Below are 144,179 nucleotides of genomic sequence, written 5' to 3'. Positions count from 1 at the left end.
ACTCAAGGTAATGGATTAGCACATTATCATTCAATTACAAAAATAGGATAGGCCCCCTCAAAATTATTTGGGAGCCTTCCTGACACATTATAAATGTAAGGTTTGTGTTAGTCATTTAACATGCAAGAATCATATACTCATCAGTCCAAAGCAGAGAAATGTTATTTTAAGTTAAATGTGAGCTAGTCCCTGTGGATATAACCCTTTCTCAATGATTCTAAATGTTATATTAATTCACCATTTACCGTTTGATCAAGGATTAGTTTATCAGAAGTACATTTCCTCTTCCATAAAACATAGGTTTGAGAAATGAATGTTCCAATATGAAATCAATTGCTCAATTTCTCAATATAATTTGACTCTTCCCTCCCTTTTCTTACATATTGTCACATATTAAATAATAACTTAGGAGTCTATTTAAGCATGGTATTGTCTATATAAGCTATTAATCGAGAAAACTCAGAGTCAGTATGCAACTCGCAAATATCTCTCCTCCTTCCTATCCCTCTTTACTCACTTTCCCATCTCTTTCTCTCTTATTTCTGTTAGATATGAAGGAAAAAACATACAAGTCCATGTAAGCATCTGAGTTACCACCGTTACCAAACGGTGTGCCGCGGCACACTGGTGTGCCGTGAGGCAAGTCCGGGTGTGCCGTGGGATTTTGTGACAACCATACATTATTTTTTCAATATACAACTACACAAAATAATCATTTATTTTTTAATTTACTATATCAGTACTTTGTAGGTTTATGTACGTAATCTGCGCGACTTGCGCGTCCACATCTCCACGTGCAGTGCTGCCTAAATATGGCTGAGTCAGCGATAACTATCGAGGGGTGGAGGTATGCCCATTATTTTTATATCACGCAGTCTATTCTTCTTCTCTGTCTTCCGGTTGTTGCCTGTATTAAATGACAAATACACACTACCGCCATGGATTTGATATGAACGAGGCGGCAGTTAGCAGCTAGCGGCTAGCTAGTAATGATCTAGTGATATCGGTAATATTAACTCCATTTAATACAACATTTACATTACATTACATTGCATTTAGCTGACGCTTTTGTCCAAAGCGACTTACAATAAGTACATTCGACCAGGAAGGCACAACCTTGAAGAAAACAGAATCATATAAGTATATCAGGTTTCATAGAGCCAAACATTTCAAGTGCTACTCAACTGGCTTTAGGTAATCCAGTCCTTTATTAGTATAAAAGTGCTTCGTTAATCGTTCTAACGCTCGAAGTGGAGTCGAAAGAGATGAGTTTTCAGTTTGCGCCGGAAGATGTGCAAGCTATCTGCCGTCCTGATGTCAATGGGGAGCTCATTCCACCATCTTGGAGCCAGGATAGCAAACCCACGTGTTTTCGCCGATGGGAACTTGGGTCCCCCTCGCAGCGAGGGCGCAACGAGTCGTTTGGCTGATGCAGAGCGTAGTGCACGCGCTGGGGTGTACGGTTTAACCATGTCCTGGATGTAGGAAGGGCCAGATCCATTCGCAGCACGGTAAGCAAGTACCAGTGTCTTGAAGTGGATTCTAGCAGTTACCGGAAGCCAGTGAAGGGAGCGGAGGAGCGGAGTGGTGTGGGAGAATTTAGGAAGGTTGAAAACCAGACGAGCCGCTGCATTCTGGATGAGCTGCAGAGGTCGGATGGCACATGCAGGTAGACCAGCCAGGAGGGAGTTGCAGTAGTCTAGGCGTGAGATGACGAGAGCCTGGACCAGAACCTGAGTCGCTTTCTGAGTCAGCTGGGGACGTATCTTCCTGATGTTGTAAAGCGTGTATCTGCAGCAGCGGGTTGTAGCAGCGATGTTTGCAGTGAAGGACAGGTTGTTATCTAGGGTCACACCCAGATTCCTTGCAGTCTGAGTCGGGGAAACAACTGAGGTGCCGATGTTGATTGTCAGGTCAAGAGTTGGACAATCTTTTCCCGGGAGGAAGAGCAGCTCAGTCTTGTCAAGGTTGAGCTTGAGGTGGTGAGCAGACATCCACTGAGAGATGTCAGCTAGACAACTAGAGATGCGTGCGACGACCTGGGTCTCTGAGCGGGGAAAGGACAGAATTAATTGGGTGTCGTCAGCGTAGCAGTGGTAAGAAAAACCATGCGGGCTAATGACTGATCCGAGCGAGTTTGTGTACAAGGAGAAGAGGAGGGGACCAAGAACAGAGCCCTGAGGGACCCCCGTAGTTAATTGACAAGGGTCGGACTCAGACCCTCTCCAAGTCACCCTGTAGGTACGGTCTTTCAGGTATGAGGTGAGGAGGGAAAGTGCAGAGCCTGAAACTCCAAGTTTTTGGAGAGTGCGAAGGAGGATCTGATGATTCACCGTGTCGAATGCAGCAGACAGGTCCAACAGGATGATGACAGAGGAGAGGGATGCAGTTTTGGCAGTGTGCAGTTCCTCCGTGACAGCAATGAGAGCAGTTTCTGTGGAGTGACCTGCCTTGAAACCAGACTGGTGCGGATCCAGAAGGTTGTTCTGATTGAGATAACAGGAGAGTTGTTTAAAGACAGCGCGTTCAAGTGATTTAGACAGGAACGGGAGGAGAGAGACAGGCCTGTAGTTTATAACATCAGACGGGTTGAGAGTGGGTTTCTTTAGGAGAGGGTTTACTCTTGCCTCCTTGAGACTGTTTGGAAAGTGACCAGAAGTTAGAGAAGTGTTGATGAAATGGGTGAGAAACGGTAGAATATCAGGAGCGATAGTCTGAAGGAGGTTTGAAGGGATAGGGTCCAGAGGACAGGTGGTAGGGCGGGCAGAGGTAATGAGGGTAAGAACCTCACTTGGAGAGAGAGGGGAAAAGGAGGTTAGTGTGTTGGTGGAAGGAAGGTCTGGTGACCCAGCGGTGAGTAAAGGTGAGTCAGAAAAAGAAGAGCGAATATCATTAACCTTTTTTTCAAAGTGGGTAACAAAGTCGCTTGACAGAAGTGAGGAGGGGGGAGGAGCTTTTGGAGGGTCCAAGAGGGTGGAGAAGATGGAAAATAGTTTTTTAGGATTGGAATAGGAAGATTGGATCTTATCTTGAAAGAAAGTGCTTTTTGCCTGAGAGATCACGGTACAAGATTCAATCATACAGCCCATGTAGTATGACAATGAATTACAGCAAACATGTGCAATATATCCATTATTACAGCTCCGTGGGATGGCAGTAAGACGATATGGATCCGTTTCCATTGTGCATCCATGGGTAAAGATAAACGCAACTCACATTGGTTCCTCATACAGCATCTCTGTAAACTACGTGTATTCACTGAATTTCACTCTCTGCCTTTAACGCTCGTTGTAGCTCCAAAAACTCCAGCCAGAGCCTGGCTCCAGCACCCTCCCTGTGAGCACAGTGTGCTCTGATTGGTCGGGACACGTAACAGGAACGTGCCGGGCTGCGCGGTCCCGTGGATTAGATGCGCGTTCATAATGCAGAGGGAAATAACTCTCAGAATAACGTTATTAGCAAATGTTTTACAACTTGAGGAACGAATGTTTTTTAATAAGGGCTATACAAGTGTTCATACTGGGTAGTTTATTTAGTTAAAAAATTATCCAACGAGTTACAGACCACTCTTTCCCCATGTAAGTCAATGGGAAAAGTGTTTCCGGGCCTGGCAACCAAACCGGAAGTGTAGTACCGCCGTTTGGCCAGCACGAATATTTTCATCTGAGTCCGGCGCACTACCTGGGGGCTTGACTACCGCCGCCTGCTGGTAAGGAAAGTTATTGCCACTCACGCATGCGCAGTTTGTACGTGCTCGGCGAGGAAAGTAACGAGTAAAGTACCGAGTTACTTTATGTAGATAGTAACGAAGTAGTGTAATATATTACATTTTTTAAAGTAATACATTTATAATTTGTAGTTCCGGACCATGGACAATGCAGCTTCCTTGCATTGACAGTTGTCTGTGCTGAATTTTTGCTGAGTTTCCTTTGCCTCATTTTCTATTTTGTGACCTGTCTGGTGTAAATGAGTGTGTTGCTGGTTTGATGAAGCCTAATTTGATAAAGTTTCAAATTAATTTCGGAAATATTTCGTAATATAGTTGTCTTTGGCACATTTTATTTGGCATTAGTAAATAATTATGCACATTTACAGATACTTTACATAATATGAGTGATAACACGTGTTATAAGGGCTATCTTTTCACAATAGGTGTGCCTTGAGATTTTTTTTTTTGTCCTTTGGTGTGCCTTGGGCACAACAAAGTTTGGGAACCACTGGCATAAATGATAGTGGGCGTCTGAAGGTGTCATTACTGAGAAATGTCAAAGAAATTCAAAACCTTACATTTTAAAACAGGTTTGCATTCCTCCACTTAAGGTGACGTTATCATTGGAAACAACAAAAACGAACTATTTTGATGTAGAATTTATAAATTGAATCGTTAGAGCAGAACAAAATGGTTGTATTGTAGCCTGAGTTCCGTGCAGCCCTAGTTTCAACAGGTGTAAACATGGTCCATATAATGTGAATACATGCAGAAGTAGACAGTAAGAGGCCCCTGACATCAGGCGTATTTGTTAAAATAGTAGGGGCTCTTCACTCTGCATAGTAGTATGAATAGCCTTAAAAAAACAAACAACCCACTCCGTGGTAACGAGAGTCATATTTCTGACCCATATGCCCTAAGTGAAGCCGTTAGTCTCATCTAACTGACCCAAGGGTTGGTGCTGGTGTGACAGTTCCAAGTGTTCAGAGCAGACTTCCAGCTTCCAGTTCATGGCTCGGTGGGGGGGAGCAGACCCACGTGAGACAGTGTCAATGGCTGTATTGTTCAGTGTGAGGAGCGTCATTCTCTCTGGGAGCAGGAAATGGTGTCCATTCTCGGACCAAACCATTAATGTCATGTAGAGCAGCCATAGCATCTCTGTGACTGTACTCAGCCGGACTGTAGCAGGGTAGAACTGGGTGACTCTTAGTGAAGCTGTCCAACGCCATTAGACAAAATGGAACCACGTGCTAACAAAAAGGACACAGGGTCATCAATGTCTCTCTTTACCATTGGCCTAATCATAAACAAATTAGTGGGAAAAATGTGGAACACTAATCCATCATGTGGAATGTTGAGTTAATTTAAATAATTACTTATGGGTTGAAATCAAATTAACATTAACATTAGAACCAAAGTCAGTTAACAAATTTGACTTGCACAGATCAGTAATCAATACACCATTTTTCCAGCTCCGTGATGAAAACGATAACAGGCAGGGATGCAAACTTGTCATCTTTTGGGGAAATTTGCCGTTTTTAATCCAAAATAGGTCGTTTGTGTGATTCATGTTGATCTGCAATAAAATATAATTGGGGTATGGACAGGGTTGCTAACTTTGGGTACTTGGCTGGAGTGAGATTTTGATATCATGGGTTTAATTACACACATGCGCACGAAGTGACTGCTATCGTGTCCGTAGCGGGACCTTAGCATATATTTAGGATATATATATATAATATATATATACAAATACAAAATATTGGACACAGACTATAAAGGGCACACAGTTTCATTAAATAATGAAAGTCAAACACATGTTTGTTTCCACCGTTTTATTGTGTGCCTGTCGCGATAAGCAACTTATTGACTTATCGGCTCCCGAGTATTTGCGATATTTGCGTTGGGTACTCTATGGTAGGGCTAACCCATACAGTGGTGGGGCTCAAATCAGTATTTGAAATGTAATTACATACACGCTATATCGCCCCTTTGTCAGTGAAACGCCACGCGTGAGGTTTAGATTATTTCCCTGTCTCAATCCAAATTGAACTGTATGAAATAAAAGGCACATTTGTGTTGTAGTAAATAAAAAATAAAAGCGACCTGGAGGCACTCCTGCCATTTCCTCACAAGTGAAAGAGTTGACCCCTGCTTGGGGTCTGGGGGGATTCTCCCCCAGGAGATATTTTTGAAATACTAACATAAAATACACATTCTCTCTTTTAGAGGAAAAAATAAATCCATCTATAACTACGCGACATATTTAAATGAAGCTGAAACTGCTGCTCCTCCCATAGGGAAGAGGCTGTGTGAATTACTTCGAATTACTTTGAAATTACCCCATTGTTCTTTGTGTCAAAATGGAAGGTTTCTGGGTAACGTTAGCTTAGGTACTCAGATCTTGTTCTTGAGTACAAGTAGAAATACCAGAGTGTAGGAATACTAAGTTACAGTAAAAGTACTGCATTCAAAATGTTACTCAAGTAAAAGTATAAAAGTATTGTCATCAAAATATAGTGAAAATAGCGACAGTAAAAGTAGTCACTGTGCAGATTGGTTTATTTCAGAATAATATATATGATATGTTTTATAATGATTGATCATTAAAGTGTTCTCAAAGCTGGTAAAGGTGCAGCTAGTTTGAATGACTTTGTATACTGCAGGGTAGCTGGTGGATTTACTCCAGGTGGAACTAAAATCTGATTCAACACTTGATTAGATTTCACATCATTCATCCACATCTGTGAAGTAACTAAAGGTATTAAATACATGAAGTGGATTAAAAGTACACCATGTACCACTGAACTGTAGTGGAGTAGAAAAATAAAGCAGCAAAACATTTTAGATACTCAAATAAAGTACCAGTATCTCAAAATTGTGCCCAAGTATAGTACTTGTGGAGTTTATGAAGTTAGTTACTTTACACCAGTGGCTATACAGATAGAAAGACTAAGCCTTGCACAGAGGCATGAAAATACATTTTCAAAATGCTCAAAAGTTCTGCCAAAAAATAACTGACTGCTGAAATTAGATCTTCCTTTGTGCTCAACCTCATAAAAACCCCCAACGCACAGCGCTGTGGTCTGCTTCAAATTATCTTCTCCTTCCAGAGGTCACGCCTGTCTCTGACCCCGTGTCTTGCGTTTTATTTTATTTTCTTCTTCTGCAGCACCAAGCAGAGTATAGAAAAGGAGGGGATTTTGAATAGAAATAATTTGAAATAGTTTAATAAAGAATGTTGAACTATATTTAAAACTGTAATTGAATTTCAACTCATATCCATTATCTGATTCCAGTGGCCAGTTGGAAACAGATAATGACAAAGTTTTCATTTTGCATCAATCGTGCAAAAAGGTTTAATCACCATTGTGTCTAAGTCTTGTCTTATCTGCTTTGTTTCGGAATGTGTTCAATACATTAGGTTATTTTATTTTCATTAATACCATACAATACATAGATTAAGAATAAATGAAACAAATAATACAACATTGACCTATTTGAGCAGACAGATGACCCGCAGTTATGCCTCTGAAGTTCCCGGGTGTAAAACAGAGGCTTTTTTGCTATTTATTTTCCTTTTGCGTACATTTAGATTCATTTTACCTTGGCTGTGGACTGATTAATTATTAGTTGTTACAAAGCATGCACAAGACGGCAGGTATACAAACAAACACGAAACAATTATACAAACAAACATGAACCCGCAACAAACATCAGGTGACAGCTAAACTCATCCAGTTTAATTTTAATCCGAATTAGGGAAACTTCAGCGGGGGTAGGGAAATATCAGTACTTATTTTTATTTATGTATTTATGTATTTATTTATTTTTTTTAAACAACATCCAATTCAATAATCCGTAAATTTATTAAACACAGTGTGAATGTAATATTCTGCCACCACCCTTCCCATTTAATAGCTCAATTTAGTTCTTGAGCTTATGGTGTGATTAACAGAAAATACAAGTCTGTGTTGTTAAACATTCCTCGTGTGCCGTTCACCACAGGGGGGAGGGGAATTCTGTTGATGAGCAATAAACTACCTTATTCTCAATCAAAACCACTATGCAAATGTAGTGGTAAAACTGCTCAACCGACCGAGAGCAGAGATATTAATTAATTTAATTAATTCTAAGAACGGAATCTGCTGAAGAGTAATAACCACATTATTCTCAATCAGCAACCACTATGCTAATTTAGTGGTGCTCTGCCCTCCCCGATCCGGAGAGGCAGAGACTTTTAATGAATTCAGTACCCTTTATTTTAACAACAGCCAAATTCAACAACCCCTCAGTTTATGAAACACAGCGTGACGTAATATTTAGTAACATCCTAATAAGAGTTATGTTTATTTCGAAAACTCATAATGGTGCGATTTAAGTAGAATACGACACTGTGCTTTGTTTCTCCTTGTGTGCTGCTCCCCACAGGGGGGAGGGGAATTACCCACACCCTCTTCCTGCAGCAGCAACAGGGTGATTTCGAGGCGAGTTGATTTAACTGGTTAAACCGTTGAAATCTCCAGAAATCGGCGATTTGTTTCAGTACAAATCTTTACATTGCTTTTAAACCGAAGTTCCACATTACTGATGCCCTCTTTAAGGTCTCTCCGAATATTTGCCGTGCACACACACAGAGGAAACCAAAAATATTGCATCTATCTGTTCCACAGGTAATTTTTATACCGTCAATCACAGAGTCTGGCGAGGCAATGTCAAAATATAGATTTGAAATTATACTCACCAGCTCGACGATTTGTTGGTAACCGTTCGTGACGCCAATTGTGAAGTAAAAACTTCTTTGCAGCAATGTTGAGCCAATCATGAAATGAGTGAAACTGGATTCGCCTGTCAATACACTGATATATATTGAGAGCCTGAGCGGCCGGAGAGTTCACAGCATATCACAGTTCCCTGCAAGATACCAGCAAACTCTGAAGCCTAAAAGCGCCAAGAACCCATCTATACAGACAAGAAGAGGAGGGCCCTAAAACACGCGGGTTTTCCTTTAATGCATGCCAGATGTCGAGACAAAGACTCGTTGCATTGTAAACCCACATGAGCCAAGCTTCTCCCCCACAAGACATCAGATGACCTCTTGACCTGTGTCTTCCTGAGAAGCTATGGATCACATTACAGGCAGGAATACACTTCAACCATATTAAACAGATTCCCGAGGACAGTTCACTAAACTCTATATACTTTAACAAGACCAAAATATTCCTTTACACACCCCACTCCAAGGCCTGGCTTCTCAAGCTGGGATGTCGGTAGAGGAGCTACAGCTGACTCTGCGCATCAGGGAGATAGAGCTGACACACAAGGAGCTGGAGGTGGAAGCCATGCATATACGGGTTAAAGCTCTGGAGATAGAGCGGGGAGTCGCTCTACCTTCCAGTTCATCACCTACCCATAGACCACACACAAATCCCCATGATGACAGTTTTGATGTGAGTAGGCACATAACATTAGTCCCACCGTTCAGGGAAACAGAGGTAGACACATACTTTAATGCCTTTGAACGCATCGCTGGTATGCTACAGTGGCCTAGGAGAGTGTGGCCTCTGTTGTTACATAGCAAATTCGTTGGTAAAGCTCAGGAAGTTTGCAATGCCCTGACTGTTGAGGACAGCCTCGATTACGAAATTGTTAAGACCACAGTCCTTCGAGCGTATTAATTAGTACTGGAGGCATACAGACAAAGATTTAGGAATGGTAAAAAGGGTGTCAACCAGACCTACGTGGAATTTGCGAGAGGAAAAGGTAGCCTTTTTGATCGGTGGTGTCAAGCTAGCAAAGCCACGTCCAGGGAGGACATACGTGAGCTCATTCTTTTGGAAGAGTTTAAAAATCAACTGCCTGATAAAATTGTCACCTATCTGAATGAGCAGAAAGTTGTGTCACTTGCTGCTGCCACGGTACTGGCAGATGAATTTGTGTTAACTCACAAGAATGTTTTTTTTCTTCCAGTCTGCTGTGATCCTGTGGCAAGTGACAGAAGGGTGAAATCTCCTTCCCATGGTAGCGCCAAAGCAGCTGAGAACAGGGAGTGCTATTACTGCCGTGAGCAAGGACACCACATCGTCGACTGCCCTAGCCTAAAAAGGAAAGAGCAGTACGCAAGTAGAAAAACGCCATCCCCTATACATTTTATTCATACCAAACCGCACTCTGTAAAGAACGTTGCATCAAACGTGGAGGATAGCGCTATTGATGAGGCGTTCAAGCCTTTTATTTTGCAGGGTTCTGTGTCTTTGACAAGTGAGGAAAAACAAAATCCCATCACAATTCTGAGGGACACAGGTGCTAAGCAGTCGATTTTTCGTGGTGGTGTCCTGCCGTTCTCAGCTGAGTCGTATAGTGGGATAGATATTTTGGCATGGGGGGTTAAACTAAGTGTTTTGCGTGCGCCCTTGCATTTTGTTCAGTTGTCGTTCAGTTAACAGTGTTGATCTGATCCTGGGTAATGATTTGGCTGGAAAGAAAGTTTTTCCGTCACCCGAAGTGGTTAATGATCCAGCTATGATCACATGTGTGTCTGAGTCCACTGCGTTGGATTCGGTTCAGCTGTTCCCTGTGTGTGCTGTAACTCGTGCCATGTCCCAAAAACTAGGTGACGTAGTGGATCTGAGTGACTCTTTTATGAGTGACTCCGATCCACTGAACCCACTGGCAGAGGGTCAAGAGAAAATATCTGTTTCCATAGAGCTTCAGCCTGACGACAAACCCCTTCAACTTTCAGTGGATAAAGATCAGTTGATTAAAGCACAGAAATCTGACATTGTCGTCCTGCCTATCCTTTGAAAATGACAAAACGGGTGAAAGATCAGTGTCTTACGTATTTGATGATGGTGTTCTGATGCGCCGCTGGTCGCCTAGCTCAGGTTGTACGCAGGAGTCTGGGTACCAAATTGTAGTTCCACAGCCGTTTCATTTACAAGTGCTGAGTTTAGCACATGATCATACTCTCACCGGTCATTTAGGAGTCCGGAAAACCTACCAGCGGGTTCTCCGTTATTTTTTCAGGCCTGGACTTAAGTCAGACGTTGCTAAATTCTGTCGTTCTTGCCATACCTGTCAGATGTCTGGTAAGCCAAACCAGGTGATTCCAAAAGCCCCTCTTAGACCGATCCCCGTCATGGGAGAGCCGTTTGAGCATGTTATTATTGACTGTCGGGCGGGCCGTTACCTAAAACAAAATCCGGTAATCAATACATTCTTACGGTGATGTGCGCTGCTACTCGTTACCCGGAGGCGGTACCGCTGCGTTTGTTAAAGGCTCGCTCTATTGTGAAAGCGTTGGTAAAGTTTTTCTCCACGTTTGGCCTCCCAAAAAACATCCAAAGTGACCAGGGATCACATTTTATGTCCAAAGTATTCGCGCAGGTCATGTCAGAGCTAGATATCGGACACCGTACGTCAAGTGCGTACCATCCAGAGAGTCAAGGCGCGTTAGAAAGGTTCCATCAGACGCTAAAAAGCATGCTTCGCAAATTTTGCACCGAAAATAATCGTGAGTGAGGATACCCGGCCCGGAGGAAGCCCGGGGTCCCCTTCTGGAGCCAGGCCCAGAAGGAGGACTCGTCGGCAAGCGTCTGGTGGCCGGGCTTGCCACGGAGCCCGGCCGGGCCCAGCCTGAAAAAGGCAACGTGGGCAACACCTCCGCTTCTCCGTCCCACGGGCCCACCACCTACGGGAAACAGCGATGGGGTCGGGTGCGCTGCCAGAAGGGTGGCAGTGAAAGCGGAGGGTCTCGACGGACCAGACCCGGGCGACAGAAGCTGGCTTTGGGGACGTGGAACGTCACCTCTCTGGGGGGGAAGGAGCCGGAGCTTGTGCGGGAGGTGGAGCGTTACCAGTTGGATCTGGTTGGGCTCACCTCTACGCACAGCGTCGGCTCTGGAACCTTACTTCTGGATAGGGGTTGGACTCTATTCTTCTCCGGAGTTGCTCAAGGTGTGAGGCGCCGGGCGGGTGTGGGGATACTCACAAGTCCCCGGTTAGGTGCTTCGTTGTTGGAGTTTACCCCAGTGGACGAGAGGGTCGCCTCGCTACGCCTGCGGGTTATGGGGGGAAATCTCTGACTGTTGTGTGTGCTTATGCACCCAACAGCAGTTCAGAGTATACGGCCTTCTTGGAGACCCTGGAAAGAGTCCTGTATGGGGCTCCTGAAGGGGACTCTTTAATCTTGCTGGGAGACTTCAACGCACATGTGGGCAATGATGGAGACACTTGGAGGGGCGTGATTGGGAGGAACGGCCCCCCTGATCTGAACCGGAGTGGTGGTTTGTTACTGGACTTCTGTGCTAGTCATGGATTGGCCATAACAAACACCATGTTCGAACATAAGGATGCTCATAAGTGTACGTGGTACCAGAGCACCCTAGGCAGAAGGTCCATGATCGATTTCGTTATCGTATCATCGGACCTGAGGCCGTATGTTTTGGACACTCGGGTAAAGAGAGGGGCGGAGTTGTCAACTGATCACCATCTGGTGGTGAGTTGGGTCGAGTGGCGGGGGAAGCCTCTGGATAGACCTGGTAAGCCCAAACGTGTAGTTCGGGTGAACTGGGAACGTCTGGAGGAGGCCCAAGTTCAGGAGGCCTTCAACTCACACCTCCGGCGGAGCTTTTCGGGCATTCCTGTGGAGGTTTGGGACATTGAACCAGAGTGGTCGGTGTTCAAAGCCTCTATTGCCGAAGCCGCAGCAGGGAGCTGTGGTCTCAAGATCCTAGGTGCCTCAAGGGGCGGTAACCCTCGAACCTCCTGGTGGACACCGGTGGTCAGGGAAGCCGTCCGACTGAAGAAGGAGGCCTTCAGGGATTTGTTATCCCGGGGGACTCCGGATGCAGTTGCAAGGTACCGACATGCCCGAAGGGCAGCAGCCTCATCCGTGGCCGAGGCAAAGCAGCGGGTGTGGGAGAAGTTCGGAGAAGACATGGAGAAGGACTTTCGGGCGGCACCAAAGTTGTTCTGGAAAACTTTCCGACACCTCAGGAGGGGGAAGCAGGGAACCATCCAAGCTGTGTACAGTAAGGATGGGACGTTGTTGACCTCAACTGATGGAGTGTTAGGGCGTTGGAAGGAACACTTTGAGGAACTCCTGAACCCGACAACTCCGCCCTCTATGTTAGAGGCAGAGCTGGAGTATGACGGGGGATCACCACCAATCTCCCGGGGGAAGGTCACTGAGGTCGTCAAACAACTCCATAGTGGCAAAGCCCCGGGGGTGGATGAGATCCGCCCGGAAATGCTAAAGGCTCTGGGTGTTGAGGGACTGTCATGGTTGACACGTCTCATCAACGTCGCGTGGAAGTCGGAAACAGTACCGAAGGAGTGGCAGACTGGGGTGGTGGTTCCCCTTTTAAAAAAAGGGGGATCAGAGGGTGTGTGCCAATTACAGAGGCATCACACTACTCAGCCTCCCCGGGAAAGTTTACTCTAAGGTACTCGAAAGGAGGGTCAGGCCGATTGTTGAACCTCAGATTGAGGAGGAACAATGCGGATTCCGTCCTGGTCGTGGAACAACGGATCAGCTTTTTACTCTCGCAAGGATCCTGGAGGGGGCCTGGGAGTACGCTTATCCGGTCTACATGTGTTTTGTAGACTTGGAGAAGGCGTATGACCGAGTTCCCAGGGAGTTACTGTTGGAGGTGCTGCGGGAGTATGGGGTGAGGGGGTCTCTACTCAGGGCCATCCAATCTCTGTACTCCCAAAGCGAGAGCTGTGTCCGGGTCCTCGGCAGTAAGTCGGACCCATTTCCGGTGAGGGTTGGCCTCCGCCAGGGCTGCGCTTTGTCACCAATCCTGTTTGTAATACATATGGATCGGATTTCGAGGCGTAGTCATGGGGGAGGGGGTCTGCAGTTCGGTGGACTAAGGATTGCACCACTGCTTTTTGCAGATGATGTGGTTCTAATGGCTTCATCGGTCTGCGACCTTCAGCACTCACTGGATCGGTTCGCAACCAAGTGTGAAGCGGCTGAGATGAGTATCAGCACCTCCAAATCTGAAGCCATGGTTCTCAGCAGGAAACCGATGGACTGTCCACTCCAAGTAGGGAATGAGTCCTTACCCCAAGTGAAGGAGTTCAAGTATCTCGGGGTCTTGTTCTCAAGTGAGGGAACAATGGAGCGTGAGATGGGCCGGAGAATCGGAGCAGCGGGAGCGGTACTGCAGTCGCTTTACCGCACCGTTGTGACGAAAAGGGAGCTGAGCCAGAAGGCAAAGCTCTCTGTCTACCGGGCCATTTTCGTTCCTACCCTCACCTATGGTCATGAAGGATGGGTCATGACCGAAAGAACGAAATCGCGGATACAAGCGGCCGAGATGGGTTTTCTCCGCAGGGTGGCTGGTGTCTCCCTTAGGGATAAGGTGAGAAGTTCGGTCATCAGGGAGGGACTCGGAGTTGAGCCGCTCCTCCTTCGCGTCGAAAGGAGCCAGTTGAGGTGGTTCGGGCACCTAGTTAGGATGCCACCTGGGCGCCTCCCTAGGGAGGTGTTCCAGGCACGTCCAGCTGGGAAGAGACCAAGGGGTAGACCTAGGACCAGGTGGAGGGAATATATCTCTTCGCTGGCCTGGGAGCGCCTTGGGATCCCCCAGTCAGAGCTGGTTGATGTCGCCAGGGAAAATAAAGTTTGGGGCTCTCTGCTGGAACTGCTACCCCCGCGACCCGACCACGGATAAGCGGGAGAAGATGGATGGATGGATGCATCATGCCTGTGATTTGGCCCGTGAGTCACTCCGGACCTCCCAGTCTAAGATGAAATCCCGGTATGACAAAAAGACAGTTGCGCGGGAGTTTCAAATCGGTGACCAGGTATTAGTTCTGCTACCCGTTGTTGGTTCGGCCCTTCAAGCAAAGTTTTCCGGCCCATATGAGGTGGGCCGTAAGCTCAGTGGAACGGATTATATGATCCGTACTCCGGATCGTAGAAAGAAAACTCGGGTCAGTCATATAAACATGCTTAAAATGTACGTTGATTGTGAAAGTGGCGCTGCTCAATCTCCGATGGTAGCGCCTGTGTCTGTTACTCCAACCCAGTCTCATAAAAAAACGTGTAATAACTACGTTAGTCCACAATGTAGGACGTAGTATTTCTACAAAAACGCCTCTGAAATTGTAAGATCCCTACGTTTTTTTTCACCATTCATTCCAATGGTAGGCGTCTATGTCACGTGATCTTCAAATTTCTCCCTGCAGAAAAAAAAAATTGGCCGAACTTCGTTTTATTCTCGGTGTAAAATGCCTATTTTAAAGTTAGTTTAGCCATTAAAATGCGTTTTGATGTCATTTGATGCGAGAAATATGAGTTGTTATTTCAGATTATGTATGCAGTGGATGTACATGATCTTTAGTTTGCTAGTTATCACGAAGATTACTTCAGGAAATTGTGTCGATACAACGTTTTCATTGTTACCAAGGTGGTTGCTAGTGACGCTGCTATCGATATTATTTCTGTTATGTTGTGTAACAGTTTAATGGTGTAATCTTTATTGCTACCCCCTTCCCCGTCAATGTATAGTGTAAACGTATTAGTTTAACAAAATCCGCATCTAAAATTGTGGCATAGATATGTTATTTTCCCCTGTGCAATTCCAGTCTCACATCTCACAGCACATCGTTATAAACAAATACCGGAAACAGACCGAAAATACTTTATTCCGGGTGTGCTTGCTTTTCTCTTTGAAAGTCATCCCATAACGGCATTGTAATAAACGGTTCGGCTGCATTAAATATTACATATGTGCCGTAGTTCTCTATTTATAGAGCCCTGATGAGAAGACTTCAAGACAAACATGAGGAACTGCCGCCAACACTGAAACGTGACATGGATCATAAATATATCAGCCATTAAACAACATCTTACATTTCTTTTCACACAATACGTCTCCTTGCAGTATCAACACTAATTCGGCTGACTTTTATATTTGATCCAATTGGTAGATAGGCTGTACTTACACCGTAAAGGTGCACAGCTGATATAAAGGGACACCTAGTGATTAAAGCATGTTATTGAATTTCATTATTTTTATTATTAGATATTAATAGGATCCCTATAAAGTATATTCATTACTCGTTATTCTCTACTAATAGTTCATTAAAGACTGTATATAATGACTATTTTGCACATCCCTTTCAAGATTTCAAGATTTTCTAAGGTTTATTGACATATCATATACACAAACGCTGTAGTTATGCAATGAATGAAAAACTTTGTGTATACCTCCAGCAATGTTAACTATGTTGAAGCACTTATTTTAACTCATATTATACATATTATACTCTTATATAAGATGTATGTAGATAGTATAAGAAATGTGCAGAATACGACAGTTTAATGGTGGAGGTATACACACATATTGATAGATGTCTTGTAATGCACTGTTGAGGAACCTGCGACCGAAGTTTTTCATCTCCGGCCTTGTCAGGTATTGAACAATCAATAAATAAAGAACACAGAATTATTAAATATAAAACACAGAATTTGTGTGATTATACTAAATGATTTACAAATAAACACCACTGCATATTTACAACTGTTACACATGCTGATGTAACGCAAATGTTTCCAACTTGGGACTTATATCTTATCTTAAGATGATCGATGGCTATACTGCCATATTTGCAAAATGTGCCTCTGAACCTTGACAAGTGCATGTTTCAGGCATTATCAATTAACAACAGGAGGGGTCACAAACATAAGACCCGCTGTTAAATAAAGCTCTTCTGACCTTAGCTGGCATGTGGGTATATATATTAATGCTGCCCATTATGGGCACAAGCAATTTTCACCCATTTATTAATTATATGTTTTACATTTGAGTCTTTCCTATCCCCTAAACCTCCAGGGATGTACACAGTTTAATACTGGCAACTTCTTATTATGGGAAATACGAAAACGTCTTTTAAAACTACAACTCCCAGTAGAGACGTGCCATAGAACATGTTGCGAAACACAATAGCCAGCATGTGTAGTTCTGGTGACGGGGTGGGGGAGGGGGGGACGGGGTGGACCCGTTCAAATCCAGTTTTGGACAGTCTGCCGTGGTTCCATCCCATTTCACATGCTGTTCGACGCTCTGCACACTCTCTAATCACAGAGCTTGAGGACTATCACGGGGTTTGTCAAGCGAAGCGGAGAGAATACTTACTTCCGGGTGTAATATTCTGTAAAGCAAATTAGTTGCTCCGACCCTCGGTCATGACGGACTCCAACTTGTGTTGCGGATTTTGTTAAACTAATACGTTTGCGCTGTGGTTCAACACTATACATTGACGGGGAAGGGGGTAGCAATAAAGATAACACCATTAAACAGTTACACAACATAACAGAAATAATATCGATAGCAGCATCCCTAGCAACCACCTTGGTGACAATGAAAACGTTGTATAGACACAATTTCCTGAAGTAATCTTCGTAATAACTAGCAAACTAAAGATCATGTACATCCACTGCACACATAATCTGAAATAACAACTCATATTTCTCGCATCAAATGACATCAAAACGCATTTTAATGGCCAAACTAACTTTAAAATAGGCATTTTACACCGAGAATAAAACGAAGTTCGGCCATGTTTTTTTTTTCTGCAGGGAGAAATTTGAAGATCACGTGACATAGACGCCAGCCATTGGAATGAATGGTGAAAAAAAACGTAGGGATCTTACAATTTCAGAGGCGTTTTTGTAGAAATACTACGTCCTACGTTGTGGACCAACGTAGTTATTACACGTTTTTATGAGACTGGGTTGGTTACTCAACCATCTTACAGCCCTAGTGATGACGGGCTGAGTAACAGGCTGTGTCCTGTGCGCGCCTCGGTAATTCAGCCATATTGTCCGATCTTAATGAACATCCAAAACATCTGCCTTACTCGCCCCGGGCTGATATTCGCAGGCTCGTTGAAAATTATCCGAGTTTGTTTGGGGATACTCCTACTCAAACGACTGTATTGGCTCATGATATTGAGGTAGGCGAACACAAGCCTATTAAGCAGCATACCTATCGTGTCAACCCAGCTAAGCGAGAATTGATGCGTCAGGAAGTGAAGTATTTCGTTGAACACGGTCTCGCCGTTCCAAGCAATAGCCCGTGGAGTTCACCATCGCTCCTGGTCCCTAAGCCGGATAAGACGCCGCGTTTTTGTAACGATTACCGTAAATTAAATGCCGTTACTAAACCAGATTCCTTCCCGCTTCCACAGATGGATGACTGTGTGGATTGTGTGGGTTCTGCTAAATATGTCACAAAGTTGGACCTCCTAAAGGGATATTGGCAGGTTCCCCTTACTAAGCGTGCTGCTGAAATCAGTGCATTTGTCACACCAGACTGTTTTTTGGAGTACACGGTTATGCCGTTTGGGTTGAGAAATGCACCTGCCACTTTCCAGCGGCTGATGAACAGGGTTTTATGTGGGGTTGGGAACTGCAAAGTTTATCTGGATGATATTGTGGCCTATTCATCCACCTGGCTTGAGCATCTGAGACTCTGAGTGAAATATTTGATCGTTTGCGTTCAGCTTCCCTCACACTCAATTTGGCTAAATGTGAGTTTGGGAAGGCTATAGTGACGTATTTAGGTAAGCAAGTGGGACAAGGTCAGGTCTGCCCTGTGGCTGTTAAAGTGCAGGCTATTATAGATGTCCCACCCCCCCAGACGCGCCGTGAGCTCCGACGTTTTTTGGGGATGGCTGGCTATTATCGCGCTTTTTGCAGAAATGTCTCTGATATTGTGGCTCCCTTGACGGATTTGGCAAGTCCTAAAGTCCCTTTCCGGTGGTCATCGTTATGTCAGTTGGCTTTCGAGGGCGCAAAGGCGGTCCTCTGCAGTGCCCCGGTACTTGCTGCTCCAAACTTCACCCGCCCTTTTAAGTTGGAGGTGGACGCAAGTGCGTTAGGTGCGGGCGCAGTACTTCTGCAGGAGGATGAGCGGGACATTGAAAATCCGGTCTGTTACTTCTCGAAGAAGTTCAAGAAACACCAGCTTCATTACAGCACCATCGAAAAAGAGGCAATGGCTTTACTTTTGGCGTTACAGCACTTCGAGGTGTATATAGGGTCGAGTTCTGTGCCAACTGTGATTTTCTCTGACCACAATCCTCTCGTGTTTCTATCTCGGATGCAGAACAGCAACCACCGCCTTATGCGTTGCGTTGGTCCCTTTTGCTATACAGGATTTTAATGTCCACATTTGCTACAAGAAGGGGGTTGATAATGTAATGGCTGATGCTCTGTCCAAGTCCCTGTGAATCTAACATTTCCTTAGGGGGAAATGTTTGATTTTTAGTTGGGGGGGTGTTACGACCCTGGGTCGTTAGGTCATGGGTGTGGACATTTTTCCCTCGTGTGTGTGTGTGTGTGTGTGTGTGTGTGTGTGTGTGTGTGTGTGTGTGTGTGTGTGTGTGTGTGTGTGTGTGTGTGTGTGTGTGTGTGTGTGTGTGTGTGTGTGTGTGTGTGTGTGGTGCCCGTTAAGCTGATTAGCTACCTTCAACCTGCTGATTGGTCCACCTGAAGAAGAGAGGATATTTAACTGCAGTTCCTCGGCCTCTCTCTGACTTGACTTCTCCTACTCCCAACACAATTGCGTATTAAGATATCTGTGCTGTGTGTATACTTATACCGGTCCTTTTTTCTTGTTGTGAAACTTTAGAAAGAGAAGCTACTTTACCTGTCTTTGTTAGACACGCTTTATTTATTTTTGCTTAGGAGTGCAAAACCCTTTTTTTTTTTTCCCTTCTGGATAATTCGTTTTCTCCTGTTTTTTGCATTAGAGTAAGTCAGATTTTTGTACGTTTATTTTTCTCATTTGATAGGTAAGATTTGTTGTTAAAAGCTTTCTTTGTTTTGTGGTTTTGCTACTCCGGTGTGTAATTTTGGGTAAATAAATTTACCAAACGCTTTCTCTGTTTTGGCGTCCGTGTTCTTGGGAGTGGGAAAAGTGGGGAGGGTGCATTTTATGCTGCGCCTAGGTTCCCCTAGGTCTGGGCGTAACAAGAGCAAGTCGGACAAAATGACTAACCATCATGCAACGCACTAGCAAGACGTTGATCGCAACTGCGCAGGTCTCGCTTGTCTCAAACAAGCCTATTGTCAAACGAACAGCTGTGCGGCGTCATCACAAACGGACGTCGCTTCACGTGACGCTCCGGAGGAAAGGACGTCCCATTGCTCTTAAAACTCATTTCCCTGCTTCTCGTGGTTTCCTTGCGTCCCTCCATGCTTCCCTGGTGGGAGGGACTAGAGGCAGGAAAACGACGCAAGTGAGGGAAGCAAGGATTTAATTGAACCGACCTGAGACGGGGCCCTCGACTCCTCGGTCCTCCGGTAGTGACCCGAAAATGAATTTCAGTGCGACATTTTGAAGGACATCTAATTTCTCTAAATGCACACCGAGGATCGAGCGTCGAGGAGGCTCTCTGGAGGAGCTCTAACCGAGGATACACTGATGGTTCTTCCACGGCTCCTCCGCGGATGCATTTCCGGGAACGGTGGAGGCGTGACGCACGGCCGGACTTATCTCAGCCAATGACAGCTCTGCATACATCCCCTGGATATTATTTTAGAAACTGCTTTCATCGCGACGCGATGTTTCCAGAGAGAACAGCTGTGAGGTCCGTGCAGAAAGCAGAGCAGTGTGTAAAATGTATATCACTCAGTATAACAGGCCTACTCTCTTTATTTGCTTTAGTTTAGTAGATATCTACAAACAAAGAGTCGATATTTTTCTAAAACCATTTAGTGCTTCACATAATAAAATACACAACGGCTGTAGCCTGATTATGCTTTAGGAGCTGTGTGTGTGGTACAGTGTAGGTGTGCGTTGTACAGTGCGTGGATGCGGCGGACAGACGGGTCTCAGTTGGTTTGGTGTCCTCTGCTTACTTTTAATACTTGTAAATACAACTTTTGGCCCGTAATTTCAATTCCCCATTTCAGCGACCAGAGAGAGGGGGGGATATATCCAGTCTCTGATTGTGTTACGTTATTATGAGAGTGCTCTCATACTTTAAATTGTATTTATATAAATATGTGTGTGTGTGTGTGTGTGTGTGTGTGTGTGTGTGTGTGGTGTGTGTGTGTGTGTGTGTGTGTGTGTGTGTGTGTGTGTGTGTGTGTGTGTGTGTGTGTGTGTGTGTGTGTGTGTGTGTGTGTGTGTGTGTGTGTGTGTGTGTGTGTGTGTGTGTGTGTGTGTGTGTGTGTGTGTGTGTGTGTGTGTGTGTGTGTGTGTGTGTGTGTGTGTGTGTGTGTGTGTTACCGCATCTGTTACCGCATCTGTAGCCTGTTATTGTCTCATTTGACCGCACTCTCAATGAATTCAAAGTAAATATGTGGGGGAACAATGTTCAGCTGATCTAACAGAGATTATAAAATACAGCGCTATGACAAAACACTCTACAGCTGATGCAGCTGTTGCCACGTAATAATGAACGGACGTCGCTTTAATATGACCGCTCAGAGGAGAGGAGTTCTCATTTCTTTAAACGTCTGCTGCTTCCCCTCCTCTCTCCTCGGTTCCCCTCCTCGGTCCTCCGCTCGCATCTCCTGTGGGTGGGACTAAGTCTCGAGGAGGGGAGTCGAGGAGGGGACATTTAAGAATTGAGAAGCCTCTAGGCTTGTTTGAGACGCGTTGCGGCTCGCCTCGAAAGTAGACGAGAATAGCCGATCGCAGCCGGGGGAGGTCTCAAAAAGCTCGCCTGAAGTCGGACAGCTCCGAGTCGGCTTCTTCTTCTTCTTCTTCTTCTTCTTCTTCTTCTTCTTCTTCTTCTCTCGGTTTTTTGGCGGATTGCAAACAACTTTAAGGTGCATACCGCCACCTCCGGAGTCGGCGTGACTCGGTTTGCATTTATAAAGAATGCACACATGTGTTTAATCGATTGTCAGATATGTACTAAGTAAATACATTTGTTCCTGCTCAAGATTAGATTCAACTTTATTGTTATTGCACATATTACAGGTACTGAGACAACGAAATGCAGTTTAGCTTCTAGCAGGTGCAACAAGCAGTAAAGTGAAAAGTAATGTACACAATCTACAGAATAAAATATAGAATGAATTGAATGATGAATAAACAGTGAGGGGTATGAATACACTAGATATACACAGCAGCCTGAGAGCAGTATGAACTGTGTGTATGAATACACTAGATACCAGTGTTGGGTGTAACGTGTTACAAAAGTAACGGAGTTACAGTAATATATTACTTTTTGCTGTAACGAAGTAATGTAACGCATTACTAATGAAATGTGGGTAATATATTACCCGTTACAATGCTCAGTAACGCAGTTACAACACATTTTAACCTGAAATTAAATGGTATTTTGTTTTTTAAGAATGTACTAACGATAATTAGGGATAGGGATGCACGATCATTATTGGGCCGATAATTATCGGTCCGATATTAGGAATTATGACGTCATCCCGATAAACCCGATACCAGTATTAATAGACCCGATAATATACAATATATTTTTTGGGTAAAAAAAAAGAAAAAAATACTGCGGAGTGGGTGGATTGGGATGAGGGGCGCTTGTTTTTCACTCGGCTCCTCCCGTTTTGCCAGTACTGTGGTATTAGTGGTTTAGGAAGAGGGGAGTTTTTCACAAATCCAGCGCTCCCTAACTCATGCCTGGCTGTGACGTAAATGGTGGCGAAATGTCGCTCCTCTGTTTTCATTTAAACAGCTCCGTATATCCGTTAGCGCAGCTAGCTAGCACCAGATGCTAACAACAACAATGCACGTAAGGTCTCTCTCTCGCTCGCTCGGGCCACACATACACACACCCTCCCGGTCCTCCAGATGGCCAGTCGGTGCCTGCCCGTGAGCGTGGAAGTGTGGTCTGCCACAAGCGGGCGACAGGAGCGGGGCTTTCAGCATCAGCTTGTAGATGGTATTTTAAACTCGATGCGCTCTGATACTACGGGGCGGACGAGGAAAACAAATACACATGCGTTAATCGCGTTAAAATAATTAGTGGCGTACATTTTTTTTTATTATCGGTATCGGTCTTGAGAAGCAGGAAGTTATCGGTATCGGTTTCAAAAAACCAATATCGTGCATCCCTAAGTGAGACATTCCGACACCAGAGACAAATTGTGCGGGTAGATTAGTAAACCTGGTGTTTAGTGTTTACCCTTCAGGCTTCGCGTCGGGATCTTCGGGGCAGTTGAATATTATGCACCCTCTATTCAAAAAAGAGAACGGAGCGAAAAATACAAACAACAAATTGTGTCTGGTGCGTGTGACCTGCTCCGCTGCGCGTGCATCATTTCCAAAGTGCTTCCACAGCAGTGACACACATCTGTGGATAATCATTTATATGAAAATGGTTAAAGCAACCATCACTAAACGCCAGCAACACTGCATCTACTGCAGACAGTAGCAACGGGTTAGATGGGGACATCACGTTACCCTCCGTTGTGGACACTACTCCCGCCTGACTCGCCGCCCTCGCCCCCGGAGCAGCAGTCTTCGTCATCCGAAACTACGCTGCCCCTCTGCGGCCCGCAGGTGCCAGGATACCACGGCAAAACAGAGCCTGCCCAGGTATATCTAAACAAGTACCCGCCTGTACAGTGGGGTTAGGTGGTCATTTTGTGGTATAAAAATAGACAAGGGCTAGAATATTCATCTGAAAATAGTGCCATATTCTGCCATGCCTGTAGAAATGTTGGGTCAAAAATGACGCATACAATAGCACAGATGCCTTCACCACGAATGGCTACAAAAAGATCTCATATCCCAAGCTTATCAACAAGCTAATGTTGCAGTTGAAATGTTCTCCAGGTCACAAAGTCAACCTCACATGATGATGTGATACCAGTTCTCATTCATAACACTCCGTTCGATGTCTCACTATGGGATGCGCCTCATCGCGGAGCAAACAGAAGCATCAATCTCATTACGCCAATCCTGATTGGCTGGTGATCTTGACGTCAGCGTCAGGGAATTCACCCCCTATAAGTAGCTTGCGCCACGACGCATGCGCCATTCAAACACCTCTTCTCGCTTCAGAGCACATCTCTATAGTAGCCGGACAAGCTTAACGGTCCACAGACTGAACCCAAATAACCATTTAGGTCGACGGGCGCTCGCCGGCTACTCCTTCTGCTTCGCAGGAAGACGGTAATACTAACGCCAGTTAGTATTGAAATCGACCTCGCCGCTCTCTTTCCCCGGAAAGTAAGGTAGGTCTGATTTTTTCAAGCTAGCGTTAGCTCGCTCCCTCACTATCGACACCACGGTAGCGAGGAAGCTCTTTCTTTTCTCTTCCCCACGGAGGAGGAAAGGATTAAAGGAGCATACTGTCACACCAGTCAGTATTCTCCGGGAATAAAAGACCCACACCGTCCTTTTCTCCGGATTAAGGACAGGGTGGTAACACCTTTTTTTCTCCCAACCTACCTGTTGAGAGCGGGTCCTCTCCACGCCACGAGGCGAACAAGATGGACGCCTCTCTCCCTCACACCAGAGGAGTCAGGGACTCGGTGGCTCGACTCTGTGACTGCGGGTTGAAGATCTCGGGCACAGACACACACCAGGTCTGCTCGTCCTGCCTCGGGCTGGAACACGCCCGAGGCGCTATCGACAACCCCGGCTCGTGCGGACATTGTGTCCGCTTCACCGTGAAGAGCCTCCGCCGACGGCTAGCATGCCAAGCTAGCCTGTCGGAGCAGGACCCCCCCATGTCCACTGACCTGCCGGCTGGCAGTCAAGACGCGGGGGCGTCCGCCACAGAGAGTGAACCCCTCTCCGTGTTGGTCTGGGGCTCATTATCTGCGATGGCTGCAGAACCGGAATCCCGCGCCCTGGCAGGCCGGGACCCGGTGACGGCAAGACACGTGGGAACGGGACCCCACGCTTTACCGAGCTGGGGCTCCCGGTTAGACCTCACCATGGTCTCACCCGCGGAGGATGTCCTCGAGCTGGACTATGATGAGGACGAAGAGGACGCCTCGGTGTTCCTCCTCTCCGAGTCGGATGAACATGAAGAGGACATCTTCATGTCATCGGCTCAGGCTGCAAAGCCTGGAGCGAGGGCTGCTCTCCCGGGCGATAGCACACCAGCTTCGCCCTGTCTGAGCATGGACCTGCAGGCCGTGTGTAAACGCGCCGTGGCCAGACTCGACATCCCGTGGCCTGAAATGGCCAAGGAGACCTCCGGGTCCCGCTACGAAGGGAAACATTTTCCCCAAGCAGCGCGGACAAAGAGGCAACTCCTTCCGGTCTTCTCGAAGATGTTGGATGAGGTGTCGGTCTCGTGGAGAGACCGGCCCTTCAGCAACAAGGTCCCAATCCAGGGTGCCTCCTCCCTAGACTGTGACGGAATGGAGAAGCTCTGCCTGCTCCGCATACCGCCCATGGAACTGCTGGTAGCGGCCCACCTCCTACCGAGGATGGGCCCTGTCACCAAGCAGGAACCCCACGCTGCCGGCAAAGTCGGACCGATTTCAGTCGACAATGACTGAACGGTCCTACAAAGCCGCAGCGTTGTCCGCCAGGGCCCTGAATGTGTCCTCGCTGCTAACCGCTTACCAAGCGGAGCTCTGCGAGGACCTGTCGGGTAACCCGGGGGCAGCCACTCTGGACGAGATGGCAGCGGTCACAGACATTTGTCTTCGTGTCCAACGCTGCACCGTCCAGGCCACGGGCAAGGCAATGGGGATCATGGTGGTGCAGGAAAGAGCGAGATGGCTCAACCTCACCAACCTCCCAGACCGGGAAAAGGAGGATGTGCTGGATATGCCCACCGTTCCCGAGGGAATTTTCGGCTCCGCTCTTGCTTCCATGCAAAGGAGGTGTGAGTCGAAAAAGAAGGAGGACGAGGCACTCCACCTCTGCCTCCCTCGAAGGGTCCAGCCGCTGCCTTCGCAGCAGCAATCCTTCGCAGCAGCAGTCCTTCGCCCAACCTGCCTCGAACCCTGCTCGGTTTAAAACACCGAAAACGCAGAGGTCGCAGCCCGCCCCGAGTCCCCAGCCCAGGCTGGAGACGAGGGCGAGCTGGCCTAGAAAATCTCCGGTTCCGGCTGCAGCTCACACGCAGCCAACCCAGAATTTCGGCCAGCAGTCGAGGAAGAAGAAGCGAGCGGCGTGACAGCCCCTCCTTCTCCCCTCTGTGACAGAGCTGGAAGTCCACGGTTCCCCAGCTCTAAATGTGTTCCTGCCGCCTCGAGAGATGCCTCAACACCATCCTCAAGTCCGCACAAAAACATGTCACAAATTTGTTGATTTTTCTGTCATAAAACATTTGCCGCTGACGCATCCAGGCTTCAGGCCGAGGGCGCAGCTCAAAAAAATGATAAGAAAAACAATAAAACCAATAAACAGCCCGTCAACTGTTCCCCTTCTGAGAGCAGCTACGGCATCTCTCAAAAGGCGGATTACAGGCGGGTCTGTGAAGGCACCACCGTCACGTGCATGCGCAGTGCCGGCTGGGGCTTTAAAGGCACCACCGCTATGCGCATGCGCAGTGCCAGCTGGGGTTGTGAAGGCACCACCGTCATGCGCATGCGCAGTGTCGGTGGGGATTGTCGAAAGGGGGCACCACTGTGTTCAGACACTAGAGGGCCCCATAACACAACAAATAGAGACTCAGAGGGGAAGAGACGTGACATCTCCATCTAAGGAGCATGCAGTGGAAGATGCTCACATCATCTGCTTGGGTTTTCAAGACAGTAACACGGGGCTACAGACTCCAATTCGCTGTCACCCCCCCTCGCTTCTCGGGCATTCTGCATTCGCAGGCCCGAGGAGAGTCAGCCCATATTCTGGAGAGAGATATTCTCTCTCTCCTAGAAAAGAGGGCTATATCTATTGTACCCGCCGAGCAGAGTCAGGGCGGCTTCTATTCCAAGTACTTCCTCGTTCCCAAACGGGGAGGGAACGGAATTCGGCCAATACTTGATTTGAGGGCTCTGAACAAATATCTAAAAAGATATAAGTTCAGAATGCTCACTCACACATCTCTGCTGCGGCTCGTGCGACAAGACGACTGGTTTACATCAGTCGACCTGAAAGATGCGTATTTTCACATCCCAGTATATTACCCACACAGGAAATATCTGAGATTCGCATTTCAGGGGATCTGTTATGAATACAGAGTACTCCCCTTCGGTCTGCCTCTCAGTCCAAGGGTGTTTGTACGATGTACGGAAGCCGCGATAGCCCCGTTAAGACAACAGGGTATTCGCCTGGCGACCTACCTGGACGACTGGCTGCTTCTCGCACAGTCGGAGCAGGAGGCTGTTACGCAGACAATTGTCCTCGTAAAGCACCTGCTCAACCTGGGTTTCATAATAAACACAGAGAAGAGCATGTTGTACCCCGCGCAGACTATACTCTTCCTGGGTTTACACCTGAACTCGGTGCCCTTTTCAGCTCGCTTGTCAGCGGATAGAGTGAAAGCTTTCAATCAATCAATCAATCAATCAATATTTATTTATATAGCCCAATATCACAAATGTTACATTTGTCTCAGTGGACTTTACAGTTTGTACAAAATATCAGTATGACAATACGACACCCTCTGTCCTTAGACCCTCACATCGTACAAGGAAAAACTTCCGAAGAAAACCCACAGTTTAAAGGGAAAAATGGGAGAAACCTCAGGGAGAGCAACAGAGGAGGGATCCCTCTCCCAGGACGGACAGACGTGCAATAGATGCCGTGTGTAAATTGAAAAGATAATACATTTGCAACATAGGTAGTCCAAATGTTTGGAAATGCATGTGTGTATAATAGGAAGATGAATCCACGAGGATATCCATCCAGGACCTATGATCCAGGACCACAGCCACGACTCAAGATCCAGGACAGAGGAGCGCAGGATCATCCATGACTCCGGATCCCGGCGTATACAGACACCAAAAAGAAAGACATTTGGGGAAGCTGGGTTAATCGGAACATGAGAGTACACAGGTATAGACAGAGAGAAGGAAGAAGTAAGATGTCCCCCGACAAACTAAGCCTATATCAGCAAAACTAGGGGCTGAATCTAATCAGCCCTAACTATAAGCTTTATCAAAAAGGAAGGTCTTAAGCGCACTCTTAAAAACGGATAGGGTGTCTGCCGCCCGAACACAAACTGGAAGCTGATTCCACAAATGTGGAGCTTGATAAGAAGCTTTCAGAGCTTGTCTCGCTCTTTTCCAGCTGCGCAAACATGTTCTCTTCAGATCATGCCTGCGATTGCTGGGGCTCATGGCGTCAGCCATCCTGGTGGTACGACTAGGACGCTTACACATGAGGGAGTTTCAGCGCTGGGTGGCCGCCCTAAAACTAAACCCTGCGCGCCATGGTTACTGTGAAATGCGTAATGGCACTGGCTTCACCCGACTTTTCTAGTACGAGGTGTGCCTATGGGTGCTGTCCTTTCACGGAAAGTGGTCACCACGGACGCATGTCTGACAGGTTGGGGAGGTATTTATGAAGGTCGCCCGGTGAGTGGTCTCTGGAGCAGAGACCTCCAGCGGGCGCACATAAATTACCTGGAGCTTTTAGCGGTGTTTCTCACCCTAAAACGCTTTCTGCTTTTCCTCAGGGGACATCACGTCCTTGTGAGGACAGACAATACGACCACAATATCGTATATTAACCGCCAAGGCGGTTTGCGTTCTCTCCAGTTACACACACTGGCGCGCAAACTGATTCTATGGAGCGGTAGACGTCTCCTCTCTCTGAGAGCGACGCACGTACCGGGAGTGATGAACCTCGGGGCAGATCTACTGTCCAGAGGTATACCACTTTATGCAGACTGGACTCTACATCCAAGGATTGTGAGCCAGCTGTGGGTGCGTTACGGCAGAGCCGCGGTGGATCTGTTCGCATCGAAAGACAACGCTCAGTGTCAGCTGTTCTTTTCGATGCGCGATCTAAATGCACCGTTAGGCGTGGATGCACTCGCGCACAATTGGCCCCCGGGCCTTCTGTACGCGTTCCCACCCCTGGCTCTGATACCCCCAACTCTGGCCAGAGTGAGAGAGCAACGCCACACACTTATCCTGATAGCTCCGCACTGGCCAGCTATGTACTGGCTAGCGGAGATATATCAGCTGCTGTGCGGGCAGCCATGGCAGCTCCCACTACGCAGGGACATACTGTCCCAAGCGGGGGGGGCGATCTTTCACCCACACCCAGAGCGCTTGGCTCTATGGGCCTGGCCCGTGAGTGGTACAATCTGAATACAGTGTGACATGAAGCTGACCCTGGCAGCTGCCAAGCGAGCCAGTGGCACTCATGCACTATCTGTACAGTCTTCATGCACCAGGGCCCCAGGGCAAACAGAGTGTGGTTGAAGCCCAACCCTGCCTTTATCTTAAGGCGGTTGGTTCAGGTACCACATTTGACATTGAGGCATCCTCCCCGCCACTGTATTCCTCCGGGGAACAGCGGCCGGATTTGCCGTGTCCAGCCCGTGCTTTACGCACGTACAGGGACAGATCAAGGGTGCTTTGTCATAATGACCAACCCCTTGTGTCCTGGGCTAACCCTTATAAGGGCAAGCCTGTTACTAAGCAACGGCTCTCCCACTGGTTTGTGGAAGCAATTGCTTTGGGGCTCATACGAGTCAGAGTTCGCAGGCACCCTCGGGTCCGCGAGCTCTTTCGACTCAGGGTCTGGCTGCATCCTGGACTCTGTCCCATCCAAGACATTGGTGCAGCGGCGAGCTGGTCCTCGCCGCTCACTTTTGTCCGCCTCTTAACAGGCTAGACGTTCTGCTCCCAGTGTGACTCAAGCAGTGCTGGGCACCTGGTTGAGTCAGAGCTCTACCTGCTAAGTTCTGGTTGGTTTGGTGATTTTCGAGATAAGCTCGTCTGACAATACGGGAGCTACAATTTGAATATGAACGTTAGTTTTTACTGAAATGATCAAATAAAGTCAACATTTCACAGTGTTTACTGAGCTGTGTGGGGTTTGTTCAACTTTTAAAAGATGTTTGAATGGTGATATACACAGTGATAGATGTTAAGGACCAACGTTTATAATAAATACATTTGTATTGATTTTAAGATATTTTCATAGTTCATACAATCATACTGGGATCATTTGTACTAATGTAGACCGGAGGGAGAGGGTGACGAACATAAGTTTCACTTTCCTTTTTTATTTCAATTCCAACTTTGGTCATGAAGAATATGTTTCTCTGTTGTCCCCGTTCATAAAGCATAAAGCAACAGCATCAGAGCACGGTGCAGAGTCTCTAGATGAGTTTACAGTAGTCCCTCGTTCTCATTAAACATCCATGTTGTAGTCCGCTGTATAGAAAACTGTAGTTTCCAGTTTCCCCACAGCAGCAGACGCACATTTAGGCAGGACGTCCGCTGGCGCATCATAAACACGTCGGATAGTGAAAGTGCAGTCGGATTCTCTAAAGCAGTGGTTCCCAAACGGTGTGCCGCGGCACACTGGTGTGCCGTGAGGCAAGTCCGGGTGTGCCGTGGGATTTTGTGACAACCATACATTATTATTGCAATATACAACTACACCAAAATAATTATTTTTTAATTTACTATATCAGTACTTTGTAGCTTTATATGTACGTAATCTGCGCGACTTGCGCATCCACATCTCCACGTGCAGTGCTACATAAACATGGCTGAGTCAGCGATAACTGTCGAGGGGTGGAGGTATGCCCATTATTTTGAGTTTGTCCGAAGAATAGACAGGAATGTGACGGTGAGGTGCAAACTGTGTCCAGGCCAGAAGCTATTATCCACTGCTGGAAACACCACGTCAAACCTCAACACACACCTGCAAAGAACACATGCTAAGGTGAAGCTACCGCACACGCTATTTGTTGTTTGTTTATATCACGCAGTCTGTTCTTCTTTATCTTCCGGTTGTTGCCTGTTTTGAATGACAAATACACACTACCGCCGCCTGCTGGTAAGGAAAGTTATTGCCACTCACGCATGCGCAGTTCGTACGTGCTCGGTGAGTAAAGTAACGAGTTACTTTATGTAGATAGTAACGAAGTAGTGTAATATATTACTTTTTTTAAAGTAATATATTTATAATGTGTAGTTCAGGACCATGGACAATGCAGTTGCATTGACAGTTTTCTGTGCTGAATTTCTGCTGAGTTTACTTTGCCTCATTTTTAATTTTGTGACCTGTCTGGTTTAAATGAGTGTGTTGCTGCTTTGATGAAGCCTAATTTGATAAAGTTTCAAATTAATTTCTGAAATATTTCGTTAATAAATATTTCACGAGTAATATAGTTGTCTTTGTCACATTTTATTTGGCATTAGTAAATAATTATGCACATTTACAGATATTTTACATGATATGAGTGATAACACGTGTTATAAGGGCTATTTTGCACAATAGGTGTGCCTTGAGATTTTTACTTGTCCTTTGGTGTGCCTTGGGCACAAAAAGTTTGGGAACCACTGCTCTTTAGAAAGCACCGCAGTCTCTTCTCCTAAGTCCTTTTGAATTCTCCTATCCACTATCCCTTAACCCCGTGACGTTTCACTCAGAGGTCAAGGAATAGGAGATAGGGTTAGAACCAGTCTATGGTTAGAATTTAGGAGCTGATTTTTAAACTATCCGAACGCAACCCGGGTATTGACAACGTCTGTCACTTCGGTCACTACCCGATCTGCAGCTCTGCCCGATCTGCAGTGCGCCCGATCTGCAGTGCGCATGTGCGAGATGGTCCGCCATATTGGACAATGCCGGACGGCAACCCAAGTAGGACAACATTGACACAGTGGCTTTTGGCAAAGCTCAAAAGGAAAACGAGAGAGAGATGAGTTATTGTTATTACAACGTGACTTCACTATTATTTAACAACTCTTTTTATTGGGTTCTTTTATTTGGGGTTAAGTACATTGTCAGAATAAGTGAGAAATTAATTTAACTTCTGTTAGACAGCTATATGCCATACATTTTTGCACACTTTCACAGTACATATGTATTCAGTATGATAGCTGTCTAACATAAGTTAAATCCATTTCTCACTTATTCGGACAATGTACTTAACCCCAAATAAAAGAACCCAATAAAAAGAGTTGTTAAATAATAGTGAAGTCACGTTGTAAAAACAATAACTCATCTCTCTCTCGTTTTATTTTGAGCTTTGCCAAAAGCCACTGTGTCAATATTGTCCTATTTGGGATGCCGTCCGGAGTTGTCCAATATGGCGGACCATCTCGCACATGCGCACTGCAGAGCTGCAGATCGGGTAGTGACAACGTCAACTCATCTCTCCTGAGCTGGCTCGTGTTTACCGAACAGTTCTGTATTTAGCAGCATTTTGGTCATTTCTCTTCCTGTAGTCCGGTGTACGTTTCAGAAGACATTCCGGAGAATTCCTGAGACCCGCCGCTGTATTTCAGAAAGACGACTAAACACCAGTAAGCACCCGCTAACTAAACCTCCGGCTGGCTCAACAACCTGCGGAACTCCGTCTAACAGTTAAACACATTAGACCACAACTGCTAATAGGCGAACATTACACTGTATCGTATTTTACTGAAGATGTCTCATGAATCTGAAGGACTTTATGTTAAATTCGGCGTAGTCATATTTCCACGAGTTTCTTCAATTGTGATGCCCAGACCAAATTTGCTAGCTATTTAGCATATGTCCTCGGTCTGTAACGCTGGATGATAGGTTATTAATGTTAAATAAAAGAAGAAAGCTAGACCACTGATGTGAAGTTATACAGGTTTATGTTTATTAAGATAACTGGGATTTGTTTAGGGCCGAGTTTAATACTAACGGGTATTACTTCGGAAATGTATTTTGAGTCAATTATTTAGTTACTATAAAATCCATGACATTATTATTTCTTAATGTATCGGATCATTAAACAGCTCAGATGAAGGCTTCACGTGAAGGGTCAGTGATGCACAGGGCATACATTAAATACAATGGTCGTTGTCACTACCCGATCTGTATAACCCAAGATGGACACTTGACACAGTGGCTTTTAGCAAAGCTCAAAAATAAAACGAGAGATGAGTTATTGTTATTACAACGTGACTTCACTATTATTTAACAACTCTTTTTATGGGGTTCTTTTATTTGGGGTTAAGTACATTGTCAGAATAAGTGAGAAATGAATTTAACTTCTGTTAGACAGCTATCATACTAAATACATATTTACTGTGAATGTGTGCAAAAATGTCTAACAGAAGTTAAATCCATTTCTCACTTATTCTGACAATGTACTTAACCCCAAATAAAAGAACCCAATAAAAAGAGTTGTTAAATAATAGTGAAGTCACGTTGTAATAACAATAACTCATCTCTCTCGAGTTTTCTTTTTGAGCTTTGCCAAAAGCCACTGTGTCAATGTTGTCCTACTTGGGTTGCCGTCCGGAGTTGTCCAATATGGCGGACAATCTCGCACATGCGCACTGCAGATCGGGCAGAGCTGCAGATCGGGTAGTGACAGTCGTTAATGAGCACCCTCTGAGTGTCACTGTTTGAGTGGCAGACATAAGGCGCGTTCACACCGCAGTACTTTTCCCACTTTGGTTCCGATATAGTTCCGAAATGTTGCGTTCACACCAAAAAGAGCCGGAACTAAAATTAGTTCATGAGAACCTTTTCACCCCCTTTTCCGTCCCTGCTAGAGAGCAGGGACTTTCGTAGGAGAAAAAGGTTCCTATGTCTGATTGGCTGGGCGGATTGCAAACCACGACCTGTAAAACTCCCAAAAAGTTTTGTGAAGCCGCCATTTTATTATCCTCGCATTAGCATTATTAGCATTAGCCCAGCGCAGAAACGCAGAGAGACTAACTTATGGCAACACAAAATAAAACATGGGAGCGGTGGAGATGAGGAGGTGTCGGCGTTCTGGCGATTTACTCGGAAGGCTGCTGCTGGGAGTCCCAGCAGCTTCTACCGAAGCCTTCCCCAAATCCGGGGACTTCCGGCCGGGGACTTTGGGCGGCAGTATACGCCGTGAAGTGGTTTGCGGCCGGCCAGTAAACCCAAAGCAGAAGAAGAAGAAGTGACGTCAGCGGCTTAATTTACCTAATCCTCCCCCAGGGACTTATTCCGGTGTGAACGCGATTTAAAGAGTTCTCATGAACTAAGTTATCATGAACCTTTGTGGGAAAAGTACTGCGGTGTGAATGCGCCTATAGGGTCAGTTTCTCTCATTCTAACAGCACAGTTTCCTCCTTAGGATCACTGCTGCTGACCTCAGAATGTATGATGTTTGTGTGCAGATGCAGAAGGTGTAGCCTGGTCTGCAGCACAATGAATCTTGGTTCTAAAAACAAGAAGCGTGTGGTTCTGCCGAGCCGTCCAGAGCCCCCCACTGTGGACCAGATCCTGGAGGACATCAACAGAGCCCCCCCCAGTGACCCGGTCTTTAACATCCTGGAGAAGACTGGACACGGTGAGTCCACACTACCCAGCGTCCCCTGTGGTTTACTGACTGTTTCTCCTGAGTGAACTGACTGGCTCTTTTGTGGTTTGCTGACTGTCTTTTTCTGTAGCTTACCAGCTGGTTCTCTGTAGTGTACTGCCTGTTCTCCTGTAGCGTACTGTCTGTTCTCCTGTAGCGTACTGCCTGTTCTCCTGTAGCTTACTGCCTGTTCTCCTGTAGCGTACTGTCTGTTCTCCTGTAGCGTACTGTCTGTTCTCCTGCAGCTTACTGTCTGTTCTCCTGTAGCTTACTGCCTGTTCTCCTCTAGCTTACTGACTGTTCTCCTGTAGTTTACTGTCTGTTCTCCTGTAGCATACTGCCTGTTCTCCTGTAGTTTGCTGTCTGTTCTCCTGTAGTTTACTGTCTGTTCTCCTGTAGTTTACTGTCTGTTCTCCTGTAGTTTACTGACTGTTCTCCTGTAGTTTACTGACTGTTCTGCTGCAGTTTACTGACTGTTCTGCTGTAGTTTACTGACTGTTCTCCTGTAGTTTACTGACTGTTCTGCTGCAGTTTACTGACTGTTCTGCTGTAGTTTACTGACTGTTCTCCTGTAGTTTACTGTCTGTTCTCCTGTAGTTTACTGTCTGTTTTCCTACAGTTTACTGTCTGTTCTCCTGTAGTTTACTGACTGTTCTCCTGCAGTTTACTGTCTGTTCTCCTGTAGTTTACTGTCTGTTCTCCTGTAGTTTACTGACTGTTCTCCTACAGTTTACTGTCTGTTCTCCTGCAGCTTACTGCCTGTTCTCCTCTAGCTTACTGACTGTTCTCCTGTAGTTTACTGTCTGTTCTCCTGTAGCGTACTGCCTGTTCTCCTGTAGTTTGCTGTCTGTTCTCCTGCAGCTTACTGTCTGTTCTCCTGTAGCTTACTGCCTGTTCTCCTCTAGCTTACTGACTGTTCTCCTGTAGTTTACTGTCTGTTCTCCTGTAGCGTACTGCCTGTTCTCCTGTAGTTTGCTGTCTGTTCTCCTGTAGTTTACTGTCTGTTCTCCTCTAGCTTACTGACTGTTCTCCTGTAGTTTACTGTCTGTTCTCCTGTAGTTTACTGACTGTTCTCCTGTAGTTTACTGACTGTTCTGCTGCAGTTTACTGACTGTTCTGCTGTAGTTTACTGACTGTTCTCCTGTAGTTTACTGACTGTTCTGCTGCAGTTTACTGACTGTTCTGCTGTAGTTTACTGACTGTTCTCCTGTAGTTTACTGTCTGTTCTCCTGTAGTTTACTGTCTGTTTTCCTACAGTTTACTGTCTGTTCTCCTGTAGTTTACTGACTGTTCTCCTGCAGTTTACTGTCTGTTCTCCTGTAGTTTACTGACTGTTCTCCTCTAGCTTACTGACTGTTCTCCTGTAGTTTACTGTCTGTTCTCCTGTAGTTTACTGACTGTTCTCCTGTAGTTTACTGACTGTTCTGCTGCAGTTTACTGACTGTTCTGCTGTAGTTTACTGACTGTTCTCCTGTAGTTTACTGACTGTTCTGCTGCAGTTTACTGACTGTTCTGCTGTAGTTTACTGACTGTTCTCCTGTAGTTTACTGTCTGTTCTCCTGTAGTTTACTGTCTGTTTTCCTACAGTTTACTGTCTGTTCTCCTGTAGTTTACTGACTGTTCTCCTGCAGTTTACTGTCTGTTCTCCTGTAGCGTACTGTCTGTTCTCCTGTAGTTTACTGTCTGTTCTCCTGTAGTTTACTGACTGTTCTCCTACAGTTTACTGTCTGTTCTCCTGTAGCGTACTGTCTGTTCTCCTGTAGTTTACTGCCTGTTCTCCTGTAGTTTACTGTCTGTTCTCCTACAGTTTACTGTCTGTTCTCCTGTAGTTTACTGTCTGTTCTCCTGTAGTTTACTGTCTGTTCTCCTGTAGCGTACTGACTGTTCTCCTGCAGCGTACTGCCTGTTCTCCTGTAGTTTACTGTCTGTTCTCCTGTAGCGTACTGCCTGTTCTCCTGTAGCGTACTGTCTGTTCTCCTGTAGTTTACTGTCTGTTCTCCTGTAGTTTACTGTCTGTTCTCCTGCAGCGTACTGACTGTTCTCCTGCAGCGTACTGCCTGTTCTCCTGTAGCATACTGCCTGTTCTCCTGTAGCGTACTGTCTGTTCTCCTGTAGTTTACTGTCTGTTCTCCTACAGTTTACTGTCTGTTCTCCTGTAGTTTACTGTCTGTTCTCCTGTAGCGTACTGCCTGTTCTCCTGTAGTTTACTGTCTGTTCTCCTACAGTTTACTGTCTGTTCTCCTGCAGTTTACTGACTGTTCTCCTGCAGTTTACTGTCTGTTCTCCTGTAGTTTACTGTCTGTTCTCCTGTAGCGTACTGACTGTTCTCCTGCAGCGTACTGCCTGTTCTCCTGTAGTTTACTGTCTGTTCTCCTACAGTTTACTGTCTGTTCTCCTGCAGTTTACTGACTGTTCTCCTGCAGTTTACTGTCTGTTCTCCTGCAGTTTACTGTCTGTTCTCCTGTAGTTTACTGTCTGTTCTCCTGTAGCGTACTGCCTGTTCTCCTGTAGCGTACTGTCTGTTCTCCTGTAGTTTACTGTCTGTTCTCCTACAGTTTACTGTCTGTTCTCCTGTAGTTTACTGACTGTTCTCCTGTAGTTCACTGACTGTTCTCCTGTAGCGTACTGTCTGTTCTCCTGTAGTTTACTGTCTGTTCTGCTGTAGTTTACTGTCTGTTCTGCTGTAGTTTACTGTCTATTCTCCTGTAGTTTACTGTCTGTTCTCCTGTAGTTTACTGTCTGTTCTCCTGTAGTTTGCTGTCTGTTCTCCTGTAGCGTACTGACTGTTCTCCTGTAGCGTACTGGCTGTTCTCCTGTAGTTTACTGACTGTTCTCCTGTAGCGTACTGGCTGTTCTCCTGTAGTTTACTGGCTGTTCTCCTGTAGTGTACTGACTGTTCTCCTGTAGTTTACTGACTGTTCTCCTGTAGTTTACTGTCTGTTCTCCTGTAGTTTACTGTCTGTTCTCCTGTAGCGTACTGACTGTTCTCCTGTAGCGTACTGACTGTTCTCCTGTAGTGTACTGACTGTTCTCCTGTAGTTTACTGACTGTTCTCCTGTAGTGTACTGTCTGTTCTCCTGTAGTTTACTGTCTGTTCTCCTACAGTTTACTGTCTGTTCTCCTGTAGTTTACTGACTGTTCTCCTGTAGCTTACTGCCTGTTCTCCTGTAGCGTACTGGCTGTTCACCTGTAGTTTACTGTCTGTTCTCCTGTAGTTTACTGTCTGTTCTCCTGTAGCGTACTGACTGTTCTCCTGTAGCGTACTGGCTGTTCTCCTGTAGTTTACTGGCTGTTCTCCTGTAGTGTACTGACTGTTCTCCTGTAGTTTACTGACTGTTCTCCTGTAGTGTACTGTCTGTTCTCCTGTAGCGTACTGGCTGTTCTCCTGTAGTTTCTGGCTGTTCTCCTGTAGTGTACTGACTGTTCTCCTGTAGTGTACTGTCTGTTCTCCTGTAGTTTACTGTCTGTTCTCCTGTAGTGTACTGTCTGTTCTCCTGTAGTTTACTGTCTGTTCTCCTGTAGTGTACTGTCTGTTCTCCTGTAGTTTACTGTCTGTTCTCCTACAGTTTACTGTCTGTTCTCCTGTAGTTTACTGACTGTTCTCCTGTAGCGTACTGCCTGTTCTCCTGTAGTTTACTGACTGTTCTCCTGTAGTGTACTGACTGATCTCCTGTAGTTTACTGTCTGTTCTCCTGTAGTTTACTGTCTGTTCTCCTGTAGTGTACTGACTGTTCTCCTGTAGTTTACTGTCTGTTCTCCTGTAGTTTACTGTCTGTTCTCCTGTAGTGTACTGACTGTTCTCCTGTAGTTTACTGTCTGTTCTCCTGTAGTTTACTGTCTGTTCTCCTGTAGTTTACTGTCTGTTCTCCTATAGTTTGCTGACTGTTCTCCTGTAGCGTACCGTCTGTTCTCCTGTAGTTTACTGTCTGTTCTCCTGTAGTTTACTGTCTGTTCTCCTGTAGTTTACTGTCTGTTCTCCTGTAGTTTACTGTCTGTTCTCCTATAGTTTGCTGACTGTTCTCCTGTAGCGTACCGTCTGTTCTCCTGTAGTGTACTGTCTGTTCTCCTGTAGTTTACTGTCTGTTCTCCTGTAGTGTACTGACTGTTCTCCTGTAGTTTACTGTCTGTTCTCCTGTAGTTTACTGTCTGTTCTCCTGTAGTTTACTGTCTGTTCTCCTGTAGTTTACCGTTTGTTCTCCTGTAGTTTGCTGACTGTTCTCCTGTAGTTTACTGTCTGTTCTCCTGTAGTTTACTGTCTGTTCTCCTGTAGTGTACTGTCTGTTCTCCTGTAGTTTACTGTCTGTTCTCCTGTAGCGTACCGTCTGTTCTCCTGTAGTTTACTGTCTGTTCTCCTGTAGTTTACTGTCTGTTCTCCTGTAGTTTACTGTCTGTTCTCCTGTAGTGTACTGTCTGTTCTCCTGTAGTTTACTGTCTGTTCTCCTGTAGCGTACCGTCTGTTCTCCTGTAGTTTACTGTCTGTTCTCCTGTAGTTTACTGTCTGTTCTCCTGTAGCGTACCGTCTGTTCTCCTGTAGTTTACTGTCTGTTCTCCTGTAGTTTACTGTCTGTTCTCCTGTAGTTTACTGTCTGTTCTCCTGTAGTTTACTGTCTGTTCTCCTGTAGTTTACTGTCTGTTCTCCTATAGTTTGCTGACTGTTCTCCTGTAGCGTACCGTCTGTTCTCCTGTAGTTTACTGTCTGTTCTCCTGTAGTTTACTGTCTGTTCTCCTATAGTTTGCTGACTGTTCTCCTGTAGCGTACAGTCTGTTCTCCTGTAGTGTACCGTCTGTTCTCCTGTAGTTTACTGTCTGTTCTCCTGTAGTTTACTGTCTGTTCTCCTGTAGTGTACTGACTGTTCTCCTGTAGTTTACTGTCTGTTCTCCTGTAGTGTACTGACTGTTCTCCTGTAGTTTACCGTCTGTTCTCCTGTAGTTTACTGTCTGTTCTCCTGTAGGGTACTGACTGTTCTCCTGTAGTTTACTGTCTGTTCTCCTGTAGTTTACTGGCTGTTCTCCTGTAGTGTACTGACTGTTCTCCTGTAGTTTACTGACTGTTCTCCTGTAGTGTACTGACTGTTCTCCTGTAGTGTACTGTCTGTTCTCCTGTAGTTTACTGGCTGTTCTCCTGTAGTTTCTGGCTGTTCTCCTGTAGTGTACTGACTGTTCTCCTGTAGTTTACTGTCTGTTCTCCTGTAGTTTACTGTCTGTTCTCCTGTAGTTTACTGTCTGTTCTCCTGTAGTTTACTGACTGTTCTCCTGTAGTTTACTGTCTGTTCTCCTGTAGTTTACTCTCTGTTCTCCTGTAGTTTACTGACTGTTCTCCTGTAGTTTACTGTCTGTTCTCCTGTAGTTTACTGTCTGTTCTCCTGTAGTTTACTGTCTGTTCTCCTGTAGTTTACTGACTGTTCTCCTGTAGTTTACTGACTGTTCTCCTGTAGTTTACTGTCTGTTCTCCTGTAGTTTACTGTCTGTTCTCCTGTAGTTTACTGACTGTTCTCCTGTAGTGTACTGACTGTTCTCCTGTAGTTTACTGTCTGTTCTCCTGTAGTTTACTGTCTGTTCTCCTGTAGTTTACTGACTGTTCTCCTGTAGTGTACTGACTGTTCTCCTGTAGTTTACTGGCTGTTCTCCTGTAGTTTACTGTCTGTTCTCCTGTAGTTTACTGACTGTTCTCCTGTAGTGTACTGACTGTTCTCCTGTAGTGTACTGACTGTTCTCCTGTAGTTTACTGACTGTTCTCCTGTAGTGTACTGACTGTTCTCCTCTAGTTTACTGTCTGTTCTCCTGTAGTTTACTGACTGTTCTCCTGTAGTGTACTGACTGTTCTCCTGTAGTTTACTGACTGTTCTCCTGTAGTTTACTGACTGTTCTCCTGTAGTGTACTGACTGTTCTCCTGTCGTGTACTGACTGTTCTCCTGTAGTTTACTGACTGTTCTCCTGTAGTGTACTGTCTGTTCTCCTGTAGTTTACTGACTGTTCTCCTGTAGTGTACTGACTGTTCTCCTGTAGTGTACTGACTGTTCTCCTGTAGTTTACTGACTGTTCTCCTGTAGTGTACTGACTGTTCTCCTGTAGTTTACTGGCTGTTCTCCTGTAGTTTACTGTCTGTTCTCCTGTAGTTTACTGACTGTTCTCCTGTAGTGTACTGACTGTTCTCCTGTAGTGTACTGACTGTTCTCCTGTAGTTTACTGTCTGTTCTCCTGTAGTTTACTGACTGTTCTCCTGTAGTGTACTGACTGTTCTCCTGTAGTGTACTGACTGTTCTCCTGTAGTTTACTGTCTGTTCTCCTGTAGTTTACTGTCTGTTCTCCTGTAGTTTACTGACTGTTCTCCTGTAGTGTACTGACTGTTCTCCTGTAGTGTACTGACTGTTCTCCTGTAGTTTACTGTCTGTTCTCCTGTAGTTTACTGTCTGTTCTCCTGTAGTTTACTGTCTGTTCTCCTGTAGTTTACTGACTGTTCTCCTGTAGTTTACTGACTGTTCTCCTGTAGCGTACTGCCTGTTCTGCTGTGGCTGACTGCCTGGTTGTGCTCCTTCTCAGACGGGTCGGACAGCGATGTGGACCTGAGGTTCCGGCAGTGTGCTCAGTATCTGGACCTGACGGAGCGGCTGCAGGAGGCTCGGGGCCGGCTGCAGCTGCAGAGGGAGGGGCTGCAGGTGGCGGGGGAGCGGCTGCAGAGCGACGTGGCAGAGGTCAGAGGTCAAACCCTCTGACCCGACTCTCCTCTGCTTCTCTACTGGGACTTTAACTGAGTTTTTTCAGTCCAGAGGGATGGTGGTTCAGCTCGGTCAGTCAGACCTAGCTGAGTGCCCTTCAGCCAAATAGCCCAGTGTAGGCAGCTCCTGACCTCGGGAAACATGTGAGGGTTGTTGCTGACGGTAAGAGCGGATAGAATGAAGGTAAAAAGTACAATCAGGCTGAGATCTTGACTGATACAATGGTTACAGACATTATCAACTGAAGTTGCAGTTTACTTCTTCAATCAATACTAGACATATTGCCATACAAACTGACCAATTACTAGTTAAATTGGGTTGATTTCTGCTTTTGCTGGTCCGGTGTACGATCTTAAACTGGTGTGATTATGATGATTTACTTTTTAGTTTGACTGGGAAGCTGATGTGTTTTAGGGGAGACGGCACAGTGTCACACCAAAGCACTGCTGGGTCTCTGCGTCATGTTGGATCATCACATCAAAAAAGGCGACAGTGGCAGTAAAAGAGTCTGGTATATCACTTCGCTGTTTAAGTAAATATCCAACTGGTTTGCAACAACTTTACAGTATGAAGTGATGTTATATTTGTCATGCTATGATGGACAGCTAACATATTCTCAGATAAAGTCTTTAATAGTTGACAAAGAATGTGATTATACTCAATCAAAAATAAATGTAGCAATTTTAGCGTTTGTTAATCCGATCTATGTACAGTTTTGCAATGTGTTTTGACTGAGCGTAAGGTTTTCCCTTGTTATATTGTTCAGTCGTGTAAATTCCCATATCTCATTGTTTTCCTAAATGATTCTGTACAATTCTGAAGTTCCTACATTTTGCATACAGTGCAAATGTTAAACAGTCTCACCCTGAGCTCTGAGGACAGGAAGGTTTTTGAGCGTCAAACCTCTATGGTGCTGAAGAGCCCCATTGTTTTGAATTGTCTGCAGTTAAGATGGCGACATGTGTTATTGCACTTTAAATGTACGTTTTTTCTCAAGTCCAGAGTCAGTTTGACCGGGTTTTTCTTGCAGTAATGTATGTTCATATCAGATCTTGACAATGCTCTTCCAATATAAGTGATGAAAGACAAAACCTACAGCTATGTGAAGCTATCATGAGGCTTCAGCAGGTTCCCAAATATAATCAAGTGTATTATTTCTATTCAAATATAATACATGTATTTTATCAGGTGACAGTGCTTTTAGTGCAAAATCCTTTAATCTCCTGCCTCACCTTTACTGCAGAAGTCCTTTTACTTTAAATAAGCTTATCTTTTTTCATTAAAAGAGGGCTGAGGATTTTGTTCTCCATCAATTTCATGAAAAGCACGTTAAGGAGAGTCCAAAACAGAATACAAATCTCCATCCTGCAAAGATGAATAAAGCGCCATTTGAAGCCCAATCTTCAGTTCCTCACTGACAGAAATATTTCATCCAAGAAATTGAAAAATCTGATTTCTTTTGTTAGTACTGGAACTTTCAACAGCCTGTATGAGCTGGAGGCAACATCGAACATTATCGTGAGCAAAGCATGTTTTTACTGTTTGGATCGACACCTTACTTTTGTTTTAACTTAAAACATTTTGAACCTAAATCCAAACCTTTACCTTAACTGTAATACCTCATAACAAACAAAGTATAAAGCTTAGTTTTACAAGCAAAACAACAAGCTGTATTTAAAACCAGCGTACCAATTCAGCACTGCTCACAAATACCATTTGCTGATGCCCGCTAGCCGTCAACTTCTAATGTGACACCACTTGTCACATTATTATGTTGAGGTTTCTTGTACATATTTCACCTCCTAAAACTGGCCTCATGTTCAGTCTAAACCTCTTTATTAACAAGACGCATTGAATGTCTCACTACTAAATAAAAAGCACCATGTTGAGGACGTCCTTTTTTTTTGTCTTCTCATTTAACAATTTCGTACCTTCAGCTGTTTGAAGAAAGTGGACCCAGAGTTCTAATGAAACATGTCATTTTTTATTTGATGAAAACATTTATTATGACACAGTTCTGCTGCTTCGCCTATTTCACATGGCACCATAACTCCTCGGGGGCCTTGTTTCAGGCACGACAGGCTGGGGCCGCCATTATGAGTGACACTAGACATGAGCCCAATAACTTTCCACAAAAGGTACGTTTCAAGAGACCTTATAATGTATATAATATTTAATTTCATAACAGATTTTCACAGTGAATTGGAAAACGCTGAATGCAGAGTGCTAGGCATTTTATTTAAAACCTATGAATTTGGACATGAACAATTGTCTACAGCCAGGCGTGTTCAAGGTTGCTGACAGTGATGGTGGACTAACTCCCAGGACCCTTCTGATGGCTTTTTAACACGAAAACGAACCCCCTGTCCGTCTCATTCACACAGTTTTCACTCTTCGTCCTAATCTTTATTTTTAGTTGCTGTTAAAGTGATTCTCAAACCCAAAATCTGTCTTGATACGTATCAAACAAACGGTTTACAAATTCTCATTTCAAGCCTTTAATTATGGGTTCAAATAAGGAACACAAATATTTTAAATGTGTGAAATACATGTTTAGGAAAATGCCAAACTGTTCTGTTGACTCCTGGGGCTTCACTTTTATCTGGTTACAGATGAAACAAATGTACATTTCTTACAGTCTAAACATATAGTGATTTAGAGTCACAACAGTCCTGTCATCCCCTGCAGGTGTGTATATAATGTCACATTTAGACAAATATTCACACTTACTCACAAACTGCGGTGACTCAGGACAGCTAGTGTTGTAGCTATCACCTTTTTGACTGAAATTAATAAGTGTGTGCGTGATAACACTATGTTTACATGCACATTGATTTCAACATTTCAAATAATTGATAGATTACGAAACTAAAGTTGATCACTCAAACTTGACCCAAGTACCGTAGCTTTGACAGAAATATCACACCAAGGCTAAGGTACTTCGGCCAAATCATTCTACTCTTGCCTACAGTAAATGTGTGTTTGCATGTTTAAAGTCAGTGTCAGCTTTAAATCTGTACTCAGATCAAGCCCCTTTTTTCTGTTTATATCATTTGTCTACCCATTTTCTACAACTGCACTTTTAAAAACTCTGACTACTCAGGCATAGTTTTTACAAAAGGTAATGCACAATGAGATCATTTCTAAATTAACTTAATCAAACCAACCAGGTGATTGATACTCATACGATAACAGATTTCAGGGCTGTTCACCGTTGGCTCATCATTTTCTACATACTTTTTCCATTTTGGAAACACTGATTATAAGTATATTTCTGTGTCGGTGCAAAATACACCCTTCTTGGTACAAGACTAAAATGCCATTTTCTTGTAATGGCGGCACTAATTAGCAGCCACAGACACATGTGATCACTTTAAGAATAGTTTCATTGTGTTCCTTGACCCTCAAAACATGGGTCTAGACACATTATTTGTTAATTTATCTGCAATAATGGCTGAGAGAGTCAAAGGAGTAAAAAGAGTGAAACTCAAATGTCAGGGTAATAGGCACACTAATTTGGAACTTTTTAACATAGCTAATCGTTTTCTACACAATTCTTCCAATCTAGAAAAGCTGATTAGAAGTATATTTCAGGGGGGTGCATGATACCCACTAGAGTAGACCATATATTATTTAAATGGCCAGGGGGACCTGAAGTTTTGCATTAAAATTATATTTTGCTTAACTGTATATGCTTTGGAAATACAGTAGGTTCAGTGTGGTAAATAATAAACCTTGTTTTATGAATAATGAGCCCCTTTAGGTAGATGAATGATGAATGTTATTTCTGTCTTTTGTCTTCCAGCAGCACACATGGAGGAGCGATGTTACAACAACAGAGAATATTCATTGTCTTAATATTCAACTTCTTCTCAACCTATCACTACTTTACAGCAACACAGTTAAGCGGATATTAACAAGTTATACAGATTTTTGTAAGGACACATGTCACATGTCACATGGACACATGTCCAAAGCCGCCCCATCACTGGATGAAATCATTGTGTTTCTGGACAAGGAATACTCAACAGCAATAATGCCTGAATATAGAATCAAACATAACAATTATGTCATGTTATTAGATGAAGCATGTAGTCGCTTTGTTCAGCTATGCTGACAGTTTATACCATTATATGTCTTTTCAGCAGATGGCTAGTAATGCTCTTGTCTAGAAATAATTTTACCTCTGAATAACAACTTAATTGTCCCTCCACAATGTTAACAGGTGCGTGTACACAGTCATATACAGTATATATGCATGCTGTCATCGAGCAACAGATTATTTTGCCCACAAGGAAGCTTTGGAGATTTTGTATATCTGTGTGTTATTTACAAAACTGATTAAGACAAAGAGTACAGGAGAGAGTAAATACCAGAATCTGCTTATAGTTTGGAAAACCACAGGATGCTATCATTTGTTCTGCAGCAGGGATTTAACTTGAGTAGGTGTTGCGAATAATCATATTCCTCCTAAAATTGCCGCTCAGTATACTTTATTATTAATACTTTTTTTACCAAAGTTGAGCTGGGGAGATATGATAATATCTACATATATATATATATATATATATATATATATATATATATATATATCTATATATATATATATATATATATATATATATATATATATATATATATCTATATATATATATATATATATATATATATATATAGATAGATGTACACTAATACAACTAAAGTCAAACAGCTCTCATTAAAAATATTTAAATACATATTGCAAAATGTTTAGCTTTTGAATTTAGAATTGTTCATATCGTTAACCTGTAATACACATCGATATCATTCCGAAATCACTATATCATCTAAATAAGGTAATTGCACTGTTAATCCGAAGTTTTTTCTTAAATGTAGCCCCAGACCTACTGGAGAAATATGGAGAAAAAAAAGACAAGCAGTGTATTATAATTCAGTTGATTAGGGATTAAGAGGCCCAAAGCATTGATTAACTGTATGTAAAAAATGCTTAACATTTCAGTGTATTGGCGTCATTTGTGAGAGTCTGTCAACAGTCATCCACAGTTTGTATATTTTCAGGTAAAAGTCCAGCTGAGTAATCCTTCAACAATTTGCATAATATTGTTCTTTTATCGATTCCGTCCAGAAAACCGATGTGCTGAAATCAAGTTAATTGTCTTTTTCTTCATGTTTTCACTACGTTTCTAACAGGCAATGATTATTCTACAAATACAAAAAAAGTACAAAAAGATGCACTTCCTTTTCATGTGAGATTTGTCTCTGAAGTGCATTGTTATTTCTGGTCTGTTCTTGTCCGACCTCTCTTAAAGCATACATCCAACCTTGTATGAATGGTAGATGGAAGCTTTGATCAATTGTTCAGAGAGAAAGACTTGAATGCAGTGAATGGGGAAAGTAAAGGGTAAATACCCGAGGTATATGGGCCACCACACTCCTAGACTGTCCACCTGAGTTTCATCCAGGATCACAGTAGAGTAATCCATGTCGTCCAGTAATCCACTAAATGTCTTACGACTCACTTTTGCCCCCAGACTTTTCATTGATCGAGGCTCTCTGGCTCTGCTTGTCTTGTAGGTTGCAGGAAATGGGGCTTGGAGTATAATTAAATGGAGTGATACGGGCGGCCTTGCTGGGGGATCCTTGGCGGAAATGGACAACTCCACTGACGTGGGAATCAGACGTTCCTGTGGAGACAGTACTGTGGCTCCTTGGGGACACGTCAGAATCTCCATCCTGCAGGTTACTCCCAGAGGTTGAACTAATCTTCTTAAGTAGAGCAAAGCGTGACACTTCTTCTGAAATCACCTGAGCTGTTTCAACCGTTGGAGAGGTGCTTGAGTTGGTCTTGTTGTTTGTAAAATCCTCTGTCTGGACTGTCGCATCGCTTGTCTTGCGAGATGCAAGTAGAATTGTTGGCAATTTTCCTGGTAGAGCCAGTGGCTTTGGCTGTTCCCCGTCAGGAGAAGTCACCAGAGGTAACGCATTTTCTGGCAGAGTGCTTTTCAAGATCTGAGATACATCTTCATCCCTGATCCTCCTCCAGGTGACTCTTTCATTAAGCCGTGATGCAGATCTCTGCACTTTCTTCTTTGTATCATCCTCGCTCTTTGCTCTTCCGCTTGAATCAGATGAGGACGAACGGAGGGAGGAACGGCTTGTCACCCGGCTCAGTATGTTTAGGCTTGGCGATGAAGCATGATGTTTAAAGTTATCCTTGTCTTGTTGCTGCTTGGGTCCAGACACTCTGCCAGGCCCGTTTCGCTGAGCCAACCTGCAAGGGCTTTCAGAACTGGTTCTTCTGGATGGGCGTCTTGCAGATAGGTCTCTTTCACTGGAGGTTGCTCTGGAGAGGGCTGCACTCTGCTTCTGAAGGCGGTCTGACCTCTGCTCTGTTTGTCTTGGATCTTTTACTTGCACCCGTCTGGGAGTTTGCACAGATACCTTTAGTTCCTGACAGCGTGATGAGCAAAGGAAGACAGCTGTAGCTCCAGGATTTGTTCTGCGCGGGGATCCATTTTGAGATCCTGACATGTTGCGTGCTGAGTTATCACGTCTAAGCGCGTTCTGTGATTCCTTAATGAAAGTCAGCTGTCTCAAAAATCCATTGCGCTCAGACTCACCACCACTTGAATGGACAGAAGTCATCCTGACCAGTCCAAAACGATTGGTTGGTGCTAAACGTTTGCCATTGACCTGATTGATTTGTGTGGTGGTTGTTTTGTTAGTTACTAGAGGTGACAGAGGTCTTGGCCTGACTGAATTTTGCATAAAAGGAATTCGGACAGGAGACTTTTGAGTTTTAGGTGGTGCAGACTTTTCATTTTGTTTCATAACAGGAGAGCGTCCCTTTCTTTCAGGGGGGCTTGTAGCTGGCGGGCTACTAGGTAATGAGGCATTCTTTTTCTGGTTGGCTTTATTTGTCTGAGTCGGGGATGTTATCTTCTTCTGTGACTGTTTAGATAGTGTAGAGCTTTGTGATGATCCAGAGGATGAACTTTTTGGTATCCTTGGAGGTGGAGTAGAGCTTCTCTTTGGCAAAGATAGTTCAATATCCTGGGGCCGACCTAATCTGTGAAGGCTCTTTGATCTGTACTGAGCAAGGTTTGGGTTCTTTGGAGCATCTGTCTTGGTTGTTATTTTTCTAGGAGGAGGTATTTGTGATGGAGCCGTCTCCTTTTTCGGTGTGTAGATCACTGTCCTGCCTCTGAAAACCATTGGTAGGTTTGGAACTGGCTTGCGCTGCGCAAAGTCAAGAGGTTTATTTGCCTTTTTATCTTTAGCAAACTTCCTTTCTTTGGGTGTAAAGCTGGATGTTGACATAAATGACAGGACTGATTCAGTCTCTTCAGAAGATGGGTCCTGAGACCTTGATGCCTGCAACCCAGTGACAACACAATTAGCACCTTCTTGTATGGCTCTCCATTCAACACTATTGAGGTCTGAATCTTTATCCCATGCTGTATCATCACTATCCATGTCCTCATCCATATCCATTTCCTCATTCATGTTCCACCCATCAGAGGTCTTTTGTTTTTTAGTATTTTCTGCTTTTTTCTTTCTGGCAGCAAGCCTTCTTCTCTGCCTAGGCATGGCAGATGTTATGCATTTCTGAAGAAGGTCATCCTCTGAATCCATGCTGACAGAGCTTGGCGAGCTTGGATCTTCGTATTGGCTGTGAATGTTTATAGTCTTTGTTTGTTTCATCGTATTCAGTGTTTTGTTGTGTCTGTTTTTGTACCATATTTTATGGGCTTTTGATTTATGAGGCTCAAACTCAGCATCACTCAGTGAACTAAGTGAAGAGCTGAGTGAGTAACATGCCAGTGATTCATCCTTAATCAGATGTTGTTTTATCCTTTGAAATCCTCTTGAAATTGCTTGGGAATTATCAACACTGCCAATATTTGTCATGCTCCGGGAGAGAGTGTTTCTACTTTCTTCCCTGATTTGTTTTCTGCTTGTTCGTTTGATTGCTTCCTTTTTATCATCATAGAAGCTGTTACTGTCCTCGGAAGATTGTGTCATTTGCCGAAAGACTGTTTTCCCTTTTTGTGATCGAACATTTAGGTTACCTTCTTTGTTTTGCTTAATGACGGGCAATTCCAGTTTCCTGGCCGTACCTTGACCTTGCCTATTATTTTGCTGGTTTGGTGACTTATCACGCTTTCTTTGGTTTGCCACCCTATCTGCTACCTCTTTGCTCTGCAACAGCACCCTCTGCGTCGGAATGATATGTTTGGTTGTTCGATTCATTTGTATCTCTGGTGGGTAGTTCATCTTGTTGGGTTTATGGAAGTGTGAGAATATCTTCAAGTCTTCTATCCTCTTTGCCTCATCGTCAAGCAATTCCTGTTTGTTTATACCTTTAGCTGTGCAGTCGTTAGCTCCCCTCTCCTTTACTGAATACTGAAGTGTTTCATCACTAAGGGATGTTGTGCTGGAGAAGTTGACTGGTGTACCTTCTGCAGAATCAGTGAAGGACGAATCGTCAAATATGAAGTCCTTTTGGGGGATGACGAATCTCCTTCCAGGACACATTTGGGTTTTGCCATTTGGAAGCATCATGTATACTGGAATTTGTTTTCGGATCTGATAATTGAGAATATGAGGAGGGATGGTGGTCATCAGGGAAGGTCTTACTTGTCTGAACTTGGAGGGCATTGCTGAGTTGATGCATTCCTTTAAGATTTCTATGTCATCATCTGAGTTGCCCTCACTATATCTCTCACCATGGTCAAATCCTTGCTCATGCTCATCAGGGAAAGGAAGATCTTTGTCATTTTGCTGGAGTAGGGGAGTCAATTTCAGCTCAACATCTTTTTGTATGTAGTGTTCGTGAAGAGGCAGTGCACTCAAACTCGAAGCACAAGAGAAGTTTTCAGTTGGCTTTTCCACTGTAAAGTAGATCATAGTGTCCAAGTCAGGAGGAAGGTTAAACCTCTCCTTGGAGTCTGCAATCTCCATGAACTTTCGCAGGCTGTTTTCCCATTGACCTGCAATTCCTGTGGCCTGTGTTTCTTGTTCATTTGACTCAATGCAACATGGAGTTTTACTTCGACTAGGAGGCATGGTTTGACCCGGGCTGTCAGGTAGATCACTAGGGCTTATTGTTCCATCAATCATCTCACTGCATGGGTCACTTTGAATTGAGCTGGCAATAGAAGGAGACTCAAAACTACCCAGGGAACTGACTGAGCTACAGCGACTCATTATCAGGGGCGTCTCGTGGATGTAGTTTTCAGATGAACTTGATGGAGATCTGTCTTCAAGTATGGCTGGTGAAGCTCCTCTAAGGAACACCTTTTCCCGTTTGGCATGACAGGGAATCTCAATGGGATCTGTCTCTTTGCTGGGGAATGTTTTTGAGTCAGTCATTAGCAGCTGACTGTCACTCAGATCCTCCAAGGTTTCATCCTCTTCAGCTCTTTTCACCTCTTCCCCATCTTCTACTTCAATTATTTCTAATGATGAGTCACTCTCTAGCTCATTTTCACTTTGTCCATCCAATGCTCCGTCGCCAGAAGAGAGGGAGGAGAGTGAACTGCAGCGGGAGAAGCAAATTGGGGTGTTCTCCACCGAGTATTTCTGGATCGTCTCCATCGCCCCAATAGTTGGGCTTCTGGTGGATGACATTGGAGAACATTTAGTAATACTAGCCCCAGTCATCACAGTAGGTACCCATGCTTGCCTCCTCATTGCTTGGGCAGCCTGTACATTGATTGCTGTCTTTGCTACACCACATTTAGCCACACTCTGAATAAGTGGAACCTGTTGATAAGAAGGAGACAGTTTAATTGAAGTCATGCTGACATCAGAGGAGAGTTTAGTACAAGCACTGACAGGCGTTTGTACAGGTTGATCCTGATACTTTTCTGCTTCTGTGCTGCTGAGCTCTTCACCTCTTGCATCTTTGTTGTCCACAGAATCTCTCTCCGGAATGTATTGATGGTTAGTCTCATTCAGTGCAGACGCTCCAACATTGAAGTAATCTTGATGGTCCACCTTGAGATCAAGCTGGTTGGGACGCTGTTGCATTGTTAGAGGCTTTGGAGCAGGTCGCATATGGTCTTTGCTTCCACAGTAGCCATCACTGGTGCTTCCACTGTTTAGGCTGTCTGTTGATACATTTGTATTGGCCGTTTTGAGGCGCAAGAGGGCATGGGCTCTACTGAGCCGTTCCCTGTGGGCCAAGCTGCTTGTTTCGGAGAGACGGCAAGGGGAGCGTGATTTTGCACGGGCTTCATTTAGTTCATCCAGCCCATAAGGCCAGTCCGCCAAGTGGTCTTCAGAGCTGAGGCTAAAACTGTCCTCTGATGATGTTTGCATGGTGATGTCCTCCACTAACCTGTCTATCTTGGCAACCGTGTTGGTGATCTTTTTGGCCAGCTTCTCTGCAGCAGCAGATACCAAATCTTCAGGAGGAGCTTGTCTCTTCTCGACCATCTGAGGGATGTCTACATCTCTCTCAGGTTCACTGTCCCTCTTGCGTGGTTGGTTTTGCAGGAAGTTAGAGTTTGTAAGGAACATAGAGAGCATCGAGAAACTCCCAGTGTCCAGGCTACTGGAGACGTTGGGTGCCTCATCATCATCAAAACAACCAGAATCAGATGCATAATCCTTTGCCAGACTCTCAATGTGGCGTAGTGGCTTGTTAAGTGTCAGATTCTTGGGGCTTTGTTTCTCCAGGGTGTCAAAAGTCTCTGCAAGGTGTTTGGCATCCAGCTCTGCCTCCAGAGCCTTCTGTTTCCTCATGTAAAGTGACGGCATGCAGGACCCAGGGGATACTACGGCAGCATCCTTATATTTTAGGGGTCGATTTGTGAGGAGATTCCTTAAAGCTGCAGCGCTGCCCATGGCTATCATCTTGTGCTTGGAGTGGATAAGGTTGCGCAGCATGCTAACTGCACCAAGATCCCAGAGCAGCTCCTGGTCTTTTGGACTACGGGCAGAGAGGTTCCAGAGAGTTCCGCAGGCGTTGCTCACTATTGTCAGACTGTGGGAGCGCAGGTGCTGCAGCAGAGTCTGGAGGCAGTTGTGGTCCCTGAGGATTTGCCTTGAAGTAAGAAAGCAAAATACATTTTAATATAATTATTATCTGCAGCTGAAGCAATTACTTGGTACATTAAAGAACATTTTACCCCAATTAACTACATGAGTAGGTTGACTAGAAAACTCTGTTCTCTATTTAACAAACAATAATGTAACTGGCAAGAATCCCGTCAGACAGTTTTTCAATTGATTTCTTAAGAAATTGATTAAATACATACTTAAAAAAAAGTGCAGTACTGTTTCAAAAAGCAATGTTTGAGTGGCACAATCCCGTGTCCGATTACAAGTTGTATTAAAACGTAAGAACCAGAGATTGATTATCTTTCATTTTTTAGAATTTTCAAATACATCTTCAGGTTTCATTAGCAGATGGCATTTACTCTGAGACATCTCTGACTAAAGCAGAGGTCGCGTTAACCGAATATTTTCCGTATATGACGATTTTTTTGTAACAATGACGGAAAAATCTGAAAGCAGTCTGTCATTTTGACAGATTAGAACAAACTTAGAACAGCGCCAAAGTTTCCCTGCAGCGAGGCTCTGGTGTTATGCCGTGTTATGCATGCCCGCCCAAAAGGAAATGATACGGTTTCCAAACCTAACTTCGCCGTACAGATCATTGAAATGTCTGTGGGTTTTGGCTTTACGCTGTGCGCGCTCCCGCGAGGTGCAGTGGGCATGCATAACACGGCCCCCCCCCCCGTCAGAGTTGTGTAAAGGCCGACGGGTAATACTGGATTTTGACGGAAATGTTACGATCCTGTCCGTCAAAATGATGTCTAAAAAAAAAAGTCTAGCGCAACCTCTGACTAAAGACCATTAACTGTTGTTGAGGGCTCAAGAAAAACTCCATGAGCAGATATTTCTTCTCCAACTACAATATCAATTTAATTTATTTCTGCAATATCAGTCATTGTTTGAGTCTCAGAAACCTACCTGTAGTCTTCCCTTGTAGCGACCAGACTTGACACGTTTCGAAGAATTCCTCCTCCGCTCTCGATGATGGCAAGCGAATTGGTTTGACATCGGTATGTCAGTGTGCTGACCAGAAAGCCCAGAGCGCCGTCCACTGAGCATATTGCCACCTTGTTGTCAGTGCTGTGAGCAGAAAGATTCCACAGAGCACTGAGGAGGCTCTTCAAGGTCGACTCCTGAAAGTCAGCAAAACAACATATAAGGTTTTGTTGGCTTTGTATACAAACACAGAAAGTACATATACTCAGTGAACATAATGTTTTCAGAGCTTACATTTTCATTTGAAATTATTCAGAGCGTACTTTTTAAAATCACACAGTGACTTGCTGTTGGAACTGACAAGTTACTGACTTGATAGGATTAGCCAACTCTGGTTACATACATTTAGAAACCTTTTAAACACATATGCACAGTTTTACACTAATTGACATGCTGTATATCATGTATATAATTCGTACTAAAAGTAAGCGTAAAAGCGATGGAAACTTCCACAAGATATAAAATGAGTAATTTAGAAGATGTCTTTAAGATCTTCCTCGCATTATCTCTGTGCGGGTGAGGTTGTTTGAGTTACCTTGGTAGCCTGCAGGGCACAGGTCATCAGGGCAGACACAGAGCCGATGTCTCTGAGGACCTTCTTACTGCTGATGTCGGCCCTCCAGGATAGGTTCCTCAGGATGCTGGAGACCACTTGATGTAGCTCCTCACTGTCTGACGCCAACTGGGCCACAAGAGCCAGCAGACAGCTCTTCTTGGAGCACAGAGTGGCCTGAAATGTGAACAGTTTGGGGCAAACAGACCCAATTGTTTTAGTTTGGTAAATCAATCAAAGACATTTTGAATTGATCTGTTGACTGTCACAAAGGCCTGTCACAGAGCATTTCGAGCATATTTCTGTCTGGCCTTACAGTTTATGAATTATTTAGCATTTAAATGACATACTATACTATTTTTTACTTTGATATTTTTGTTGTATGTTTTTTTTAACACACATCGTTTGATTGTTGTTATTTGTTATTTTTTATTATCCTATGCCTTTCATTTTTTATATAGCATACTATGAGTTTTAATCTTGTATGGCTTTTTATTGTCATCACATGACATGCTATGCTGCATTTTTTTTAATGACTTTTTTTTGACAACATATTCCATTTCTTGATTTACTTTTTATGAAACATTTTAGTTGTAGTGTGTTTAAAAACGTTAAAGTATAGTATATGGCATTGTAAATGCCATTTAAGTTACAGTATGGTATTTCATGAAAATGCCAATAAAGAAATAGAATAGTATTTCATTAATGTCATAGTTTAGTATGTAATATGAATGCCATACAGTGCAACTTCATATTGTAGTATGTTATGAAAATGCCATAAAGGCATTGAAAAGTGTTTAAAACCTCATAGAATAGTATGTCATTATAAGGGTATTAAAAAGAAGTGACCGCAACAATCTACACTCTTACCCTAAAAACCGTCCGACACCAGTGTTAGTAACAGTCCTAACAAAAAGGGTGGGAATCTATTGTTGAAGAAATATTTAGATCTTGTACTTAAATAACATTAGCATTATCAAACTATGTATACTCTATTACAAGTTAAGGTTGTGCATTAAAAAGGTAACTTAAGTATTCTTGTAATGCGAACAAGTATAGAAATTAGAAAATATGTATAAATGTATATAGTTACTGTCCACAACCGTGTTTAGGTTACTTTTCTCATATTTTACACCTTTCCACGACAAATCTTTCTTTGAACATTACTGCCAACTGAACTTGCAGGACTGATGAAACACCAGTGTACCTTGTTGACGACGTCTCCGAAGGTAAGGTTAGTCACAGCCATCCCTGCGTAGCGGCGCAGAGCCATGTTGATGGGGTCGTTCTGCATGCCGTACATGTCCTGCTCCAGGTGGATCAAATCAGCCACGACCTGCAGACCGCCTGGAACACAACACAACCAACTCTGAGCACAAGGGGCCACTCGTGTTTAGTGAAAATAAGACTGGTAGTTGTTTCACAAACCTAATTCGTTCATGGCACGCCGGTACTCCTCTTCAAAGGAAAGCTTCATGATGGCGCACATGGTCTGACAGATCTGAGGGTCTACAGGCTCAGGGATGTCTGCAGGGAGGAAAACAAATACGTTTATTAACAATAAATCTACTGAATGAGAAAACTCATCTGTGAAATATGTGCCTTAATGTTGTACTGGTACAACACAAACAATGTACTGCATTTTGCTGTACCCAAAAAAACTCAGAGCTTGTCGCCACCAAAATGAAGGGATGTATAATTGGTTTAAAATGCAAAGAAGAAAATTGTGAGTGGAGGAAGAAGTCCTCAAATAATTTACTTTAGTTATAGAAGTGATACTATAGTGTGCAATTAACAACTGTTTTATTGACTTTGTTTAGCACTTATAATTCCCATAAGCCATGGACTGTTGTGTTGTGTATGATGTGTACGTTTAACATTTTGGTGGGACTAAACAATTTGAGCATAATTTTCCATTCTTATAAATTGTTTGCAAGTGCAGCCGAAAGTTGTGGGCCATGAATGTAAAAGAACGTGTAGGCCCAAATATATTTGCTAATGTAAGCTGTTTTGAAGCAATGGAACGTAATGTGTGTGAATGTGAGATAGTTCTAACAGCCTGTCAGAGTAATCGCAGGTTAGGATGCCCGCCACATATTATTTTTACATTGGGCCCGCCCTGGGAAATCAAATGCCCGCCCACAGATTTATGTCTGCCACCGGGTCTGAGTAGGAACCTGAGGCATAGGTGGTGTGAGCTCCTCCTGGTCTAAAGTTTCTAAACTCAGCTCCCCAGTGGGTGTGGTTAAGTATAGAGGTGACCCCGCCCGTTTAAAGGGTTGTTCGCGTTTCCAAATGTATAGCTTAACCGACCAATGGAGTTTTAAGAACTTGACTGACCGGTGGTTTTGGTTCCTCCAGGTGACGGTGTCCCTGCGTGGCTCTCGATCCAGTCCCAGCCGCTGTCACAGTAGGTCCGGACCTGCTCCAGCAGGTGCAGCACCCGCATCTCGCGGCGGGCCTGGCCCTCGTCCTGCTGGGAGTAGATGATGTTGTGGAGGGCGGCGCTGGCTCTAGATCTGGCCTCCCTGCTGCAACCCGTCACAGTCCCTTCCGTCACTACCTCCCCCCCGCTGGGGGCTTCGTGTAGGATCTGGACCAGCAGCGGGACGCAGCCGGACCTTCTCATAGCAATGCAGCTGTCCTGAGAGCTGGACAGCGCCAGCAGAGTGCGAGACATCTCCTCCTTATCTCTGTTGGCGAGCATGGAGAGCAGCCAGAACACCATCTCCACCTGAAGGGAGGGGCAGGAAAACTGTTATATGAAGATCATTATTAGGCCCAGTCACCGACAGAGACAGTGCGGAGGACCTATTTAAACTGATAGAATTATAATATTTTGTATTTGCCGGGTTTGAATGTGTTTCTGTGGTGCTTGGAATAGTCCAAAACACATGAAAGCTAGTGGGGGAGAGTAAAAAAGTGGTCACCTTGCTGCCTCCATCTGCAGGAGCTTCTGTTCCTGCGCCTCCATTCTCTGGCTCTCCAGCAGGGGGCTTCTCAGCTCCAGAAAGCTACACACACACACACACACACACACACACACACACACACACACACACACACACACACACACACACACACACACACACACACACACACACACACACACACACACAAGTCGAAGAAGACATGAGGATGAGGAGGATAAACTGAAGATATGCTTTGATTTGAACATAGTTTTGAACCAAGTAGAGAATGTGATTCCTGTCCGAGATGATCAGGTATACCAGCAGTACACAAACTATCCATGCATTCTAAATGTGACATAAAAACAAGTGTTGGGTGTCATCATGATGTATGCCGCATTTATACGGCAATATCTGTCACTGTGATATCCTCGATCTTTGCAGACAAATCACTCGTCAGATATTTCACTTAAAACTGAATCTCAATTATTTTATCATTATAACTTTATTTAATAATTACATTAGTATGCTTACATACAAGGTGAACATAGTTTGAAACATAAAATAATAGATTCATAAATACAACAAGCACAATGTCACACCAAAAAATATCTTGTTTACAGAAATGTGTCAATGCCGTTCTTAAATGTTGTATGTGAGGGACTACGGATGGAAATTAGCTCAAAGCTAAAATCCGGCATGTTTACGTTTTAAAGCATTATTTGTTTTAAATGTTCATCAATGTGCATTGTCCCTCTTCAAATAAATGAGGAAATGAAAAATAAATGAAAAATGTGTCATCACATTTCTTTTTGGTGTCAATCATGAATTAAATAATGGTGGAAAACATCCGTCATGTGAGATCAGAGTTATGAATATCTCAGGATCTGTTTAGTTAATGTTCCGCACATCAGCTGCTGATATGTAGAAACCCTGAATACACAAAGCTCCTGAGGGCATGTTCATTCAATTACAAACAATCCAATATATTGATGTTATTGATAGCAGTGCTGTTAAATATTTGTATCAGAATTTCTAATAGGAAAATAATCAGAACATATAAGCCATTCTGTTAGATCTTATCATTACATATTACATACATGGCAAAGAAAAGCATTGTAGGAGTGTGATGCAGGGTCAGTGTATGTTTTGGTCATTGGATTTTCTTTTCACAAATGGATATTCAAAAACAAAAAACGACTGGATATTTAAGTTTCGTTTTAAAATTGAAAAACCAAAATTGAAATACAAGGCGTTTTTCTTTATCATGGTCAAAAAGGGATTTACTAAACTTAAAAAAACGGGATGATCATTTTCTACTTCTCAAAACAAAAAATAAAACTACAGTTTTTTCATATTCTGCTACCGGAAGTTACCTTACAAAATAAGAGCGCAGATGAAGTCAGAATCTGTGTATCTATGGTCCATTGGTTTTTCTTTATTAAACAAGTAAACGGAAGAGCGTCTGAGAGGCGTTTTTGCTTTTTACCTTACTAAATAGTCTAATGGTCCTTGGAGTGAGGGGCGGGGCGAAACTCACGGAAGTGATTTCAAAACAAAATCACACTTTGAATCACTACAGTATCCTGTTGAACGGTGATTATCATAAACAAGGGGAATTTAGCGATCACAATTAAAACGGCCAAGACACACTTTGAGCCCAGAAAACAAATGTTATTAAGGGCTGTACAAATAATAAGCCTCTGTCTAAAATGGACAACATTGTTAGGAGATTTAAAGGTCCCATGTTATGCTTTTCTGGTTATTACCCGTCCCTTTGTGTGTTATGAAGGTTTTTCTGCATGTAAACGGTGTGCAGAGTCACAAACCCTCAAAGTACACCATGTAGGGAGTAAAACTCTAACACAGAAAAGACCTGTCTCTGCTGCCCCAGAACGCCTCGTTGAAGATTTATCTGTTTCCATTGTTTGCTTCCTGGGTTCTGTGACGTGTGAACACCCAAATCAACAACAAATGACCGGATTGGCCCAAATGGACCAATCCGCGGAGCACCTCAAACGCCAGGATCCCTTGGCTAACTAACAGGGAGTCCCCATTGACTTGCATAGAGCTCCCTGAACGCTGGTAATAGACGAGTTGGGATGGTGGAGAAATGCTCTCCGCAGCAGACCCATTCTCACAGCGTTATAAACCTTTTTCTTACTCAATATCAAGTCACAATTATTGTTTTTACTTCAGCTGTGAGTGTTTGTGTGCTCAGGATGAGTTTGGCTTGTTCTCGCTGTATCGCCGACCCAGAAACCTGTCCGCTCCTCGCAGCAGCGGCGAGCAGCAACAAGCCTCGCAACGTCCCGACCAATCGGAGCACACTAGGCTCACAGGGGGGGGAGGGGGGGGGGGCAGGAGCTCCAACAAGCCGTGTAGGACAGAGAGTGAATACACATACTATACAGAGATGCTGTTTGAGAAACCAATGTGATTTTAGAACATTGAACAATGTAAATCTATTCTAGTAGAGCTCAACAATGGAACTATGATCAGTAGAAATGGCCATGACATGAGACCTTTAAACTATACAGCGATTCTGCACTGCGGTCAACTCAAGTTTGTTTTTTCAAATCAGCTGCTCTTCATTTTTTGTGATATATAGTGATACAAATATGTTTTACCACAAGTTCTTAAGAAAACTGACATTGTTGGACTTGGTTCTAGTTTGACTTCTACCAGAAATAAAATGAAGTACTTTTACTGTGTACTTTGTGAGTGATCCTCTGTCAGAGTCCCCTCCTTAGTACATAATGCATGTTTTTCTGCTGTCTTTGATGAATGATCAAAATAAAATCTTACCATTAGTTCTTAATGACATTGATACTGTTTGACTTTGTATTAGTTAGCCTACTACTTACAATATATTGAAGTACTTTTACTGTGTATTTTTTGAGAAATACTCTATCAAAGTCCCCTGCTGAGAACAAAATCACTTCTGCTAAATTTGATGAGGGAATTATTTTTTGTTTCCATTAGTTCTTCGTGAGATTGATCCTGTTGGACTCAGTTACTACTACTACAGTTACTACTTACTATGTACTTTTCCAATAATCCTGTTAATGTCCCCTCCTGAGAACAAGAATGCATGTTTCTCTGCTATTTTAAATAAGCGTTAAAAAAAACCTTTCTTCATGAGACTGATATTGTTGGACAGAGTATTTTAAGAGGATGGTAGACATGATATCAACACTTCCAGTCAGTACTCCGGCAGCAGCATTTTACACCTTGGAAAGTCTTTAGAGTCTGGCCTGGATAGCTGGTCTATCCTTCAGCACACTGACACACTCTGTCACTCTTGTTGGCCTCTTATGAAGCTGCTGTCTTTTAATATATGATTATTTCTCTGCTCCTAGTTCATTCCTCGCAGACTCTTCCTTCAGTCCCAGTCATTGCATGTCAGACAATAGAGCTTCGAGAAATGTGTCTAATTCAGCAAAATGTTTTTTTGTGAGTGAAGGCCAGAGCTAAATTATAGATTGTTTGATTGTGTAATTACAAGGTGAGAGAAAATAAATCCACATCCTCCTATGAAACCTATTTTATTTCCTTTTCCATGTTATACTTAACCTAACCCACTTACTTGTATTAGAGACTTGGCTTTTATAATTTGGAATTGAATAACGCACGACAATCGTTCTTCTCTGACATCATCACCAAAAACAAAAACAACGCACGTGCCTTGTTTGCTACCGTCGACAGACTAACTAACCCCCCAGTGTCAGTAGCCTCTGAATTTCTATCCACCAGGGCGTGCAATGATTTTGCCTCCTTCACTGACAACATTCAGAAAATCAGACAAGCAGTCAGTGCCTCTGCATCAGGAACAGCAAATGTGTTGTCTCTGTGTCCACTTAAAATCAATTCAAACACCATGACACAATTCCATCAGATTAATGATAAAAACCTAGAGGACATTATTCAACTTCTGAAATCCTCCTCCTGCTGCCTTGATATTATTCCAACAGGATTTTTCAAAGATGTTTTGCCTTGCATGGCCTCAGATCTACTTCATATAGTAAACAAATCTCTTCACTCAGGTATTTTTCCACAGGCCCTGAAAACTGCATTCATTAAACCGTTCTTAAAAAAGAATAATCTAGATGCTTCAGTAATGAACAATTACAGGCCCATATCAAACCTGCCATTTCTAGGTAAAATCATTGAAAAAGTTGTTTTTCAACAGTTGAGTAATTTCTTGCATTTAAATAACTGTTTTGATGTGTTCCAGTCAGGCTTTCGTCCAAACCACAGCACTGAGACTGCTCTTGTAAAGGTCTTTAATGACATCCACTTAAACACAGACAGTGGCAGAACTTCAGTGTTAGTATTATTAGATCTCAGTGCTGGGTTTGACACTGTTGACCACAACATATTACTAGACCGACTGGAAAACTGGGTGGGACTTTCGGAAACAGTTCTAAATTGGTTTGAATCCTACCTAAAGGACAGAAACAACTTTGTTTCTATAGGTAAATACACATCTGAGTTGACAAATATGACATGTGGGGTACCTCAAGGCTCCATCTTGGGGCCTCTTCTCTTTGCTACATGCTACCACTGGCTCAGATAATGAAGAACAACAAAATAAGTTACCATAGCTCTGCAGATGACACACAAATCTACGTAACAATTTCACCAGGAGACTATGCTCTAATTCAAACACTGAGTAAGTGCATTGAACAAATCAATGACTGGATGTGTCAGAACTTTCTCCAATTAAACAAAGATAAAACTGAGGTAATGGTTTTTGGAGAAAAGTCAGAACGTATAAAAGTGAGCGCTGAGCTTCGGTCTGCAATGTTCAAAACAACAGATAAAGCCAGAAATCTAGGTGTAGTCATGGACTCTGACCTGAGTTTCAACAGTCACATTAAAACAGTTACTAAATCAGCCTACTATCACCTAAAGAACATATATAGGATTAAAAGACTAATGTCACAGCAGGATTTGGAAAAACTTGTCCATGCTTTTATCTTCAGTAGACTCGACTACTGCAATGGTGTCTCCACAGGTCTCACTAAAAAATCTATTAGGAAGCTGCAGCTGATTCAGAATGCCGCTGCTCGAGTCCTCACTAACACTAAGAAAGTGGATCACATCACTCCTGTTCTGAAGTCTTTACACTGGCTTCCTGTGTGTCAAAGAATAGATTTCAAAATACTGCTGCTGGTTTATAAAGCACTGAATGGTTTAGGCCCTAAATACATTTCTGACCTCCTGCTAAATGATGAACCATCCAGATCTCTCAGGTCTTCAGGGACTGGTCAGCTTTCTGTCCCCAGAGTCAGAACTAAACATGATAAAGCAGCGTTCAGTTATTATGCTCCAAATATCTGGAACAAACTCCCAGAAACCTGCAGGTCCGCTGCAACTCTGACTACTTTTAAATCCAGGCTGAAGACTTTTCTTTTTGTCGCTGCTTTTAATTGAACTATTCATATCTTAGACTGCACTGTAACTTTTATCCATGTATTTTTTCTTTTAATGTTTTAAATTTAAACGTAATTAATTTCTCCATGACATTTATGAGAGGGACTGCTCGAAAGTAGGATATTTGGGATATCTATCGTAGCCAGGGTTTACGATCAGTTTTTAGGTGAGTTGTACTGAGGAACAAGTATCACAGCACCGACGGGTGAAAAATAGTGTTTAGGTAACACGGGGTGTTCAGGTAACACTTAAAGACTTTGTTATGGAACGCAAAGCAGAGTAGGGGGCTAGTACACCCTCCTGAGGGTTCGATTGTGGATGTCATGCGAGCAAAACATGGTGAAAACCGTCTGAAACTCCATGACATTTGTGAGAGGGACTGCTCGAAAGTAGGATATTTGGGATATCCGTCGTAGCCAGGGTTTACGATCAGTTTTTGGGTGATTTGTACTGAGGAACAAGTATCACATCGCCGACGGGTGAAAAATAGTGTTATGGAACGCAAAGCAGAGTAGGGGGCTAGTACACCCTCCTGAGGGTCCGATTGTGGATGTCATGCGAGCATAACATGGTGAAAACAATCAGTCTAAATTAACAATCGGGACGGAAATGTTCGGATTTCCAAAGGGAGGTTCTGTGAATAACTTAAAAATCAAGAACCGAAATAATTGAACTATTCATATCTTAGACTGCACTGTAACTTCTATCTTTTAATTTGAATTTTATTAGCTTTTCTTTTTAATGACTGATTTTATATGCCATTTTCTTAATGTCTTTCATTTTTTGTTTTTCTTTTAATGTTTCTTTTATTATCTTTTACTGTTTTTAAATGCCTTTGTCTGAATGTCTTTCATTTTTGTAAAGCACCTTGAATTGCCTGGTGCTGAAAGGTGCTATATAAATAAACTTGCCTTGCCTAGAAAATGTGCATGTTGAACAACATGCTGATATATATTTCCCAGCCTCAAGGAAATACTTTAAAATAAATGGATTCATAATTTTTTTAAATGGATTAAAATGTATAAATTAATAATGTTGTGTGCAAACATTTCAAATTTAAAAAAAGTTTTGGTCAATATACGTTTTTTCTGCCTAAAATAGTTGAAATTGAACGTAAACTATATCAAACACCACATGCATGGCAATTGACCCATTTTTGCCTGCTATTTAAATTGACTTTGGTTAGTTAATAAAAATATTGATATTATATATATAATATATAGTTAATGCAGTCTTTCTGAACACTTTTTAAAAAAAATACTGCAAATTAAGAATATTTGTAATGTTCTGCACAGATATTGCCTTAACTTGAATTTAAAAACACGTGGCAACTTTATTAATACAGCAGTTGAAAAGATTAGTGGAAGGATAAATTCTTCATGGGCTTCAATGGCTCTCTAGTAAAGGGTGTTTTATGGTTGCTTGTATTATCCTCAGATAGTGGTTTGTTTAAATAACTCATGACATTTTAATAAATATTGCAAAAAAGGGCTCCAAAAAAGGCATATATAACCTGGCCGGCTTAGCCAGTGTGTATTTCTTCAAGCACCACAAGATTCATAGTTTATAAAGTACAAATCTGGGCCATTGATTGTGTCATTTCTCCAAACACATACAATAAAAATGCCTGTTTTGAAGCCTTAAAATGGTGCAGGAAAATGACTTTACATTGTATTATACTTAAAGACAGGACTATTCAGTTAAGAGAAGAGAAAAAAGGAAAGAAAACTGTTATAATGGGTGATGTAACATTAATGACAAACATAATATGAGGTCCTTTGCACTCTAGAGGGGTCATTTTGTGATCATGGGGCATCACCATGGATGTATAATAAGAACTGGATACAGCGTGGGAGGCGGGGCCTCGTTCATTCGAGAGTTGCTCATTGGCGCATGAAGATAAAATGACCCAACTTTTGAGAGAGTGAAACGTCACGAAAGTATTCATATAATCATATAATCCGTTCTTATTGGGCATCCAAGGGTAAAGGTAAAACTCATGTAGTACTGAACACGTCACATGAACGTGCCGGGTGGCGCGGTCCCGTGGGTTAGATCCGCGTTAATAATGCAGAGGAAAATTACATTACATTGCATTTAGCTGACGCTTTTACAATAAATACATTACATATACTTACAATAAATACATTCGACCAGGAAGACACAACCTTGAAGAAAACAGAATCATATAAGTACATCAGGTTTCATAGAGCCAAACATTTCAAGTGCTACTCAACTGGCTTTAGGTAAGCCAGTCCTTTATTAGTATATAAGTATATAAGTTCTCTGTTAGCAGTTCTTTGTTAGTAATTCTATCGCTCGTAGTGGAGTCGAAAGATATGAGTTTTCAGTCTGCGCCGGAAGATGTGCAGGCTTTCTGCTGTCCTGATGTCAATGGGGAGCTCATTCCACCATTTTGGAGCCAGGATAGCAAACCCACGTGTTTTTGCTGATGGGAACTTGGGTCCCCCTCGCAGCGAGAGTGCAGCGAGTCGTTTGGCTGATGCAGAGCGTAGTGCACGCGCTGGGGTGTACAGTTTAACCATGTCCTGGATGTAGGAAGGGCCAGATCCATTCGCAGCATGGTTTGCAAGTACCAGTGTCTTGAAGAGGATTCTAGCAGTTACCGGAAGCCAGTGAAGTGAGCGGAGGAGCGGAGTGGTGTGGGAACATTTTGAAAGGTTGAAGACCAGACGAGCCGCTGCATTCTGGATGAGCTGCAGAGGTCGGATGGCACATGCAGGAAGATCAGCCAGGAGGGAGTTGCAGTAGTCTAGGCGTGAGGTGACGAGAGCCTGGACCAGAACCTGCGTGGCTTTCTGGGTCAGCTGGGGACGTATCCTCCTGATGTTGTAAAGTGTGTATCTGCAGCAGCGGGTTGTAGCAGCGATGTTTGCAGTGAAGGACAGGTTGTTATCTAGGATCATACCCAGATTCCTTGCAGTCTGAGTCGGGGAAACAACAGAGGTGCCGATGTTGATAGTCAGGTCAAGAGTGGGACAATCTTTTCCTGGAAGGAAAAGCAGTTCAGTCTTGTCAAGGTTGAGCTTGAGGTGATGAGCAGACATCCACTGAGAGATGTCAGCTAGACAAGCAGAGATGCGTGCGACGACCTGGGTCTCTGAGCGGGGAAAGGACAGAATTAATTGGGTGTCGTCAGCGTAGCAGTGGTATGAAAAACCATGCGGACTAATGACTGATCCGAGCGAGTTTGTGTACAGGGAGAAGAGGAGGGGACCAAGAACAGAGCCCTGAGGGACCCCTGTAGTTAATTGACAAGGGTCGGACTCTGACCCTCTCCAAGTTACCCTGTAGGTACGGTCTTTGAGGTATGAGGTGAGGAGGGAAAGTGCAGAGCCTGAAACTCCAAGTTCTTGGAGAGTGTGAAGGAGGATCTGATGGTTCACTGTGTCGAATGCAGCAGACAGGTCCAGAAGGATGATGACAGAGGAGAGGGATGCTGCTTTGGCAGTGTGCAGTTCCTCAGTGACAGCAAGGAGGGCAGTTTCTGTGGAGTGACCTGCCTTGAAACCAGACTGGTGTGGATCCAGAAGGTTGTTCTGATGGAGATAACAGGAGAATTGTTTAAAGACAGCGCGTTCAAGTGTTTTAGACAGGAATGGAAGGAGAGAGACAGGCCTGTAGTTTATAACATCAGACGGGTTGAGAGTGGGTTTCTTTAGGAGAGGGTTTACTCTTGCCTCCTTAAGACTATTTGGAAAGTGACCAGAAGTTAGAGAAGTGTTGATGAAATGGGTGAGAAACGGTAGAATATCAGGAGCGATAGTCTGAAGGAGGTTTGAAGGGATAGGGTCCAGAGGACAGGTGGTAGGGCGGGCAGAGGTAATGAGGGTAAGAACCTCACTTGGAAAGAGAGGGGAGAAGGAGGTTAGTGTGTGGGTGAAAGGTGGGTCTGGTGACCCAGCGGTGAGTAAAGGTGAGTCAGAAAAAGAAGAGCGAATATCATCAACCTTTTTTCAAAGTGGTTAACAAAGTCGCTTGACAGAAGGGAGGAGGGGGGAGGGGCTTTGGGGGGGTCCAGGAGGGAGGAGAAGATGGAAAATAGTTTTTGGGATTGGAATAGGAGGATTGGATCTTATATTGAAAGAAAGTGCTTTTTGCCTGAGAGATCGAAGCAGAGAAAGAGGAGAGGAGAGCCTGATAGGTTAGGAGGTCGTCACAGTGTTTGGATTTTCACCGTTTACGCTCTGCTGCCCTAAGGATGGTTCTAGGAGAGTTTCTGCAGCAGAGTTTGGAGGCAGGAGTTGGAACGAATCAGAGGAAGGGAGGGCTGAGAGCACCGATGAGGCAAAGGTAGAGGGGGAGAGGGAACGAAGGTTACGGCGGACAGGTGCAGGATGAGAAGAGATTAGTTTGTTATGTTTGGAAAGGGGTAGAGAGAATGAAATGAAGAAGTGATCGGATGTGTTGAGCGGGTTTACAGAGAGGTTAGAAGTAGTACAGTTCCTTGAGAATATGAGATCAAGGACATTGCCAGCTTTATGAGTTGGTGGGGACGGAGACAGTGAGAAAGCAAAGGCGGTTAACAGAGATGTTAGTTCGTCTATCTTCCCCGTCTGGAGGTTGAAGTCTCCGAGAAGTACAGCGGGAGGGCCAGTTTCAGGGATGTGTGAGAGGAGATTATCTAATTCCTCCAAGAAGTCCCCCAAGGCGCCTGGTGGATGGTAGAGAACAACAATGGTTAATTGTATAGGATGGGTTACTGTGACGGCATGGAAATCAAAGGTGGAAGGAGTGAAGTTAGGTAGCTTGAAGAGGGAAAAGCTCCATTTGGGAGAGAGCAGGAGACCAGTGCCACCTCCTCTGCCAGTGGGTCTGGGTGTATGGGAGAAGGAATATGCTGTGGAGAGAGCTGCTGGGGTGGATGTGTTGAATGGAGTAATCCAGGTCTCAGTGAGAGCAAGGAAATCCAGGGTCTGCAGGGAGGCGTAGCCAGAGATGAAGTCAGCCTTGGGAACAGCTGACTGGCAGTTCCACAGGCCACCTGAAACTAGATGTTGGATCTCAGTGGAGCATGTGGGATAGAGGAGAGCAGGCCGGTTATAGCGATTAGGAGATACACGGCGGCAGTGATAATTGCGAGAAGACACATGAACAGGAATGGAGAAAATACACATGATTATAGCATGAGGGGCTAGAAAACTAAATAAAATCAAATAAAACACCAGCGGTAATTAGCTCAATCAGAGGAGGAGTTGCCTCCTCTTTGCCACCCTCGTGACTCCCGCAGGACTCCAATGTCTTTGTCAGTCTTTGACTCCCGCAGGACTCCAATGTCTTCGGCTGTCTGACGCTGAAGCTGACGCTCCAGGAAAGAGCTAACTAAAATGGACGCCTGATTGCTGAGTTCTCACAGCTGTGGGGCCATGCTCCTCTAATTAGTTAACTCTCTACAGCTGATGGGCGACAGCAGAGTGTCCCTGCCTATATTGTAATGCAGGGTTGAGTACCCCACTGAGACCTGTGTAACAGGTTCACTTGAGCAGATCTGAGATTTAAAATAACTCTCAGAATAACGTTATTAGCATATTTTACAACTTGAAGACCGAATGTTTTTAATAATACAAATGTTCATACTGGGTAGTTTATTTAGTTTAAAAAAATTATCCAACGATTTACAGACGTCTCTTTCCCAATGTTGGTCAATGGGAACAAGTGTTTCCGGGCCCAGCGACTAATATGGAAGTGTAGTACCGCCGTTTGGCCACAACAAATAGTTTCCTCAGAGTCCGGTGCACTTCCTGGGGGCTTGGGCATCACCCTTACAGCATCAGGACAATATCATATGGAGTCAGACACTGGAAGTGTGCTGGAGGCTGATGCGTTGACTGGGACTGATGGAAGGATGAGGCTGATAAGGCTGATGAGACTGAAGAATCGGCGAGGAACGAACTAGCGGCTGAGAAATAATCATATATTAAAAGACAGCAGCATCATAAGAGGCCATCAAGAGACAGACAGAGTGTGTCACTTTGCTGAAGGATATTTGTGACCAGCTATCCAGGCCAGACTCTAGTCTAAAGACTTTCAAAGGGGTAAAAATGCTGCTGCTGGAGTACTGACTGAAAGTATTGCTGATATTATGTCTAGCCTACCATATCCTCTTAAAATACTCTGTCCAACAATATAAGTCTCATGAAGAAAGGTGTTTTAATGCTTATTCAAAATAGCAGAGAAACATGCATTCTTGTTCTCAGGAGGGGACATTGACAGAGGATTACTGAAAAACTACACAGTAAGTACTTCATAGTACATCTGGGGGTAGTTTCACTAGTACTGAGTCCAACAGGATCAATCTCACGAAGAACGAATGGCAACAAAAAAGAATTCCCTCATCAAACTTAGCCGAAGTGGCTTGATTTTGTTCTCAGCAGGGGACTTTGACAGAGGATTTCTCAAACAATACACAGTAAAAGTACTTCAATGTATTGTAAGTAGTAGGCTAAGTAATACAAAGTAGGCTAAGTAATACAAAGTCAAACAGTATCAAAGTCAAACAGTCTCAATGTCATTAAGAACTAATAGTAACATTTTATTTTGATCATTCATCAAAGATAGCAGAAAAACGTGCATTATGTAGCCTACTATGGAAGGGACTTTGACAGAGGATTACTCACAAAGTCAGGGCCGGCCCTTGGCATAGGAAGTATAGGCGAATGCTAAGGGCGCATCAACCCATCGGGGGCGCCAAACATTTGGAAAAAAAAATGAAAAAAAAAGTTAGAAATTAAAATTACATAACAACACAATTTCCCGATTTTGGATCAACAAAGTACATCTTATTATCTTACACTAACATAACTACGCCTATATTGCGTAAAGCGCCCATAAACTATGGAGCACCCCCCCTCCAAAATCAAGTTGAACTGCCCCATCCCCAGTAAAAACCAGAAGTTTATGTGAAATAGTTCTTTTTTTTAATAATGGTTTTTGTGCAATTATAGGTTTTAATTTTGTATTAGTGTTAATTTAAAATAAATCAAACTCCCAAAAAACGTATACTTCTCTGTGTTCCTTTTTCTCTTCTCTTCACTGAATAGTCCTGTCTTTAAGTATAACCCAATGTAAAGTCCTTTTCCTGCACCATTTTAAGGCTTCAAAACAGGCATTTTTACTGTATGTGTTTGGAGAAATGATACAATCAATGGCCCAGAATTGTACTTTATAAACTATGAATCTTGTGGTGCTTGAAGAAATACACACTGGCTAAGCCGGCCAGGTTATATATATATATGCCTTTTTTGGAGCCCTTTTTTGCAATATTTATAAAATGTCAGTAGTTATTTAAACAAACCACTATCTGAGGATAACATAAGCAACCATAAAACACCCTTTACTAGAGAGCCATTGAAGCCCATGAAGAATTTATCCTTTCAAAAATATTTTCAACTGCTGTAAGTTAAGGCACTATCTGTCTATCTGTGCAGAACATTTAAAATATTCTTCATTTGCAGTATTTTTTTAAAAAAGTGTTAAGAAAGACTGCATCAATTATATGCTATATATATATATATATATATATATATACAGTATAATATCAATATTTGTATTAACTAACCAAAGTCAATTTAAATAGTGTGCAAAAATGGATTAATTGCCATGGATGTCTATTGAAATCAGGACAGCAGAAAGCTTACACATCTTCCGGCGCAGACTGAAAACTCATCTCTTTCGACTCCACTTCGAGCGAGAGAATTACTAACAAAGAACTGCTAACAGAGCACTTATATACTGATAAAGGACTGGCTTACCTAAAGCCAGTTGAGTAGCACTTGAAATGTTTGGCTCTATGAAACCTGATGTACTTATATGATTCTGTTTTCTTCAAGGTTGTGTCTTCCTGGTCGAATGTACTTATTGTAAGTCGCTTTGGATAAAAGCGTCAGCTAAATGCAATGTAATGTAATGTAATAATGCATGTGGTGTTTGATATAGTTTACTTTCAATTTCAACTATTTTAGGCAGAAAAACGTATATTGACTAAACCCTTTTTTAATAATTGACTATAATTTAGAAAGGTTTTTGTGAGAAATAATTTCAAAAGTAAACTTATTTTTCATTTTATATTTAAATTTGAAATGTTTGCACACAACATTATTAATTTATACATTTTTATCAATTTTTTAAAATGATGAATCATTGTAGTTCAACATGCAAATGTTCTAATGCAAGTAAGTATAAGTATAACATGGAAAAGTAAATAAAATAGGTTTCATAGGAGGATTTGGATTTATTTTCTCTCACCTTGTAATTACACAATCAAACAATCTATAATTTAGCCTTCACTCACAAAAAAAACATTTTGTTGAATTGGACACATTTTTCGAAGGTCATGCGATGACTGGGACTGAAGGAAGAATCTGCAAGGACTTAACTAGGAGCAGAGAAATAATCATATTTTAAAAGACAACAAGGCCAACAAGAGTGACAGGGTGTGTCAGTGTGCTGAAGGATAGACCAGCTATCCAGGCCAGACTCTAAAGACTTTCCAAGATGTAAAATGCTGCTGCCGGAGTACTGACTGGAAGTATTGCTGATGTCATGTCTACCATATCCTCTTAAAATACTCTGTCCAACAATATCAGTCTCAGGAAGAAAGTTTTTTTTTTAACGCTTATTCAAAATAGCAGAGAAACATGCATTCTTGTTCTCAGGAGGGGACATTGACAGAGGAGTACTGGAACAGTACACAGTAAGTACTTCATAGTACTTGTGGGGGTAGTTTCACTAGTACTGAGTCCAACAGGATCAATCTCACGAAGAACTAATTGCAACAAAAAATAATTCCCTCATCAAACTGAGCAGAAGTGGCTTGATTTTGTTCTCAGCAGGGGACTTTGAAAGAGTATTCCTAAAAAAATACACAGTAAAAGTACTTCAATGTATAGTAGGCTAACTAAAACAAAGTCAAACAGTATCAATTTCATTAAGAACTAATGGTAAAATTATATTTGTATCACTCATCAAAGATAGCAGAAAAACATGCATTATGTAGGCTACTAAGGAGGGGACTTTGACAGAGGATTACTCACAAAGTACACAGCAAAAGTACTTTATTTCTGGTAGAAGTCAAACTAGAACCAAATCCAACAGTGTCAGTTTCCTTAAGAACTTGTGGCAACAAATATTTGTGTCACTCGTCAAATATAGCAGGAATAATGAAGAGCAGCTGATTTGAAAAAACAAGATTCTAGCAAACGAGTGCTTTTGTTTTGAAATCACTTCCGAGAGTCTCGCCCCGCCCCTCGCTCCAAGGACCATTTGACCATTTAGTAAGGTGAAAAGCAAAAAACAAAAACGCCTCTCAGACGCTCTTCCGTTTACGTGTTTAATAAAGAAAAACAATTGGACGGTAGATACACGGATTATTCTGACCTCATCTGCGTTCTTATTTTGTAAGGTAACTTCCGGTAGCAGAATATGAAAAAACTAGTTTTTTTGTTTCTGTTTTCTAGTGATTTTATTTTTTGTTTTGAGAAGTAGAAAATGAAAATCATCCCGTTTTTTAAGTTTAGTAAATCCCTTTTGACCATGATAAAAAAAACGCCTTGTATTTCATTTTGGTTTTTCAATTTTAAAACGAAAATTAAATATTCAGTCGTTTTTTGTTTTGAATATCCTTTTGTGAAAAGAAAATCCAATGACCAAAACATACACTGACCGTTGCACAGCTCCTAACTATATTTCAGCATGATTTTTTTTGTTCATATTATTTATAAATCCTCTCATGGGGCGAAGCCTGCGAGCTAGTTCAGGCAGTCAACACGAGCACTTATGCTGCATTCATACATAACGCCCCCTTGCCACTCTACAACCAACCAAACAGAGTCTCCTTAATACGCCGCTCTATTTAACCTGCCAGATCTCTCTCCATGCATTGCTTGCTGCTGCTATTGCTGCAGCTACCTCTACGTCGCTGCTGCTTGCCTGCCCCCACCACCACCCCAGCTTCCACCCCAGCTTCCACCTGTAGGCTCGGGGGTTAGTTATTTAATCATCACTCACGGTGCTATGTATATCTATGGAGTGATGATGCCCGAGCCTAGTCGCCAAACTCAACTATATGCTGCTTCTAATAAACATGTTAAAGGAACACGTGAGTTGTCTGACTGAAGTACATTAGGTGAAGTCAGTTCTGGGCTGAATGCCAGAGAAGGAGGAAAACAACACTGACCCATTTCTGCTCTCTGTGCATTTAAAAGCCAACGGCTGAATCATTTATATTAATAACAGGAGCACAGACAGAGAGACTGATGAGAAATACTTTCAATTTGATCTTTTGAACACTTCTTACCCATCCTGTGTAGACTCATAGACCGCTCCCTGAAGCAGCTTTTACATCTAGGCTGATTTATAAAGAAAACTCATTTAAGTAGTAGTGGAAAGTAGGCCATGTTATCATGAGTATTCCCTCTTTTTGTTCTTGCTTCTTCTTCCTCTCTACGTTTCTTTTTATGTTTTTCATCATTTATGTTTTTAACTTTATTTTTGAGTCGGTCAATCAGATCAAGGCATGCCTGCACACACACACACACACACACACACACACACACACACACACACACACACACACACACACACACACACACACACACACACACACACACACACACACACACACACACACACACACACACACACACACACACACACACACACACACACACTCCTCTTTGTCTGCAGACAGTCTTTGGCTCACACATCACACCCTTAGGCGTTGCTATGGTGACGGGATGGAGAGAAGGGGGATGAACGCTTTGATACGACTGAGGATTTCAGTCTGTGAATTCAAATGAGTGTCAGTGTGTGTGTGTGTGTGTGTGTGTGTGTGTGTGTGTGTGTGTGTGTGTGAGTGTGTGTGTGTAATAACAAAGGATGCCTGTATATTTCTTCTTGCGTGAATGTGACTGAGTGTATGGCTCTGATCCAATCCTCCTCCATTAAACAGCCAGCTGCACACATGACCACAAAATGGACGTCAGCGCGAGGAGAGGAGACAGGATCACTTCACTGCCAAGACTCATCTGTCAGCGGAGGCAGGGACAGAGATCTCACCTACCATCTTCATCTGAGGACAGACTGCCAGGAAATGTCACAGACGCAGGATGACATAAGTTCACCATCCAGAGCTGGATAAACTAAACTTATAAATAAATCTGTTAGTTCTTAGTATACCCAGTGCTTGAATTGGAATGAAAAAGGTGCCAGTACTCTAAAATCAGCAACTTTTTCAAGTCAATTTTATATATACAGCCCACAAACAAGAATTTGGCTACTATAATGCTGGTGGGTTTGTCTCTTTACTACTGTATATTTTAGAAAGGTTCACTGTACTTAACATTTTTTATGATAGGCAGCGGATATGGCTAAAGCTCAGTAAGGTCAATATTAACTGAAAATATAGCCATCAAAGTCTAGATCTTCTGCTGAAGACACATGAAGCAGAGACCTTTCAGGTGAGAGCCCCTCTGGTGGTGTTCAACATTAATGACAAGGAAACAAAGCTCTGGTCAGAAGCATTTTTTATAAAAAGCTTTAACAAAATTAAGTATTTCTGTACATTTTGAATGCAATCTAACTTTCCAACTCAGAAAACGAAAAACAAAAAAGTGCCAAAAGTCTTCTCACATGGCTGAGCTGCTTTGCAATATACTTCACCACTGAAGAATACAAATATGTATAAAGTAAACTATGGTGCAATCTAACTTTCCAACTCAGAAAAATGATAAAGAGCATGAACAAAGAACATGTAAAAACAAATGCAAAATTTGCACAATCTAAAATGAGAAACTGTAACTGCAAGTAACAAAGTCTGAGCCATGGTAAAGAGTTACATTGAACACCAAGCTGATCAGATAACTCCCAGGTTGGTCTGAAGTCCTTCTATCTCCAGGATCTGTACAAATCGGCACATTATGCCAAAAGTCTTCTCACTGGGTGAGCTGCTTTGCAATATACTTCACATTGTTAGAAAAGGCTCCAGAAGGCCTTGGGGACATCAGTATCAGGGGCTGGAGCTGGACAGGCTCTTTCATCAGCACTTCTCCTTCCCTTTGCCAGCCAGGACCTCACATACTGTTCCGGATTGAACTGTCCTAGTGATGGTCCATTACATTTAATGAAAACCAGGCTGGACAGTCGGCTGACAGAGAGAGCATTCCTTTTTGCAGTAAGGATATCGTTCATGCAGCTGAATGCCCGCTCACACTCACTAGTGGAGACAGCGATGGTTCGGACTGCTTTCAGTAGAGGCTCCATGGCAGCAGGTGTATGGGATGCCCTGGTTTCCTTGTATTCGCGAAAGCCCTGAACAGTCTCTCTTCTGTCCACTTTCAGCACTTCGCACAAACGTAGCACCTCTACGTCCCCATACTGTACGTCTAACTCCTCTTCAGGCCAACTTCCAGGATGGATAACTTTCATGTCCTGGATTAGCTGATTGTCCCGGGCCTCCCGGCCATGTAATGGGATTTCTCTTGTGCTGACATGAGAGGAGGTTGTGGAAGTCATTCTGTGTCTCAGATTCTCTACCATACTGCGGAAAAACTGACCTGCATGAATCTGTACAAGCCTGCCGTTCTCACGCAGGGCAACACCCTTGAAGGACTTCTCAGCTAGAGCTGTATGAACTGTAGTCATGTGTGGGCCAGGCATGGTGACCATGGATTCAAAAACTCGTATTTCTCGAGTTAAGAGCCTATCTGCTGTAGGCAGTTGCCGAGAGAGGTCGCTGAGCTCTGTGAGCGCATCGTACATCAGTCCCAGATTGCTGACAAACGTTGCAGATGTGAGCACATCATCCAGGCCCTTGTACTTTGCTCTGTCTCTGGAATCCCTGCTCGTGTCGTTTGCAGCATTTGTGAAGTGATCATGAAGCACTCGGTAGTTTTCCCAGACTGCTCTGACGCTCCTTTCACTTGAAGCCACCCAGCGGATGGACAAAACACGCCCTATCACCAGGAGACGCTGTCCGACTGCTTGCGCACACTGCGCTAACTGCCTCTGATTTTTGGGGGAGGCATGGAACAAGGAATAGAGTTTGTCAAAAAAGATCTGGAAATGATTGAGCCCTGAGACCTCCTTGACCACATCCCCAACTGCCAGCTCTAGACGATGATTGGAGCAGTGCCACACAAACAGGCTTGGGAATTTACTACACAACTGGGTAGCAACGCCTGTTCTCTTCCCTAGCATGACTGAAGCCCCATCACATGCAAAATAAACGAAACACTGACCTAAAAAGTCCTCGTTAAAATCTCTTCCAAGACACTCCATTAACGCCTTTGTGATGTCATCAGCCGTTGTTCCATCCAACTCGATCAGCTCCCAAAAAAACGTTTCGGGCTCAGCATCAGCTAATGCTGAGCGTAGACACACAACAAGCACCGTTTTACCACTAATAGTGGTAGATTCATCGACCAAAACACAGAGTTTTCTTTGGTTTTCTGTAATGTCTTTTGCCATTTTTTTCTTCAGCTCATGAGCTATGTGGTCGATGATTTCGCCACAGGTTTTATTGGAGTGCAAAACCCTGCCCACGTTCAGCCCATTCCGTTTCTGTACATTCAAATCAATTGGCATGTCTGTGAATGGCCGGCTATGTTTGCCAATTTTATATGCCGTTCGAAAAACTCTGATAGTGGTGTCTAATTCAGATTTATGCATAGACTGCACTTGATGTTGAATAGTTTCACATGAAGCAGATGTAAGGAAGTCAGCAGCTTTTACATGGGCTTGTGATTCTTTATGTTCTTTGATTTTTTTTTCTCAGGCTAGCTTGTTGTTTGCCCTTGTCAACACCGAAATGAGACACTGCACACTCACCCCATTCAGTTGACAGTTTCAGTCCTTGTCCAGTGTGTATTCCCAAAGATTTGACATCTCTGCATATCCGACATCCTAGCTTCTTATCTTTAAGAAGGAGCCATGCATTGGTCTTGCAAAAATATTGCACCTGCTCCGTTGTCCAGCAGTCAGGTGCATCGCTTTGCCCGGTGTTGGTGGTGGCAGTTGCGCCAGCAGCAGCTAACGTTAGAGGCTCTGGAGGAGGCGGCGGAGCTAGTGCTAATGCTAATGCACTAGAACTTGGAGCAGGAGGATCAACCAAAGAAAGCTCCCCATCAGACACAATTTCCAACACAGGCACAGCATTCTCTGTATTTGAAGTTTCTTCCGGCGACAACCGCTGTCTTTTTGCACTTTTATTAATCCACGCTAACATTTTAGAAAGGCTAATTTGTGACGTGACTTGCTTTCCTTCTCTCGGGGGCGTGCCTGCTCTGTTCTATCACTCTACATAGCCACCCACTGGGTGGGAGTTGCACTGCATAAACACAACACACGTGCATCTAGGTATGTAAATTGTAAAGCATTAAAACATGGTTTTACTAACAGTTTTCAGTATGTTGTTACTTCGGCATTATTATTATTATTATTTTGAAACGTGTATTACTATTAAATCACGGTCAAATAGGTTAATTTTGACATAGTCGTTTCCACCACAGTATTTACATGGAGAAGATAAGCCCCGCCCCCTCTCCAGCACGTTCTGTTTGAATGACAGGAGTAAACAGCTGACAGCCGCTGTGAAACTCCAGCGGTTAGAGCGATGAGAATGTCCGTTCGGCACCTCATGACGCATCTACTGAGTACCGGGCGGCTGTATATATATATATGGATGTATAATAAGAACGGCGGGAGAGTGTTGAGTACTGGCACGGTGCATGAGTACCGGAGTACCGCCAGCATGCCGGTACTGAGCAAGAAGTGCCGGTACTCCATGGGTCAGAACCAGAAGTGCCGGTACTGCGTACCGGTGAGTACCGGCCCAATTCCAGCACTGAGTATACCATTACCACCTGGTTCTGTTACTACTGTTATAGTATTTTACTGTATATACAGTATACGTATGCCAAAGAGCCTTACACTTGCAATGTATCTAATGGCCATCAGGGGGCAACTCTACTGGTTTCCAGAAGAAGTAAACAATTTCATAATGTAATAATGATTTAAATTGCTAGTTCCTAGTATTTGTAAATTCAGCATTGAGTAGGATTCAAGAGTGAAACAGACGATGAAGTAAAGTATGCTACGGTTTCCTACTTCTGGTTCTGGTTTGATTCTATTGGATTTTATTTGTCGCAGTACCTTTAATGGAAAAAAGTTTTTTCTCATTTTTAGGCAAAAATACAAACAATTACCAGAATTTGGAGGAGGTGCTGTTTTTTCATTGTCTTAAAGGTCTCCTATTATACTATTTGTAGGCATATATTGTATGTCTCAGATATATAAAAAACATGTCTATGAAGTGTTTTGCTCAAAATACCAAACAGATCACCCATTGAAGCCTCATACCCCTCTATTTCAGCCCTGTTAGACAAGTGCTGATTCTGTGTCCGTAGCTTTAAAAAAAAGGGGGGGGGGAGCTCAGAATTCTACCGAGATTCTCAGCTAAACGCTGCCGTGATTTAACGCCATATCATGTTCCAATACAAAACAAGCATTATTTCTGAAACAGTATGGAGCTCAAACGCTTTCTCTCTCGAGGGTTTACCACAAGGTGAGTACCTTTTATATCCTGCCAGCAAAATATGTCACATTATATAATGACTGTCATCAAGTCATCATTTTGAGAAAAAGGCCTTCAAAGTTTCCTCCATCGGAATCCATTGATCTGATTGATTATGAGCAGAGAAAATTATCAAAATACTACGGAGGGAAGATATTTTCGTTTGGATTACTGGTCTGGGGGAAGCTCGCGAGTGTGTGTGTGTGTATACGTACGTTTGTGTGCATTGTGTTTGTGTCCCGGGGAAAACACTCACGAGAAACACCGGCTGTTGTTATGCCCGCAGTGACGTCAAGTTACTCCGTTCTCCGCTTGTAATTATGCCGTTACAAGCTTCAAAGTTGTATTTATCATCTGAATTTGGAAATAAAAGTTTCATATTCTGAAAGCCAATACTTTGTTTGTTTAAAAACACCCAAACCCCGAAAAACTATTTTTTTACACAAATCCACGTTTATTTTGAAATGAGCCGTTGCGACTTCTGACTGATTTCGATAAAACACGACGGGCTTTGTTTCTGATAGCGAGTTTCTCATAGGACCGTGGGCGTAAAGCCAGCCCCTCTGGTAATGTCGTCATGACGCAGCAAATCTGGATCAGCTCCGTTGTAGCCCCGTTTTTAGAGATGTGGGTACGGAGGAAAAGAGAGAGGGTTTTATTTTCTGACACAGTCTCCTTACACACCGGGGACACATATTAATGTATAAAAGACATCAAAAAGTGCATTGATAGGTGACCTTTAAAAATACATAATTCCTTCTGGACTATTTACAATGTTGCTACACACGGTAAAACACTGTACATACCCTGGCAGATAGAAATAATATAGCACACTGATCTCCAAAAAAAGGACACTACTTTCACCCAAAATGTATTCGGAATCTGCACTATAATAATGTCTCAGGCTCAGCAGATCATTTTAATAAATGCACATAAATAGGAATATAATGTGGCAATTCATGTTAGCAAATGTCTAATTGAATGCATAAATAAATATATATTCTGTAATTTAAATAAAGTACAAGGCTTTTATCTAACAATAATGTGTTTGTTATTGATCTTTTTTGCAATACTGTATGGTATTTTATACTGATGTGTAATTTGTCTTTATCTACTATCTAATATTGTTTTTAAAAATGCTATAAAAAACATATTGTATTATATTTTACAGTTATAAGTTATTGTTCTCTTGTTGTTTTGAAACAATTCAGAACATAATTAATTATAGTTAACCAAAGTGCTATCCTTGTTTTTTAGGTCTGACCCAGTTCTCTGGTCTCCTTTAATCCAAGATTCTTCTCTTTTTGATTCTTAAAGTGGACCTATCATGCTATATTTGAATAATATATTGTAGGGCCATACCTATATAAAACATGTCTGTATAGTATTTTTTCAAAATACCAAACAGATCATGCATTTTAGCTATGCTTCATTTCGCTCTATTTGCTCTATTCCAGCCCTGTTTTCACAAGGGCTGATTCTGTGGCAAATGAGCTGCAGCTGACTACGCCCCCCTGCAAAGGAGGGGGGCGGGGCACGAGCGTCATGTTACCATGCTGTTACCATGCCTCATTCGGGTGGAGAGTTGCCCATATAGGCGGAGCACCCCGTTTCTGACGTCAGAACAATTTCAAATCTGGATCAGTCTGGATCAGATCCGTTGCAGCACCGTTTTTAGAGATTTGGGTATGGAGGAAAAGAGAGAGGGTTGTGTTTTCTGACACTTGGTGAGTTCCCTGACACACCGGGGACACATATTCATGTATAAAAGACGTACAAAAGTGCATTTTGCATGATAGGTCCCCTTTAAATAAACGTTACAGGAGTTTTGGCCTGTTTTAGACCCATATAACACTTTAAGAAGCTAAAGACCCAATGAGTTGTGAGGTGAACCATCCAGAATATGGATGTGTGTGAGCACCACAAAACTTCCAGAGTTTCAAATGTTCTCTTTAGTTCAGTTTCCATTGTCGCATAAGACTGATCCAGATCCTGAATGTTTTCCTATCTGACCGTGGCTGTCCTCTGTCTCCTGATATCTGTATTTTGCGCAGTCTATCTCTGCTCACGCTGTTGCGTCGGCGTGTTCTCCTGTTGGCCATGTGTTGCACTGGAACCAGACACTGCAAAGACTTCAGCCGAGCACGTACGAACTGCGCATGCGTGAGTGGCAATAACTCTCCTTACCAGCAGGCGGCGGTAGTGTGTATTCGTCATTCAAAACAGGCAACAACCGGAAAACAGAGAAGAAGAACAGACTACGTGATATAAACAAACAACAAATAGCTGTGCGTTAGCTTCACCTTAGCATGTGTTCTTTGCAGGTGTTTGTTGAGGTTTGATTATGACTGATTTTAGTAAGTAACGAAGTAACGCGTGTCGGGGCAATGTTAGTAACTGTAGTGTGATTACTGAATTATAAAAGTAGCGCGTTACACTACTCCGTTACCGACAAAAGTAATATTATTACAGTAACGCGTTACTGCCAACTCTGATGGCTATTGAGACCACACCCCCTACAGGCACTGTGCATTCCTCCATGTTTTCGTTCTTCAATGAAACAAATAATTGTTCAATAAAATAGTTAAAACTTGTTCTCTTAAAAAAAAAAAAAATTCATGTTTTTTTTAAAATGTTGCATCGAATATTTCCAAAATTCCACAGCTTAACTTCCCATGGAAACTTTCCGGAAATGTACCGGACATTTTCCGCCCCTTTGCAACCCTAAAAGGGACACAACAAAGAATCTGAGCCTGTGCTCTTCAGGGAGCTGGGCTAGAAGAATGACACAGTATTAGCTGGTCTCTCTGCCGCTGATGTTTTTATCTCCCTGCTGCCTCGTTGTTATTCTCAGAGGGAAGCTGAGCCACTCGCTGTCTTTATCTCAGACTCGCTCCATGCCAGCCCTGCAGCCTGGCAACAGCCAATCACAGCTCAGCTCTCAGACCTGTCTCTGCATGGCAATGAGCCAAGATGCAGATGGACAGAGCAAGGATAAGGAGAGACCTCTGTATGTCTAATCATGTTCTTCAGGTTCTACTGACCCAGAACCATCATGTAAAGAACTGTGAAGAACTAACAAGATAATATCAGTTAAAATTAATCTAGTCACTCTGGGTATATTAACTTATATATTTTATAACAGGCTCTGTTTCCTTTTAAAACTAAATTCAGTTTAATATGTTGCATTCCTATTGATGTACTGTTTGGTGATGGTGGGCATGTTCATACAGTCCAAAGCAACGACATGAATGAAGGAGTACATGATTTATATGATTAAATTATTATCTGTATGAATTGTTTTATCCACTGTCTGCACTAGTGAATTTAAAAAAAAGTACAATATATGCATCTGAGCTGTATTGAAGCAGAAGTACAAATTAGAAGATAAAGAAACTTAAGTATAGTACAAGTACCTCAAAATGTTTTGCTTAAGTGCAGTACTCTCTCTGAGTCCCTGAATTTTTGGATTTTATTTTGAAATCTTATTGTAAAGCATTTTGTAACTGTGATATGAAAATGTGCAATAAATACAATTGATTTATATTATTATACCACTTTTTAATAAGCTTTTTCTTATCTAACGGTAAATGTTGTGTTTTGGATTTACTTTTATCATTTAAAGTAAAAAAAAAGGTCTAACATCAGCTACTCAATACGGTGAAAGTGTGTACAGTACGATGTGTTTGTTTACAGGCACAAATCAGTTCATGCAGTAACTTCTTTGTCATTACACATATTTTGTGTTTAGATACATTTTATTTTCAACTAATATAGAACAACTGCTTAAAGATTTTTTTTTTTTACTTAGAATTCTGCAAAACTTAATTCACTACCTTAATTCTTACATTTTAGAGTATTTTTAAATGAAACTTGAGTTTTAGTTTTTCTCAAAATCAAAACCTAAACTAACACTTTAAAGAAGTGACAAGCAGCCGAGGGCTCACTTTGTCTAAAGCAGGAACACCCAGAGTAAAACTACAGAGTAAAACGACTGACTGCTGAGCAGTCAGAGTAAAAAATGGAGACAAACTGGTCGAACCAGAAACACGTTCAGCTGAATGAAAGAATGTCGACTGTCCTTTTCAACACAGAGAGACGCAGGATACAGCCACAACACTCATACTGAGGATACACACATGTGGATTAGTTTTTAATCATCTTGGTGTGTTTTCAAAGGAAGAAATGTCCAGAAACGTGGAGGCTAAAGCAGCTGTAAGTATCTGACTAAGACGCTGTGATTGATTCAGATTCAAGAACAAGTCTGAACATGAACTGAGAGGAGTAGAGACAACAGGAACCTCAGACCTTATGTTCATATATTTTGATTCACTTTGGGTTTGCTCTGTTGGTTGGACTATAATAAGCATTTAAAAAATGTAACATTGTATTTTCTGAAGTTGGGAACCATTAAGCAAAATGAATGTAGAGTCATGCAGGCAGCTATGTGGGTCTGCACTAACATACAATGGAGTTTTCAATAACATGCTAACACCAGTATGCTAACATCACATGCTAATCCCAATGACATTGCTAAAATGTTGGACTTTATTTGAACCCAGGAGATTTAATGAACATCATTTGGGTGTGTAAGTGACAAAAAGGTGCTAAATAAAAAGGGATGATTCTGAATAGAAGAATAGTTCTAACCATAATCAAGTATTAATGACAACTTGTTACTAACTACCGAATTCAAAATGTATTTGATAATACAGGTGCTCTCTGAAGTCTCCAACAATACAACCAAACGAATGAGTCATGTTGAGGAACCTACACAGGAAAGGGAGCAGAAAGTGCCGGAAATATCTCTCCAAAAGGACGATGTGACTGATGATGGTGAACAAGAAGACCAGAAAGACAAAAACACGAGGATGAAAGACCTGCGTCAAACAAGTCAGAGAGATATAAGATCCATAAGCCCACTGAGTTTCATCAAGGAGGACTTGAGCCAGTTTAAGGAAGAAGTGTTGAAGGTGTTCAGGGACAAGGACACAAACCCATTAAGTCAGGCAGAAAAGGAACCTGCCATTAGTACGCTCAACCTCCTGAAAGAGGACTTGAGCCAGTTTAAAGAAGATGTGACCAGCGTCTTCAGTTTGTCGAAAGAGACCAAGTCCACAGATACTAAAACAAGACAGTCAGCAGAGAAGACCATCAACCGTCTGAGCTTTCTTCATTTTAAAGACGACATTTCTAGCATCTTCAGAATGGGTCCTTCAAAGGAGAGGGGCAACAAGGCCAAGGAAGATTCATCCAACACCTTTACAATAACAGCAGAAAGCCTTTTCAGAAGAGACCAAAATACTTGGGTCCTAAAAGCAGAGAACTCTGAGGAAGTTAAAAAGGTATTCTCAGAGAAGGAGGAGAAACAAATGGATGCTGGCTTTAGGGGAAACCTCTCAGAGTCCATAGAAGAGACAGTCAGAGGAGAGAACATCTCAGAAAACATGAAGGACAGGATGTACGAAGTGGAGGACAGGGAAGGGGGTATAACTTCCTCTGATGACAAAAGTATTTCTGAAACACTTCAAACTGAGGAGACGGTTCCTACACCACAGGCAGGTAGGCTGGATCTTTTCACTGTTCAACCAAACATTCATTTAGAAACCATGACAGACTATCCATAGTCTTTGTATCACAGCATTAGGGACAATAATAGGCCTTCTCTGTAACTATGGGTTCATTAGCTCAAATTGAATACGTCATGCAAGTTAAGGGAAGACAAATAATAATGAGGGCTGGATACATTAAGAGGTCAAATATCATGTTTTGTAACTCAATACAATTTGTAATCTATAATGTCTTACATCTGTCTCAAAAACCCAACAGTACATATACCTTAGGTTTACTGTCAGAATCAAATAACTGGATATATTACAGATCTGCAGACTGAGCTCCATTTGCATTTGATTTGTCTGTTTCAGAAAGTTACAAAAATGACAACTCAACTACAGTGTCATCAGAAGACGAGAGGATAAAGGTGAACAAAGTAAAAGAGGAAGAAGAAGAAGAACAACAACAACAACGAGGAGGAGGAAGAGGAAGAGGAGGAGGAGGAGGAGGACAAGAAGAAGAACACAAACCATCAGAGACTCTTTCCTGGGAGCCTCTGTCTTCTGAGACCAGTATCATTAATCTGAGAGACCCCAACACAGCCCACAGGAGGTGAGTGGACACGCGGGAGCTCTGCTGACAGTAAAAGCGCTCCGTCACGTCTGAATGATGTTGTTGTTTGTGGTCCTGCAGCGGTCAGCCGGGAGGAGACTTGTGGTCACTGAAAAACTGTAAGCTTTCTACCTTTCTGCTTCTGAGTTCACTTCATTTGGTGGTTCTGTCTGAGAAACAATGTGTGTATTTAGAACATTTAACATTTTCATTTCACAAATGAATTGCTTTGTTTTTGTTATCTTCTTTATGTATCTTGTTATTTTTTGTATCTCTCTTCTTTTGGATAGAACTGGTTGTCCAGCTCAAAACAAATGGTGCTTACTGTTGTTGCAGCACTTCAGCAAACACCTACTGTATACTGCACTTGTACTTTTAGTGTGAACGCTTAAGCAGAGCCCACATTTGTGTTCAGGGAGTAAACTCCAGAAAATAGGATAACTTGTTACATTATATTATGTTCCTTTAATCATGAGAAGATATTATAAAAGATGTCCTCAGCAGACCAGCTTTAATAAGAGAATAACTCAAACATCATTTGACATTTTTAGATAATATGAAATGTTTTGTTGACCTGAAGACAATCAGCCTGAATCATCATTAGGAGCCACAGCTGCTTTTCTTTCTATGAAATGCTTAGAATAGAGGGATTGTACACCCCTCTATGTTTTGCAGCCACTGTTTGGAGTTTCTGTTGGAGAACGTAATAATTGCTGAAATGAATAATCTTGTTCCTTTTCTTTTCATTCAGTTGCCTGTTATTTGACCTTTGACCCCAACACTGCCAACTCAGAGCTCCGTCTGACCGAAGGCAACAGGAAGGTGACCCGGGTGTGGTCGGACCACCGGCCCACGGAGCACCCGGACCGGTTTGAGCGCTGCCCCCAGGTCCTGTGCAGGGAGGGGCTTCTGGACTCGGTGTACTGGGAGGTGGTGTGGAGCGGCGGAGCAGACATTGGCGTCTCCTACAACAGCATCTCCAGAGACGGAGACACCCGCAGCAGTCTGCTGGGACACAGCGAGCGCTCCTGGAGTCTGGAGTGTTCAGAGGGAAGCTACACGCCGTGCCACCAGAACGACAGGTTCAGGCCCTCCTCGCCACAACCCTTCAGCCACAGAGTCGGGGTTTACCTAAACTGGTCTGTAGGCTCACTGTCATTTTACTGCATCTCTCAGGACACCATGGTCCACCTCCATACCTTCACTTCCACCTTCACTGAGCCTCTGTACCCAGCTTTCTGGGTGTGGGCCTACGGGGGGTCGGTGTCACTGTGTCAGGTGGAGTTAGACTGGGAGCGACTGCTGCAGTGAACAAGGGGGATCACAATGGATCTATCCTTAAGCACCAGCATCAAGCTGATTGGTTGATTATGCTCCTTACACACACAAAAGCTGTTAGTATTTATGCATCAACACCTAGGCCCGTTTATCCGCATTAAGCGTGGAGACATATGTTCCAACTTTAAGGTCTGAACACATCAATCAAACATGTATAAACAAGTATGTGTGAGAACGACCGGCATCAACTGAGACTATGAAACACAATATGATTTTAATGTATCTGTCAACACCGACTGACTTAGACCAGAAGAGACCCGGTCCGACTTGTTGGAAGAAACATTAATCAGCCTTTATATTTGCTCTTCTGCTGTTATGTGTGTGCATTTCTGTTGTGGTGATTGTGTGTGTATTGTGTGTGTGATGTGTGTTGTCTGTATGTCGGACCTGTAGCTGGGTCTCCTGACTGCCTCGGGCCTCCTGCAGCTCTTCCTCCAGCTGCTCCAGACGAGCAACACGAATCTACAACATACACACCATGCACTGTTCAGACATGTCTGTGCTGCATACCATCGACACCGATTCATCAAACTCATTTAATAAAATGAATCCAAATGAATTAAGATTCTGTTGCATTGTTCATAAAATGATTGAATGACATGATCTGCTGTAGCAGAAGGAGCATAAACAGCAGGCTGTTTCTCACCTGCGTCCTCTGGACCACTTCATCACTGGTGCCGAAATGCTCCTCCATCACAGACTGAACCTGCTGAGCTTCAAACTCCAGCTGCTGCCGGATCAGATCCATCTGCAGAGAAAACTGAAACAACACACACATCTGATTTACTCACTGTGAGCCAAAGAAAACCAGAATTGTTGATGTTTACTGTAATCTGATCTTTTATTTTGACAAATGCAGTACAGAAGGTGACTTCCTGTGTAGAGCCACAACAGTCAGTTGACTTATTAATCATGTAAGTAACTTATTGAACTTAACATCAACTCCTTGGCCCCATTTGGAAAACATATCATAACTTTTACTCAAGTAAATTTTAATTTTAAAGTTATAGTAAAAGGTTTCAAATTTCAAATGTACTTTTGACTACCAAAATAAAAAGATGTATGCAGAATGGCCAATTTCATAAAACATTTAAAAAATATATGATTGTATTGTGATTCATGCATTTATGTTCATGCTGGTAAAAACGTGTCAGTTACCTGAATAAAGTTATATCTAATAAAGTCTTTATTGCATATCATAATGTATATGTTTATATTTTTGTTTAATTGATCTGAATGTAATGTAAATTAGGCGCAATAGCGCACATGTTTCACTAATGCTGATGCAGGTGCTCATGTGTGTGTGTCTGTATGGGTGTGGTGTGTGTGTGTGTGTGGTGTGTGTGTGTGTGTGTGTGTGTGTGTGTGTGTGTGTGTGTTGTGTGTGTGTGTGTGTGTGTATGTGTATGTGTGTGTATGTGTGTTTTCTCACTGTGTCGATGCGGGGCAGTTGAGCCAGTCTCTGAGACAGCGCCTCCAGCTGGCTGAAGTACCAGCAGCGCTCCCTCTCCTCGCGGTCGATCTCCCCCAGCAGGAGGTTCCTGTGGATGCCACACAGATATCACGTTAGCCTCAGGAATGCTAATGCTAGCACAGCAGCATTATCTCTTTCAAGTGAGTCGTGCTGCATACAGAGCAATACCAATAATGTGCCTATGTCTATGTTCGTCATTTCAAACTGATCTGAGGACAAAGTTATATGGGTTAAAATATATATCTATGCCAAACACTTCTCTGATCTCCGTTTGCACTGACTCCCAAACAGAGATCTTATTTTAAGGATACCAGAAATGTTCCAGACTTTGAAGTCCAAAGCAGAGCAGGATTACATACAATTGCAGCTAAAGCAGATTATTGATTTATTATCCCAAAATACCTTCGTATCTGATTCCATGTTTTAAGAGTATTTTTAACAATAAAGTTATCTTTATTCCCATGTAGTGAAATTGCGTTGTTTATAAATGGCATGTCTAAGAGCTCACACCCTTTATTTTCCAAATCAAGAAATGTAGAATTAGGATAATATTTTAACAATTCTGTAATATATCTAAATTGTGACGCCCAGTGATAAAACATAATAAGTGCTAATCCCCCTTTATCTAAAGGTAGTTGCACTTTCTCCAGCTTAAGTCTTGGGCGTTTAGATTTCCACACAAATGTACCTATTATACTATGAAGTGATTTAAAAAACTTAGCTGGGATATAATTAGGCAACATCTGCATTGGATATAAAAGCCTTGGCAGGACATTCATCTTGATGAGGGCAACCCGTCCCAGCAGTGGTATTGGCAGAGGGCTCCATCTTTGGAGATGATCACATTCACCACCGGGTCCAATTTCATTTTATTCACATTTTCTAAATTATAGGAGGCAAAAATGCCTAGATATTTGAACCCATTAGTGGCCAATTGGAAAGGAATGTGTCCAAATAAATCAGAGCATTCTTTGGTTTGGATACCGGTAAATACTGGATCTGATTTGTTCTGCTGAAGGCTCCATCACCAGTGCAAATAATAATGGAGATAAAGGGTTTTATACCTTTACTCTTTGTGGAATGAGAAGAAACCCATTCATGGAAACTGAGGCTTGTGGTGCAGAGTACAGTCATTTGACCCCATTAATACATTTGTTTTATATTTGATTTAACAATATTATTATTACTAAATTGTAATTTTTACATTTGTAATGGTATTTATTTTTAAGTTGATGCATTTTCTCAAATGTATTTCGTATGTTCTTTATAATTGTTTAGCTTTAGTACTCGTACGTTAGTACTAGTACATAATTACATGTTTTTTTTTTCTTTCTCTTAAATGTATTTTTGTATACACAGGTGGAATCTGTGTGAAGCTTTACATATAGCAGTTGCACTGTAAATGGAACATCTGTCCATTAAACGTACTTTACATGTATCTGCAGAATGTAAAGATACTACCTCTCCTTGTACAGCTCCTCCTGGTGGTGGTCGCTCATCCGCCCGTCAGCTCCACTGATCACAGCTGTTTTGGGTGGCGCTCCCTCCAGGAAGTGATGTGGCAGCATAGCGGCCTCCCCCCCGGACCCTGAGCTCAGACGGGACAGCACCCTGAGCGGACTCCTGGCTCTGCTTACCGCTGAGGAAGAGGAGCAGGAGGAAGGAGGCAGAGCCAGGCGGTCCTCCACCTCCGCTCCCCCACCTGCCCCCCCCACGCCGCCCATCAGAAGCCTCAGGTTGTGGGGTTGATGCTTCAGTTCGTAGTAGTTAGTGAGATCCATGTGGAGCTCTAAGGGAGGAACAAAGAATCAATCAATCTTTCCTCCTTCCTTCCTTCCTTCCTTAATTGTTCTTCCTTCCTTCCTAGCTTCATTCCTTTCTTAATTGTCCGTCCTTTACTTGCTTCCTAGCTTCATTCCTTGATTCCTTCCTTCCTTCCTATACCATTCCATATCTTAATTTCCTTGTTTACCCCTTACCTGATACCTCCTACAATAATTGCTTTATCTTCTGCTCTTTCCTTTCTCACTTCATTCCTTCCTTCCTTTCTTCTTTCCTTCCTCCTTTGCTTCCTTCCTTCCTTCCTTGCTTCCTTGCTTCCTTCCACTCTCCCATACATCTATGTGTTGTTTATTTTTTCAAACTGAATTTGACTTAATCCTATAATTGCAGCTGCTGTTGCTCTCAGTTGTAGTCATCTAATTTCAGTCCAGACAAACTAATTGACATGAATTGGTTGTTTAATTGGATTGAATCATAACGAGCAGAGCCGTCTGCATCCAATCAGGTTAACTGATTGAGTCGATTCATTTCTCTGAGAATAACGATTTGTCCCAGCGGAGCCTCAGAAACAGTCGGTAGAATCCCTCCTATCTTTTATGACAATAACTGATCCTTGATACCTTTGAGTTGGTCCAGCACATCGCTCCTGCCGGACGAGGCCAGTGTTCCTGCCTCCTGCTCCAGTTTACTCTGCAGCTGCTTCAACACCTCCTGCACCAAGAGAGGAGCAACAGACACACATGTACAGACAGGAAACATCCAGGGTGTTCACTGTTGGTTGTATTCAGATAAGGAAAAGGTATTAACCAAGATAATATGAGAGGTTCATCATCACTTCTTTGCCACTGAATTCATATTAAAGGTTTGTAACTCCAAAAAAATAACCATGTGCAAGTTGATTGCGTTTGTAGATGAAAAATCATCGACGCAGCAAAACACACCAAAAAGGTCAGAACAAAAAGATAGATAAACCTCCCATGAAGATAAAAAGGTCAAATCCCCGAGCAGTAGATCAAATCTCCCGTGAGGGAAATAAACACAGATTATTCCTTCATGTCAGGTGAGCTCTTGCAGACAAACGTTGAAAAGAAAAATGGGGAGTCCTCCTGCAGACTCACCTGCTGCTGGTCATGTCCAGCTGCAGTCTCAAACTGTGTGTGTGTGTGTGTGTGTGTGTGTGTGTGTGTGTGTGTGTGTGTGTGTGTGTGTGTGTTGTGTGTGTGTGTGTGTGTGTGTGTCTGTGTGTGTGTGTGTGTGTGTGGCCTAGCATTACTATACTTGTGGGGACCCTAAATCTGTCTACACAGTCATGTGTGGGGACTCGCCTCCCTTATGGGGACAAAATTGAGGTCCCCATGAGGGGAATCAATAATGTTAGGGTGACGACTTGGTTAGGGTAAGGGTAAGGTTAAGGGTAAGGGTTAGGGTTAAGATAAGTCTCCAGGAAATGCATGTAAGTCAATGTAATGTCCCCTGAAGTGATGAATACATGGTGTGTGTGTGTGTGTGTGTGTGTGTGTGTGTGTGTGTGCGTGTGTGTGTGTGTGTGTGTGTGTGTGTGTGCGTGTGTGTGTGTGTGAATGTGTGTGTGTTAGGGGTGTAACGGTTCACAAACATTTCGGTTCGGTACGTACCTCGGTTTTTTGGTCACGGTTCGGTTCAGCAGAATTTCTTTTCACAAAACAAAATATATATATATATTTTTTTTTTATTATTATTAAACTGTGAATAATGTATTCACTCAAATAAATACAAAATATAATAAAATAAACATTAAGGTGCAGCATTTCGATGAACTGAAATAATCTGTATTTGAACTTTACTGTACTAGTACCTAAGCAGCCAGTTTGACATAATGACTTGCTTGTCATTGTATTTTCATGTTTTTTTAAAAGAAAGATGAACTTGTCCACATTGCTTGCCGAAAGGGCAGATCTGCTGGCACTAACAAAGTCTCCTGCTGTGGAGAACACCCTCTCGCTAGGGACGGAGGTAGCAGACACAGCCAGGTAGCGCTTTGCTAACACGGCAACATAAGGATATTTGGTGTTTGTAATAGCGTTGGCTCGGTCTGAACTCTCTGCGAGTGGTGGAGGCTTAAATGCTAGTGGGAGTTGGGTTTGCACTTCAGTCTTTTTTCTTTTGGTACCGGTGATATTCACGTTCGGGTGATGCCTTTTCAAATGAGTGTGCAAGTTTGATGTATTGCCAGCCGCGTAACCAATTTTAGTTGAACAATGCCGACAAACAGCTTTGGTTCGGTCCACCTGTCTTTGTCCGTCATCCTTGTACGTAACTGCGAAACCAAAATGTTCCCAAACCGGAGACTTCAATGATGCTGGAGGATTTTCGAGCTCAACTTTATCTGCGTTCGCCATTTCGACAGTTCCTCAAATTACTGACTACATTTGAACGCATCCCTGTGACCAGCTCTCATAGTATGCCTCTCGTCCAATTAAATGACTTGCTCGCTCTATGACGCGTTGAACCCAATGTGAGCAAAGTACACATCTGTACCGAACCGAAGGGCCCGTACCGAATAATTTCGGTACGGGTACGTGTACCGTTACACCCCTAGTGTGTGTGGCTTTGAGTCTTAGCCTGGTTTCACAGGTTTATCTCTTTCTGTTGAGTTCTATATTTATCCATTATTTTAGTTCACGGCTCATTTTAGATTTAGATTTGTACGGAAAAGGATTAGGGCCACATTGGCCATTTTTTTTGTTTTAGTTCTGAGAAAAAATGTAAAAGTCAGAATTCGGAGATTAAAGGTGGGGTAGATAAGTTTGAGAAACCGGCTCGAGATACACTTGTTGTTATATTCCATGGAATGCTCTTAACATCCCGATAGCAATGAATATCTGAAGTGCTTTGACAATAAATCCATAAAAAGATTTCATCTGTGGAAGCCGTGGTACTGTAAAAAGCACGACCAATCATCTGAGCCGGCCCGGCTAAAATAACTGGATGGCCTTCCTGCCTGTCAGCCTTCCATCTGTGCACAAATTTATCTCGTGCCCTCATTGGTCATGTGCGCGTTTGTGTGTGTTGGAGGAGGGGCTCTGTATTTTCAAATTCTAGCGCACTCAAGCTGAGGCCTGTACTACGAAGCAGGATTTTCGCTTAGCCGGCTAACTTCAGGGAAAACTCGGGGTTTCCGGTCCTACGACGCTGGCAGTAGCGTGGCGTGGGGAAAATATGAGGGGAAGCCAATAATACGTCCTTTCTTTTGGGTCGGGGTGTGGTGGTCAATGTGATAACGTAACCAGATGAGTGATTACAGCGCCCGGTATCATTTTACACACATTTGTATCATACAGATGCAGGACTTACACACGCCTGTTATCTAACCGACAGGTCCGCACGCACTCTCCAGCCCAAACTCTAATAAGCATTCATTCACAAACTAAATCAGGAGACCTTTCACGTTTTACGTCCGATTCGCTCCTTTTTTCCTCGCTGTACACAGCTCCAGTTTGGGCATCGGCCTGTCATCAGATTGTATTTGTTGTTGCTGCTGTAGCAGAAGTTTAGTACAATTATTTTTGATGAAATACTCCAAATCTCCACCCTCCATAATTGCACTTGCTTCAGTTGCTTGCTACTTTCTAACGGCGGTGAGAGTGATGCAGTGACGCTATCTATCTTCTATCGATTAGATTTATGATTATAAAATTATAAAAGTAGGGTAGACATGTGGATATTATCCGACTGAACAAAACATGCATTTATCTAACAGGTTCGTTTTCCACTGACCTTATTTCCAGCTATTTTCCAAAATCCTATGGAGAAATCCCATTGCTTTTTTGTCGAGGGAAACCGAGCGCAGTTTACTTCCGGATTTTGGGACGCGTCACTGCAACAATAAATTGATGCGATTTGATTGGATTGTGAGGCAAGGGAAGCAGCCGCCTCTGGCTTCCCTTGGCATGGCCCTGACTAATCACAGGTTGGCAGGGGCATGACGTGAGCCTTGTCTGATTGGTCAATCCCTCCATTTTTTTCACCAAGGGAAGCCAATTTTGGCTGGCCTCCTCTCGCAACAGAGAGTGCAATCTACTGTTTCACCATAACAACTAGAGGGGCGCTGTTTCACTCTTTGTAAAATACTCAATGAGAATGGGGGAGAGACGGGCCGGCAGCAACACACAACAAAGAATTTCCGAAACTAAACAAAGTGTTTTTATTTATTTATTAAAATTATAACTACAATCCGAAAAAACAGGGGAAGCCTGGCTTCCCTTGGCCTCCAGGAGAAAACGCCACTGGACGCTGGTTCTCTTTTTAGCGGGCTAGATCTCCATGGTAACTTATGCTGTGCGGCCAGGCCCGGTTCTACGGGGGTGCATAAGGGTGCATTGCACCCTCAGTTGAGTTGTTATGCACCCTCATTGGAAAAATTGAAAGTGAAAAATAAATAAAAAAATAAAAGTGCATTTTTTTTTTTTTTTATTAAAAGTGAAAAATATTCCATATATAATAACAATAATAATAATAGTAGTAATAATAATAATAATAATAATAATATAGTTGAAATAAAATAAATTGTAAATGTGGTTAAATAACTTTGTCTGCTGCATTTATTTGGTCAATTTAAACGGTAAGTAACATTATTATGTCAGGTGACCTGTGCCGCTGCGCGTTCGTCATTTGCAAAGTGCTTACACAGCAGTCAATGATGGACATCAGAAAATGGTTAAAACAACCAGCCCTAATCGCCAGCAGTAACACTGCATCTACTGCAGGTAATAACAGTTCAGATCATGGGGAGATTACGTTACCCGCGGCCACTGTCGTGCACAATAACGTCCTCCCGCTCGACTCGCCGGCTTTGCCCGCCTCGCCCACGGAGGCGGAGCAGCCGCAGCCGTCTTCGTTGCCCCAAACACCGCCACCCCTCGGCGGCCCGCAAGTGCCAGAGGACCTCGGGAAAACAGAGCCTGCCCAGGTATATTTAAAAAAAGTACCCAACTCGCCTGTACAGTGGGGTAAGGCGCTCATTTTGCAGCTCATGGTTTCACAACAGAGATTGGCTGGAATATTCCTCTAAAAAAGATGCCATCTTCTGCTATGCCTGTAGACATTTCGGTCTTGAAAGGGGAGTGATTTGTAAAATATCCATAAAGAAATAGTAAACCTGCTTACAGTTCTGTTTCATATGGGTGTTGAGATATATCCAGATCTCTTCATTTTGCTCTCAAAGTGCACCAGATTTATGCTTTTAACTTCAATATTTTAAAAAAAAATCTTCCCGGGGGAACATGGTGAGGACCCCCTGATCAGCGCAAAAACAATTTGTTAAGGAAAAAATGCCTATAAAGAGGTACAGTACAGTGCTGCACCATCAGTGTCTGATTTATTAAAACAACAACCTTGTAACTGAGAAACACTTAAATGCTACATTTCAAATGTTTACAATCCATCACTAAATTCATGGCAAACCAATTTTAACATCATGCAATAACACTGAGGACATTAGTTGCATTGAACTGATCTTTTTAATAAGTTGTACAATGTAGAGAAATATGGGCTTGTGCTTCACTGAGGATCTTTGTCATTCTGACAGGGAGGCAACCTGCAGTTATTACACTTCGCGTTTTGAAATATGTGTAACTCTGTTAATTATAAAACCCACACTGCTCAAACTTCGTTACTTTTCCTAAAATTGGTATATCTATTTATTTATTTATTTTGGGGCGTGGGGATTGAAGAGAAAAAATATATGAGCATTTTATGAGCATGGGATTTTGACCCCTCATATAAACATATGCATAATGCTGCGCTATACTTTGCGGCCACACGCCGTTGCCAAGCAACGCTTATTGTTTAGGTGTCCTTTGATAAGCAGGCAGTCAAATAATTAACTAGAACTAGCTAGATCTGATAGATTTGGACATAAACGCGAGTGAAGTCTAACCGGACACGAGAGAGAGATCAGAGATCAGATCAGCTGCTGCTGACAGAGAACACGCAGCTCCGCATGATCACAGATCCGCCGCTGTGACGGACCGGTGAGTGGAGCAAAAATACACTAAGAGTTAGACCTAACACACTTAGCTAGTTTATCTACTCTGGAACTAGCTAAACTAGTTATAAATATATTTATTCTTTACTGTCGGATCACTTATTACAGGTTCAGCGAGCTGCACGAGACTGACGGGCTGTCAGGAGAGGGAGAGGAAAAGAGAGCACCCCGTTTATTTTTCCCATTTTATTATCAAGAATTACTGTAGACTTTTGAAGAAAGTAGTTAATCTACTATTAGTAGTTTGTTTAAATGCATTACTTATGTTTTTTTCTTTCTCATTAACATAAAATAAATCTCACGTACCCCCTGCAGTACTCCAACGTACCCCTAGGGGTCCGCGTACCCCCATTTGAGAACCACTGCCCTAGAGGGTGTTATGTCCACTCCCCATTTATAAAAATAGCACTTTACCACTGCACCCTCTTTAATCTCAGATGCACCCTTAGTCATTTTGTTCTGGAACCGGGCCTGTGTGCGGCTAACTGCTCCGGAGCAGGTTAGGTTGCAGGCTAATACCGGAGCTGGAGCTTGAAAAGCACCGGGTTTTCCTCTTCACACCGCAGCGGAGCAGCCTCTTAGCTCCGGAATCCGGTTCGTTTCAAGTACCAAAAATTGTCCGGCCAGAACAAAAGCACCGCATACGTCACGCTAACGTCGAGGCAGGGGCAGGGGCAGGGGCGGGATCAACTGCTGAACAACAACAAGAAGCCCGCGTTTTATCCAGCTTGTACATAACGATGGAGAAACTTAACAAGCAGCAGTGGTCCACTGAAGAGACCAGCTACCTACTGGGAATCTGGTCTTCCGAAGAGGTACAGAGGAAGCTGGAGCACAATCGGCCATTGTTGTTGTTGTCGGTGTCAGCTGTGAGGGGTTTCCGGCGGTTTGGCTTTATGAAGCAGGCACGCAAACGGTTACGTCATGACGCAACCGATGACGCAATGATGCAGCACCAGTCGGACTCTGGGCGGTGTGAAAAGAGCCTCCGCTAAACCGAAGAACCGGTTCTGAACCTGAAAAGCTCTAGCACGCAGCTTGAACCGGAGTTGCGTTGGTGTGAATGAGGTATAAGAGATCAACTCAGTGAAAGCACTGCCTGCTGACCAATCAGAGCTCAGTGTGCGGAGTTTAAAGCGATCAAGTCATATTATAGGAGAAAGGAAATACAGAAAAGCTGCCGTTACAGGAAAGACGGCCGGCAAAAATCACATACTGTGTGAACGTGAACATTAATAGAATATCACCTCCCATCTTCAGAGCAATCTGACTATTATAACATTAGCGTTAAGAAAGCTTAATTAAATATCTGCCACAACATAAGTAACCGGATCAGAGTAACATTAAGTATAGTCCGCGGCATATCACATCATAATGTGTCAGCTGAGCCGTATCTGGCCGTGCAACACTCACAGTGTCACATACTGTATGCAGAAGGATTATTTTAAGCAACACATTAAGTTGACGAAACACTTGAGACAAATGTAATTAAAGTCAGATCCACTCGTGTCTTGGACGGGGCAGTGATATCATAAACCTGTTAATGTACGCATTCAAACACTTGTTCTGTTCCCAGCTGCATTCACCTTGCAGGTGCAGCTCTGTGGCTTTGATCCTGGATCAAGTGTTTAAGTCATGGATATTTAAAGTTTAACTTCTTCATATTTGACTAATAGTTAACTTTTCATTCAGGAAGTATGACGCTGCGCTGTCATTACACTTCTCCATGTTTGTGATTGGTCGAATGCTCCAGATACCACCCCTTTCATGTGAACGTGCACCTAACTAGATAGGACATGGCTGGCTTGAGCGAACGAGTTGATAGCCCGCGTTGTAGTACAGTTTAGCGAGAGCACGTATGTTTTGGATTAGGCCAACCGGCTAACTCAAAGATATCCAGGTTAGGTTGAACCAGCTTCGTAGTACAGGCCTCTGGTTTCTCCAAAATTACCTACCCCACCTTTAAGATCAGAATTCTGACTTTAAAGTCAGAAGTACGGGTACCTGTAGTCATAGGCGGATTTTGCCGGGGGGCAGGGGGGGCATTGCCCCCCCTAGTGGCTGAAATATGTTACAGCATTACTACTTCTAAAACTGTTCCAATACAAATATTTCATACATCAATATTTTAATAGATGTAATATAATGATTGTTACAATACAAATCTGAATAATATCATATTTTGTTTGAAATAATTTCATTTTTGAGCAGTCACATGTTGTGACGTGTGTGTGTGTGATGTGTGTGTGACGTATGAGGTTAAGGACACAAGTTCCCTCGCTTTTTTTTTTACATACAAGTGATTCAGCTATTGTATTACAATAAGATATGCGGCGATTTTTAAAACGTCCAATTTCTGGGACGTCTACTTCTGCACTAAGTACACTGGTTAATAATATTGTAGCGTGTTGAAGTAACCAAGGGATATAGTAGTTATCAAATAAGTATAAGATGTGCACAGTTATGATACGTTTTACAGATGTAATGTACTGTTGTTGGGAGGAGAGACCGCCCCTTCCATATGAGTGTGTGTGTACGGCGGTCATGAGGCCTGCATGACGGTACGAGTTGTGTTCGTATGTGGAAAAGTCATACTCAGTGCGGTGAACGCTGGTTTTATTGCTTCTGTATCCGTAGCACCCCACGCAATAGTTGGGACTGTGTACTGACGTCAGTAAAAAAGGTTTGCCCCCCCAAGCGCAAATGTCAAACTCCGCCTATGCCTGTAGTGAACCAGCTTCAGTGAGAGACTCACTTCACATCACGCAGTACGGGAAGCGTGTGGCTTCCGGTCCTCTGTTAGCAGCTCTGTGCTACAGGCGGCTCAGACACATGATCTTATCGGGGGAACATAACTTGACCACGGCCGTGTGTGTTGTGTTGGTTTCTTTTTGATATTTAATGCAAATAGCAAATATCTTCATGGCTTGCTCTGCGATTAAAACGGATCGTCCATGAATGTGGTTTCTTCGGTAAGTAAATTCTAGTTCTCTATTTATATTTTACTGGTGTTTTTATTCAAATAGCTTTGGCGTTTACATGTATTTAAGGCAAAGATTGAGAATTGCTAATTGTAGGAGCCACATGTTAAAATGTATAATTTGATATATTATATATATTAGAACATTGTATTTCTTTATTATTATTATTATTATTATCATTATTATTATATCATTGATTTAAACCAGCCGTAATGAAATTGACGTCATAGCGCCACGGAGCAAAATGGATTTTGAACTCTAAACAATGTGTTTCTTTAGTACTGCCACCACTTTGTTTGAAGTAAACAGTCAAACTTACCTGAAAAGTATGTTTTTGTTGGAGTCAAGCTTATTGCTAAAATGTTGGATAACACGGAACTACACTAACATTTGTCTCTACATATTGTCTGTAAAGAAACATGGTAAAAGTGATTATTGCAGTGAGAAAACAAAACAGCATGTTTCTACGTTAAGTTTTGGCAACAAATAAAAATATAATTTGAATAAAAACTGATATTTTAATGCCGATGAACATTGATAATCTCATTGTAGTACACAGCTGAATTTAAAAAACACTTATAACACTATATCTACAGCCCCTAAAGACACACTGCTCTTCAGTTATGTCATGTGTTATGTTTCTTGTCATGCCTGAAAGACACCGCTGCATCACCATGTTCTCCTTCTCTGATGAAGAAGAAGAACATCCACAAGGACACTTAAAGCTTATGTTATGAGATACAAGACCAGTAAAGGAAATTCACTAAGAAACAACACTTTTATTGTGATAACATTAAATTAAAAAATTAAAAAAGTATAACAGGACCATCATTTGTTTGTGACGTTGCACCTCAGAGAAGGTGTGCAAGGTTATTGTCAGAAGTGTGGCAACAAACACCGTCAGCTGATCAAATGTACCTATTTTGTTGCTGTTTCCACATGTACAATCGATCAGATGATTATTTCTATTTGCCTCACTTTATAAGCCTCACAATTCTTGTGCCTTGTAACGCAGACGCAACGTCACGCACAAATTGTGCCAATCTGGACTCACTCAGATTTGAATGTGCTATCTATAGCTTTTTTAATTTATTCTATAAACTACTGACTACATGTATCTGTGTTGGAATTCAACAGACAATGTGGAGTGGTCTCCAGAGCTGTAATACCCATACCCATATGTTCAAAAAGCTCACTTTCTACAGTGTCAATCACATTAAAGGACCATATCAGCATTTGTTTACTTTATTTTTTTAATGAACTACACATTTATGAAGAATTAATTCACAAATGTACTGGCAACAATTGTGATGGTTAAATAATTGTTATAGTAATTCGATAGATAGCCTCAAAATATTCTGGTTCCAGTCCAGAACAAAGCATGGACAAAGAAAAACAATGAGGTGACCTCAGAAACCAATGTTGCAGCCTGACTACAAATCACCATGTGCTCCCATTACTTCTCACTCTCTACACGAGCCATCAGTTTACAGGCATCTGAGGCTGACACAAAGAGGTGGTGAAGAACATAAAACATGACGGATGATTGGGAAAAGTTCTCAGCAGAAAATAAAGTATACACGGTATGAAGTTTTAAGGTAAAACCAACGGTTAGCTCCTTTAAATCTGTGTTAGTCAAGTTGGTGGTGTTGATGTTGTCGGTGTTGCTGTTTGTGTTGGTGGTGTTAGGTTGGTTTTGGCTGTGTTGGTGGTTTGCATTGGATTTGGTGGTGATGGTGGTGTTGGTGTCATAGGCGGCGCGTGAGGCTCAGGTTTGGGAGGGCTGAATCACTTTTTTTTTACCTGACGCTGCCCGCCTCCGGCGTCTATAGAAAAGAGATCAACTCAGTGAAAGCACCGCCTGCTGACCGATCAGAGCTCAGTGTGCGGAGTTTAAATCTATCAAGTCATATTACAGGAAAAAGGAAATACAGTTTAAACTGCCGTATGCAGAGAAGACGCCGGCGTGTCGCACTTATCATTCATATCACACTGACATCACATCATCAATCAGATCATCGATCATATAATAATATCACAATATTTCCTTATCTGAGTCAGCTTCTCGAGCCGTATCTGGCCGTGCAACACTTATAGTGTCATTAATTTGACGAAACACTCAAGTCAAATGTAGCCTAATTAAAGTCAGATCCATAGTGTCGATGGGGCAGTGATATCATAAAACTGTTGTACGCTTTCAAACACTTGGTAGTTATTTTTTAACGAGTTGTTCTGTATTCTCCTTGCAGGTGCAACTATGTGGCTTGTATCCTGGATTATATGTTTAAGTCATCATGGATGGTTAAAGTTAATATTTGTCTAATATTAGTTTACTTTTCATTAATGAAGTATGACGCTGCGCTGTCAGTACACTTGTCCCTGTTTGTGATTGGTCAAATGTAGCTAACCCCGCCCCTTTCACGTGAACGCGTTCTCAGCTGGAGAGAGAAACCCTGGCTTGATTTACCGAGTTGATAACCAGCGCCGTAGGACCGTTTAGCGAGATCGCGTTTGTTAGGGTTAGTTAAGATAACTCAAGCATATCCAGGGTCTGTTGAACTGGCTTCGTGGTACAGGGCACAGGTGGCTGCATAGCAGCGCTAATGTCAAAGACACAAACATTATATTTTTATTTTACCAGGATGCAGTGACAAAAATATTTGGGAAGGCTTAGCCTTCCCTAGCCTACAGTACCCGCCGCCCCTGGTTGGTGTACTCTCCACACTGACCTTCATGCCGGTGGTCTCGGTCTCCAGTTTGGACAGGTGGTTGGAGTTATCCTCCAGCTCCCTTCTCAGGTGGGAGTTCTCCTTACGGAGCGCCTCCACCTGGTGGGCCAGCTGATCGTAGGAAGCCATCTTCACACTGGGCAGTGCCTCCTGCAGGTGGAGGAGCAGGAGGAGGAGGTGTTAGACTGATGGATGAGAGACTGTCACACAGGGTGGTGCCTCCACCAAATGGTTTGTTGTTCAGAGGCAGCGTCAGTGGAAATGCTCCAAGCGCTCTGGTGGAATACTATTGGTCATCTGTCAATCAACCCTTGTGGAGACCTGTTTGAGGGAACAGTTAAATCTCTCCGCTCACACCCTGTACAGACACCTTTTGTATTTTGTATGGATTTATTTTCATTTCCTTTTAGTCTTTAGCTTTAGCTTTGAGGATTAGCATTGTATACATACAGTACAGGACATCTGGTTCTTATGCACAAATATATATGTTACCATTATAATGCTACTTGCAATAGAAACCTCTGGAGCATGGAGTCGAAACACAATGAGAACACAGGAGAGCTGGGACATGATGGCAAACACTGAAGAATTGATTTGAAGTTACGGCCGTAGCATTGACAAACACAGCGGTGCCAAACCAATTCTGAATATCTTTCCCGAGACCCATGTATTTAGCTCTGAGAGAATAATCATCATGCTGCAAAGCACTATAACTCCTCCATCAGCTGACGCCAACAGGCAGGAACAGGGAGACAAAACACTGAGAGCATCCCAAGGTTGCAGGCCTGTGCTCAGTGAGGGCAGTACAAACTGATACACTGGGTCAAAGGTGTGGCTCTAGGAACATATTCCCTGAACACTACTCTGATGTCCATATTTTAAAGAAAATAAATGAACTAAGTCATGGCTCAAATCTGTCACTCTGGCTCCATGTGTGTGTGTTAGATAACATGTTATCTAAGTTGTCCTGCGGCTGCTCCAGCCTGCACTCCTCTGATCCTCTAACAGTCTGAACACCAAACTCTCTCCACTCGCTGCTTTCATCTGCTAAACATTGTTTTTTTGTACAAACAGGAAAACAATAGATAAATTCACTTTTTATATTGTAAAAATTACTTTTATAAAATATATAAATATTATTCTGATATAAATGATGAGTTTTTAACCAACTTCATAGACATCCATTAGTTTCTTTGTATTGTAATCTTTGTTTGACTTTTTTTTTTTAAATAACATAGTTGTACGTACAGTATATCATGTTTTTATTGTAAAGATTTGAAAACATAAACCAACAGATATTTCATATTTTTCCCTAAAACATTCAAAGAAAAGTAAATGTTTTTTAATGTTTTTATAGTTGAACAACGCACAGGTTCCTGGGTAAAGCTAAAGAGAGGTGATGCTGTTTTACTGCAACACTTTTATACTGCAAGTGAAGATCTTCCAAAGTCAGTGTTCATTACAACATGCAGTGTTGCATCTACTCTGTTTCATTGACTCAGATAAACGCTGCCCCAAAAGGATGAAAGGATCTAATAATGTGCAGTATGGACATAGGGAATACAGCTCCAGTGTTCATATCAACACCTGACTCGAAACATTGTAACCTTTCATTTAAACCATTCTGACACTACTAGAATATTTGAGCAGACAGGGTTGCATACTGGCATTACTATTGTCTTTTCTGTGCTTTCTATTATCCTCCTTAATAACTGTTATGTCATATTGCTCCAGGATGACGTAACAGTGTCTCGTCACGACTCAGTTTAGAGAGACATGCAGAGTGAGTGAATAATCTAACAATAAAGCCAGGCTCACATGCAGTCTGTGTGTCACAGTGAGGTCATACTGCACATGCTCAGTGTGAGTCACATGGTGACCTTCACTGCAGCCCAGACTCAGAGCACAGACCAACATGTTTGAGACAATGTATCAAAAACAACTGACTGTCTCTGATGCTATTCAGATTGTGTATCTCTGCCGTCAGGTTTTTATGCCCAGTGCAGCAGATCTGAAGTCAGCAGGCGGTCAGTGCAGCAAATATCACTGCTGCTGCATTCATTAAGAGGAGCTGACCCCAGGGGATTGTGGGTAGGAGGAAGGTGGGGGAACCTGATCCAGACTGTCATTTCATGTGGACACTGTTTCATTGTGTTTTACTCTTACTACATCTGATTTGAACTATCCTTTTGTGTCAGGACATCTACTGTTCACAGCCATAAAGCCACTGTATGTATAGAAAGGGTCACATGTGTCAGGGTTACATGTATGTGTGCACTACCATTGTGTGTTTACTGATGGTAAAAGTGACGCTAGATTTGTTCGTCAGCTAATCTTTGCAGCTCTATCCGAAAAATCAGCACAGGTGCTGAAACAGATCAGAGAGAGAGATAGCAACATCATCACGATCACACTTTCAGGATGACCTTATCCATACATCATCAAGCATGGCTGGTGGGAGCCTGACAGCTTTGTATTGCCAACCACTGCTTCTCTCTAGTTGCCGTGCACATGATAGTTAATAGCTTGAAACTTGATCCTGCAAAAAAAGGCTGCATGAAACTTCCACACACTGCATCACCTACTCATAATTCTTAAAGGAAACCGACTGAATTACTTTCTCTATGAAAATAATGAGGACAATAATTATATGTATTAGGTTTGTTTTCCACCAAATGATCCACAAAAAGACTCACAGCTCTTGATTCACGTCAGAGACATGTTCAGTCAGTAACAGTTCAATAAAGGAACCTATTTTCTAGGAGGCCCTAGCTTTAACCATCTGTGCCGCGGTAACTTTGATTGTCCTGTAGAGGAGCAGCTTGCACAAGCACCAATCTAAAGACATTTTTAATATACATGTATGACATGGTGACATGCTATCAGGCCAACATCCCCCTCGCCCACTATCGCCATGGTGACACATTTACATCAAGGGATGTCTCTTTCTGCTTCTCCTGTCATCTGGCACTCACACACACACACACACACACACACACACACACACACACACACACACACACACACACACACACACACACACACACACACACACACACACACACACACACACAAACAAAATGTCACTGCTGCAGTTGCTGGCAAAGCATGCTGGGTAAGAAAATGTGGGAGCTCCCAAGAGGATAACGAATCAGACGGAGAGTTCAAACAAGCGTTAACGCAGACCTTCAACCGTGCAGTTTCTATGGCAACGACGGATCTAAAGCATGTGACCCCTATATGAGACGACGAGAAGAGAGAAACAGGAAGACAGTCTTTGAGAAGACAAAGCATGAAACACATTGACTTAATACTGTCTGCTTCCACTCCACCACATCTCAGATATTCTTCTTTTAGAGCCTCAGTCACTTTGAATATTCACATACATGAAAATAGTATCATGAATCTACCTTGCCTTGCACCCAGTGTCTCATGGTTAATGTTCATCATGACAGTCAAATGTCCTCATCTTCAGACTCGCTGCATTTACTGGGTCCCCTTTATTTCACAATGAATCAGAATAATCTGTATAAAACAAGCCTCCTGTAACCGACCTGATTGGAGAGACTTAAGACATTTTAGCTTCTAATAACCTTCCTGGTTGGAGTGTATGTTTTCTTTCTGCACCTTTGTCCCATGAGGGGGAACATGAGGTGATCAGGACTATGTGCTGCTGAGATTCTGTTTTATGAATCACCGCAGGAACACACATATTGTTTCCATGCAAGATGTGGGGCCTTCTCCAGTATTGTTTTCTCCTCCTTCTATATTTGATCTGTTTTCTCTCAGTTTATTTACAATTTGCATATAGTACCAGCTAGCTCTTTACTGTGGTCATTCTTCTTAACAACAAATATACTGCAACATTTTTTACATGCCACTTTGTTTTTGTGTATCACTTATTGTGTACTTGTGTTATTTATTGACTTTCCCCCTCACTTTATCTGCTATCTTTCTGATGTTGTATTGTACAGTTCCAGATTTCTGATTCTGAATGAAAAGAAATGTGTCAATAAAGTTGGAAAAGCTCCTCATTTCACAGCCGAGCAGCCGCAGTTATATTCTGATGAAATGTGTTGGGGCACGTGAACACACATCTATAGAAACACTTTAAATGGAAGAATTTAAATCTATTTCTGTCTCGTCTTTGCACTGAAACCTGAATCATAACGTTATATTGAACACATTGAACTGAGTGAATTTGAGAATCCAACTCAGCAGAAAACACAGAAACTTCATTCTCGTGCATCATCTCTCAATATGTGTTTTCAGACCTAATGACAATAAAGAAATGTAATCTTGAATCTTCCTCCTCTCCCCCGTCCTGCTGCAGAGGACTTCCATAGAGGTTTCTCAATACTCAAATTTCCCCTCCTCGACTCCTCGACTCGAGGATCGAGCGTCGAGGAGTCTTTCTGGAGGAGCTCTAACCGAGGATACACTGATGGTTCCTCCACGGATGCATTTCCGGGAACGGTGGAGGCGTGACGCACGGCCGGACTTATCTCAGCCAATGACAGCTCTGCATGCATCCCCTGGATATTATATTAGAAACTGCTTTCATCGCGTCACGATGTTTCCAGAGAGAACAGCTGTAAGGTCCATGCAGAAAGCAGAGCAGTGTGTATAATATATATCACTCAGTATAACAGGCCTACTCTCTTTATTTGCTTTAGTTTAGTAGATATCTACAAACAAAGAGTCCAGATGTTTCTAAGACCATTTAGTGCTTCACATAATAAAATACACAACGGCTTATGCTTTAGGAGCTGTAGGTGTGTGTGGTACAGTGTGTAGGTGTGTGTGTGGTACAGTGTGTAGGTGTGTGTTGTACAGTGCGTAGGTGTGTGTGTGGTACAGTGTGTAGGTGTGTGTGTGTTGTACAGTGTGTAGGTGTGTGTGGTACAGTGTGTAGGTGTGTGTGTGGTACAGTGTGTAGGTGTGTGTGTGGTACAGTGTGTAGGTGTGTGTGTGGTACAGTGTGTAGGTGTGTGTGGTACAGTGTGTAGGTGTGTGTGTGGTACAGTGTGTAGGTGTGTGTGTGGTACAGTGTGTAGGTGTGTGTGGTACAGTGTGTAGGTGTGTGTGTGTTGTACAGTGTGTAGGTGTGTGTGGTACAGTGTGTAGGTGTGTGTGTGGTACAGTGTGTAGGTGTGTGTGTGTTGTACAGTGTGTAGGTGTGTGTGGTACAGTGTGTAGGTGTGTGTGTGGTACAGTGTGTAGGTGTGTGTGTGGTACAGTGTGTAGGTGTGTGTGGTACAGTGTGTAGGTGTGTGTGTTGTACAGTGCGTAGATGAGGCGGACAGGCGGGTCTCAGTTGGTTTGGTGTCCTCTGCTTACTTTTAATAGGCCTACTTGTAAATACAACTTTTGGCCCGTAATTTCAATTCCCCATTTCAGCGACCAGAGAGAGGGGGGGATATATCCAGTCTCTGATTGTGTTACGTTATTATGAGTGCTCTCATACTTGTTTGATTCTGAAATTGTATATATTTATATAAATATATGTGTGTGTGTGTGTGTGTGTGTGTGTGTGTGTGTGTGTGTGTGTGTGTGTGTGTGTGTGTGTGTGTGTCCGCATCTGTAGCCTGTTATTGTCTCATTACACCGCACTGTGAATGAATCAAAGTAAATATATAAGTGGTCATGAACACATCTGTCCATCAGACAGAGGGCTGCTGTGCCTCCTGTCATCATTAATGGACGTCTCTTTAAAATGACCGCTCAGAGGAGAGGAGTTCTCATTTCTCTAACCGCCTGCTGCTTCCCCTCCTCTCTCCTCGGCTCCCCTCCTCTCTCCTCGGTTCCCCTCCTCAGTCCTCCGCTCGCATCTCCTGTGGGCGGGACTAAGTCTCGAGGATAGGAGTCAAGGAGGGGAAATTTGAGTATTGAGAAACCTCTATTGATGTAGTGTTGTGTGAACATGTCCACTATGTAAAAGCCACAGATGGCTGTAGATACAGATGGATGCAGATATTGGGGCATTTTAATTATGTATTTATAATGTTTGCTTACGTTTTTCTGTATAATCAGACTTTCTGAGTAACATTCTCAATAATAAACATTTACACATTGAAAGTGGATTGTGTATCTGAACAAAGAGCGTGTTGATCGCTCCCACCCACGTCCTCCCCCTCCCCCTCCTCTGTACCTCCTGTTTCCCCCTGTCTGGTTACCTTGGCAACCGCATCCTTTAGGCAGAGAGAGGAGGAGAATAAAATGGCGTCGGTGTGTGTGTAGAGCGACTGCAGTCAAACAATCAGATCTGTCACTGAAAACACAGTGCACTTCTCTCAGTGTGTCCCAGGGTTCAGGGCTACTGTGACAGGCAGGATGTTTGTTCACTATCATGTGGAATGAAACCAGGGTGACTTTTGACATCAGACTGAGGGGAGACACTCTAACAGTCACTGCCCTACAGATGCTAAAGGCTGAGCTAATGGATTCTAATACATTGTGTCACACCACACACAGCATCCTGGTGCCTACTCACTAGGGCACCACATGCATGTGCCACAGAAAAGGAGGAAGAGGAGGAGGAGGATGAAGAGGACGAGGAGGACGAGGAGGAAGAGGAGAAGGAGGAGGTGGAGAGGAAGGAAGGAGAAGGAGGACTGAGGAGAAAGAGAGGAAGAAGAGGAGGAAGAGGAGAAGGAGGAGGCGGAAGGAAAGAGGAGGAAGAGGAGGAGGAGGCCTAGGAGGAGGAGAGGAGGAGGAGGGAGAGGAGGAAGAGCAGAAGGAGGAGGAGGAGGAGGAAGAGGAGAAGGAGGGAGGAGGAGGAGGAAGAGGAGGACGAGGAGGGAAGAGGAGGACGAGGAGGAGGACGAGGAGAAGGAGGAGGTGGAGAAGGAGGACGAGGAGGAAGAGGAGGACGAAGAGGAGAAGGAGGAGGTGGAGAAGGAGGAGGAAGAGGAGGAGGAAGAGGAGAAGGAGGAGGTGGAGAAGGAGGACGAGGACGAGGAGGAAGAGGAGAAGGAGGAAGTAGAGAAGGAGGAGAAGGAGGAAGAGGAGGACGAGGAGGAGGAGGAAGAGGAGGAAGAGGAGAAGGATGAGGAAGAGGAGGAGGAGGAGGAGGAGGAGGAGGAGGAAGAGGAGGCCGAGGAGGAGGAAGAGGAGGCCGAGGAGGAGGCCGAGGAGGATGAGGAAGAGGAGGAGGAGGAGGAGGAGGAGGAGGAGGAGGAGGAGGAGGAGGAGGAGGAGGAGGAGGAGGAGGAGGAGGAGGAGGAGGAGGAGGAGGAGGAGGAGGAGGAGGAGGAGGAGGAGGAAGAGGGTGGATGAAGCTCTTACGGCAGCACAATCAATGAGCTTAATTCACAACAACACACAGTCATGTGATCATAGAGTGAATGAGCACCCACACTTCCTGTCTGCAAACACAAGGCCATGTAGCTGTTGTTGTTGTGTTGTTGTTGTTGTTGTTGTTGTTGTTGTTGTAAGTATGCTGCTTCTGTCTCTGTGACTTATGAAGGCGGATGGCTTGTTTTATCTTTATTATATTTACAAATTCCAAGACCCTATACACAAATATCTGTAGTACTTTGAAAAGGTGCAGCAGAACCCTGATGCCACGCCTCCAACATGAGCTGAGGAAACAGAGAGCTGTCGGGCAGAAGCTCCATGAGGGGCCTCAGCTCTCAGCTCTCTGGCCTCAGCTCTCAGGCCTCAGCTCTCTGGCCTCAGCTCTCTGGCCTCAGCTCTCAGCTCTCTGGCCTCAGCTCTCAGCTCTCTGGCCTCAGCTCTCTGGCCTCAGCTCTCAGGCCTCAGCTCTCAGCTCTCTGCCTCAGCTCTCTGGCCTCAGCTCTCTGGCCTCAGCTCTCAGGCCTCAGCTCTCTGGCCTCAGCTCTCAGGCCTCAGCTCTCTGGCCTCAGCTCTCTGGCCTCAGCTCTCTGGCCTCAGCTCTCTGGCCTCAGCTCTCTGGCCTCAGCTCTCAGGCCTCAGCTCTCTGGCCTCAGCTCTCTGGCCTCAGCTCTCTGGCCTCAGCTCTCTGGCCTCAGCTCTCTGGCCTCAGCTCTCTGGCCTCAGCTCTCTGGCCTCAGCTCTCTGGCCTCAGCTATCTGGCCTCAGCTCTCAGGCCTCAGCTCTCTGGCCTCAGCTCTCTGGCCTCAGCTCTCAGGCCTCAGCTCTAAGGCCTCAGCTCTCTGGCCTCAGCTGTCAGGCCTCAGCTCTAAGGCCTCAGCTCTAAGGCCTCAGCTCTCTGGCCTCAGCTCTCTGGCCTCAGCTCTCTGGCCTCAGCTCTCAGACCTCAGCTCTAAGGCCTCAGCTCTCTGGCCTCAGCTCTCTGGCCTCAGCTCTCTGGCCTCAGCTCTCAGGCCTCAGCTCTCTGGCCTCAGCTCTCAGGCCTCCTAGCGTCCTCTGGGCCTCAGCTCTCTGGCCTCAGCTCTCAGGCCTCAGCTCACTGACCCTTCAGCTCTCTGGCCTCAGCTCTCAGGCCTCAGCTCTCTGGCCTCAGCTCTCTGGCCTCAGCTCTCAGGCCTCAGCTCTCAAGCCTCAGCTCTCAGGCCTCAGCTCTCTGGCCTCAGCTCTCTGGCCTCAGCTCTCAGGCCTCAGCTCTAAGGGCCTCAGCTCTCAGGCCTCAGCTCTCTGGCCTCAGCTCTCTGGCCTCAGCTCTCTGGCCTCAGCTCTCAGGCCTCAGCTCTAAGGCCTCAGCTCTCAGGCCTCAGCTCTCAGGCCTCAGCTCTCTGGCCTCAGCTCTCTGGCCTCAGCTCTCTGGCCTCAGCTCTCTGGCCTCAGCTCTCTGGCCTCAGCTCTCAAGCCTCAGCTCTCAGGCCGTCAGCTCTCTGGCCTCAGCTCTCTGGCCTCAGCTCTCAGGCCTCAGCTCTAAGGCCTCAGCTCTCAGGCCTCAGCTCTCTGGCCTCAGCTCTCTGGCCTCAGCTCTCTGGCCTCAGCTCTACAGCAGGACGGAGGTCAGGTCAGTGTTGGACAGCAGACGTTCAGCTCTCTCCGTCTGAAGCTACGCAACTTTCCTAAAATTCAACGTTTTATAATGTGACATCATCAATGCCTCTTCAGCTCAGAGAACAAGGACCTCCTGTCTGTCTTTTAGGCTGTGGTTTGCAGACACAGCTTCATTTCAACAACAGCCAAAACATTCACTTTCACTGCACTCTGCGTGTTTTAGAATATCCATTAGTACAACTCTAAAGACACCAACGAGTCAACCATTAAAGCACATTATGCTACAAGCTCTATTCAATCAGATTTGACTAACTTTATCCGTAACTTAAACTTGATGTAACATAAGCAATGTGGAGCTTTGTTTTGAAGAACACTAACTAAATACATATTACCTATAAATGTCAAATTGTAACGTTTTTGTCGATTCTCAGTATGTTTGAATAGAAGCTGTTCCAGGTTTAAATGACCAATTCATATTTATTGTAAAGCCACATAGCTTTCTGCAGTTTGTAGCTAAAAGAACCTGAAGTTTAGTTTGAAACTTGACCCCAGACAGTTCAGTGTCCCACACACTGAGACTAAACTCCACATCACACACCTCTCTGGTGACCAGCCTCCATTTACTAAATCACTCAGTTTTCAGATGGATTTCACTACATTTCTAAGAAAATACACATTTGCTTGTTTTCTGTCAAACATTCTCCTCATGTGCAGATGAAGCTGAGAGACATCACATCCTGTTGGTGCATTTAAGGACAATCAGACATTTGACCAGTGACCACAACATTAAATAAATGAATTGTCAATAAATCTTTCCAACAGTAGGAAAGCAAAGGATGTAAAAAGAAGAAGGTACATTTCGTTTCAAATCACAATGTTTTACTAAGGAAATGCAATCCTTGAATGTTGTCCCACAAACTAGAAGGTAAATATAAGAAGGATGATAATAAGAAATGTAATTAATTAACATTTTAAAATCGATTTCAAAAAGAAATATGAAAAAAAGAATTTCCATAATGTTCAAAGATAAAAATGGAATATAAGTGTTTGTTTGTTGGAGTAGGAGCAGATCAGAAAACAGGAAGGACTCAAATTGATTTCAATATCTTTTTTGAAGATTAGGATTATAGTCTGGTCTCTTTGGCCATCGGATAAATAAAAAAATCCAGGATGATTTCAGTATTTTAATTTGGAGTTACACATTCCAAAAGTGCAGTATAACACAAGTATAAGTATAACATAAGTATAAGTATAACATAAGTACATGCAGTATAACCTACTTAGGTTTAACACTTTTGACTTATACTTTATGTTATAAATTGTTTTGTTTTTTATTCTTCCTTTACAACCAAAACGAATCAGTCATTATACAACCAAAATACAAAAGCCAGCCATAACCATCAGTTCTCCTCTTTTCCTGTGAATCTGGTGAAACTGGTCATCATGAACGTTTCTCTTTGATTCTAAAGGTTGAATTTCTGAAATGTCCTTTGACGATGGTCAATAAACAGACAGAATGAGCCACACCCTGAGTCCTCCACCCTGCACACCCTCCATCACACTCATCTGTCAGCAGCATCAGGCTCTGGGATCTTGAGGATTCTGGATAATATACAACTCTATTAAGAGAGGTAATGAAAAGTCCAACTACAGACAGACCGTCATCAACCTTTGCACTAAAGCAGAACCACGGACGTGTGCCTGCCTGTGTTGTGTTCATGACGCGGGTCATCTCTGATCACCAGGGTCACATTTACCCTTCACTTCCTCTCCCTCGGTTTCCTGTTCTACGACGTAATAAAGAAATATAATATCACGTGCCCTAACTATGATTGTAAGAGAAGAACTGAGAGAATCCTGTAGTTGAGATGACTATTAAAGACTCTCCTGGAGATATATTATACAACTTCTACAGTTATTTAGAACACATCTGTTGGCGATCATTACTCCTAAACCCATCTTTGTAAGATTACAAACAAGCTTTTAAATACAATCTTGAATCTATGCATTTTTTCTGCAGGTCACCCTTGAAAAAGAGATCTTTTGATCTCAAGGGGCTTTCACCTGGTTAAATAAAGGCTACAAACAAACAATGAATCATCATCTAAGGCAGACAGAGTGAAAATAAATGAGTTATTAATACTTGACCTTGTGTGTACACTATGGCATTAATCAATGAAAATGATAGATTAACCTTATATAGTCTAATTTTATTCAAAAACATTAAACCAGCTCAATCATATTCATCTTTTGAGTAAATATTTACAAGTTTTAAACAATATTCTCTGCTCTTTCTTCTCATTATGAAACAGAAACGTTGTGTGAAATTATCATTTTGACATTGACATTGACAAAATGGTGAAATATTTACAATGCTTGATTGTGTTTGAAATTGAAATTATATTACAAGTTTTTCATTCCTGTACAGCCAGGTAACTTTACTAAGAAAATGCCCCGTTGTTTCTATTCAGTAACTGAGTTAATTTCAAAGAGATCTGACCCAGTGTTGTTCCAGCCTAAACGGTCAATACAGACCGGAATAAACAGCCATAGGCCTACGAATCTAAAAACATGCAGATACCATCAGGATAGCTTCCACATAAACACAGAGAACACTACTGAGCCAGAGTCATGAGACAGCAGGGCCGTGAACGCAGCACAGACACACACAGACCGCAGGAGACGTTCACGGCCACTAATCATCAGCCAGCCGGAAAAGAAACCACCTGAGATCAGATCCAACAGCTGGACCTGAGCAGACCGTGTGATGGAGGTCCACACTGTTGTTTTTTTACCATAAAGGATACTTACTAGGCCTATCAAACCGGCAAACATTTTCCATTTTTATATTCGACCCCTGAAATGGGTTTTCGCTGCAGCCTTTTTTTGTCCACATATATGATTCATCATCCCTCCACCCTCCATCGTCCGCCCGCATGAAGGAGGAGAAAGAGAAGAGGACGCACCCCCAAAACATCGCATGAATGATGGATGGAATGGAAACAGGATAAAAACGCAGCTCTGAGAATATAATCTAAATAATAAAAATCGGATTTAAAGCTTACATATTTGGATTTGATGCTGCAGGTTTTAGAAATAGCCTTCTAGCGTCTGATTTGACATCCTCGCATTGTCTGTGACTCACAGCTCTGAGCCGAACCGAACCGAGCCGAGCTGAGTCAGAGAGGGCAGGAGGCTCGGGATGCACGCTTTACCCGGGTAGCATATACATACAATACGATAATAATGTGATTTAAATACATAGAAGGAGAGCTCCGTTCTTACCTCATGACTCCGAGCTGAGCTGAAGATCACTGAAGGAGAAAGGGAGGGAGAGAGGGGGGGGGGGGAGGGGTGAGTGAAAGCGGGGGGGGGGGGGGGGGGGGAGCAGCAGGGAGAGAGCTGAAAGACAGATGCTATTGATGATGAATATATTTCATGAGGAAGCTTTAACGCTTGCTATCATAAAGAAAAGCAGAAGCCTGTTAAAAAGCCTGATGCAGTGGTTGGATCAGCCACATCATCAGATGCCCCCCCCCCCCCCATCTATGTATATACTCGCATTTTAGACTCTGTTACTAACTGTATATCTGTAGACTTGGTATGTCTTAAATGTCCGGTTAGGATGTATTAGAACGAAATCTAAAATGAAAATTGTAAACAAGCAATCTGCATGTAAAAAACCACCTGTATGTAAATTGTAAATAAGCCATCTGTATGTCAAATATGTCTTATATGTCTTAAATGATGTGATGAATTGGAAATGGGGGACCCTGATGTAAACAAGACGAAAGTCTTTCTCTGGTCTGCATCCCCTTAACAATTGTATGTTTTGAGCTGTACTGTACTGTACCCAATATACAAGCTGTTAATAAACTTTTCAATCAATCAATCAATCAGAACAGACCTGTGGTAGAATAGAAAGCACATAACAAAAAGATACATTATCATTATTCTGAAGTATTCTAAATACTGCACATGTACATTCTCACACTCGACTTAAAATGTAAACACCTTATAAACTGGACTATTAACGAGCCAAAAATCCAAGAGAACAAAAAGACTACAGCTGACTGCAAAACAGAGCACAACAACCACACACAATATTACTACACAGAGACACACACAAACACAGCGACTCAAAATGACCAAAGAGACAAAGCAACTTATAGGAGAAACAAAATGACCTCACAAAGATAAAAAGAGAAACAAAACAACTGAAAAGGAAGTCAAAATGACTGCAAATCAACTACTCAGACTCATGAGAGAGACACAAACAAGCTGCTACAAAGATTCTCAAAATAACTACAAACACACACAAAAAACTACAAAGAACATTTAAAAACAGATTAAAAAACAACTATGAAGATTTTTTTTTTGTATCTTCATACAGATACAAAAAATCTGTATGAAGAATCCCAAAGATGTCCACTTTAATATATTATAAAGACATGCAGGAAAACTGAACATTTAAGAAGCTGTGAATAACTTGTTCTCCAATTTCTAATGAATAATATAGTCATTATTATATCAACTTTTCAATCATCAAAAGAGTTGTCAAATATGTGTTTTCTACTGTGTCAATGTATACTTTTCGTTGCAGCATTCATTTCAATTCAAAGACTCTAATCTCTGAAATCTAAAAACATCCACATATCAGGAGACGAGGCAGTGACGCTGCAGATGCAGTATATGTTTATGCAGAGATTTCCAAACCTTTTCAGTCAGGCCCCCCTTGGGTAATTACTAGGGCTGTCAGTCGATTAAAATAGTTAATCGCGATTAATCGCCAATTAATCGCACATTTTTTATCTGTTCTAAATGTACCTTAGAGGAATATTTTTCAAGTTTTTAATACTCTTATCAACATATGAGTGGACAAATATGCTTTATGCTAATGTTTATTATCATTTGAACAATGAACAATATTAAACACAACAACCTCTGAACATTACAAATATTCACCTCAATTCAACCTGGAACCTCTCTCATTCATGAATACAATACAAAGTGTGTGTGTGTGTGTGTGTGTGTGTGTGTGTGTGTGTGTGTGTGTGTGTGTGTGTGTGTGTGTGTGTGTGTGTGTGTGTGTGTGTGTGTGTGTGTGTGTGTGTGTGTGTGTGTGTGTGTGTGTGTGTGTGTGTGGTCTAGCATTACTTTACTTGTGGGGACCTAAATCTGTTTACAAAGTCACGTGTGGGGACTGGCTTCCCTTATGGGGACAAATTGGAGGTCCCCATGAGGGGAATCATTAATTTTAGGGTGAAGACTTGGTTAAGTTTAGGATTAGGGTTAGGGTAAGGGTAAGGTTAAGGGTAAGGTTAAGGGTAAGGTTAAGGGTAAGGGTTAGGGTTAGGCATGTGTTGGTTCTGGTTAAGGTTAGGATAAGTCTCCAGGAAATGCATGTAAGTCAATGTAATGTCCCCTGAAGTGATGTATACATGGTATGTGCGTGTGTGTGTGTGTGTGTGTGTGTGTGTGTGTGTGTGTGTGTGTGTGTGTGTGTGTGTGTGTGTGTGTGTGTGTGTTCGTTGGAGCTATGTGCAACTCAAGGCATATGCTCGAACGGGAGCTGCCTGGACGCTGCGATCATGTTGCGCGCACTATCCGTGCTGAGTGTGCTGACTTCTCGTACAATGTCCCACTGTCTGGCTTCCTGCATAAAGTCAAGTGCTCGGCGCAGTTGTGGCGAAATGTCGCTCCTCTGTTTTCATTTAAACAGCTCCTTATATCCGTTAGCGCAGCTAGCTAGCACCAGATGCTAACAACAACAATACACGTAAGGTCTCTCTCTCTCTCTCGCCACACATACACACACCCTCCCGGTCCTCCCGATGGCCAGTCGGTGCCTGCCGGTGAGCATGGAAGTGTGGTCTGCCGCAAGCAGGCGGCAGGAGCGGGGCTATCAGCATCAGCTTGTAGATGATATTTTAAACTCGATGCACTCTGAAACTACGGGGCGGCCGAGGATAAAAATACACATGCGTTAATCGCGTTAAAATAATTAGTGCCGTTAATTTTGTTTTGCGTTAACGCGTTATTAACGCGTTATTAACACGTTATTAACGCGTTAACTTGACAGCCAAATATTTTCAAGATCCCCCTGACCCGGTACCAGGGGTGCCGGAAGCAGGGGGGCCAAGGGGTCATTGGCCCCCCCACTTTACAGCCCTGCCCCACATTTTCGCAGCAGCGGATGCCGCGGAACACTGTACATCCTGTTTCAATAATTCCCCTCTACTCTAAAGTCGCATCTAAAAAGAACCGATCTGATCTAGTTGTGTATATTTTGTTATTTTTGCAAATTGAGGAGATGATAAGACAATCTCATTAGCTACAGGCAGCGACAGAGGTTCATATATTGCATTAGGTAAAATAAAGCAGGCAAACATAACAGGAAGAATATGTACATTTTAATCCAATCAAAGAGGACATTGTCACACCATTCAAATGCATCCATGTACATTACAACCAATACAAAAGCTTATATTTGTTTATTTCTTACGTTGTTCTGTGTCAGCATTAACCTAGCTATTGATATTGCAAACATGTCAGAAGAACCAGCGCATAATAAAATAAAATACAGTCAAACCAAACTGAACTTCAACAACTTCAATGTCACATCCCTGACATCCACAACTCCGGAGCCTGGTCCTTCAACCATAGAACCAGCGCAGCCAGATGAACCCCAAAGCAGCAGCTCTGCGGCCGCTGAGGCTGTCAACACCGGCTGTGAACCGAAACAGGCTGGTTCCGACTGCGTGGAGGTTTGTTGTCGGGACATTGAGACGAGTAAAGCTGCACAGCTAATTGTAGATAAAAAGGAGACCGCTAGATTGTCCTGGCAAAGAGAAAGGTATTTCAATGCAGAATGGTACAAAAACAGAGAGTGGTTCATTCTTTGCAAAACCACTAAACGAGCCTTCTGTGAAATATGCAGATGTGCTGCTGTCAAACGGCTTGTAACTTTCTCCAAATGTGGAGATGACAGCTTTGTAAATACCGGAGTTAATAACCGACACGAAAAGTCTCATTTTCACAGAGAGTGTGTTCAAAAAAAGTGCGCTTACTTCAGTCGAACACCAGTCAACATTCAGCTTGTAAACAAGAGCGTATTGAGCAGGAAAAAGAAGAGATGGAATGATGGAGCAACCGCGCTGTCATATGTGTGGGCTGGTCTGTATAGTTTAATTTACAGGAAAGGAGTGAGCAGAGGGTCGAGTTGTCCATTCTTGTTCTGTTTTCTGTGACTATCTTCCTCACCATGCTGAACACCCTCGCGCTACTAAAGAGACGCGTTACCATGGAAACCAAACAATGGTGTAGCTGTATTGAAGTCCGAGTGGAAACAGTAACATTTGGAGCGTTATGTTGGAATGAAACAGGTCGTGACTCACAAATCAGATCTAGTCAGAAATCGGGAGAAATGCGGGATAAATATGACCCCGGGAGGAAACCGGGAGAGGGCAATGAAATCAGCAGTCTCCCGCGAAAATCGGGAGGGTTGGCAAGTATGCCACATACACACACACTTTTTGCCCCCCCCACTTCTGAAATGAATCCGGCGCCGCTGGTACCAACCTCGATTGGTAGCATTAGGCGTGTTCACACCGCAGTACTTTTCCCACTTTAGTTCCGATATAGTTCCGAAAGGTCGCGTTCACACCAAAAAGAGCCGGAACTCAAATTAGTTCATGAGAACCTTTTCACCCCCTTTTCCGTCCCTGCTAGAGAGCAGGGACTTTCGTCGGAGAAAAAGGTTCCTATTTCTTATTGGCTGGGCGGATTGCAAACCACGCCCCATAAAACTCCAAAAAAGCCAGTCCCCAACTCCGGGGACTTCCGGCCGGGGACTTTGGGTGGCAGTATACGCCGTGAAGTTGTTTGCGGCCTGCCAGTAAACCCAAAGCAGAAGAAGAAGAAGTGACGTCAGCGGCTTCATTTGCCTAATCCACCCCCAGGGACTTATTCCGGTGTGAACGTGATCTGTACTTAGTTCATGAGAACTAAAGAGTTCTCATGAACTAAGTACAGATGAACCTTTGTGGGAAAAGTACTGCGGTGTGAAAGCGCCTAATAATTGTAGTTGTACAAACATTACATTTTCTCTGCTAATAATAACAAGACACAGAGATCCAACTTCATTTTACATGTTATTATGGACTGAACATGAACTAAAGCAGTGGTTCTCAACTGGTCAGGCCTCGGGACCCACTTTTTTCCTTTGTCAACAAATCGCGACCCGAAATGTTGAACCACTCAAATCTATTCAACAAAAAATCGTGCTGTAATATATATATACGCTTTTCAGCATACAATATTAATTAAAGTGAAGTACAGTGCATACAGTATATCCCTTATATCCCTTCACAGAACTAAAGTATGCTTTTAAAAAAGGTTTAATTATATGATGAAATCAAAGCTGAACTGTATAACATAAAAAGGCACACATGTGCTGTACAATAGCTGCCCACTGCTCCTAGTACTGGACTCCTGGTACTAGGATGGGTTAAATGCAGAGAACACATTTCACTGTGTGCTGTGTGCTCTGCATGTGTGACCATTACAGAGGGTTTCATCCCTCCCAATTCTATTATATTCTATGCTGAAAACCCAACCCCAGTAGGGGGTCTGGGGGGATTCTCCCCCAGGAGATTTTTAGAAATACTAACGCTCTAATAAAAAATGTAATGCATTATTATTATTATTATTATTATTATTATTATTATATAAACTACGCATTCTGGTACCCTCTGAGAAGAAATTAAGTAAATGTATACCCGACATATTAATAATATGTTATGCCATTGTTTGTTCTTCACTTTGTTCTGACTGCTGAACTTGCTGCTCCACACAGAGAGAGAAAAAGAGTAAAGAGGAGATAGTCTGTGTGACTTACTTTAAATTGTGGGTAAGCGCCCCCCACTTTGAGAAACACTGGGCTAACTTAAATTCTCCGCCAAAGATTTGGGAAATTGGTCCGTGCGCAAAGCATTGTGGGGATTTTAAGACCGCGGAGGATATACATGTGCAGCCTCGAAATTTCCCGCAATGAAGGAAGCCAGCCTTGGTAGAATTCCAAGGATCCTGGATATTGAAACAGTCCTTCGGCGGGACTCGATGACGTAGCATCCTTGAAATAGTGGCTCTGGAGGAGCCTTCCTCGACATTGAGAAACACCCCCTGTCCAACGCCTAGTGCATGCACAGCGTTAGAAAATCGGGTCTTCAAAATAAAAGTTTGACTTTTTTCCAAAAAAAACTCACACATCTGCGACTCACTCGAAACGGGTCCGCGACCCACTTTTGGGAACCACTGAACGAAAGTGCTTGTATTGGCAGATTATCCTGTGCACTGTGAAATAATGGTCAGACCTAATTGAAACTAGTAGCCCTACTTCCCTGAATAGTAGATTTTTTTATTCAAAAATCTGTTAATGAAAAAAATAATCATCATTAACTACTATTTTTACAGCAGCTTGCAAATAATGTATTTCCTATTCCACACATAGCATGCCTATCAATGGCTTGTGTGTAGGGGTGGGTATCGTTAAGATTTTAACGGTACTACTACTCTTACCAATACTGCTTATCGATCCGGTACTTTAACGGTACTCTTATCGGTTATTTTTGTTACTTTTCAAGGGAAAATCTAAACAAATTGGAAACAGAATTAACATTGCTTTGTTTAATCTATAGTGTGGATGGCTGCTACCACACATAACGTACCTGCAGTAAGAAACTGAGTAGAGTTACTCAAGTACTGTACTTAAATACAATTTTGAGATACTTGTACTTACTTGATTATTTCAAGTGTTGCTACTTTGTACTTCTACTCCTCTACAGTTCAGAGGTAAATGGTGTACTTCTACTCCACTACATGTATTTAATACCTTTAGTTACTTCACAGATCTGGATGAATGATGTGAAATCTAATCAAGTGTTGAATCAGACTTTAGTTCCACCTGGAGTAAATCCACCAGCTACCCTGCAGTATACAAAGTCATTCAAACTAGCTGCACCTTTACCAGCTTTGAGAACACTTTCATGATCAATCATTATAAAACATATCATATATATTATTCTGAAATGGACCAATCTGCACAACGACTACTTTCACTGTCGCTACTTTCACTATATTTTGATGATAATACTTTTCTACGTTTACTTGAGTAACATTTTGAATGCAGGACTTTTACTGTAACAGAGTATTCCTACACTCTGGTACTTCTACTTTTAATCAAGTACAAGACCTGATTACTTCTACTTTTACTCAAGTACGAGATCTGAGTACTTCTACTTTTACTCAAGTACATGATCTGAGTACTTCTACTTTTACTTAAGTACAAGATCTGAGTACTTCTACTTTTACTCAAGTACAATATCTGAGTACTTCTACTTTTAATCAAGTACAACATCTGAGTACTTCTACTTTTACTCAAGTACACGATCTGAGTACTTATATTTTTACTGAAGTACATGATCTGAGTACTTCCACTTTTACTGAAGTACAATATCTGAGTACTTACTTTTAATCAAGTACAACATCTGCGTACTTCTACTTTTACTCAAGTACAAGATCTGAGTACTTCTACTTTTACTGAAGTACAATATCTGAATACTTCTACTTTTACTGAAGTACAAGATCTGAGTACTTCTACTTTTACTCAAGTACATGATCTGAGTACTTCTACTTTTACTTAAGTACAAGATCTGAGTACTTCTACTTTTACTCAAGTACAATATCTGAGTACTTCTACTTTTAATCAAGTACAACATCTGAGTACTTCTACTTTTACTCAAGTACAAGATCTGAGTACTTCTACTTTTACTGAAGTACAAGATCTGAGTACTTCTACTTTTACTGAAGTGCATGATCTGAGTACTTCTACTTTTACTCAAGTGCATGATCTGAGTACTTCTACTTTTACTGAAGTACAAGATCTGAGTACTTCTACTTTTACTGAAGTACATGATCTGAATACTTCTACTTTTCCTGAATATCTGAGTACTTCTACTTTTACTGAAGTACATGATCTGAGTACTTCTACTTTTACTCAAGTACATGTACTTGGCTTGTTGTCCGGACATCTGGCCCTCTTTGGCTTGTTGTCTGAAATAAAGGCAGCATTTCTTCTGTACTTCAGTAAAAGTAGAAGTACTCCCTTCACTGGCTTCCGGTAACTGCTAGAATCCACTTCAAGACACTGGTACTTGCTTACCGTGCTGCGAATGGATCTGGCCCTTCGTACATCCAGGACATGGTTAAACCGTACACCCCAGCACGTGCACTTCGCTCTGCATCAGCCAAACGACTCGCTGCACCCTCGCTGCGAGAGGGACCCAAGTTCCCATCAGCAAAAACACGTGGGTTTGCTGTCCTGGCTCCAAGATGGTGGAATGAGCTCCCCATTGACATCAGGACGGCAGATAGCTTACACACCTTCCGGCGCAGACTAAAAACTCATCTCTTTCGACTCCACTTCGAGCGATAGAACTATTAACAAAGCACTTTTATACTAATAAAGGACTGGCTTTTCTAAAGCCAGTTGAGTAGCACTTGAAATGTTTTTGCTCTATGAAGCCTGATGTACTTATATGATTCTGTTTTCTTCAAGTTGTATTTTGTTGGTCGAACGCACTTATTGTAAGTCGCTTTGGATAAAAGCGTCAGCTAAATGCAATGTAATGTAATGTAATTTCCACTGTAGTGCTAGAATATTCCAATGTCAACATGTTGATGGTGACTTAAAGGACACTAAACCAGTTATATACTCTTCACTCAATTAAAGAGAGAGATCTCTCTCTAATGGAGTGAAGAGTATCAGAAATAAGATAACTTTTATGTAGCAATAATACATATGAAATGTATACATATTTTAAATTATATCAAAGAGCAACCAATGTTTGTTGCGGGGGGCGCTGCCCTATTGTAAATACTTACATGTGTTCTTTGCAATACTAAACCCCCCCACCAGAGGGAGCCACGGCTCTTGGGGTCAGCTTCGTGATTGTATACCCCTACATTCTGTCCGATTTACAACATCTCCAATAATCATCAGAGTATGACAACACAAGCTTCCAGTCTATTCAAATGCACTCCGCTATGGATCACTCACTGCTGTCAGCCCTCAATGTAACATTACATAACATCAACAGATTATCTAATGACAACCATGTATCTCCAAATCTGTTCATTTTAGTTAGGGGGTTCTCACAGGATAGCGACACACACACACACACACACACACACACACACACACACACACACACACACACACACACACACACACACACACACACACACACACACACACACACACACACACACACACACACACACACACACACACACACACACACACACACACACACACACACACACACACACACACACACACACACACCATCTGACGATCTTAAAGAATATGATCCATTGCAGTACATGGAGTAAACAGTATAAAAAGGACAATGAGCACAACCTTAAAATGTAACATACAATATTGCAGAAATAACATGAATTAAATAAAAACATCAAATACATTTGACTGCCTTTTTACGTGTCTTTTTGTTTGTTGCACGTCAGGAAGGAAATGAATCTTTTCTGGTTTCAAATGACGACAATGCTTTGGTTATATCGTTGACAATTTAAAATGCATTCTTATTATGATCTGATTATCAAATCTACATACAGTCACAAACATATTTTTTCTTTGTTCATATTCAAATTAGCCCTGTATTTAAACATCAACACTTGTTATAATAATTCAAATATATTTATCATGATCATTGTCGGTTTCTAATGTGATCTGAACACCAGGTTGTACAACAGTGTCTGACTGCAGCTCTCCTCTTGGGAGATGACGTGTCTGCGTGACGCTGGTGGAGGTGTGGAGGACAATGTATTTTTACTTTGGAAGAGGACCATGATATTTCAGGTAACACGATGGAAAAAGACTTCCGCTTTGCAATTACATCCTTCAGAATAAAAGTAAAACATGAATTTTTCCATATAAATTATTAAAGTAATAACATTATTACATTGTATGACTATTACACTCAGGTCTGTTCTCTGTCGTGGCTTTATAATGACTGCTTGTTTCAGTTGTGTGCGCATTTCGTGTATTTGATATGTTTGTCTGAGGCCTGTAGGGTTGTAAATCACGCTTTTATTCTGAAAAGCAAAGGATAAACCCCAGAGGAAGGCTCCTTTCCTGTTTTGCCGGCGGAGCGGAGGAAGGAGGTGATGGAGATGGAGGGAGGAGGAGGAGGAGGAGGAGGAGGAGGAGGAGGAAGAGGAGGGCTGATGTGTGCTGATCAGAAGCAGGTCTGATGATGATGATGGTGATGATGATGATGATGATGATGATGATGCTATGAGTCAGAGAGCGGAGGGTTCAGGATGCTCACAGAGTAGAGAAGCCCCGCACACAGAGACAGAGGACCGGCTGAGACACGGTGAGTCCGCGCATCTCACCCACACAGCCCGGCGGCCGAGCACCTTACTCGGTCTGATCTCACCAGCCGGCTCGGTGCTGTGGTGCTCTCATTTCATCACTGTGTGCGTGTGTGAAACAAACTACTCAATGCGCGTGCAACGCTGTGCCCGCCCGTTCCTGATCTTAATATTGATGGGAGTCAGCCTGATTTACATGATGTGAGGAGATAATGAGACTGCAGCTGACTGAACCTGAGAACAAAGCAGCAGGTCAGCTGAGTGTGTGTGTGTGTGTGTGTGTGTGTGTGTGTGTGTGTGTGTGTGTGTGTGTGTGTGTGTGTGTGTGTGTGTGTGTGTGTGTGTGTGTGTGTGTTGTATAAGTATGTTCATGACGACAGAGAACACGACAATCTGTTACTGCTGTCAAATATCTCAGGGGGAGTCAGCACATAAATATTCTAAGAATACTACAGTGATGGGCCTACTCCTAAATTAATGTTTTACAACAAGAGTATGCAGAATTTAAATCAGTAGTGTGATCCAAATAAAAGGAATGTACTCCACTACATCATTTTCTATATTTGAATAGCAACCATATTGGAACAAATTCCAAGGCATTGTCTTCAGCTCACAAAAAACAATATACATTGTTTTTGGAGTATTGAAGCTGCAGCAGATTATTCAACAATAAAATAGAGAGATTATTAAATATGAAAATGTTAGGAGTCACACTGACGGTGTGAAACTGCAGCAGGGATTCTGTGTGTGTGTGTGTGTGTGTGTGTGTGTGTGTGTGTGTGTGTGTGTGTGTGTGTGTGTGTGTGTGTGTGTGTGTGTGTGTGTGCACATGTGTGTGAGTGAGTGTGTGTGTGATACTTCTTTTGATTTTAGTCCGATGTTGTGAAGTTCCTATTGTCCAGATAGTGGAAATAATACAGCAGGTGTTGATTATTTCCTGTAGCTAGCATATCAATTTACTAACACGCTAACGGTCTGCTGTTCCTATTAAAACACTAATAGTTGTGTGCTGTGACCTTCTAAATGTATAAGAAATGTGACATAAGAACTGATTTGAATGAATGAGTGATAACCCACCATCAGTCTGAACTTTGTGCAGTGCATTATGGTGAAATAATGTCCTGTGCTCTGTCTGCACTGATGTTTTTATACGGAGTACAACACGGTTCTGTCCTGGGCTCATTACTGTTTTAGTCTCAGGTGTATTTGATCAGAGGTGCTTGTTATTTACTATTTGGTCTCAATAAGACAGAGAAGTAAACTAGGATGCATTTCACAGATAAACAAACATTCAATGAATTGTGTTGCTTACAGCAAAAAAAAGCACAATATTTGTTGTGTTTTACAAAACCTTTTTTACAACACTTTTACAAAGCAGCCGAGTATTATGGGTAGTATTCAGACAGTATTCAGACAGGTATTCTTTTTACATTCACCTTATATTTTGTGGGTAAAGTGTTTGAACGTGATGATTTAACAATGATCCAGCATGGTTGAACTCCGTTTGGAACTGGGACTCTCACAGATGAAACTAAGGATCAGTTTTTCATCCATCCCTCAGCTCAGTTTGTGGTTTCTAATGATCCTAAACGCCGGACTGTGGCTGCAGATCATCAGATCTACAGATGTTCATTTCTGTAGCTGTGACGCTGCTGGCTCAGTTGGTGGTGTTTTCCCTGCCGCCCGCCTCCGCACAGGAAGTGACGTAATAAGATGTGGGAAGGCGGGTAACCATGACAACTGCCGTGCCGATGATGACATGTTTGCACTTGTCTGCGTGTGTATAAATCTCTGCTGTCTGTCTCTCCTTTCCTCTGTTTCGAGCAATGTCACCACGGCAACCAGACAACTCACACACACACCCACACACAGTACATTCAGATGCTCCCATGGTTACATTCAGTAACACAATGGATGCTATCAGGAGGCGTGTGTGTGTGTGTGTGTGTGTGTGTGTGTGTGTGTGTGTGTGTGTGTGTGTGTGTGTGTGTGTGTGTGTGTGTGTGTGTGTGTGTGTGTGTCTGATTGATTTACAAGCTGCTGATCAGTCACTGGTCTTAACTTGTGTTTGAGCTAAAGAGCACTGACGTTGGGGGGGGGGGGCTCAAGGCTCACATGAATGAGGTGTGAATACTGCCCTAATGCTAGTGTATAATAGCCATTTTATTTCTCAGGTTTTAATCTTACAGAAGGCTTAAACTAATATTTGAATTGAAATTGTTTTATTTTAAGTCCTACATATCACTGAATGAGGTAACACAATAGAGATTGAGCCCACTCATGAAAGCCATTGGATTTGCAGTAATACGAGCAGGCTATCTGGAGACAAGCGGCCTACAGCTAATGGTCTGTCATGTACCAGCTGTGAAAACAAATATCCCTCTGGAACACAAAATGAAAATCTAGTCATGCATTTTCCATCACCCAGTTGTTGTTCCACCACAGACGCAATAGGCGAAGCTAATGCAACAGAATCGCCCTTCAGCTCACTTGTGTGTCAAGGGACCTTTTTTTTACCAAACTCTAAGCCCAGCACATGTTTGGTTTTGCTGAATAAAAGAAAAAAGTGATAGCAAGTCCCAGGAGCCCACTTACTATTGGTAACGATGTTTGGCTTTCTGGGAAGTGCAAAACAAACCTGTAATTACCATTTAGCGACAAAGGTGGCGCCAAAGAGAACAAACAGAGCTCTGCAAGATAGCAACTTAAAATATTGAAGGAGATTAAAAGCATTATACACTGAATACATTTCAGAATACTTTTTACTATTAAATGTAAAAAGTTAATTTGATGAGCTGAGTTTGAACTCTTGTACTCTGATGCTATGTAGAGGTTGTACACTGAGAGCTTGGCTCATACAGCAGGAAGCAGTGGGAGGAAGAACATGATGGTGTGATAGTATCTCCTGTTCCACAGACGTAATCACAGTCTGGATCTGTGAGTAGCAGGAGGCTGTCAACTCTCAGTGAGATTAATAAAAGGGTAGATGGGATATTTATTGCAGAGAAATGAAGTTTGCTGTAGCATTAAACACAGAACACTTGGGACACAGGAGGAACGGACTCCTGTGTAGCGCTTTCTCTCCTCTAGTGTTTTGGTTGTTATCAGCGCTCCTCTTCAATGAGATGCAAAGCTCTAATCAATGCTCGTTAGTCATTCTGTCGGGAATACTGCTCGGCATGCTGGGTAACTCCCCAAGGCCTTAGCTCCATTTTTTTAATTCCTTCCCGTTCCTCACGTCATCTGTGAATACACAGAGGGTTCAGAGAGGATGAGGCTGCCTCACGTGTTTCAGTCACTGAACATTGAAATGTCACTGGAGGATTTATTCATCTCTCACTGTCTGTTAGATAGGAGACACACAAATGATCATATGCATTCGTCCTATCATTCTTATTCACATATTATTTGTGATCTGTTTGAGCTGAATATATCATATAATTTATTTTAAAGTTGTAGGCAATGTAGTAGTTTATAGGAAGTTAAGTAAAGTGAGGAAAGTACTTTCTTAACCAGGGTTAAGCGTTCTGTAACCAAAAAGTCAATACATTTACCAATGTATTTTAAAATAAAGCTAACCTGAACAAAACTGCTTAACTGTACTGTAAATGAATAAAGAATATATAACAAAGCACCTATAAATATATGAGTAGTCAAGTGCGGTGTTTATACAATTAACAGGGTTAGCATCCCAAATCACATACGTTTGGATAAATCAAGAGATGAACTATCAGAAGTACATGTATTGTGAAATGTGTCTTTGAAGGCACACTAATTATTAATATATAAATATATGTATTATTCCCAATGCCCTCCATCCTGGGCGCTCTGTTCTTATCCTTCAGGCTCAGGTCCTCCACCAGAGGCCTGGAGCCTGAGGGTTCAGTATCTTAGCTGTTCTTAGGACTGAGCTCTTCTGAGGGTTCAGTATCTTAGCTGTTCCTAGGACTGCACTCTTCTGAGGGTTCAGTATCTTAGCTGTTCCTAGGACTGAGCTCTTCTGAGGGTTCAGTATCTTAGCTGTTCCTAGGACTGAGCTCTTCTGAGGGTTCAGTATCTTAGCTGTTCCTAGGACTGAGCTCTTCTGAGGGTTCAGTATCTTAGCTGTTCCTAGGACTGAGCTCTTCTGAGGGTTCAGTATCTTAGCTGTTCCTAGGACTGAGCTCTTCTGAGGGTTCAGTATCTTAGCTGTTCCTCGGACTGAGCTCTTCTGAGGGTTCAGTATCTTAGCTGTTCCTAGGACTGAGCTCTTCTGAGGGTTCAGTATCTTAGCTGTTCCTCGGACTGAGCTCTTCTGAGGGTTCAGTATCTTAGCTGTTCCTAGGACTGAGCTCTTCTGAGGGTTCAGTATCTTAGCTGTTCCTCAGACTGCACTCTTCTGAGGGTTCAGTATCTTAGCTGTTCCTAGGACTGAGCTCTTCTGAGGGTTCAGTATCTTAGCTGTTCCTAGGACTGCACTCTTCTGAGGGTTCAGTATCTTAGCTGTTCCTAGGACTGAGCTCTTCTGAGGGTTCAGTATCTTAGCTGTTCCTAGGACTGCGCTCTTCTGAGGGTTCAGTATCTTAGCTGTTCCTAGGACTGCACTCTTCTGAGGGTTCAGTATCTTAGCTGTTCCTAGGACTGAGCTCTTCTGAGGGTTCAGTATCTTAGCTGTTCCTCGGACTGAGCTCTTCTGAGGGTTCAGTATCTTAGCTGTTCCTAGGACTGCGCTCTTTGGGACTGAGATCTCGAATGTTGTTCCTGGGATTTTCTGGAACAACTGTCCCAGTTTGGGGGTACTGCAGTGCTCAGACCACCACATAACCACTGCTGCTTTACCTTCCACATCTTCTCCAGCTCCTCTCTGAGCCCTTCGTATTTCTTTTTGGGCCTTTTGCTTGGGATTGCTATGTCTATCAGAGCTGACAACTGTCCAGCACAACGATGTGTGGTTAGTGGGTTACCATCAGCCTGAATCTGTGGCACAGGATGATAGCTTACAGATATATCTGGAGGGTACTGCTCTTTATGGCCTATGTGGTTCAATTTGTTGCCCACATCTCTAGGATCATCTCCTGGTGGTCTCAGTAATGGTCTCACATCTTAATTTCAGAGCAAACTTTCTCTCATGACGAAGGGGGCTCCAGGTATCCATTGGTCCCACATCCCGTTATGTCTTATCGCCTCTGCCCTTGTCCACAAATGTCTGGTTCCAGTAGCGCATTTCTCTAAACCTTTAATAATCGCTAAAACAAACAGTTTCCAAATGGTTTTATTTTCTAAACTAAACTGTAATCTAACCTAAACCAGACAGTTTGACATTTAAAGCAATCGTTCAACAGCTGGGCGTGCTAACAGTGGATTATTATGATGGGGATGATCTGCAGTTGAAGCAGGTTGTGTGTCCAGCTGAAGGACTCTCCCAGAATACAGCAGAGTGCTTCTCATTGACCAGTTACTGTTGATGGCACTTAGACTAATTTCATTCAAATGGTTTGTCTGTTCCTGCCTCGCTCTGTGCGAACAGTGTGATCAGAAGCTTATGCTCCTCTCGCTTTCCCTTTTAACCCTGCTTTGAGAATATTACCTGATTTCAACCTTTCTATTATTTTTCATTTGATTTGCTTCATTTGCCACAAATGGTGATATCCATTCAGGAATATCTAATAAAAAAATTCTAACTAGAATCTTAATTAACGTAAATTCATACATGATATTTATACAAAGGGCTAATCCTTCAGTAATCATTCTGTACTGAATGATGTGTGATTTAACATTTCCAGATTTCTGCCATAATCCAACTTTTCCTCTTCTCCCCTCCTGTCCAGCATAAAGTCAGATATCCAGAGCAGCAGGCGGACCTTAACTCCCAGAATGCCTGAGCAGAGTAACGATTACCGGGTGGTGGTGTTTGGAGCCGGTGGAGTGGGGAAGAGCTCGCTGGTCCTTCGGTTTGTCAAAGGCACCTTCAGAGACACCTACATCCCCACTGTGGAGGACACGTACAGACAGGTAGGTCTCTCTGGTGTCACTTCAACGCTTGTAATAACACACTTTTACGAATATTGATTAGAAGCTGTTCTCTCTGCAGGTGATCAGCTGTGACAAGAGCGTCTGTACGCTGCAGATTACTGACACAACAGGAAGTCACCAGTTTCCCGCCATGCAGCGACTTTCTATCTCTAAGGGCCACGCCTTCATCCTAGTGTTCTCCATCACCAGCCGCCAATCACTGGAGGAGTTGAAACCCATATACCAACAGGTTAGTCTTTATTTAGTTAATGTAGGCTCTTTTAAGGGTACTTTTACCTTAACTTTATATTTAATACAAGTTTTGTTATTTTTTATGAGCAAATCTTAGAGGAACCTCAGAGTTGTCAACAGGATAAATAGATATCAAATATCTTCTGTCTGAACTTGGTCTCATTTTCTGCGTGCAGATTAGCATTGACATTCAGTCCAGAGTAAAATATTGATTTGATATGTATTAGTCTCAGCTCAGCAGCAGTAAAACGTGTTTATTCTTTTCTTTAGTTTTTTTACCAACTGTGAAAGCTGTAAAGCTGCATCATAAATGTTCTCTGGAAATGTTGTCTTGACTTGATGACATTTCCCTCCAGGTCCTTGCCATCAAAGGTACGGTGGAATCCATTCCCATCATGCTTGTGGGCAACAAAAGCGATGAGACGGCTCAGCGCGAGGTGGACACGAAGGTGGCCGAGGCTCAGGCTGCAGCCTGGAAGTGTTCCTTCATGGAGACATCGGCCAAGACAAACTCCAACGTGAAGGAACTGTTCCAGGAGCTGCTGTCCCTAGAGAAGAAGAGGGACATGAGCCTGAGCATCGACGGCAAGCGCTCAGGGAAACAGAAACGAGCCGACAAGTTGAAGGGGAAGTGCAGCATCATGTAGAGCAGGCGCTGGACTCGCTGTACAGATGTGGAAACAGGAGGGGGAGTCTGCTAATGAACTCCCATAGAGATTCCCCCCCCCCCCCCCCATCCATCTTTACCTTATGACAGGGCCTCTGGGATGCTCCTGGCCCTGAACTGGATTGTGTTTGTGGCTGCGAACACTTACATATACAGCCCCATCAACCATTACACTCAAATTATAATAGAGGAATACTCCACTGATTTGATTTTGTGTATCTTTGGCCAAGCCATGAATGTAACTTTGTGTAGAAGCATAATGTTAATAAGATATAACTTTATTTATTCCTGTGGGAAATTGTTGAGCAGCAGACGCAGTACAAAGATTAGAGGATTAAAGATTGTTGAAGGAATAAGTAAACCAGAGACGAGATAACATTACAGAAATAATGGTTCTGAGATTTGAAGAGGTGTTTTCTATCCGATACTTTATGTAACCTCACAAAACAATGGAGCTAGCTAACAATATGCTAACTCTTGGCTTGGAAGTATGTAACAGAGAACTAAAGTAGAGTAGATCAATTCTTTAAACTTGTATTCTTGTGATTTTGGTTTAAAAACAAACCCTTGACTCTGCTGTACCATAGCTACATGCTAAGCTAGGATTTGAGCATCATGGTCACCTCGCTAAAAGGCGCACTTTAGCTTGTCCCAGCGTCCTCTCCTGTGGTTTGGTTGGTGCCCTGAGTAGAGGATGGGAGCCCTGGTTTACTTTTTTCATATCTGCGACCACACCCTGTGGTTAGCTGCCTCATGACTGTTCGCCACATATTGATCATAAATGCAGCCATTAAACAGCTACAGATAAGGCTGAAAACAGTGAAGTATTCCTTTATCTAACAGGACGAGCAACAATTCCATTATAATTATATTCTTGCTGGCTGTGACCGCAAACTACAGGATGTTCCCTGTCGGTTCTGCTTCCTGCTCATCATTAGAAGAACGCCTACATACAAGCTAAAGGTCTTTACCCTACACATTAACAGCACGGCCACTCTAATACGCTGACAGACTGCAGGACAAACAGCAGACGCTCTTAAAACATCAGGAAAGTCAAAATGGCTTCAATGAATTCCACAAGCACAAGCCGGCCTTCCACTCTTGTTTTCATTTCTGTCAGGCTCTCTGGAGACAACATCCGTTAGCAAAAATAGCTGGACAAACTGTATGTATAATTTAAAGAGACGGGGACATTTCTGGAATCATCATTAGTTTCATCTTCATCACTCCACAATCTCCCAAACATTTAAAAGCAGATTGAGGTGCATTTTGGGCAATGTAGGCGCCAGGTTTGGCAAATTGTATGTGTAATAAAATACACACTTATTGACGTTCATTAGTCTAACAATGTGAAGTGCTCTTTTAAAAAAAGCAGAGTTTAAAGTAGAGATCCATTATATGGCTCCACGTAGCTTTTGAGCACTTTAAGGACTTTTTTGGCATCAAGTTTCAATAGAAAGCTTATAACACAAATGAATTACGTTGCTTTTGTCAGCTATAATTAAAGTTTCTTCATTGTTCGCCAGGACCAATACTAAAAGCTTTCTGTGTTTCATGCCGATCAGACAGACTTGAAAGGTGTGTTTTCTCTCTCCTGATGGAGCTAGTTCAAGGCTGCTGTTTTTAAATTGGTTGCTTTGGGTAAGCGCTGCCCCACGTGGTCTTGCTGATGTAGTGCCACTGCTGGTTTCCGAAAGTTAAACAAGATAATTATATTTCATTAAAATGTATTACTTTCTACTTCTTTCCCCCCCTTTTTAAATCCTCTCTGTACTGATATCCCTCTTCTGCATGATGAAGAAAATGTTGAATTGTTCCTTTAACTATCAGTCAAGATAGTCCCTGTGAGCAACAGCTGTATATTGCAAATGTCTTTCCTAACACTTTACTTGACAGTTTGATATATTCTTGAACATAAGTGGGCTTAAAACTTTACAAAGCACAAACACAACAAACTAAAGCAAGCACACGTTGATCCTGCAGAAAATCTGTTACATTATGTTCATGTCAGTCCATGCTGATCACATTTATGCACTTTTGAAAAATGCTTTATGTTTTTTTCGACTGTAAAAAGCTTTATAACAAGTTTTGTGTCCAAGAGGTCACCGTATCCTCCGTGTTACATCAGTCTGGCTTCAGCAATATTCAAATGTATTTACTCCGTATGTGGGGAGCGCTGGGGCTGCAGGAGGAAAATAAATAACTTTACATTCCAGTTTTTCAATTGTTCACTTCCCTTGTTCATGTAATTTTCATCAAAATGTCATCAATCTTTTTTTTTCATCATGCACAACTTCATGTCATTCTCAGAACAGATAAGTGCTGTCACATGGCAGTTTGTTTTGGAATGAAAAATTACATTTACTGGATATACATTTGTATTTCCAGAGAATGTTGCTTAAAAAAGCTCTTCATTTATAATAATAATAACGCTCCGTATTTAAATAGCACATTTTAAAACATACACATTGCTTTGCAGTAAAAATGTATAGTAAATAACAGGGGGCCCAGAATAGACCCCTGAGGGACCCCAAGGTAGATGTATCATTCATGTATCTTTTGCATATTGTATTTATTGTATGTTGCACTATGTGTTTGCTACCAACTCAACACTCCTGCGCCAGTGCAGGTCCAAGCAGAAGGAAAGAGAAGGAACTATGATCCAAAACAGTCGAACAGATCAAACAAAGCTACCAACATGTTGGCAGCTGTCTACACACTTTTATTCACACAACAGTAGTGCATTTTGCTTTAAAACTAATCAAATGTTGGTATATATTTCAACAAAAGAAATATCAGAAACATGTGGGATTGAAGGGTCATTACAAGATGTTTTCCTCCTGAGGACTTCAGAGGACACACTGCTGAGACCGTCCCTGAAGCTCTGTGTTCTGGCTTCACATTTGTTTTTAGGGTAAATGGAACTATTCTCATGTGAAGGAAGTGATTGAATAAAAATAGTGCTGTTGTACAGAAACACGTTTGTTTATTTTATAAAATGCTGATGAAAACAATGTTAAACCTGATTTAACAACATATTTCAAACATGTATGAAGTTTAATCTCTGCACACATCTTTGATATTGTTCAGGCAAGATAAACACAAAATAACATTAGATATAACATTTAGTCTTAGACACAAAATATGTTCAGGACAAAAGTAAATTAGAATATTGTTTCCCAATGAATCCCAAAACAACAAGAAATTGTTTAAATACCTGTCAGTGTGTTCAGGGATTCAGCCCTGACCTGCGTCTCGAAGGCAGAAGGACCTCCAATGTTAGGCTCTCTAAATATTTTTAACTTATTCTTTCTGCTGCTTGACAGTCGCTACAAAGATCTTGCACATCAAAAAGATTTACAGACTGGTGTGGTTGTCTGTGAGATGTGTTTTACAGAACAGACGCTCAATAGGCGCTTTCACACCGCAGTACTTTTCCCACAAAGGTTCATCAGAACTTAGTTCATGAGAACTCTTTAGTTCTCATGAACTAAGTACAGATCGCGTTCACACCGGAATAAGTCCCTGGGGGTGGATTAGGCAAATGAGCCGCTGACATCACTTCTTCTTCTTCTGCTTTGGGTTTACTGGCAGGCCGCAAACCACTTCCACCCGAAGTCCCCGGCCGGAAGTCCCCGGAGTTTTACGGGGCGTGGTTTGCAATCCGCCCAGCCTATCAGAAATAGGAACCTTTATCTCCCACGAAAATCCCTGCTCTCTAGCAGGGATGGAAAAAGGTTCTCATGAACTAATTTTAGTTCCGGATTTTTTTGGTGTGAACGCAACATTTCGGAACTACATCGGAACTAAAGTGGGAAAAGTACTGAGGTGTGAACGCGCCTATTGCCCCATGGTCCTTCGCAGCCAAGGTTCAAATCCGACCCATGGCCCTTTGCTGCATATAATTCCCCCCCTCTCGCCCCATTTTCTGTCTATTTTCATCTTTAAACACTATCTTATTAAAAATTTAAATATCTGTAAAAGTACAAGATAATTGGGTACTGTCTTCCTTTATTAACTGTGATCCAATCCTCCGCCCTTCATCAGGTAAAACTCACACAGAAAAATTAAATAAAGTAACAAGAATTGAACGTGAGCTGTGAAACAGTTTTCCTAGTAAATTTCTAGTAAAAATACTAGTTTATTAATACCCAGATGGGAAATGGTTTTGGGTGTAGAACACTGATAAATTAGAAAGGACCCAGAAAGTGTGGCCCAGGAGCCCAACTCAAAGTGAAAATGATGCAAGAAGACTGTCAAAACAGACCATACACAAATCCAACCCACATCAGATAAAAAAGAAAAAATATCATGTCATTCAGACGTTTTGGGCATCATTATATGTATGGGCAAGTACTTTCCCTACTACTCTCCATACAAATGTGTCCCTTCAGAAATGCTTAAGTATTGCACTAAGATCTCTGCTCCTTAATTACACAGGCTTCAGATACTTATAGTTTACGACATCAACGTTTATCAAATTAATGTTTTTATTTACAAAATATATTCAGGAAAAGGGATCATTCCCATGCACTTCAATACATAGCCTACTTAATACAAAATGTACAGGTTAATTTTTATGCAACAAGCCACTCATCAAATGTCCACCCCCCTATGAGTCTTACTCGTAGAGCTAAGTTTACCATCCGTTTAAGTGGAACAAAGAGCTGGAATGGCCTTCCCAACCAGAACACAAAACTGTACCTCACTGCATTGCTTTAAGAAATCATTTGACCACTGCGTGATGCCAGGTTTTGAGAGTCACAACAGTGTTATTTTGTTAAAAGTATAGTATATGTTGTTCTTAAAGTTTGCAATTTTTATTGAATTTAAGCAATTGTGGTATATTGATCTTGTGTTTTATATAACATTTTGATTTTTAGCATTAATAAGAAAGGCCTTTAAATAAGCCCAATGGGTTTTTTGCCTCCTCTTGCACTGTTTGTCATTTGTTATCTGTTATGTTTGTGTATTATTAAATTGTGCAAAAACACTAGAGCCTTAACCTGAGCATGTTTTTCAGGTCTCAGGCTCGAAAATGACATTTCCAGAACAAATGACCATAACTACACTTCTAAAAGGGGAAAATGAATAATCTTTTTTCTCAAAGTAATGATAAACTCCACCTCTGAGGTGATTTGGGTGGAAATGGCCGTTTTTACCATTTCTCTGGAACCCATTGGTCGATTTTGGTGATTGACATCTCTTTTTGATCGTTAGAGCCAATAGGATCGAAGGGGAATTTCCACATACACACACACACCTTACCATTGAGAAATGAGAGCTATGCGCGCCCAGTTTTGCATGAGAGCGAACCTATCTCTCGCTCTGACATCTGGAAACGGAAAAGCAGGTTTATTGCTTATGGATTATCAGAAATCATTTAAAGTGACACAGACACATTGGATTAATCTATGGATTAACTTCAGCAGCGTTTTTATCGTTTTAATGCCATTGAAGACCACTTTTGACCAGACAACGACACAGGTGAGCCATTTTGCCGTTTTTAGCTGCCTAGCGCCTCGCCGGCGCGTCCAGGTGTGCATCATTTACGTAATTAATCATATATTTTTGATTATAAGGAGTAGAAATATGATTCAGATATCCCCGGAATTGCTGGAAGTGTAGCTTTCCAACGGTACCTCCTGTGAGACAGAGGGTGTTTCTCAATCTCGAGTACACTTGCTTGGTAGCACATGTCCAACTAAGGCCCCAGCGGGGACCTTGCTCCCTGCATGTGCCTGTCTGTGTCTGTGTGTTTGCATGTTCCGATTAACCCAGCCTCCCCCAAATGTTCTCTTTCTCTTGTGTCTATATCTATGCCGGGATCCGGAGTCGAGGCTGATCCTCTTGCTGTGGTCCTGTGCCCTGGATCCTCTATCCTGAGTTCTGGATTAAGTCGTGGACTTCGAGTCGTGGCTGGGCCTGTCTCTGTGGTCCTGCCTGGGTCTCGTCATGCTGCTTTCCTGATGGCTCCCACAGGATTATTGACATCCTCGTCGAATGATGTTCGTTTACGCCAATCAGAATGCACCAAACTTAATGTGGAGTCGGTGTGTAGTTATGCTAAAACAATGTTGGACACCATAATCTTCTCTGGTCCCCTCCCCAATCTGATCAATGATGACATGTATAGCCGCATGTCATCATTTCAGCGCTGGTTGTCTTGGTGGTGCCCAGCAAACAATGTGGGCTTCGTAAATAATTGGACAGCCTTCTGAGGAAAACATGGTCTGATTAAGAGAGACGGCATTCATCCTACTTTGGAAGGTGCAAATCTCATTTCAGCAAACATTTCAGGGCTTTGTGGACTTAATCCATGACAAACTGGAGTTGAGACCAGGAGGCGGAGTCGCAGTCTTAAACGCTTCTCTGCGCTCCCTCCTAGGCAGTCATCCATAGGAATCTCGAACCCAATAAAATACCCAATATTAACGGTGTGTGTGTCTGCCCAAGGACAATTTAAGGTAAAACCTAATAGAGGTGTCATACATAATAACCTAATAAAAGTAAATGTAACAACTACTACAGTGCAACAAAACAGGAACATTAAATGTGGTCTCTTAAACATAAGATCTCTAGCATCTAAAGCAATATTGGTAAATGATTTAATATCAGATCATAATATTGATATATGCTGTCTCACTGAAACTTGGTTGAGACGTGAAGAATATGTCAGCATAAATGAAGCCACTCCACCCAGCCATATCAATACTCATATTGCCCGAGGCATGGGCCGAGGAGGTGGAGTTGCAGCAATCTTTGACTCAAGTTTACTTATCAATACTAAACCAAAATTAAATTATACCTCCTTTGAAAGTCTCGTTTTTAGTCTTACGCATCCGACCTGGAAAACTGTGCAGCCAATCTTATTTGTTACAGTGTACCGTGCACCAGGTCCTTATTCAGAATTCTTATCTGAATTCTCTGAGTTTTTATCAACTTTGGTTCTTAAAACAGATAAAGTAATTATCATAGGTGACTTTAATATTCATGTTGACGATGATAAAAATAGCCTTACTGTTGCATTTAACTCTATATTAGATTCTGTTGGTTTTGTCAGAGTGTAAATAAACCAACCCACTGCTATAATCACACTCTCGACCTTGTTCTGACTTATGGTATTGAAATTGAGCAACTATTAGTCGAACCGCATAATCCTGCTTTATCCGACCATTTCTTAGTAACTTTTGAAGTACTGTTACTAGACTACAAAGCATTAGTCAAAAGCTCCTGCAGCAGAAACCTATCTGTTAGTGCTATAGCCAAATTTAAGGAAGAGATTCCACCAATACTTAACTCGATAGCATGTCTGCATGTAAGGGAGGAAACTTATACAAAATGTACACCACCCCAAATTGATCATGTTGTTGATAGTGCTACAGATGCGTTGCGAATAAAATTAGACTCTGTTGCTCCTTTGAAAAAGAAGAAAATAAAACTTAGCTCCATGGCATAATGCCGAAACCCGCAAAATAAAGCAAAAGTCGAGACAACTTGAAAGGATATGGTGTTCCACTAAACTTGAAGAATCTCGTTTAATTTGACATATTACTCTCAATGAATATAAGAAAGCACTGGGTAAAGCGAGAGCAGCCTACTACTCTTCATTAATAGATGAGAATAAGAATAATGCAAGATTTCTTTTCAGCACTGTAACCAGGCTGACAGAGAGCCACAGCCATAGCACTCAGTAGCAATTATTTTATGCGCTTTTTTAACGATAACATTGTTACTCTTAGTAACAAAATTAATGACCTCTTGCCTTTGACCAGTATAGTGTTATCAACAGCTCCCGGAAACGTAAGTTCTAATATTACACTAGATAGTAAACTAGAATGCTTTTCAGCCATAAACCTTGAACAATTAAATTCAATGATTCTCTCTTCTAAACCATCAACGTGCATGTTAGACCCAATTCCAACTAAGCTGTTGAAGGAAGTTTTTCCATTAATTAGCACTTCTTTATTAAATATTATGAATATGTTTTTATTATCAGGCTATGTTCCACAATCATTCAAAGAAGCAGTGATAAAACCGCTTCTTAAAAAGCACAACCTCGATCCAGAGGTTTTAGCCAACTATAAACCTATTTCTAATCTTCCGTTCCTCTCAAAAATTCTTGAGAAAGCAGTCGCAAAACAGTTGTGTGATTACTTAACAATGATTTATTTGAAGATTTTCAGTCTGGCTTTAGAACACATCATAGCACAGAGACAGCTCTGGTTAAAGTCATAAATGACATTCTAATAGCCTCAGACAAGGGACTGGTCTCTATTCTTGTTTTGCTCGATCTCAGTGCTGCATTTGATACTATCGATCATGATATCTTATTGCAAAGACTAGAGCACTTAGTTGGCATACAGGGAACTGCTTTAGGCTGGTTTAGGTCCTATCTATCTGAACGCTCTCAGTTTGTACGTGTTAACGATCAATCTTCCACGCAAACCAAAGTTAGCCATGGAGTGCCACAGGGCTCAGTGCTCGGACCTATTTTGTTCACATTATATATGCTTCCGTTAGGCAATATTATAAGGAATCATTCTGTAAACTTTCATTGTTATGCGGATGATACTCAACTATATTTATCAATCAAGCCTGATGAAATTAATCATCTAAATAAAATTCAATACTGCCTTAAGGACTTAAAAACGTGGATGACCTTAAACTTGTTGATGTTAAACACGACCAAAACTGAAGTTATTGTACTTGGCCCGAAGAATCTACGAAACAAATTATCTAAGGATATACTAACTATGGATGGCATTAATTTGGCCTCCAGTGAGACTGTAAGGAATCTTGGTGTTATATTTGATCAGGATTTATCCTTTAACGCCCACATAAAATCAATTTCAAGGACCGCCTACTTCCATCTACGTAACATTGCAAAAATCAGGCATATCTTGCCTCAAAACGATGCAGAATGAATGAATGAAAACTTTATTACAGACTCAGGGTCCAGATAAAAGACAAGACATTACATATAATAAATTACATACACAGCATAAAAATAATTCATAGTTTAAGAATAATTTAAATCAGTGTCCTACAAAGAGACAACTATACCAATGTCTCCACAGCTGCGATTGGTAGCGTGTAGTACTAAACCTTATGTTCGATAAGGCCAAAAGGATTTCATTATCACAGTCATTAAGCGGCAAATATATTTATACATAAGATTTCTTAAAACAGCTTGTAGAGTATTGACTCCTGCAGCCACAAACATTTCACTTGCACTAGACCATCGAGGTCTCTTCAGCAATATTCTCATGGCATCATTATAAGCTACTTGAAGTTTCCGTAAACTTGCTTTTCTGTAGTTTGACCACAGATGTGCCGTATAGAGCGGTGTGCAATATGCTCTGAACAGAGACATCTTCACTCCATCTGTACATGCACCAAACTTACGTAAGAGAATGTTTGCTTGTGCATACATCATGCGGCATTGCCTATAAATATCTTCATCATCTGTCATTTGTTCTGTAATAAAGTGTCCAAGATATTTTAACTTATTACAGACACTAAGATTAATATCAGACCATTTAAAATCAGGAAATTTCAGACATTTATCCTCTTTGGTTCTAAAGATAAACTAGTCCATGCATTTGTTACTTCAAGGCTGGATTATTGTAACTCCTTATTATCAGGGTGTACCAAGAAGTCAGTCAAGTCGCTTCAGCTGATTCAAAATGCTGCAGCTCGTGTACTAACCAGAGTTAGGAAAAGGGACCACATTACTCCTGTTCTGGCTGCCTTACACTGGCTCCCTATAGAACACAGGATATAATTTAAAATTCCTCTTCTCGCCTACAAAGCCCTTAATGGGCAGGCAACATCTTACCTTAAAGAACTCTTTATACCCTACTGTCCTACTAGGGCATTGCGTTCCAAGAACGCAGGGTTGTTGGTTGTTCCTAGAGTCTCTAAAAGTACAATGGGAGCCAGAGCCTTTTCTTATCAAGCTCCACATTTGTGGAATCAGCTTCCAGTTTGTGTTCGGGCGGCAGACACCCTATCCGTTTTTAAGAGTGCGCTTAAGACCTTCCTTTTTGATAAAGCTTATAGTTAGGGCTGATTAGATTCAGCCCCTAGTTTTGCTGATATAGGCTTAGTTTGTCGGGGGACATCTTACTTCTTCCTTCTCTCTGTCTACACCTGTGTACTCTCATGTTCCGAATAACCCAGCTTCCCCAAATGTATTTCTTTTTGGTGTCTATAATCCGGAGTCATGGATGATCCTGCGGTCCTGTGTCCTGGATCGCGAGCCCTGGATCTTGAGTCGTGGCTGTGGTCCTGGATCATAAGTCCTGGATGGATATCCTCGTGGATTCATCTTCCTATTATACACACATGCATTTCCAAACATTTGGACTACCTATGTTGCAAATGTATTATCTTTTCAATGTACACACGGCATCTATTGCACGTCTGTCCGTCCTGGGAGAGGGATCCCTCCTCTGTTGCTCTCCTTGAGGTTTCTCCCATTTTCCCCTTTAAACTGTGGGTTTTTTCCCCGGAAGTTTTTCCTTGTACGATGTGAGGGTCTAAGGACAGAGGGTGTCGTCTTCTCATACTGATATTCTGCACAAACTTTGCCGTTGTATTTTCTGTATATTGTCCTTACTGTAAGGTAATTGTTATGTTTATGTCTGTTGTTTGCTCCTTTTTCCCCTCTCTGCTCTTTCTCTCCTTCTCTGCAGGACTGGTGTGTGACAGGGGGCGTGGCTGGTATTCTCCTGGCTGCAGATGAGGCACACCTGTTCTCACTTCCCTAATCAACCCTCTCTTTAAGAGCCTGGCCCACACCTCACTACTCTGCCAGAGTATTATATGCTGTTCGTCGATCCAGAGTGACTCTCTGCAGCCCAAGCCGAGTTTTTGTTTCTCTTTGCAGTTTTTGTGCAACTGTTTGAGTTTTTGGCCAGGAACGTTTTCCTTCTGTTTGTTTTTGGACCTTTCTTCTACCAGCCAGCTCCCTGTCGACAGTACCTGCCTTGGCCTAGTTTTATTAATTAAACACCTTGAACTTTACTTGTGTCTGTCTCTGCTTTGGGGTCCAAGAATCCAAACGCCACAGTAATTATTATATGCACAGCACTTTGGCTCGACCAAAAATCTTTTTTTAAATGTGCTATATAAATAAAACTTGATTTGATGTCTTCCGAGCGTCTTGCTTCAGAAGCGAGGCAAGAATACTTCCTGGCATTCAGAAAACGAAGAGTGGAACAGGCTAGCAAGTGTGCAGGTGTGCATCACATGAGAAGCCCCGCCTTACATTTTCCGCCACAGATTTGGGGAAATTGGTCCGTGCGCAAAGCATTGTGGGGATTTTAAGACCGTGGAGTCTACACATGTGCAGCCTCGAAATTTCTCCAAACGAAGTACGCCGGGCTCGGTAGAATTCCAAATATGCTGGATATTGGAACAGTACTTCGGCGGCACTCGATGACGTATTATGCTTGAAATAGTGGCTCTGGAGCAGCTTTACTCGAGATTGAGAAACACCTTGTAACCAAGGCACAGCAGCCAATATGGCCGCTCAAAGCAGCTTGACTTTACACTGTGGGATTGGTGGATTCGTGTGTCCGTCAAGGAAATCTCGGCCGGCAGCCATGTTGGTCTGAAATGACCAATGGACATCGAGAAATCACTAAGGATCTACCCACCAAGAAAAAAAAACATAAACCACGTGTCTCCCATCAGTTTACGTCTCTGAGGAGAGAGAGACAGAGAAAATGGCTAAAGAAAACGTTACAGTTGCCGACTTCGCTAGAGATTTGTTTCGCTAGCAGCAGTGAAGATGGAGCCTCAGAACCTGAAGTCTTTGACTCTTCTGAAGAAGAAGAAAACAAAGACAACAACAAGGATCCATTTGGACATGGGTAACTGTAAATATTACAGTAATAGTGTGTACTTGCAATGTGTGGGGAATACCGCGAAAATGAACAATAGGTTTATTGATATATTTTTTATCGATAGTCATGAACTTTTTCTTGGGACAAAATAGACTCTCCATTAGCAAACGGTTACTCTGTGTTAACGTTATTTGTGTGTAAAAGTGAGATTACATGTGTAGATGATTCAAATAATAATGTATTCATCCCACAACGGAGACATTTAGAGTGGCTATAGACATGTTTTTGCCATCGATTAATTTTATCTACTGTTCTGTAGCAGATGAAGACTGTCATAGATTTATTTTATGTGTGCCTGTTATTATTTTTTACCGTCCTGTACAGATGAGACTTTGTTATCAGATGTATGTATATTGTTCTGTGATTTTATACTGATGTAAGTAACTGGAATTACCTGGTGTGAGAGGAGAGAGAGAGAGAGAGATAGAGAGAGAGAGAGAGAGAGAGAGAGAGAGACGCGCGACTATACGCGATCGAGGACTCTACGATGCGATACTAGTACGATCTCATATCGATCTATTAAGCTACTATCTCTCTCTCTCTCTCGCAGCGCATCTATACTATGCTCTGCGCTCTCGCTCTCTTATCTACTCTCTTCTCTCTCTCAAATTCTCTGCTCTCTCGATAGCGATAGATAATAGATACTCCTTTCCAACAACCTGCGCGCCAACTTTATTTTTATGTGTTCATTGTTACTTGTGCTTGAGCACCATTTTACTTATTTCAAGAATTAGTTTTAATTATTTTCTAACATTTTTAATTTGTTTTACAGGATGTTTCACAGTGCCTGGGCCTAGTGGCCCACAGGCGGGTGTTTATCCAGCAGCCAGAACATCCATCTGTGCCTGCCCCTAGGTCAAGATCTACTGTGGCTCAAGGGCCTTCACCAGAGCCATCACCACCAAGGACCAGAGGACCAGCATCACTACAGCTGCCTCCACCTCCACCTCCACCTCCATCTGTGCCTGCCACCAGGTCAAGATACACCTCAGCACAAAGGCCCCACCACAGCCATCACCATCAACCCAGCCAGCAAGGAGGTCTCGTGGAGGTCTCATTACATTACATTACATTGCATTTAGCTGACGCTTTTATCCAAAGCGACTTACAATAAGTGCGTTCGTCCAACAAAATACAACTTGAAGAAAACAGAATCATATAAGTACATCAGGTTTCATAGAGCAAACACATTTCAAGTGCTACTCAACTGGCTTTAGAAAAGCCAGTCCTTTATTAGTATAAAAGTGCTTCGTTAATAGTTCTATCGCTCGAAGTGGAGTCGAAAGAGATGAGTTTTCAGTTTGCGCCGGAAGATGTGCAAGCTATCTGCCGTCCTGATGTCAATGGGGAGCTCATTCCACCATCCTGGAGCCAGGACAGCAAACCCACGTGTTTTCGCCGTTGGGAACTTGGGTCCCCCTCGCAGCGAGGGCGCAGCGAGTCGTTTGGCTGATGCAGAGCGTAGTGCACGCGCTGGGGTGTACGGTTTAACCATGTCCTGGATGTACGAAGGGCCAGATCCATTCGCAGCATGGTAAGCAAGTACCAGTGTCTTGAAGTGGATTCTAGCAGTTACCGGAAGCCAGTGAAGCGAGCGTAGGAGCGGAGTAGTGTGGGAAAATTTAGGAAGGTTGAAGACCAGACTAGCCGCCGCATTCTGGATGAGCTGCAGAGGTCGGATGGCACATCAAGTGCTATACACATCTCGTATAGCACTTGTACCCCCCACCTACACAGCAGCCAGACCCACTGTCTTGGAAGACAGACAAAGACATTGACACTGTCTTGACATTTATAATGAATAGTTGGTTGAAAGTTGTGATGTTCAATATTGTAAATAGTGAGATTTCCCAGTTTCTTATATTTATATAAAAGATTGGTTGAAAAAAACATTTATAATAAATTGTTGGTTGAAAAAAAAAGTTTGAATGCTCAATTTGTATTTGTACAAATCACATGAACCTTGGTATATAATATGAAGTCATTATTCAGTCCTAATGTATCTCAGTCCCTACTGTGGTGAAAGTAGAGTGATAAACACCTATGTTACTCAAAATTCGAATTGAATTTGTTTCATTTTAGACATGAATTACACATTTATATCCAGTGTAATTAAAATATTTCACTACTTTTGTGATCAAATCTAAAACACCCAAAACATTTGATGAAATTAGTAAATTTGTGTTTTCACAAGAGTTTTGAAGATTTTCAGAAAATTGGATGTCAAATGTTAATCTTTAGAGCTACTTATCTCATCACAAAGTGCTCTAAGGTGAGTCATTTGCATTTATAGCAAGATCAGAGATTGTTCTGAACATTTTGATATGTAACACATGGGGTGCCATGCAGTTTGTAGCCTGTATTTAACCAGGTGAAAGCCCCTTGAGATCAAAAGATCTCTTTTTCAAGGGTGAATGATGCAGTGGCGGCGCCAGGGTATGGCTGGGGTAGGCTACAGCCATACCAAGAAATGGCTTAGCCCCACCTTAGCCCCACCATGAACAATGATGTTAAAGTAAGCAAAATAAAGTCCGCCAACTCGCGCGGAGTAAATTGCACAAACAGCAGTTAGTAAGATTGATTTCAGTAGCCACTTGTCTGGAAATACCGAAGACCAGAAACGGTGTTGAAAACTTTTGTCACGTAGTGATCGTCTTCTCAGTCGAACATCTTTGACAATGTCTTCTGGCCAATCAGAATCAAGATAACGGTGTGGTGTTGTTGCAGGAAGTCCCGACGGAGAATACTTTTGCTGTAGTACATCTCTATAGAGTGGCGAAGTCCCTCCCCTTCCGGTGGACCTCCATGGGACCTTATTTCGAAAAAATTATGTATTGAAGTCAATGGAGAGATAAAGATTATCTTTCGATCCCGTTTGAATTGTGCCACGAATTACACATATGATGTTTGTCAATTTAAAAGATAATTTTGCAAGTCAAAAAAAATAAAATGTGTCGTAAAACATTTGTTTGTGTGAAACGCTCATTGAACTACATCTCTGGTCTCGCAGAACAACACACCAAGATGGCCGTCACTACTGTCTTGTCAACAAAACGATTGACTGCCCTCACTATCACCACAATGAAACACGTCCAGAAGAATGTCATGCAAAGCTGCCTGCCTTCCTTCCTTTGATTCTCTCTGAACTGCCTGGTCTTTTTA

At 42.7% G+C, this 144,179-nt stretch overlaps 4 protein-coding genes across 7 annotated transcripts; 3 read left to right on the top strand and 1 right to left on the bottom strand.

Annotated features, from left to right (window-relative positions):
- The first annotated feature begins 31,880 nt into the window (after positions 1-31,880).
- cunh19orf25 (chromosome unknown C19orf25 homolog) lies at positions 31,881-42,688 on the top strand. The gene is made up of 3 exons (XM_034235683.1): positions 31,881-32,069; positions 33,897-34,069; positions 40,620-42,688. Exons 2-3 carry the CDS (start codon positions 33,928-33,930, stop codon positions 40,790-40,792), a joined length of 315 nt encoding a protein of 104 aa, XP_034091574.1. The 5' UTR covers positions 31,881-32,069; positions 33,897-33,927; the 3' UTR covers positions 40,793-42,688.
- A 69-nt stretch (positions 42,689-42,757) lies between these two features.
- apc2 (APC regulator of WNT signaling pathway 2) lies at positions 42,758-112,070 on the bottom strand. 3 transcript variants are annotated; one of them, XM_034235681.1, is made up of 14 exons: positions 112,023-112,070; positions 99,843-99,992; positions 88,728-88,818; positions 87,787-88,114; positions 86,284-86,392; positions 85,498-85,611; positions 85,239-85,313; positions 56,342-56,425; positions 55,752-56,145; positions 54,840-54,938; positions 54,619-54,758; positions 53,394-53,588; positions 52,781-52,995; positions 42,758-51,848 (listed from the first exon to the last, which is right to left on the bottom strand). In XM_034235681.1, exons 2-14 carry the CDS (start codon positions 99,969-99,971, stop codon positions 46,304-46,306), a joined length of 7,518 nt encoding a protein of 2,505 aa, XP_034091572.1. In that variant the 5' UTR covers positions 99,972-99,992; positions 112,023-112,070; the 3' UTR covers positions 42,758-46,303. The 3 variants fall into 3 exon arrangements, with proteins under 3 accessions (XP_034091572.1, XP_034091571.1, XP_034091570.1); XM_034235680.1 differs by having other exon boundaries at positions 111,803-112,039; XM_034235679.1 differs by lacking the exon at positions 112,023-112,070 and adding an exon at positions 111,549-111,773.
- LOC117559048 (histone acetyltransferase KAT6B-like) lies at positions 81,371-85,995 on the top strand. The gene is made up of 5 exons (XM_034235682.1): positions 81,371-81,563; positions 82,064-82,910; positions 83,273-83,513; positions 83,595-83,632; positions 84,265-85,995. Exons 1-5 carry the CDS (start codon positions 81,534-81,536, stop codon positions 84,822-84,824), a joined length of 1,716 nt encoding a protein of 571 aa, XP_034091573.1. The 5' UTR covers positions 81,371-81,533; the 3' UTR covers positions 84,825-85,995.
- Positions 112,071-122,036: 9,966 nt separating the features above from the next.
- Positions 122,037-132,079, top strand: LOC117559082 (GTP-binding protein Di-Ras1). Of its 2 annotated transcripts, none has more exons than XM_034235731.1 (4): positions 122,037-122,194; positions 128,000-128,183; positions 128,263-128,433; positions 128,792-132,079. In XM_034235731.1, the coding sequence occupies exons 2-4, from the start codon at positions 128,046-128,048 to the stop codon at positions 129,080-129,082; spliced, it is 600 nt and encodes a 199-aa protein (XP_034091622.1). In that variant the 5' UTR covers positions 122,037-122,194; positions 128,000-128,045; the 3' UTR covers positions 129,083-132,079. The 2 variants fall into 2 exon arrangements, with proteins under 2 accessions (XP_034091622.1, XP_034091624.1); XM_034235733.1 differs by having other exon boundaries at positions 122,037-122,444.
- Positions 132,080-144,179: the final 12,100 nt, after the last annotated feature.

This window comes from Gymnodraco acuticeps, unplaced genomic scaffold (genome assembly GCF_902827175.1).
Source record: "Gymnodraco acuticeps unplaced genomic scaffold, fGymAcu1.1, whole genome shotgun sequence".
Lineage (NCBI taxonomy): Eukaryota > Metazoa > Chordata > Actinopteri > Perciformes > Bathydraconidae > Gymnodraco > Gymnodraco acuticeps.
The sequence above is the reverse complement of the archived record's forward strand: the minus strand, read 5'-3'. Positions and strand labels throughout refer to the sequence as shown.

Excerpts from the sequence above, each read along its gene's own strand:
- cunh19orf25 (XM_034235683.1), top strand. The coding sequence starts at position 33,928 with ATGAATCTTGGTTCTAAAAACAAGAAGCGTGTGGTTCTGCCGAGCCGT. Across the intron at positions 34,070-40,619 it reads CCTGGAGAAGACTGGACACG|ACGGGTCGGACAGCGATGTG; the intron begins GTGAGTCCACAC and ends GCTCCTTCTCAG.
- apc2 (XM_034235679.1), bottom strand. The coding sequence starts at position 111,572 with ATGTTTGCCGGTTTGATAGGCCTA. Across the intron at positions 85,314-85,497 it reads AAGTGGTCCAGAGGACGCAG|ATTCGTGTTGCTCGTCTGGA; the intron begins GTGAGAAACAGC and ends TGTATGTTGTAG. Across the intron at positions 51,849-52,780 it reads GCTACAAGGGAAGACTACAG|GCAAATCCTCAGGGACCACA; the intron begins GTAGGTTTCTGA and ends TCTTACTTCAAG.
- LOC117559082 (XM_034235731.1), top strand. The coding sequence starts at position 128,046 with ATGCCTGAGCAGAGTAACGATTACCGGGTGGTGGTGTTTGGAGCCGGT. Across the intron at positions 128,184-128,262 it reads TGGAGGACACGTACAGACAG|GTGATCAGCTGTGACAAGAG; the intron begins GTAGGTCTCTCT and ends TTCTCTCTGCAG. Across the intron at positions 128,434-128,791 it reads TGAAACCCATATACCAACAG|GTCCTTGCCATCAAAGGTAC; the intron begins GTTAGTCTTTAT and ends ATTTCCCTCCAG.
- LOC117559048 (XM_034235682.1), top strand. The coding sequence starts at position 81,534 with ATGTCCAGAAACGTGGAGGCTAAAGCAGCT. Across the intron at positions 81,564-82,063 it reads ACGTGGAGGCTAAAGCAGCT|GTGCTCTCTGAAGTCTCCAA; the intron begins GTAAGTATCTGA and ends TTGATAATACAG. Across the intron at positions 83,514-83,594 it reads CCCAACACAGCCCACAGGAG|CGGTCAGCCGGGAGGAGACT; the intron begins GTGAGTGGACAC and ends GTGGTCCTGCAG.